The sequence below is a fragment of the Mauremys mutica genome, chromosome 8 (genome assembly GCF_020497125.1).
Source record: "Mauremys mutica isolate MM-2020 ecotype Southern chromosome 8, ASM2049712v1, whole genome shotgun sequence".
Lineage (NCBI taxonomy): Eukaryota > Metazoa > Chordata > Testudines > Geoemydidae > Mauremys > Mauremys mutica.
Window position 1 is genome coordinate 106,355,323 of NC_059079.1, and position 142,543 is coordinate 106,497,865.

General features: G+C 48.1%; 3 protein-coding genes and 2 long non-coding RNA genes across 7 annotated transcripts; 1 reads left to right on the top strand and 4 right to left on the bottom strand.

Moving 5' to 3' along the window:
- Positions 1 to 24,576: 24,576 nt before the first annotated feature.
- LOC123376306 (LON peptidase N-terminal domain and RING finger protein 1-like) lies at positions 24,577 to 51,911 on the bottom strand. The gene is made up of 12 exons (XM_045028234.1): positions 51,111 to 51,911; positions 44,363 to 44,481; positions 40,062 to 40,184; positions 38,985 to 39,128; positions 37,950 to 38,100; positions 36,609 to 36,723; positions 32,850 to 32,964; positions 31,948 to 32,069; positions 31,305 to 31,463; positions 30,405 to 30,567; positions 28,095 to 28,241; positions 24,577 to 25,872 (listed from the first exon to the last, which is right to left on the bottom strand). The coding sequence occupies exons 1-12, from the start codon at positions 51,415 to 51,417 to the stop codon at positions 25,675 to 25,677; spliced, it is 1,863 nt and encodes a 620-aa protein (XP_044884169.1). The 5' UTR covers positions 51,418 to 51,911; the 3' UTR covers positions 24,577 to 25,674.
- Positions 51,912 to 57,494: 5,583 nt separating this feature from the next.
- On the bottom strand, positions 57,495 to 65,964 carry LOC123376457. Its single transcript, XR_006581794.1, has 3 exons — positions 65,826 to 65,964; positions 59,915 to 60,430; positions 57,495 to 58,215 (listed from the first exon to the last, which is right to left on the bottom strand). It is a non-coding gene; the product is annotated as an uncharacterized LOC123376457 (long non-coding RNA).
- A 4,683-nt stretch (positions 65,965 to 70,647) lies between these two features.
- LOC123375543 lies at positions 70,648 to 73,882 on the bottom strand. Its single transcript, XR_006581507.1, has 3 exons — positions 73,612 to 73,882; positions 72,030 to 72,090; positions 70,648 to 70,700 (listed from the first exon to the last, which is right to left on the bottom strand). It is a non-coding gene; the product is annotated as an uncharacterized LOC123375543 (long non-coding RNA).
- Positions 73,883 to 78,927: 5,045 nt separating this feature from the next.
- On the bottom strand, positions 78,928 to 95,031 carry FAM114A2 (family with sequence similarity 114 member A2). 2 transcript variants are annotated; one of them, XM_045027319.1, is made up of 14 exons: positions 94,865 to 95,031; positions 92,540 to 92,766; positions 91,340 to 91,439; positions 90,587 to 90,682; positions 90,124 to 90,236; positions 89,100 to 89,234; positions 88,742 to 88,900; positions 87,052 to 87,175; positions 85,840 to 85,919; positions 84,706 to 84,834; positions 84,347 to 84,486; positions 83,430 to 83,502; positions 82,486 to 82,539; positions 78,928 to 80,778 (listed from the first exon to the last, which is right to left on the bottom strand). In XM_045027319.1, the coding sequence occupies exons 2-14, from the start codon at positions 92,747 to 92,749 to the stop codon at positions 80,677 to 80,679; spliced, it is 1,515 nt and encodes a 504-aa protein (XP_044883254.1). In that variant the 5' UTR covers positions 92,750 to 92,766; positions 94,865 to 95,031; the 3' UTR covers positions 78,928 to 80,676. The 2 variants fall into 2 exon arrangements, with proteins under 2 accessions (XP_044883254.1, XP_044883253.1); XM_045027318.1 differs by having other exon boundaries at positions 92,540 to 92,763; positions 94,826 to 95,030.
- Position 95,032: 1 nt separating this feature from the next.
- MFAP3 (microfibril associated protein 3) lies at positions 95,033 to 109,588 on the top strand. Of its 2 annotated transcripts, none has more exons than XM_045027320.1 (3): positions 95,033 to 95,133; positions 102,932 to 103,419; positions 105,522 to 109,588. In XM_045027320.1, the coding sequence occupies exons 2-3, from the start codon at positions 103,128 to 103,130 to the stop codon at positions 106,262 to 106,264; spliced, it is 1,035 nt and encodes a 344-aa protein (XP_044883255.1). In that variant the 5' UTR covers positions 95,033 to 95,133; positions 102,932 to 103,127; the 3' UTR covers positions 106,265 to 109,588. The 2 variants fall into 2 exon arrangements, with proteins under 2 accessions (XP_044883255.1, XP_044883256.1); XM_045027321.1 differs by lacking the exon at positions 95,033 to 95,133 and adding an exon at positions 95,587 to 95,616.
- The last annotated feature ends 32,955 nt before the right edge of the window (positions 109,589 to 142,543 follow it).

The window sequence follows — 142,543 nt, forward strand, 5'->3', positions numbered from 1 at the left end:
GTTCCAAGTGTTTCTATAATTACTGAGAGTTGATTTTTATCCTGCTTACATTTAACTTTGCACATTCAGTTTATTTCTATGATGTGCAGCCAAGTGCAAAGCAATACCCAAAATCCTGTTAAGAAGAGAGGCTGGAGAAGTCAGGGAGTATTTTGGAGAGAAGGGAAGGACCTTCTGATGGAATTAACACCTGCAGATTTTTCATCCTTGCTAACAATAAATCGTTTGACAAGAAAATCAGTGGGGACCAACTACTGTCAGTTAACCATGCACTTGAGAAAAATAATTGGAATGCAAAGTTCAGTCATTTGTAGCAATATCCAAAATGTCCTTGCTTCTTGAGTTCTTATCCAGCAGGATCTGCCTCTCAGCAACTTGGCATCCTTCAAAGGTTTTCTTCTGTTCTCAATCTCTCTGGTGCTAATTGCTGTGTCTTTCCAGAAACGCTCATTAAAATTTCAGGATGAAGGAGTCCCAGGAAGGCTGGCTGGACTCACTATTGTGTCTGTGACTTTTCTGCTGTCATCAATTCCAGTGGCACTTTAAATAAAGGAGTTTGATTTAGGAAGATTTGTTGTTAGAATGGAGACAAAGCTCAGCTGATTATTGGAATCACTTAGTGAAAGCTACCAGCTAATAAGATACTTGGCTCTTATGTGGCACATCTCATCCATAGCTTTACAAAAGGAAGTTAAGTATCATTATCCTGACCTTACAGATGGGAAGTCTAGGCACAGAGAGAAGGGATATGCCCAAGATCACACAACAGGTCAGTTGCAGAGTCAGCAATGGAACCCAGGTCTCCTGACTATGTATTTATTAATGATTATTCTTATTATTATTTCTTGCTGCTGTAATGCCTAGGATCCCCAGTCAGGGACCAGAACCCCATGTGCTAGGGGCCGTACAAACACAGAACAGAAAGATAGTCCCTGCCCCACGGACCTTACTGTCTAGGGCCTGGGCTACACTAGCACGGAAGGTTGAACTAAGATACGCAACTTCAGCTATGGTATTCGCATAGCTGAAGTCGAAGTATCTTAGTTCGACTTACCTGGCCATCCTCACGGCGGCAAGTTCACTGCTGCGGCTCCCCCATCGACTCCACTTACTCCTCCTGCCGAGGTGGAATACAGGCGTCAATTCGGGGATCAATTTATCACGTCCAGACGAGATGTGATAAATCAATCCCCGATCCGGCGGGTAGTATAGATGTACCCTAAGCATGAAACAAAAGACAAGAAATGGACATCGACAGACAGATGGAGGAGCACAAGTTCTGATGAGAATGACAGTCATTGGTCTCAGTATATGAGCTACCTAACTGATGACACTTGACAAAGGAGAGTTTGCAGGAGCACAATGAGTTAGCTTTGCGGATGGTTACAGGAAGCTCCTTGTAAACAAGAGGGACAGAATGGGTGAAAGCAGGAAGATGTTTATTTGAAAATTCAACAAGTGGGCAATGAAGCCTGCCTGAGATTCCATCTCCACTGGACACCACGACTATTCGGAATTTCACGGTGATAGAGGAGGCAGAGCTTGGATCATTCTGCCTCAAAAGCACAGGCTCCTATTACTTCAGCTACAAGAAAATCTCCATTAGGTGTTTGCAGTCTAGGGCCTAAGACACACAGCTAATAAATTCTTATAATCTTATACCAAGCCTATTGTTGCACCAGGTGGTGCCTGCTGTGGCCCATGACTTTTGCAGTGCAAGCCGCTGACCACTAGGCAATGGTAAGAGACCCCCTAGGACATTCCAGGTGGGACATCAGATGGTACCAATTTTAAGCCACAACCAAACTGAGCCAGAGTCAAAGCAGAGTCTTTGTCCTTTGAAAGCATCTTTGGTGCTTTCCTACCCTTTTAGATATTCAAGGACTCTGCTGTCTGCAGACGCTGGCAGCCATTTTGTGCTGAGGCCAGTGCGGATGTACAGAGGAGACACACGTAGCGTGCACTCTCAGGGAGATTTTACTTTTGTTCTTCCTTTTTGATTCTTTTAATCTTGGCTGGAAGGACATGATTGCCCCTTTGGGTATAGAGTAACAGGATGCTATCTCTGTGTGTTTGTGATGCACCCATCACCATGGCATCTAGGTACCATCTCGGTTCTTCATAATCCCAGAAATTGCTAAAGAAAGGCAAACTCTGCTTCTGATAAATTATGTAGCTGACAGTGGTGTAAATTAGGGCAAATTTCCGACAGTGAAACAGAACCAAGAAACCTAGGATCTTCCTGCTAATGGCTGCTGCCTCTGGAATGCACTCATTTCAAAGATTAAATGACCACCAAAGCATTGGGGTCAGTGGTAGGGTGGAGGGAGAAGGCCAGACTGAATGGAGGGACAGTCATTCTCATTTTCCTGCAGTTAGTGCCTTTAAGGAATGATCACTGGGTTTATATGTACCTGTATGTATGTTCCTCACCTGTAATGAGCAGAGGCCCCATTCACAGAAGTTTGCTTTCACAAAACAACAGGGTATGGAGGAAGGATGTATGTCCCTCCCATTCCAAAATGGCCACTCACCTCTTCCACATATTCCAAGCACCAAGTGCTAGACGGATGTGCTTGATTTCCTATGCTCCTTACCTCCTTGTGGTCGCTATTGTGTTCCTATTGATCACCCACTTCACAAACCAGGCATCTGTCTTCTTTCCAGCAGTGATTGTGCAAGCAGTCACATGAGCGATGGCAAAACAGTGCGGGTGGTGCGGGGGGACAGGACGCCTCATTTCCCATCTATTTTCCTTGTCTGGCTGGATTGGCGCTATGCCTGTCATGTGGAAGTGTGTTTTAATAAACAGCTGGGGTCCCATAGCCTGCTGCTAGCTCCAGAATCATGTTGCTTCTTGAGCCAAAAGAATCAAATTAGAAGTAGAATCATCCCTGGATCCCAACCCCCGTGAGCTGTGGAAAGGAGATGAGGCAGGAGATCAGAATCCAAACCCAGTTCTGGAGCTGAATTTATAATGGACCACACCAGATCCTCTTAATCAAACACTTTGAGGAGTTTGAAGCTGAGCTGTATTGAACTGATGCCTGATTCTGAAATACCAGTAAGAGAAACTCTACCCCAAGTGCTGGGATGATCCCTAACAATATCAGTGCAGCCCCAAAGAAAGTCCTATGTGGATCAAAGCAATAAAATCAGTAGAGTTCCAGCTGAGAGTATGGCCCCCCGAGTGAATCAGTTGAGTTTCACTGCAGGATCAACTGAAAAACCATGCCAGACCTGGGGAAGCTGAAGCAGCGATGCTCGCCTGCCTTTCCTCTACAGTAGGCTCTGTTCCACCCATGTAAGACCCAGGTGCAGAAAGCACAAAGACCTTGGAGGAAATAAAATGACAAAAGAGAGCTCAGCACTCCGTCGAATGAGGCACAGAGCAATGACAAAGCAGAGAGCGAAGAGATGCCCACAGAGGACTCTGACCTTTATGGGAAATGCTAAATCATTGTGGGTTTATTTGTTCTTTAATATTCTTCATTGATTTGTTTCTATCTCCCTGAAGGGCAGGAGGATTTGACTAAGAGCCTACAAAATACCTTCCTCCGGTCTCTGCTGATGCCTCTCAGTCTTGGCTTCCTGCTTTCCGGCCCTGGCTGGCCATCTCTTGAGCAAAGGTGGCCAAACATACTCCAGTATAGAGATGAGTGAGCCCTGCCAAAGAGTATGTGCGGATATTCCTTTAACTTCCAGGGAACTCCATTGTGCTGCCACATCTGGGCCTGTCTTTCTTTGCTCCTGCACAAACATTCACGAGCATCAGGTTTTGTTCTCAGGATGCTGGGGGAATAAGCTGTTCTTCATGGGAACATCCTTTTTCTATGTGCAAATGATATTGTTTGCAATATTTTGCTCATCCAGTCATGGAGCAGAAACAATACCAGGTGACTCAGGTGACCAATCACATGCAAGGAATAATAAACAATAACAGCCAGAGACTGGTTTTGTCCTCATGGACACCTATCAAGCCCCAGTACTTTCAGTGGGGTTGCACAGGCATCGGTGATCAGAACTTAGTACATAATTCTGTTGTGGATGCACAAGAAAGAACAGACTCCAGACCAGCCATTCTCATGTGCGCTGGCCCTGAAGGGCTAACAGGAGCAAAAAGCAGCAACCACATATATTTGTCAGCAGATCTGAGTGTGAATACGTACAAAAGGAGCCTACAAGAAGCTGCTGCCATCAGTTGGTGCTGATTTATTTCATATAACAGGGTGCATAAGTTATACCCTATAACCATTTTCAGCCATGACTATTGTCATGGGACCAGGAATAAAGTCCAGGTTTTCCCGCTCGCATTCTTGTACACCCGCTTGGTCTGCTGCACATACAGAGAACCCTTCAACCCAACCATGCACGGGGACGTCCTCCTCCGCCCTTCAGACTCTGTGTAATATCTGTCCTTGCACAGACACACACTTCTGTGTTCCACACCTGTACTACAAGGAGCAGAACTGGTGAGCAAAGAGGCGTCCATTTTAGAGCCGTTTAAGGGTGCAGCTCCTCAGAGACACGTTTAGCAGCAACAGAAATAATAATAATAATCAATAAAAGGCTCATATCCCCAAAAGAGCAGCCATGACTGGGCAGATTATCCTGCATGGTTAATAATTGCTTGTTCTCCCGATGCGCTTTCCACAAAACTCTCTCTCTCTCTCTCTCTTCTTTCTGCTGAGTCACATATAGGCCGATCCCCTCGACTCCCAGCGTAGTTCTCAGTCTCATCGCTGTTTTTAAGGCCTTCGTTTCCTGGGCCCTGCCGAATGCCTTTGGGGATCTCACTTATGAATTTAATTTTTTCAAGAACTATTTTAATTACTTCCTAATGTTCCGAACGTGGGACCAGCACTCAGCATCTCTTTGGCATTTTGCTTTGTCGCTCAGAGGTGCTGTAGGCAGCATTTGCTAAGTGACCGCTAGGGAATACCATCCCCCTATCGCTACCTGGTGCTGGAAGACAGCACAACAGGAGATGAGGCTTCTCTGAGAAAAAGCCCTCAGAAGTAATCAAAGGCTTCATCCCACCCCATTTCAGGACTGTGGATAAGTGGGCAGTGTCTTGCAATGATGCAGCTGAAAATGAGTGACTGTTGTGATTCTTTATTACAGTTGAACCTAAAGGCCTCGTGTGAGATCAGGGCCCATTTGTGCTAGGCTTTGGGCATCCGTGTAGCAAGAGACCGTTCCAGCCCCGAAGAGATTACAACTGAAGTAGACACATGGTGCAAAGGGATTTGCTCAAAATTGTGGCAGAATTAAGACTGGAACCCCGACCCTTAGATTGCCAGCCCAAAGCTATAGCCACTAGGTCACACTGCCTATCCCCAAGGCAGCATACCGTCCAGTGCCATGCAAGCCTCTTCTCTCTCTCTCTCTGGTGCTCGGGCCCACCTGCAGCATTTCCTCCTGCTATTCCTGTGTAAAGACCAGCTGACTGAGCGGAAGCTTTGGCAGTATCTGTAAATGGATGCACAGAAAAGTCCATCAGATTCTCTTTACCCTTTGAGCTTTGGCTGTTTATTTGAACCTCCCTCCCTAGAGACTAGTTTATTAGCCCCTTTGGCCATTTCCTCTCTCCCCGCTAACATGGAACTCCCCAAAAGGCAGAGCTGGCTTGGGAATCCATAAAGCCTGCAGCCGTCCTCCCCATCCACGTAGCAGGACAGTGATGCCGGGGCTAATCTCAGCTTTCACTGTCAAACCAGACAGTGTCTAGTCTTTCTTCTCTGGCAGACAACGTTGGTGTCAAGCAATTGCTGGATCTGAATGTCCGTTACTGATTTTTCAGCGGGTCGTAGGTTAGTCAGTCACTATCTTCACCTCGCCCACACAGGCCTGGCAGTTTGGTTCCATGCCATGGAGCAGGGCCCCATGCTGCACTAATGCAGAATAAAGAGATGGTCCCTGCCCCCAGTTGCTTACGATCTGGGTGTGTAAGTGGCATGGTTCTCTCAATGAGGCTGTCAGCTAAAACCTGAGTGTAACTTCTATTTGGGCTGGTAACCCAGCCACTTTGGAGTGGGAATGCTGGTTAAATCCCCCAAGTGTGGATAGCCCCCCAGTGCCCCCCCACTCCCATGCCCAGAAGTGCAGACAAGTCCTCCCACGATTCACTGGCAAGCATCATAGAGCGGCTCGTCTTACTGCAGTGCTAAGAACCAGGGGATATGCCCTAGAAATCCGAGCAACACACGTGGGGGAACACAGGACTAGTGAGGACGCAGTAACTTGGGTAGGGCTTTGCGGAGGAGGTGCTCACACCCGGGCTATGCTAACCCAAGTGCCCAAACATGCAGCCAATCACCCGAGTGAATAAGTCTGTACTGAAGACCTACCCATAAACAAGTCAACCTCCTGTTCACTTGGCACCCGGGAGAGATGAGAAAACTCAGCCCAGCTGAGTGGGGGAAGTCGGCACTTTTGGACAGGCCGAGCTCCTGTCTGTATGCAAATTTTAGGCTTTCTGTGAATCTGTTATTAGCAGGGAGAATGGAAAGCAACTCCCCCCGTCCCTTGCCTCCAAAACAAATCACTCCTGGACATTGCCTCCCAGGTTGCACTGCTTTCTGCTTTTCAATGATTCATTCCCCCCATCATGAGCTTCTCTAAGTAGCCAGCATTCTCAGGAGGCTGTTACACTTATCTCTTGTGTCTCTCACCCCTGCCTGTTCTATACGTGTTATAATACTGTGTTCATTAACAGGAACCATCAGTCGGCAAGGTTGTGAAGCAGCTTCGCTCTCTTATATAAGCTCTTATCAAGTCCTAAAGAGTAAAAAGCAGGAGGAGTTGGGAAACTGGAGAGTGTTTATTCTTTTTGTTTTAAGTGAAGTCGTTTTCCATTTTCAGGAGTTAATTTGAACGAGGAGGAATAATAACAACAGGAGATAACGTATAAATATTGAACTATTAAGAAGCTCCTTCAAAGCAATCTCAGAATATTTTTTTAAAAACCCATGGAAATATCCCTGCTAACTCCCTTATCTTTTTGGGTGCACCTGGCACTGTGAAAGATTTAAACTTGCAAATCCAAAGCTCAAACAGGGTAAATATTCTGGCTTCAATCAAACTGCCCTATAAAAAAAATTACTCACTATATTTGGCCTTTGGATTTGTTGCATGTCTGTGGGAGGGAGGGCTTTGTGGGAGCTTATGGATTTGTTTGGGAGCTGAAAAGCTTGCGCCTGCTTAGTAATCTTCATAGCAATGCATTTAGGGGAGAGAAGCTAGTCTGCTGCTTTAAGTAGGGTTTGCTGCTGTTTTCTTCAATGCCCTCTTTAGCGGAGGCAGCACTGGCTCTGACTGTGGATCTGTATTTAAAGGGTCCCTGCTGGCACTGGAATGGTATGAAAGGGCTCCCGCCCGAGTCATTCGTGATACTCTGGGCCTGTGAAAATTGTCTCCAGGCAGCACTTTTTCCAGTACAATTCTTGCCTGCTTCCTCCTCTGTCTCCTCTCCCCATTGTCCTCCACGGGCTGCCTCCTGCCCCCTCCTCTGTTTGAGATAATGGGCTTGAGTCATGCTCCTTACAGCCCTTTGCGCTACTGGAAAGGACAGCATGAGGGCAGGGCCGGCTCCAGACCCCAGCGCGCCAAGCGCGCGCTTGGGGCTGCATTTTGCCGGCAGGGCAGCAGCCGGCTCCGGCGGACCTTCCGCAGGCATGACTGCGGAGGGTTCACTGGTCCCGTGGCTCGGGTGGACCTCCCGCAGGCATGCCAGCGGATGCTCCACCAGAGCCGCGGGACCAGCGGAACCTCCGCAGGCATGTCTGCAAGAGGTCCCCTGGAGCCACGGGACCGGCGACCGCCAGAGTGCGCCCCGCGGTGCGCCGCCCTGCTTGGGGCGGCGGGATTCCTAGAGCCGCCCCTGCATGAGGGCCCATGTTTCCGGGTGCCCAGCGCCCAACATTTAAGGACAGGTTTCCCTCAGAGCTCAGCTCCCATTTAGACAGCTCACCAAGGGCCAGGTTTTCAAATGCTCAGCAGCCAGCCCTTAGCTCCATGTCCAGGCTAGCATTGGCCACTTGCTGCTTCGTTGGGTAGCCCTTGATGTGGGGCAACGGTGAAGCAGGCCCTGTTTCTCCCACATTGGTTATTTGAACACAACCATCCCTCCCCCACGCTCCACACGGATGCTTGCCAGGGAAATTTTGGCTGCAGTCCCTTTGGCTGGAACCTCAGGCTATTTTTGGAAGCTTTAAAAAACAAACTATCGAGGGAGGGGTCGCTTTTTACTTTTATGCACAGATTTCTCCCCCCAGCCCACTCTCCAAAAAAGCTATAACCAGCTCCTGCATTTAAAAAACGGAAAGCCGGGTGATTCCAGAATGGGCCAGGAAATCACCCTTGTCATTTGCCCAATGCAGCCCCAGGAATCTGTTCCAACGAAACCCTGTAACAAGAAGAGTTCACCCAAGCGCTGAGGCCGTGGGCCTGAGATGAGGTGCTTGGCGTGAGTGACTAACGTCAGCTGTGGAGCAGAGCCGGAGCTGGTGTAGACTGTCACGGCTCCAGTAAACTGCTGTGACAGCCGAGGATCTGGCTCTGTGCCTCCCCGAGGTGAGGGGGCAGGTCTGGGGTTGGCTCTCCTCTTGCTTGCACCACTGTGACTCCATTACCTTCAATGGAGTTGCACCAAAATTACACCAGTGGGAGGGGGCAGAGAATTAGACCTGATAAGATCGGAGTCATCCGGGGCAGGCTGCTTATCCCTCCCCTATTCTGCTGGGGGGGCAAAGTTACAGGCTTGGGGAGCACTAACTTGTAACTCCTACGGCCATAGTCCCTAATGGGGAATAGCAGGGGTGCAAGATTGCCTGGGCCAGGCCTTTTAACCCCATTGTGCCCTTCCCTCCTCTGTCCCACTCCTGCTTTGCCCCAGTCCAGCCCTAGAGCGCCCTCTGCAGCAGGGCAACTGTGGAGGTGGCACATAGCTGGGTGGGGGGTGTATTGTGTGTTGGGAGGGGATATACCAGCGAGCTGATACCCAAAGGGGACATAGCATGGAGGTGGGGGCATGTCTGCTGCAGCCCACCAGGGATGGTTCCCCTGCCCAGTTGACCAAGGTTTTCTGCTCATTCCACCCCAGGATTAAACCCAGCTCAGTGCCTGCAGGAGAAAGTCAGGGGTGTCAGACAATAGCCTCCCTGGCTAGTGACCAAAGTCCCCCAAAGCTCCTGGCCACCCTCACTTTTTGCAAAGCATTCAGGCAGCTTTTGCCACACTGCCAATTTCTGCACACATTAGCAAAGCGAAAATCCATGCAGACAATAAATCGTTCGGCTGCTCTCCCCAAGGAGCCTCTAGGGTGTCCCTAATGTCCTATCTCCAGACGGGCAAACTTCAGGGCCCTGAGACAACATTCCCATCCTCACAGACCACAGTGGCACGGGCCCAAACCATGTTGGCGGACCGTGAGCTGGCCCCTGAGCCAACATATCAGCCTCTTGCTGTTAAAATACACCACCCGAGGGCTCGGCCCGAACAATCAATGTAATGGGTGCACTTAGCGCAGCTAGATGCAAAGGGACTGTGCCAACTGTCTTTACTGAGGTTAGTGGGACTTTTGCCATTGGCTTCAGTGGGGACAGGACTGGGCCCAAGCAACCTTGTCTCCACTGGGAATATGACCTATTGCTAATGAGAGGTGTAGCCGAACCAGTGCTGAGCAGAGTTTAACTGCAGGCAAGGACAAGGGCAAACCACAATCAGCTCCATTTCAGAAACTGGGGTCAGACCTGTCCACTGCACCTGTTGTCAGCAATGGTCATTTTCCTAGGCTGAGGGGTCAGGAAGCATCACCATGGCCACTGGATCCATATACCTTGACCCCTGCCATCGCAGTGGGACACGGGCCCTTTTGTAACTCGTATGACGGGAGCCAGGAAATGAAAACCAAGGCTGGGATTTTCAAAGTAGCTTGGGAGTTGGGTGGCCAACTCTCTTGGGCCATGTTTGAAAATGCCATGCAAGCTCTCCTGACTGTCAAATGGAATTCATGAGGTCTGTGTCTACACAGAGGACCATGTGCAGAGGACCATAAAGCATTCCTGGTGCAGCCACCATGTCAGTCATTCCCAGTGGAATGACTCTCATGATTTGATCATCAGTCTCATGACATTTGGTTTGTTTCTTACAGCCCCAGCTCCTGGAGTCCTGTGAATACATAGGGATGCCAGCTTTCGTTTTGAAAATAAGTAAGTTTCTAGCCCACATTGTTTCATAGATTCAAATTTTCCAGGCCAGAAGGGACCACTGTGAGCATCTAGTCTGACCTTCTGTACAGTACAGGCCAGAGGACTGCCCCAAATAATTCCCAGAGCAGATCTTTTAAAAAAAAAAACCAACCAATCTTGATTTCAAAATTGTCAGTGAGGGAGACTCCACCACAACCCTGGGGAAATTGCTCCAGTGCCTAATCACTCTGCCTGTTAGGAATGTATGCCTGATTATTGCTGAGAAAAGCTGGCACAAAAGTCATCCAAGTTCACCCTAATGGCCCAGAAACCTGAAGGCAAATAACAAGAACCCTCCGTGTAGTGTTTTGTTTGGAGGGGTGGGGGGCTGACTCATGAGTTTTGAATGCGTGGGGTTGGCAGTACAGCAGTCCAAATCAATGGCGTGTCGGGGAGAATGGGTGTTTATATCTCAAAGGCGTGGAGTCCACAGGAGGGATAAGGCAGGTCCGGAACTGGATGGGAGAAACAGCTGCTCCTCTGTGGCTCAGAGAATGGAGAGAGAGACAGCTGAATCAGAATCACAGCGTCTACCTGCTGCCTTTCAGTAATTACACAGTTTAGTTTCTGTTACTTTCTCCTTCTTTTTAACATTGAGGTTTATGGGAGGCAACCTGCCCAGATGAATTTGAATGTAACAGTTGTCTGCCTATAGGTAGAAGCTGAACAGATCTATTCCTCCACCTTGTTAGCAGTAAGGAAGAAAGAGGAAGGTGGAAGAAATTCAAGGCGGCAAGGGCTTCTAATGCCTCACTCGTCATGGCTGAGTGCCGTGCTATTTATGATGCAGTTACTACCAGGATGGAATCCTTTATGTTCCAGCTAACAACCTGAGCAGAAACCCCAGCCTCCTCCAGGCTTCCTTACGTGTCGCCAGGACGCAGGCAACCTCCAGAGAATGGGGTTCTCTTTGGAATCAGACAGTGAAAGAAATGTGTATCTTTGGAGTACCTAGACACTGGAATCCTGACCAGCTGGTTTATGTTATCTCCTGCATTTTAGACTGCAAGCTCTTTAGGGTACTGACTGTCATTTTCTTTAGCTATGTGCAGCGCCGAGCACATTGGGGTCAAAATGGAGGCAGCCTCTAGGCACTTCTGCAATATAAATGTTTCTTGATAATAACAAGGATGCAGAACTAGATGGCAGTTCTGGGAGGCCTGGCCCTGTGAGGGAGCTGGTAGAAAGGCAGGGAAGGGGAGGTAGACTAGCTGATGGGTTGGTGTATTGATTATTGATTCATCTCTCAGATTGCAGTGGGTCGATCAGGGTCAGGTCTCCTGAGCAGCTACAGCATCAGGAAGATTATTACCAATATTATCAGAACGAACGAGAGACCCGAGGAGCACACGAGAAACAATTGCACTTTCACAAGGTCCTTTATTAACAAATCCATTAAGCAGATAAACAATCCTGCGAAGACTGAAATACAACAGCAGATACAGAGCTAATACACAAGGTTTAACCCGCTGAGTGGCACCGCTCCCATCTCCTGCGGGGGAACCCCAGGGTGTCAGTTATCGTCTTCCTTATCGTCTTCATCGTCATCATCCTCACGAGTGCTTGACAGTCCGGAGTCTCCCATGGCCTACAGGCCAGGTTAGACCTTTTTATAAGGCGTTACGCTGATGCCCACTGGGGTTCAGACATATTCATGAGGGTTTTAACCCCTTTTTCGTAGCTGTACTTCCACCCCCCACTAACTTCGGGGTACCCCGTTTTTCATAGGCAGGGTGGGGAGAAGGCGTAAAAACGCAGCTTCTTTTTCCCTTGTCAGTGTTGCAGAAGGGGAAGCAATGGGCAATGAAGGAGCTTTCACAAGCTCCTCAGCTGCCTTGCCTTAGTTTTCATTGCCCAGCGTTGGAAGGCAGCACTTCTCCATTGCCCCGCAACGGTGTGTTATTCCTGCAGAAAGGAACCCAAAATGATGATTGTTCATAGAGCTCTTTTGCCGTCTAATTGTCACTGATTCCGGCATGTTCACATTCCCAGCACTCCCGCAAAGGGAGGAGGTAAATCTAGGAAACATAATTAACTACCCCAAACATGCCGGCGTAATTGAAAGAAATTAATCAAATTTATTTAGGCTTTTGTGCGCTGGCTTCTGTGGATCTCAATTTGTACAAGTCTCCCTCTCAAATGATAATTAATGGGAGGAAACAATGAAGGTAAACAGAGAGCAGCTTAGAGAGCTGTCCTTGCTAAAAGTCACATTTGATTTTAATAATATTATATTTATATAAGTCGCCCACTTTTAACGAGTTTCCCATTTTCTCGCCATTTAATCATCTTGTAAATATTTTGCTTCAGCTGAACAGTCTAGTGAAATCAGCAGCAAGGGAGCTCTGGGGGAGAAGGAATGAACAGCTGATGGGTGCCTAATGGTATGTGAGCTGCGGGTTAAGGACTCAGGAAGAAGCAGTGTTAGACAATGGTTAGAGCAGAGTCCTAGCAATCGGCCGTCCTGGATTCTACTCCAGCTGATTTCCTGGGGCAAGTCACTAACTTCTTTGGGCTCCTCTTTCCTGCAAAATTAGCCTTAATTAACACTTAATTGCACTCACATGTAGCCTCCCCCTTGTGGCACAGCATGTGACAATTTGCAGGTGAGAGGCCTACTTGCTCGCTGAAGGAAGAAAAGGGCAGGAGATGAGGTAGGCTAATTAGATAAGTGGCTAAAGAGTTAGTGCCCTCCCTGTGCGGGCAAGCAGCTCCATGCAGACTGCTGTGTTCCTCTTGCCTAGAAGAGGCTACGAACAAATGGAAGATATTTTATTGCAGGCAATGTTCTAGCCTGCAGCTGTCATAACTGTGTCTGAAATCGGAGCTGAGCCAAAATGCAGCTTGAGAGCTACTGCTGTGAAGCAAGCTGGTTTCTCTGCTGGTCATGCAGCTGCTTGGCTATCTCGCTCTTCGAAACCCTTGTTTGCAATTAATAAGGAAACCCAACTGGGTGCTTGGAGAATCTTCAGTACAGACCAGCAGACCTCATTGCTCAGTATTAGTAAACTCCCCAGCAGTAGAAACCTGAGTCCAAGCTTTCATTGTATTGGTACACTCTTTTGACCCAAGCAGTTAGGTAGTGTTTGGTGTCTTGCAGGTTGTTTCTGTTAGGGGAAGAAATTGGTGATGGAAACAGGTATTTCTTTGATGAAATCCTCTTTCTCTACAATGAATGTTCACAAAGTTCTGATTCCCTGAACATCGTGTGAATCAAACAGGAAACCGTTTCCTTGGTCAATACTCCAAGCCTCTTTTTCCAGCCAGCACTCTGCCCCAAAAGCGCTCTCTCTCAGCTTTTTCCCAGGGTCTCACTATAAGTGCTTCTCTGGCTGTCCTCGGCTTTCTGCTTGCCTTCTCTGTCTGCCTCTCCAGTGTGTTCGGCTGCCTCTCCTCATATATGCAGCTCCTCCAAAACAATACACAGCCCTCTGCATTTGCATTCAGTCTCCAGTGAAACCCCTCTGCCTACGTAGCTCAGTTTCTGACTCCCACTCCTAAAGAAGCTTAACTATGTCTTGCATTTATTGTGAATGAAGGGTGGTTAATACACCTACTCGCTTCAACAAGGTTTCACCTGACCCCCAGAATAACAATACTGTCAGATATTGCTCTGTGCTGGCTCTGGACTGAAGCATTCGGTAGGATTTAAATGGGCTCTTTATTTAAGCAGCTGCTCCTAAATCTCAACTCTTTGGCATTCTGAGCTCTTCCTCTTGTGTTCCCTTCCCAAGGGTCCCTCTGGTGTTCTCTAGCATGTTTTGCATGTACCCAGTACTCTACTATTCAATGGCATTAGCATAATATCATGGACTTCTAATCTGTTTCCCTGCCTCCTGCAGCCAGGAGAAGCCTGGCCCTAAATTACTCACGCCATTCCCACCTCACCAGTACATGACCTGCAGTTTTGCTTGGTCCAAGGGAGCCGTGAACATTCACGTTATAGGGCCAGACCCTCAGCTGGTGTAAATGCATGGAGATATGTAGATTTACACCAATTGTGGGCCGTACGGTCATGTCATTCTGCTGTCTGTCTTGCCTCTATGCACCACTTATCTCAGTCAAAACCTGATGTAAGCAGCCTGTGCCTCAACTGTCCCTGAGCCCCTGCAGCATCCAGGAGCCATTGAGGGGTGTGTGTACGTGTGTGTCTGGTAAGTCAATAGCCGGGCCCCTGTCTCAGATGCCCAGTGACTGGTCCATTCTGAATCCCGCAGCCAGCTGACTCTTCCATGGCCACCATAGCAGTCATGGTTCCCTCTTACTGCAACGTCCGGGTGCAGAGGCACTGAAGCATCACGAGAACAATGAGACCGATTTGTAAAGCCGTCCCGCTGCATGCCCCTTCCCCTCCGTTTTGTTCACGCCCTCTGATGAGCCATGTGACTCTGCCAAGGGACGCCTACTGGTGCAGCAGCTTCGGCTCATTGGCATTTCTTTGATCCTGAGGCTGGCTTGTTATTGTGTAGGTGCTTTGGGCTGCAGCCTCTGTCATTGGAAGGCACCATGACGCAAGAGAGGAGTGTGAACTAGTTGAGAGGACTAGAAACTCCTCTCTGATACATCCTACTCCGTTAGACCAGTCACTGGCAGCCAGGGGTGCTGGCATTGAAGGTGCTGGGGGTATGGCAGCACCCCCTGGCTTGAAGTGGTTTCCATCACCTACAAGGCTTACAGGTTTTTTTCAATGGCTCTCAGCACCCCCCACTATAAAACCTGTTCCAGCACCACAGCCGGAATCCCCCTGGACTGGTAGGCTTCAAATCAGTTGTTATTGCTTTTTATTATTTCTATTGCCATAGCAGCTGAAGGACCCAGTCATCTGGGTCCCTCTGTGCTAGGTGTTGTACATACGCCCACACCGAAGAGCTTCGTCAGATCTTCCTTGTTCATGCATGTCGTTCCGGGCGTTCGTTCCTTTCCGTGCTCTCGCAGCGCCGATACTGTGCCTATCACCTTGTGTCTGAGGGTTCCCAGCATGGCATCTTATAGAACCACTTCCCTGCCCAGGACACGAGAAAACAGGAGGAAATGGGATGAGCTCTACACGCCCCCCTGAGAAAAATCACCTGATCAGGAGCCTCTTCCTGCCCTCTCCAACTCCCCGTGTTTTTGCTGTCACCTCAGAAGCCCCTAGCTGTTCCCTTTCCATCTGAAATGCCCAACCGAGGTAATTCATTGGTGTGTGAGCCCAGGGAGGAGAAGGAGAAGGAGGCTGCTCTGTAATTATAGATAAGCAGCCGAGCGTGCCATGCTATTAACGGCTGCCTGGCTCTAATATGGGGAGGGAATGAGAGGCTGGCTTTTTTTAATGCCTCTTACAGGCACTTCTCAAGCCTGTGTTTTGGGGTTTTTTAATCAGCCTTTCTCCAGTCTGTGGTGACCTCGGCGACCAGGGGAGCGCTTTGGCCAAGAAGTTGTGGGAAGCTGAAGCAGAAGAGCAAAGTGGCAGCCCTCGAGTTCAGTCTTTCATGTTCTCCCTGCCCAGGGCTTTCGCCCAGCGAGCTGCCGTCCCTTTCTCACATGAAGGAAAGCGCCACAATTGGAGAGCTGCCACAGAGACGTGGGCCTTTGATGACTGAGGCAGTGGCTCGAACCTGAAAGGAGGGTTACGTGCGGACACCTCATGCGAACCGAAGCACTTAGGCCATGCAAACAATGGCATCGCGTCACTCTGTGGCCTGTGCATAGAATTGCCCTCACACCCTCGAGTCTCACGCGTATGCTTTAAATACAAAACAGCAAGTGCCAGAGAACATTATGTGGGATGAGTCAAATTCTGCTCTCTCAGCCACCCCGGGGTAGCCCCATCTGACCTCAGTGGTGTAACCTTCAGAGAGTGTTTGCTTCCCACCATCCTCATGGCCCTGGTATAAATAGGCTCCTCCTTTCTTCAGCCCCCTTCTGCCAATACAAGACGTCCCGTTTGGTTCTGTGACATAGGCACCTGGTGGAGAGCACCCACTGCAGTGCTTTGATACCGCCACGCTGGGCAAGCCGGAAAGCCGATAGATAGAAAGAAGCTAGAGACGAAGAATGATCTTATGGTGAAGACACTGAGAATCAGGAGATGTCGGTTCACATCTTGGCACTGGCACAGGCTGACTGTGAGACCTAGGGGAAGTCAGGTGAAGCCAGATTTCAAAAGGTATTTAGACAGCTAAATAAACAGACAGGAAAGCGCCTAACTCCCACAGAAATCAACAGGGTGTGATGCACAGGGGCTGGCTTGTGGCTTAAAGGAACTTAGTCCAGCCCCTGCTGGCTTGGCCAAGGTGGCCATTTGTGAATCACCTGCCACGGCAGCTGCCTAAGGACAAGCTGGGGCCTGCTGTAATGTGTAGGATGCCCAACTCGGCCCCCGGAGGAGGGGCTCTGCGCTGCTAAGGACACTAGAAGCAGGCTCAGAAGAATATGTCATTTTCAGAAGAGGGAGGTTTCATTTGTCAGTGGCTGGTGAGGATTTTAATACCCCGGACAAAAGGGAGCTGTTTTTTCTTTCTGGCACTGGCAGACAGTAGCCCTGGGAAGGAGGGGTGGGGAGTCTTGCCCTCAAGGACAAAGCCACGGTGTTACAACATTGTGTGGCCGTATTGCCAGGACATCACAGAGCAAATGTTAGCTGCTGACCTGTGACCTCAGGATGCTGTGGGTGTCCAGGAATCCCACCTCACTGCATCAGCCCTGGACCGTCCTGGCATCACTCCCAGGAGATGGCATTGCTGGAAGTGTCCTAAGGAGCTGGCAGGTCCCTTCAGTTTGGAATCCCTCATGATGCTAAGCAAGGACCCGAGGCTCCAACCACTCACACAGCCAGACCCAGGGCCAGGAGCACTCAGGCAACGGTTCCATTGAGTGAGGCCTGCTCACGTCCGGTCAGGGTCTGAACAGCGAAGGGCCCCCAGCACATTTCAGCCGCACTCGCTAGACGGATGTGTGTGAGCTCTGGGATGTAGCCAGACACTGCTGACTTCGGAGCTCCCGCTACATACGTCTCCATGGCCCAGATTTCAAACCGCCATGCCACAGAGCTTCATGCAATCCACAAGCCGCCTCGCGGCAGCTGCTGCTCTTCTCCAGGTGCCTTCGCTGAGCTGGGTGTTCGCTTCTTGGGGGTTCCCTCCTGAAATGTTAAGGCAGCGGCAGAGCTAAAGCGAGCCTGAGTAAAACCCAATAGACGGCAGACGAGGGACGTCTCACTACAGGACTCCAGCCCCAGAGGAGAGCAAGCCCCTTCAGTTCAGTGGGGGAAACAATGGGGGCCATTTCCCACGAGGGCGCAGGCAGCTTCTGTTCAAGCAGCTCCAGCAGGAGTTTACATGGCCTTTCCGTGGCTGGTGGTTGCTTGGGTCTGAGTCTATTCCAGGGGTGGGCCTGCTTGGAGTGAAGACACATCCAGTTCATGTTATTTCCTCAATCCTCCTCCACTTGCTTACGTAAGGTATTTCAGAGCATGGAGGCCAAGCTACATCTCACCGCAGAGGGACAAGAGCAGGACGCTCAGTCTTGAGTTATACTCATTTTTTTCCCCTATAATACATAGGAAACTAGGTAGTGGTTTGGGTTTGGGTTTGGTTTTCCCTTCTGGTTGCCTCTCTTAACCTTTAAAATGCAATCTGGTTCACTTTAGGCAAAAACTTGTCTTTACAAGCAGCAGATCTTAACCTGAACAATCGTCTGTTTATTTTCGTCTATCTCAAGAACTGGCCAGTCTAATTAGTTGGGAGTCATGCCAAACACTAATGAAACACAAGACCCAGCCTGACACCTGCTGTATTAATTACTCACCTGCTTAGCTAATGTCTCACCCAGCCTCTTAGACTGGGGAAGCTGCTATTGAGGTTTCTTCGTGAAAGCAGCTGATGGAAGAAAGATAAAAGTTCCAGTTTCGGTGAGTGAAGAAATCCAGTTGGGGGGTTTTCTAATCTCTTCATTATTCTGGAGTGAACAAGAGACCTCTACCGGTCCGGCAGCTCATAGCAATAGTGTTGTACCTTCAAATTGCCACCTGGTGGGAGTGTTCCAGAGTTTTGCATGCCAGGGTGTTGCAATTCACATGCAGTTTGTCATTAAGGTGATGCAGTGGGGGGACTTGTTTCAGATGTAACACGCAGGCTGCAGAAGGAACATCTCCCACCAAGATTAGAGGAGGAGAGGAATTGGGTGCGGTGCCGGAGGCAGGCAAAAGGACTCAGGAGATCTGGGTTCTGATCTCAGAGCTGCCACTGGCCTGCTGGGCAATGTAGGGCACTTCTGTGCCTCAGTTTCCCCATCCCCGAAATGGGCAGACTGACACTGACCTCCTTTGTGAAGCTCTTTGAGATCTACTGAAGAAAAGTGCTAACTAGGGATTATTAGGACTAATTGTTTTGCTGGTTAAAGGGGAGCCTCAAATCACCACGAGGAAAAGTCATAGAAGGAAGCAAAGAGAAAGGAAAAATGCTGGAGAAGTTAGACGTAAGGCAGGAGAAGACGCCCAGAGTGCCAGTCCTCACCACACTAATTAATCTTACTTGGACCGTAAACTCTTCGGGTCAGGGACCATCTCTGTGTTCTGTGTTTATACAGAGCCTGGCACGGGGGTCCCCAACACGTTAAAAATAAGAACATGGCTGAGCTGAGTCACCGCCGTGACGGGTGCCCAGATCGGCACTGTCAGCTCTTTGGGGCAGGGAGCTTTTCTTTCCTGAAAAGAGCCTGGTACACACATAGTGGCCGGCACAGAGCTGCGGGGCAAAGTGCTTGGTGCTGCCTGTGGCCCCCGTAGACCTTCCACTAAACGCCTGCAGCTGGGCGTGGGGAGCACATCGAACTGGGATGGCTCACGGGGCTGTGCCCAGCTCCCCAGTGACCACACCTCCAACTCCTTGGTGTGGCGGTGTGTGCGCCACGCCCATCTACAGCTCCTGGTCCCGGGCGTGAGCATAGCCACTGCTGTCTTTAGTGACGCATGGGCAGCCTGGGGGGGGGTTGGCCTGCTGTGCTCCTACTCAGCTGCAGTCTCTGCCTAGGCATGTGTACCCGCCCTGACCCCATCGCAGCTGAGCTCCATGCACCAGATGAGCTGATCGATGCAGGGATTGCAAAACATCCCGAGAGCCTTACGTTCAAGTCAGAATAGAGCGCGGTGATGCTTGCGGGTTGCTACTGCCCTCTCTTGCCTTCCCAACCATGCCGGCTCCGTCTGCTGACAAAAACAATTGGCCAGGCCCACTCCCCAGGCAGGAACAGGGAGCTTCGTTTTCAGATCACATGAGGTTGAGGTATCTACAGTGATGCGTACATGCATAGACATCCAGGGGACTCCTTCAGCCTTACTGTGACTGCACCATTGATTTGGAGGTCGGGGGGCACCGATGTTTTAGTGGGACAGGATGCAGAAAATAGGGTGACCAGATGTCCCGACTTTATAGGGACAGTCCCAATATTTGGGGCTTTGTCTTATCTAGGTGGCTATTACCCCCAGCCCCAGCCCGATTTTTCACCCTTGCTGTCTGGTCACCCAAGAATGAAAGGAGCCGGCATACACTAGAGTGGCTGAGTGAACCACCCTTCCCTTTGGCCTGTCTTCAGCCCCCTCGTGCCACCTAGTGGAAACAGGGCAGCACTGTCGGGAAACAGGAACTCTGAAACTTGCATCAGGTTTGGTGACACTCACGTTTTCAGCACTGGTTTTGAGGGGAAAACCAGGCAGAACATAGTGGAATATACAGCCCCTCGTGCCAACAAGGGCCGGCTGCAGCTGGGGAAGTGGCAGATGAAACTACAGGCACCCCCTGTCTACCTCCCCCCAATGCAAGAGTGAGACTTGAACCCAGGCCCTGCTCCAAAAGATGGAGCCCCCACCCACGTGTGCTAAAGGAAAATCCCCATCATCGCACACCAGGACATAGATCCTCTTTGTAGGTTGCAGCCCTTAGAGGGTGACAGAGCCGCAGGGCGTGAGCAAGTCAGACGTGCCACCCAATAGGGGGCAGAGGGACAGACGCACTGCCGCACACAGACGTGAGCTTGCAAAAGCTTTAATGTTATTGTTAATCCTCCATCGCTGAGCCTCCCTCCTCCCTCCCTAGGCTGAGGGAGAAGAGGTGGCTGTGCACGCAGAGTGGTTGAGACACTTGGGTTACCTCAGGGCGGATTGTGCTTAGATTTCCACAGTGGGTGGCATACCCAAGGCACAGCGTCCTTGTGCAGGGAAGAGAACTTCCCCACCGCTTGCCTTTGCGTTGTACCATGTCTGCCCCTTTCCACGGCAATTCCTTGCAAACACCCTGTAACCGGCCTCCCCTCCTTCCTCTGCAGCGCAGGGAACGCTCCCAAGTGTAGCTCACCCGGCGTTCTGCTCCCAAAGCATCCACCTTGCTGTTTCTCTTCTCTCACTGGAAAGCCCTGGGCCCGCCCAGAGCATTTAGTGAGAGGCCAGCTCCTGGGAACTGCCCCACTCCTCTCCCGCGGCAGGACCGTTACCACCCGGCTGCAGGAATGTAAAGGCTCAAACTATGTCATTATTGAACTATATGCCAAAGACCCTAACTCAGCAATGCACTGAGGGTCGAGGTCAATGTGGGGGCTACTCAGGCTAGGCCTTGCTGCGTTGAGGCCTGAGTGAGCTGCCTTTGCTCCTCCTGCCCGACCCCAAAGGGATTCTGCAGCCCTCAAGCCCTTTGATGAAGATTGCAGAGATCCTCCTGCAGCGATGAGCCTGATACAGGCCACGCTTGGGGCAGGAGTTCCTGTCCCAGGGGACATTTCCTTAGAAACTTGCTGCCGCACACTGGATTCTTCCACCCTTTGTGGAGTTTCTTTTGAAGCCTTTAACTGAAAAGCCCACACAAGTTTCCCGCTCTCCCCAGTTGCTGAGCGGGAGGCGAGTCCCGGGCTGGCGCTGCTCTCTGCACCAGACAAGCCAGGAATAGGTTTTCTTTCTCCTTTTCATGGTTGGATTTTGTGGGTGGAGGATTCCAAGAACATTGCCTTGGGGAACGGGTGGGCACCAGGCCACCACATGCCATAACGGCCAGGGTGGCATTCCCTGGAGATGGCATTTCTCCTGGAGCTTTACTAAGGGGGAGGTTGGGGGTGGCTCTTTATCAAGCCACTTCTTAGCACATGATCAGTGATCACACTGGGCTAGGGGGTGACCCTTGGTCCCATAGGGGGCGCTGTGGCATCTAAGCCCCGGATAGGAGCTCACTCCCGCCACAGGAAGGTGCACAGAGGGTGCGTGCAGGCAGGACTGCCAAGTTCTGAGAGCTGGTGGATCTGGACGATGCTGTCTCCCTCCCACTCCTCTCTGCCCTCTTTGGGGCAACATATGCCCCAGCATGCATGGACTACCATTGTCTCTGGCCCTTCTGCAGGGCGCCTAAGGTGCAGGGAAGCTCCTTGCACACCCTCCCTCCTGCACTGGGGGCACAAGAGCTGGGGCCGCTGTTTGCAAGTGCAGCTCTGGCTTGGGAAGCAATGGGGATGCTGTGGGCACGGGGCTGCCCCCCATTTCCCAGCAGCCACCTCCCTCAGAGGAGCTGCAGCTGAACTGAGCCCAGGACACAATCAGCTCCAGAGTGTTTATAGCTCTCCCTGTGTGCCACTCTTAACACTTCCTCCTTCTTTGCGCCAACCTCCCTTCCTATCCTCCCACCCGGATCCTCTCTCCTGCCTGTGCTGTGTCTAGCCCAGACTGTGAATGTCAGGGCAGGGGCGTTACCGCTCCATGCGTCTGTTAAGGGCCCAGCTGCCGCCTGAGGGCTTCTGCTCAAGCTTTGGTTGAGAGGGCCTCATGGGAAGGAATCAAACCAACCCAGTGGTCAAACAGACACAACACAAAAAACCCTCCTTTATTTCTTTGACAATACAGAAAGTTTTGTTCAAAGAGAAAAAATCCTGCTCATAAAAATCCAAATGGAATCCAAGCGAACTGGAGCGATTCCAACGAGTCTCTACCAGACGCGGACGTGGAAGAAGTGGCTCCGGCGGTCTCCCTCCATGGGGCTTTCCAATTCCTAAGCTAGATCACTACTGCTAAAGGGCAAATTCTTAGCAGCAACTTACAGACACTGCCCCCGCCACGTCTTACCTGTGCTGCCAGAATAGGCATGACAGCAACCCAGGGGGCGGGATCCTGGGGGATGAACAAGGTGTAGGGTGAACACATTGGCCAGTCGAATCTGCAGCTTGAGGCCACAGGAAGGGGCCGGGGTGGCAAATGGAAACCCCAGCGCTCAAGAGACTTCTGATCAGCTTGGCGAACCGATCACGCCCGCCACAAATAAAATAAAGGCACTTCCCGAAGGTCAGTGGAGAGAAATCTGTGCGTTTGCCATTGGCTTTCAAACCTCCTTCATTATTTCCATTCCCAGCAGGATCAGGAGCAGCCAATCCCTTCAGTATACACTGCAGCCCCCCCTATGGTCACCCCTTCCCTCATCCTACCCAAAACTCTGGGGGTTCCCCCACAGGCCAGTCAGCCAGAGCCCCTCAGTCCCAGTTGTTGCGCCACTACGGTCGCCTTCGGGGATCACCATGGGCCCAGTGCTGTAGTAACAGGTGCAAAGCATGAGAGGGAAAAGCCAAGTCCAGAGGTGAAGACAAAAATCCAGCTTTGACCCATCCTTACCAGCCACCTCATTCTGTCTTTAGCTTCTCAGGAACTGCAGGCCTCCGCTAGTCTGGATTGTCATCCCCCAAGCAAGGCACTTTGTTGGGAACTAGGGAATCAAACCTCCAACGCTGCAGTGGTGGGGGAAGAAGGGTGCTGAGGGTGAGCAGAGATGCCTGAACTAACTGAGGGGCTCAGGGTGGAGCTGGCAGAGGGGCTGGAGATTCTCAGTCCTTTCCTACATGGTACAAATAATACCGAACACGGTGAGAGATGATCACCTGAACCATTCTAGATCCGAGCTCATACACCAGATACTCTGCTGGTGTAAACGGGAGTAGCTGAGGATGAGGCCCAAAAAGAGACACAAAGAAAACAGAGGAAGGGCTCCTCCAGCGCAGAACACCACAGCCCCACCTTGGTCCAGAGATCATGGGGCAACAGGCCAGGCAGCGTGGCCTACACTGGCCTCTCACGATAGCACATGGAGCCTCCTGATGGTAGTTGGGGCAGATGGGACAGGCAGGGATAAGATCCTAGCAAATCTGTAACCCAGCGACTGATTATTTTTTAAATAAAGAACTAAATAAAATTAAACCCAACCCATAGAAACAATGTTGTTGGGAGAGAAAACTACCCAGTCTAGATAATCTGCAGAAAAGCAGCCACAAAATCCTAGCACATTTCCTCCACCTATCATCTCATTCCATTGTATTAAGTGACAAGAGGAAATTAGTCACAGGCACTCAGGCTCTTGCTCGCCTGCTACCGAATAGTTTAGATCCAGATCAACCTTAGCATCACAGGCCCGTCACTAGCCAGAATCATCCCAGATCAGCTCATCCGAACCACTCTGAATTTATGGACATTTAGATTGGAAGCCCCAGACCCAAACCCATCTCTCTCGGTTTCATTTGAAGGTTGCATCCGACACTGGAAGAACCTCATTTTCTGATCTCAGTTCAAACTGCAGTCAAAATCTCAGGACAAAAGGTTTCAGCCCAAAATGGCAGAAATATCACAAGAAATGCTGATCTCACAAGATTTCCACCACTCATGATGTCGGAAATCTCATAAAATTATTTGTGGGCCAAATTGCCTGAGATTTTGGTGCCTTCAAACCCAAAGCTTAATGAGCTGGCCCAGAAGCAGAACCCTAGCTTAAACCCAATCCAGATCCAACCGTGGCCTCTTTGGCACCTCTCTCATCTGAGCAAACTCTCCCTGCCTTCCTGGTTCCATGGCATTCCTCTTGCAGCAGATAGAAACTACATGGGGAGGTCTTTGAGTCACTACAGAGAATTATTTCCCAGGTGTCTGCCTGATGGGTCTCACCCACATGCCCAGGGTCTAACTGATCACCATAGTTGGAGTCAGAAAAGAATGTTCCCCTGAGTCAGATTGGCAGAGACCCTGGGAGGGTTTTCGCCTTCCTCTTTAGCATGGGGCATGGGTCACTTGCAGGTTTAACCTAATGTAAGTGGTGGATTCTCTATAACTTGAAGCCTTTAAACCATGATTTGAAGATGTCAGTAACTGAGGGTAGGTCTACACTTACCGCGCGGGTCGACGCGGTGAGTTTGACTTCTCGGAGTTCGAACTATCGCGTCTAATCTAGACGCGATAGTTCAAACTCCCCGCGCGCTCTGGTCGACTCCGGAACTCCACCACTGCAAACGGCGGTGGCGGAGTCGACCTTGGAGCCGCGGACTTCGATCCCGCGGCGTCTGGACGGGTGAGTAGTTCGAACTAGGGTACTTCGAGTTCAGCTACGCTATTCGCGTAGCTGAACTTGCGTACCCTAGTTCGACCCCCGCCCTTAGTGTAGACCAGGCCTCAGAGGTTATGGGTCTATGACAGGAGTGGGCGATTGAGGGTCTATGGCCTGCAATGTGCAGGTCAGTCTAGATGATCACGATGGTCCCATCTGACCTTAAAGTCTCTGAGTCCATGAGAAACGGGTGGCTGACCCTTGGGAGAGCAACGCAGCAACATCTCTTAACATTGCCATGCTGAATAAGGGGCAGAAGCTTTCTGCAAATTCAGACACCCAAACAGAAGCACAGAAGGAAGCAAACCTGAAAGATGGAACGTACTGAACTGGGTATATTAAAAGAGCAACGTCTCTTTTTGGATTTTTGGCGATAAGCAACTGTTAGAAGCTGACCTGGGAAGATCAGATTATTTAATTTAATTTATTTAACTTAATTCTCTTTTTTATGGACTATCAGATCAAACTCATGATTAAAGGCACCAACTCTAACTCACGGGAAGCTACTGAACCTCCCCCCTCCTGTTACAACGCTTCCAATGATTTAAAGTCCCTTTTCCTCACCTAGCGTGCAGAGACTGGGACAAGCTAGCAAACGCGAGTGATCCCGAATGTGGAAGAGCCCAAAACAACACGACACCACATTTCTGGTTGTCCTCGAGAGAGGTTTCTCGATACCAAAATAGCTTGGCATGGGGCTTTGGCTCATAGAGGCAAGTCAGTGTCCTTAGCTTAGCCCTACCTTCGGACCTGTCGCCTTCCTCAGACCTAGTGAGATGCTCCAAAATCCCCTAAGCAGCTTATCAAGACTGCATGGACGGCGTGGTATCACTAATGGATCAAGCACTCTAGCTGCCGCTGCATGCCCTTTCCAGCTCTGTTTGCCAGAGAGGCTCGCGCGCGGACGGCTGCTGAGGTCAGTGTGATGAAGAAAAGACAATAAAAACATGGAGGCCGAACACAGAAATAAAACAGGCTACATCTCCATCCCACCCCTGGCCGGCCCTCCCAAAGTGCTTGTCGAGTTGGCCAAGGCACCGGCAACGCCCCGGATTTTAGATCCTGCCTCTCGGGCAGAGGTCTGTCAGTTGGTGGCCGTAATCGTGGCGCTGCAGGATGCCGGTCAGGATGTGCTTCAGCTGAGTCAGGCGGGCCTGCAGCGAGGTGGTGGCAAAGAGCCGGAGCTGCTCAGATGAGTCCAGGGGCAAGATGGAAATAAGCCACCAACACCAAGCTGGTCCATCTTTGGTGGCCTAGGGGAGAGAGAAGAAAACTGAGGTTCAGAAAGAGGGTGGGAGCTTGACACGAGCTCAGTCAGTAGGGCCTGGGACCTGTGGGATATCCTGTAGGAGGCATTATGCCCATGGTTGGCATGATCACCCCGTCAGACCATTGTTAGTCAGGTGTCCGCCTGGACATCTTAGTTACCGGTCAAGAGCCAGGCTCATTGCAGAACAGAATCCAGGCTCCAGAACTGAAAGACTCAGACAGATATACCACATGGTGCCCCAGAGTGCATATGGCCAGAAAAGGGGCTGCAAACACGGCAATTCCTTACTCAAAACACCACTTTCTGGGTCTTCAGATAGCTCCTTGCTTTGCTGAGCAGGGGGGCAGATCTTCTCCTCTGTAATACCCACACAGCCTCACTGGGGCTACCCCATAGCAGTGTCCAGTGGCTTTTGCAGAAAGGAGAGTGTTGCCTATAGCAGTTCTCAGTGGGGAAAGCCTTACCCAGGGTATCTTTAGGATCCTATGTTTGCCCTTTGTTTGGCCATCTGCACATGAAGCTCCTGGATTTGAATGCAGCACTGCAGCACCTATTCATGCCATTTAGGTGCACGGTTGGGCACCTAAGTAATCTGAAAAAACACTCTTTCCGATGTAACCAGGTTTAAGAGAACACACCCCCCTCAGGGGAATGAGGACAGGGCCTGCCTCTAGCTTCAGGCTGTCTAAGGCAGTGTAAGGGCCAGCCACGTTCAGAAGAGAATCTTTGCAGCCAGTAGAAATGTACTTGCTTAAGAAAAGGAAAGTTTGTGTTCTGCAGAGTCTGAATCCATCAGAAGCATGTGACAAGCGGGTCGGATCTAGCCCTTTGGGCACCTCGTCCCTAGCCAGAGATGCCATTTCCTTGAAGGAGCCACAAATATTTACTTTTTTTATTTTGATTCCAGGAACAGTTTAAAAATATCTGTCGGCCAACTGTTAGATAGCTGAGGGTCACAAACCAGCACTAAAAATGATGCCGGGCAAGGAAAATCCTCTCTAAAGAGCAATAGGAGAAAAAACTAGACGAGGCAGGACACATTGACTTATTTGTCACCTCTAGGGTCCCCACCAAACAGCAAGAGCTTTGTGGGGAATGGTTCGTCCCACAGCGTATACTCTAAAACCAGGCAAATGGGTCTTACAGTTGATATATTCACCAGGACAGTGAAAACTCATGGTCGTGCACCTGGGATTGAGATATATCCACTGAAAGGATCTCCACCGTCCCCCCCTGCCCGCACTCCAGCTCAGACCCCTTGCAGGGTTTAGCCATGAGACCATAGTAGGTTCCCCAAACAATTCATCTTGGCATGCAGAGGACCTGTTTCCCTTGTGACTATCTCACTATTCTCAAACCTGTTCTTGTTTTAACAAGGAGAGAGTAATAAATTGCTCTTTGGGGCAGAGTCAAGCTGCAGCACCTAGCGCAATGGAGCTTTGATCCCCAATTGGGACTCCAGGCACTTTTACCACAAACATTAGGGCAGAAAAGAGCAACCCAAGTATTTTTGGTCAGTAACGTGGAGTGCAAACTCCGCTCCCTCCAGCTCTGCTAATGTAGGATGGTGTGACCTGCAGAAAGCCCTGCTGCTCCTGCCCTGGGCTCCCCGAATGCACCTCACTCTCAGCCTGCAGCGCCCTCTGCTGCGCCTGCCCTGGGCCCCCGTCCCTTTTATTTTGTAATGGCAGACTTCCGCTTGGTGCCTGTTAGCTTCTGAAAAATGAGAGAGGATTCAGAGTCAATCTGTAAGAGTGATTCAAGTTTGGGAGAACACCTCACAATGAGAGACTAAAGGAGCTCAGCCAGGAGCGATTTCATGACGTCTCTAAGTGCCTAGACAGGAATATCTCTGCTATGAGAGGTCTTTAATCTAGCAGACAGAGGCATCTTGGGATCCAATGGCTGCAAGTTGAAGTCAGCTATATTCAAGCTGGAAATCTGATGCAAATTTTTAACAGTGAGGGTAATTAACCACTGCACCAGCTCCTCAAGGGACATTGCAGATCCTCTTCCGCTTGGAGAGCAAGACTGGATGTCTCTCTAAATGTAGGCTCTACTTCTTCCATGGGGCTCCCGGTGATGCAGGAGCTGAGATTAGAGATTCACGATGACCCTTTCTGGCCATTGCAGCTGTGGAATCTATATGTGTATTTCTAAGAAGGCAGCCTCCGGTAGGCACCCAGCCAGCAACTCCCTCATTACCTGGATGTCCTCTTCCTTCTCAGGCAGGGGTCCGCGGTGCATCAGAATCTGCCTCACGGCAGCATCCCCGTGTTCACAAAACTTCTGCGCCTGCTGGTATGTGCATTCGTGCAGATGCTGCAGCTCAGCCAGCTCTTCCCCTTCCACCTGGCCAGCGGGGAGAAGAAAGCAGCGTGGAAGGAAGAGTGAAGGGGAGCACACAGGGGAGGAGGTGAGAGATCAGGGGGATGGAGTTGGAAGGAGAGAGTGTAAAAGTGGTGAAGACAGGAGAAGAGAAGAAAGCAATACAGGGATTTTAGATAGAATCATAGAATATCAGGGTTGGAAGGTACCTCAGGAGGTCATCTAGTCCAGGGCCGGCTCCAGAGCCCAGCGGGGCAAGCACCCGCCTGGGGCGGCCCTTTCCCGGGGGGGCGGCAGGCTGGGCCGGCGGACCTGCCGCAGTCATGCCTGCGGGAGGTCCACCGGAGCCCCGGGAGCAGCGGACCTGCCGCAGGCATGACTGCGGAGGGGACGCTCGGCCGGCGGCTCCAGTGGACCTCCCGCAGGCATGACTGCGGACGGTTCGCTGGTCCCGCGGCTCGGCTGGACCTCCCGCAGGCATGCCTGCGGCAGCTCAACCAGAGCCGCCGGACCAGCGAACCGCCCGCAGCTGCGGGAGGTCCAGCCGAGCCGCGCGACCAGCGGACCCTCCGCAGTCATGCCCGCGGGAGGTCCACTGCTCCCGCGGCTCGGGGGCGCCTCCCGGGCATGACTGCTTGGGGCGGCCAAATTTGTAGAGCCGCCCCTGATCTAGTCCAACCCCCTGCTCAAAGCAGGACCAATTCCCAACTAAATCATCCCAGCCAGGGCTTTGTCAAGTTGGGCCATAAAAATCTCTAAGGATGGAGATTCCACCACCTCCCTAGGGAACCCATTCCACTGCTTCACCACCCTCCTAGTGAAAATGTTTTTCCTAATATCCAACCTAAACCTCCCCAACTGCAACTTGAGACCATTACCCCTTGTTCTGTCATCTGGTACCACTGAGAACAGTCTAGATCCATCCTCTTTGGAACCCCCTTTTCAGGTACTTGAAAGCAGCTATCAAATCCCCCCTCATTCTTCTCTTCTGCAGACTAAACAATCCCAGTTCCCTCAGCCTCTCCTCATAAGTCATGTGCTCCAGCCCCCTAAGCATTTTGGCTGACCTCCGCTGGACTCTTTCCAATTTTTCCACATCCTTCTTGTAGTGTGGGGCCCAAAACTGGACACAGGACTCCAGATGAGGCCTCACCAATGTCGAATAGAGGGGAATGATCACGTCCCTCGATCTGCTGGCAATGCCCCTACTCATACAGCCCAAAATGCCATTAGCCTTTTTGGCAACAAGGGCACACTGTCGGCTCATATCCAGTTTCTCGTCCACTCTAACCCCTAGGTCCTTTTCTGCAGAACTGCTGCCTAGCCATTCGGTCCTTAGTCTGTAGCAGTGCATGGGATTCTTCTGTCCTAAATGCAGGACTCTGCACTTGTCCTTGTTGAACCTCATCAGGTTTCTTTTGGCCCAATCCTCTAATTTGTCTAGGTCCCTCTGTATCCTATCCCTACCCTCCAGCGTATCTACAACTCCTGCCAGTTGGGTGTCATCTGCAAACTTGCTGAGGGTGCAGTCCACGCCATCCTCCAGATCATTAATGAAGATATTGAACAGATAAACTGGTTCAGTAACATAGTACATGCAGGAGCATCGTGAGTACTGGTGACGTTCCTCTCTGCAGCAGGCAGCACCCACCCAGCATGATATTGCTGTCATTCCAGCCACCCACCCGCACAGCACTGTGTCCATTTAATGGCTCCTCAAAAAGCAGAAGTTGGCCTGGGTCAGCTCACCCGTGGAGGGGGCAGATCCCATGCTCACCAGTGCACAGCACTAGTTCCTCGTTCACCACCACCGGTGCCACTGGTGAGCTATACAGCCAGCGGGGGGAAAGGATGCCCTCCATGACGAACCTGGCCTGCAGCACAGAGGTGGGGGCAGCCAGTTAGATGTTGGGTGCAAGGAGGCCAATGTGGGTGAATGGCTGAAGTCCATTCTTGGAAACCCCAGCATGCTCTAAGCCTGGGAAGCAGAGATTATAAAGCCGGCAGCAGATGGCTGGAGTGAACGGACATTCTGAGCCCCAGAAACGCGCCTGGAAAGAACGTTCCCATGCGCCAGAATTCACCGTTCTGGGACTGTCCCATTTCAACCGGTGGTTTGCCCTGCTGAATGACTGCTACTGCCTCTGCTGTGTATTTATACAACAGCCCTCCACAGGCTGCTCTCACCTTCTCGTCCTCCAGGTACTCGATATCAGCAGTGTTGTAGCCATCTCTGTGTCCCCGTCTCAGCACCCGGAACCGACGCCTTCCTATCGTGTCCACCAGGGATCGCCCATCGGCCAAGAACTCTATGTGCTGAATCTCCAACATGCAGCCGTAGTCCGCGAAACTGGAGCGGATGAGAGGGGAGTGGGGGCGGGGGAGCATAGGCATGAGAGCAATGCGAAGGCATCTTTCCACAAAAAGAAGAAAAAGCCCCAGTAACTGGCTGGATGAAGGCCCCACGCACAGAGAAGATCCCTGTCAATCTGTAATACCCTCCACTAAGCCAGATATATCTGCAAGGGAGTGATTCCTCCAGTGTCCAGGACACCAAATTATGTCCAAGCTATGCTACCCATGACTATGGATATATTTTACTCAGGGCTCTTCCACATCATTGCTGGAGCCCTGAGCATCTCTCACCCTTGTGACCCAGGTGGGCAGCCCACAATCTTCCCACCAGCGGGGAGGGGTTTTAACTTTTGGAGCCTGTCAGTGCTGCTCTGAAAGAAACTAGAGAGGTGCCTCTTAGAGGATCTGTGGGGCTTCCTTTCCCCACCCTCTAAACTCCTTTCACTGTGGGGTCATTCTCCTAACAGGGTTTCCAACCGATATGCTGCAACTGGCCCTAACCACTGGACCATCTTTCTTCCAGCATTGACAGTGGCCCCTCGTGGACGTCACAGGGCCTCTAGTCTGACAGCTACTATTTTGGAAGACAAAGACACGGGAATGGACACGGCTACAGCAAAAGATGGGGTAGTCGATAGGTCTGAGAGGATGAAGGGTGGGTAGCAGGAGGAGGGAGTTACAGATGGAGGGATGAGAACACAGCTGCAGTTGGTGCCTTGGTCTGTCGCTCACCTCTTCCCATTCTCATACATACACATGCCAAACATCTTCGTGCCGGTCTCCTGGCACCTCCGCATCATGAGACGGTAGCGAGGTTCAAAGACGTGCAGCGGGCACGGGATGCCCGGGAAAGACATGGTGCACACGAAGATGGGGATGTTCTTGGTCAGGCTGCAGGGAAGGGGATGACAGGAAAGAAATTCTCGGTCACTTTGAAACTTTGCCCCCTTTTCCGTGCGGATGTGGCAAGAGCAGCACATGGAAAAGCGGAGGACACCGAGTCTCACCAATCTCAAGGACTCGACTTATCTTTAGCAGGACCTGGCCGTTCTCACAGATCTTGCATTCCGCCAAGAGGAAACATGAGGAAACAATGCTCTGGCCTCGCAGAATAGCAGATCATCGCCTCCGATTATCCAGGGGGGCATAACTCTGCCAATGAAGCAGTCCAGCTGATCTGCTATGGCGGCCCAGTGGCGAGAACCCCACCAACCCACCAGCTTCTCAGTGAGATCCTCTCTGTTCTCTGAAGGCCCCTTTGAGACTGAAGGTCTCCCCTGCCCACATTACGGTACATGAACATACACTCGCTCTCCCGCCCGCTGTCCCCCCCACACACACACATGCACACATATTGAAGACGTTCTTTCTTTACTTTGAGAGCTCTGCCATCTCAGCCTCATGCACCCGCTTCCTGTCTGCCAGCTGCGAGGGAAAGGTGGCCGCCATGATCTCCACCAGCAGCACGGTGGGGTTGTACTTCCCAGCCTTTAAATACTGGAAGAAAGAGAGAGAGAAAGAAGTACAACCTTGGAGAAAACCATCCAGGGAAGTCCAGGGGCCCAGCTGAGGCTGGGAACTATCCCCACCCCTCATGGAGCCAAAGGCCATTTCAGATCAAAGAATGGCAAGGAGAGAGCCCAAAATCTTCTCCCAGTGACGCGGGCCCCTCCCATTCCAGTTACAGGAGGGTTTCCCACAGGTGTAATAGGATTACATGTTATAGGAAAGGAATTGGCAGAGTGGACCAGACCTATGGTCCATTTAGTCTAGTATCCTGTCTCTGAGAGTGGCCAATATCAGATGCTTCAGAGGAAAGTGCAAGAAACCCCTGAGATAATTTGCTTCGTGATGGTCTCCTCTTAATCCCTGTTAGTTAGAGATTCCCTTAATCCCTGAGGCATGAGGTTTTAATCCCCTTCCATTTTTGTTAGCCTTCACTATTATAACCCTAGATGCATATAAATGTGCAGTTCCTCTGTGAATCTAGCTAAATTCTTGGCCTCAACTAGTCTTGTGGCGATGAGTTCCACAGTCTAATTGCATGTTGTGTGAAAAAGTACGATATGATCACACGTACATGGGCAGACCCAGTACTCCATCTGGCAGAGAACACTGCTTGCCAACGTACAGCACAGTCCTAGTCTTATACCCTCCTAGCTTGGCCGATATTGCCATTGCGAGGGGTGCACCCCCTTCCAGTCCTGCCTCTTTCCCAGCTGGAGCGTGCTAACAGCAGTGCTCCAACCCACAGAGTCCCCAGAGGCTGCCTCTTACCTCTCTCAGGCTCTGTTTGCAGAGTGGGCAGTTGGGTCTGTGGTCCAGACAGCGCTCCAGGCACTCCTTGCAGAAGGTGTGGCCACAGGGCGTGGTCACTGGCTCATAGAACATCCTGCAGAACAACAGGCACAAGGGTGAGCAAAGCAAAGGAAGGAGGGTGGAAGAGGGGTGCGTGGAGTTAGAAGAAGCGAAAGCCCAGGAAGGAGAGCAGCGGAAAGCAGACCCCCCAGGTAGCTGGGTCCCAGTCTAGTTAAAGTTTCATATTCCAGCAAAAGGCGTCTGCTCTCTGGGCAGCCAGTGCAAAGGGCGCGTGGGAGGCTCGCAAATGCACACCTTGAGCGGCTTTTCTGGGGACCTGGCAGAGGCTGGAGCCAGCAGGAGAGGAGACTGTGTTGCCGTGCTTACACCCCAGAAAGGGGACACGCACTTTACTGGGGATCTGCTCGTTAGGTTGTTCTATGAATTACTCTCACTGCTGGGGGAGGGAGGGGGGCTCTCAGAGCTAGAGAAGAAGGATGGCCACTGATCAGAGCACTAACGGACACCTGGGTTCAAGTACTGCCCTGCCATTGGCCTCTTGGGTGAGTCACAGAGTCATATAAACCCAGAAGGGACCATTAGATCTAGTCTGACCGCCCCTGTGTCACAGGCCATTAACTTGCCCCCAAATCCCCCTATGTCGAGCCCAGTGATTTCACTGAAACGAAAGCATTTCAGTCCTCAGGAGACTAAACTGCTGAGTGCCACAAGTACCAAGTAGAAGCGAGACAGAGATCCCACCGATGCCCTGCAATGGCAGGGCACTGAGTAGGTGAGACACAGCTTCATGATCCCAGCAGGGAACCAGCCAGCGGGGGCAGACTCCTTCCTGACCCGGACTATGGCGACCCGTTAAACCCTGAGCATACGAGCAAGACCCACGAGCCAGGCATCTAAGACAGACAATTCTCTGTACCAGCTCAGAGCACCGGTCCACCCCGGCCAGTATCATGTCTCTAGCTGTGGCTCATCTCTGATGCTTCAGAGGAAGTTGTGGGGGGGGGAAGATTCAAAGTGTATGTTGGGGGTGGGGATTCCTTCCTGACCCCTGCAAGCGATTGGCTGAAGCCCTGAAGCATGAGATTAGACTACAGTCATTAGCACACTGTTAGGGGCATGCTGAAGGCAATGCAGACAATCCCGTTCTCTCCATGGTCCATGAAGGAAGGGGCTGAACCAAGGGAAGCACAGATTCACTGTCAGCCTCAGCTGCCCATCTCTAAAACAGGACTAACAGCCCTTCCCTCCCTCACGGGGTGCTGGGAGGATACACAGCTGTCAGACGGTGAAGCAGTCAGGCGCTATGGAAAACAGAGCCATAGAATTACCATAGACACAGAGAATTCACCCTCTGACACCTGCCCAGCACCTCCATCCTACAATGCAAGCCAGCTCTCCTGCACCCGGTGCTCATGCCCCTATCAGCCTCCTAGCAGGCAATTGACTGTAGAGGAAACGTGCAGCTGAGTACGACCAGTGCCTGGAAGACAACTGACCCCATCACGCTCAATGACTTTGCCCCAGAGCCTCACATTCGCATTAAATAACATCACTGAACATCTCCACTTTCATCTCAGTGGCCGTCTCCCCTTCGCCAGGAGCAGCCAGCCCAGCCTGTTATTCCCAGAACTTGCCAGCACTTGACAGTCAATCTGCCAGGAGGCCCGAGCTCCGTGCAGCATCTTGGCTCGCACAGACCATTTCCTCTCGTCGAACTGATGTCTGCCCTACTGGATTAGTCGCATTGTTGTTTTTAATCGAGGGAACTCAGGCTTAAAAAATAACCAGCCCTCGAGCTGCAGACCAGGGCTGGGTCGTCCAGAAGGATTAGCGCTTCAAGCCATCGCTCCTGGGTTCAGAGGCTGAGCTGAAGTCGGGGGCATGGCTCGGGGACAAGCTGCCCACGCTGCAAAAGCGCAGTGCGGCCGTTGGTCTCCGCTGAACAGAGGCCCGAGGAGGGAGCAGCAGGTTTAAGGTCAGGACTGAGGAGCCCTGGCAGAGCTGTTTGCTCAGGTCCTGTCTGCTGCTGGCCAACATAGTCAAACACAAGGCCTAGTTCTCCTCCCATCCCTGGTGGTGGGCGTTAAGGGTAGCTCCACCGAGCCACTGCACAGTCAGACCCAAACCAGACAAAAGGCAGCATGTGACCATGGCTGCCTCACACTTCTCCTTCTTGCAGGGACGAGCCATGTCCCAGATCTCCTTTCTCGCTGCTGGGAGAGGCCAGCCGTTTGGGAGGGAACACGCCGACCTTGGCCTGCTGCTTAGTTATCTGAATGCTCCTGTTTAAAGCCTGTCTGTGATGCCGGCTTATGGCTTAATCAGAAGTATAAATCACTCGCCCCTGATCAGCAGCCTGGGCTCTGATCGATGGAGTTAAACCACTAAAACCTCGGAGGTCAGCCCCACAGCATTCTGCTCCAGGTGTGAGCACTGTTTCCATCCCTGCTGGAGTCCTGGTGATCCCACCTGACGCTGTCTTCTCACTGCACCTGCCTAGAGGTAGGGCAGGGGTTTTCTCTGGAGGCAACTGGGGCGGTCAGCGTTAGGCAGTGTAAGAAGCTCCATCCCACCAGAACCGATGAAGGCCAAGCATGCTGCCTCCAGAGCGTTCCCAGGGATCTCCTCGCCCAGCAGAGCGCTAATGACTGGCTGATGTGACTTTCCATAGCTGGCAGCAGGGAGCCACCAAATGGCCCCAACAGCCTTCCCCCAGAAGAGGGGAGGGTCCACCCAGACATGGAGAATAACAGATTACTTGGGACAAACCCAGGAGTGCAGGGAAGGGAGGGAGGTCATGGGCCAGCAAGAGGGTAGGGACCAAAGAGGGACATAGAGCAGAGAGTCTCTGCTGCTCGAAGATGTTAATGGGCCAGGACATGCTGCCCAATAGAACCGCCAACCACTGGGCTAACACTTCTCTCCTGGCTTCTCTCTCCATTACTGTTTGGGCTTCTGGACACTTGTACATCCCTCGTTCCCCTCCTCAAAAAAACAGTCCTCTGAACTGCTCTGAACCCCCATGTAGCTACTAGAAGCAGGGAAAGGATTAAGAGCAGCCTCAGGGCCAGGCTGCAATGTGCAGATCTTTGTCCTCTTGTTGCGTGCACACGAGCTGGCAAAACCCAAGACCACCGTTCAGGAGAGGCGAGGAGGACAGCTGTGTAACGGTTCCAGGTACTCAAAGAGTTAATTTTAACACACCCTTTGGCAAGTTTCACTTGGTTTCACTATCAGCTCACTCAGTCACATGGCCCCAGCCCGTTCCCTGCTTTATATTATCCAACACGCCAATCTGGTTGCATGCTGTCTTCTGTACCAGTTTCCTCCCCTCTGCACACACAGCTCTGCCAATGCACCTCTGGTTAGACTTGCATTGCCCCCTGTTATTCCAGTCCTGGAGTTTATGCCCAATGGTCCCCAGTTAGAGAAGGTGCTCCTCACTTCCGAGCCTACAGAAGCCTACTGTTTTCATTACAGTGAATGACACAGAGTGCACTAGGAATGCTGACTCATGAGCCGGTGGTAACAGACTCTGTTATCGATATCAAAGGGACCAACCACACATTGTTATCCATGTCCTGCGTGCTTTATCGTGCGTCACTCGTTTAGCTTTGCCTGTGCTTTGGCATGCAAAATTTAGCAGCAAGATGTGAGCAAAAGATCTGCCCCCACTCGGTGTTTATCCATCACTGCAAAAGCCCTTTGGTGACTCACCGTATGCAGAGGGAGCACTCCAGGTCAGACACGCTCAGCAGGTCCCTAAGCTCTGGCTCGTGGTGATGGCTAGATTTTGCTGTTGCTGTGTCTGCTGCTGTTTCCTCCCCAATACCTAGGAGCAGAAGGAGCAGAGGAATGAGTGATGCCCTCTGAGAAGCGTTTGGGGGTTTTCATAGATTTAGGACAGAAGGAACCTCTAGGATCACCTCATCTGCCCTCTGGCAGCAGACAGCCACAGGGTTTCAGCCGAGTGGATTTCAAATGGAACATTTTAGCAGGCAGCGTGGCGTGGCTCTCAAGTCTAGTGAAGCAAGCGTAAAACCAGGAGCAATAATTTCTGCCCTGCCACTGAGTCACTGCACGGCCGGAGTGAGTCATTTCTTCCCTCTAAGTCTGTTTGCCCATTTGGAGAATGAAACTAATCCTCCTCCCCCCACAGGTGGTGTGAGGTGTAAGTCGTTACTACCCAGACAATGCTTTGAAGAGGAAAAGCCAAAGGGCTAGGTCGCGTTATCTAATTGTGTGTACGTATCGCAGCAGCCGTCCTGCCGAATGCTGAGGCTAAGTTCGTACTTTGGAAAAACATTTTCCTCCAGTGTGTCTGGGACGGGAAGCGTTTCTCACTCCGGAATGGAGGGCCTGATCCAAAGCCCCTGGAAGACATTGGGAATATTTCCACAGACTTCGCTGGGCTTCTGGTTTGAGAGCAAAGTAGCTGCACTTGTCTTTTAAGACACACTGTAACTGTAACTGGAGCCGGCATGAGCAGCCGCCATTCTAAGTGAGAGCATGCACCGGGAAATCACCCTGCTAAATGCTGGGTGTGGGGAGCTCATGCACATGCGCTAGGAGACAGGAATTCACAGTGCAAATGGGATGGGATGAAATTCACAACCACATGATGCTGTACATCCAAATACAAGTCCAACCTGAATCCAAATACCAGCCAGCGCCCCCGGCCTACAAGACCAGGTGGCAGGTAGACACTGTCCAGTTCAGGTCATGGCCTTCTCCTCTATACTTCCTACGAGGAGGGGATTGCAGCATGTGACTCTAGGGTGGAGTTTGACCACATACAGTCAGAAGTCCCTGGAGTAGACTCCTCTCCACAGCTTGGTGAGGGGACACACTCTAGAGGAGACTGACAAGGCCTCATTAGAAAATGTTGGGTTTCCACAACCACTGAGACTCTTCCGTTCTCCATGAATATTAAGACCCATCCACCCTGGGTTCCAGCGCCAATAGAAAGGCTGCAAACTTGCCCTGCAATGGAGGATGGGGTGACATACACACTCACAGCATTTAGATGGGCTTTCAGGTATCTGCGAGGCCACCTACCTAATGATCTCCCCTCTTGCCTCTCTGCCGAAGTCCCTGAGTCTTTCCTTCTCCTCGGCCACCAGGCAGGCTCCTGGGGACTTCGAGGCTCCAACTGGCTAAGTTCAGACAAAGCTTCCCCCTTCCCATCCTCCATCTCTCTCTCTGGATCCTAGATCACAAAAAAAATAGAAAGTCAAGCCTGATATCCCTGCCTCCGGTGCATTCCCCATAGACACGTCTGCGCTACCGAGTCACAAGGGGTAGGATTTTCCACACATGCTGGCGATGGGAGCTCCAAGGGAAGGATTTTCAACACACACACACACACACACACACACACACACACACACACACACACACACACACACACACAAAACAGAGGAGAACAAAAATGCTGTCCCCTTGTTATCCAACCTGGGCACCTATCCTGCATGCAGAGGATGGCCAGTGTTGTGCTCAAAACACGGGGCGACTCTCTCCAAGCTCCGCCCACTCCTTGGGTGTGTTTGAACCCACACTCCCGCATCTCCTCGTCCCTCCTCAACTGGCAGGGTCTCCCAGAGAGGGTAAAGTAACACTAGGAGCTGGCCTGAATTTTTCCTCACGTAAAGCTATTCATCAAAAAATCCCACCCCTCTTCTTTTTCCTCAAAGAATAAAACTTGGGGAGGGGAAATTGCTGACACAACCCAAATTTGCTGTCGCATCTTTTGTTGCCTGAAATCAGTTTGGGAATATTTTGCTTACCAAAAACACGGCCGGGGGGGGGGGGGGAATATATGGAAAATGGGGGAGTTCTCATCCCTGCCCAATCCCTTCACGAGATGTGGGGGTATCGCTTTCTCTGTGTCCAACCCGCCCTGTTCACCCCTTTGCGGTGCTGAGTCTCTGCTAGCTGCAACTCCCCCAGTCTTTCTTTCACCCCCTTCCCAATCCCAGTGAACGACATTGTGCACATGACAGCACTCTTGGTTACACGCCCCTCTGGGTGACTATCTTCACCTGATCTTTGCTCCTGCATGCATAACCATAGCAGGCCCAACAGCCCCCTCACCTGCCCGTACTCTCCTCCGGAAGAGAGACTTAGCAGAGGGCCTGTTCCTTCCTTTCCTGAGCTGGAGCTTTTAAAGTCCAGGCTGGCAGCACTCAGTAGCTCCACGACCGTGCCTGGCAGTGGGGAGTCATCCTGTGTGAGGATCTGGAGGCAGAGGAGTCGCATTACATTTTTTGGGCAGGGGAAGCAAACCGTAAGGTGGCTTCTAGATCAGGGGTGGAAGAGTCTAAGCCCTCAACACCCTCTATTTCCCCCGCCCCAACCCTGTTTAGTCTAGAAGGACCAAACTCCAGCCAGGCCTGATGGCTACAGGACAGGGTAGAGCTGAAGATCCAAGCCCAATTTCTCTTCTTCAAAACCTCTGGGCAGAATCCTGCTTTCCTGCTGCACGGACACACCAGTTCTACCCACTGCCACACGAATGCCCGGGCAGTGCAGTGAGCTGGGAAGAAAGGGGGGGAGAAGCGAGCGAATATGGCAGTGGTGATTAACAGCGGTGGGGATTTTGCCAACAACACTGATACCACACGGGCAGGCGCAGTGCAAACTGCCCCACCCACAACCATGTTCCTCACCCCGGACTCAGACAGAGGAAACATCTCTGTGTCCACGGAGGCTGCCGGGGGTAGCAGTCGGTGCTGAAGGTCATGGTGATTTCTGTAATGGGAGGGACGCCGGCCAAACAGGATCTGCACTGAGATCCCCCACACGCCGGGCTGGCTAGACTGCTCTTCCTTAACCAGCCTGGGTGCAGAGCCTCAGCTAAGCACTGCCAAGGCAAGAGACTTGGAGATGCAGCTCGAGAGGCAGTTTTCTGGACAGGAAAACTGAAAGGCTTTTGCCTGGGGAAGGTGAGCCCTCAGGAACAGGCTAGTCCTCACTCCCATGCTGGCAGGGTTAGCAACTCAGCGGCGCAAGCTGCCCAGTCTCCGGGAGGAAAGGAACGTCTCGTGGCTTTATTTTACTGCCTAATTCAAGGGCACTGAAATCCATGCCCAGATTTCTACCTCCGGGGGGAAATGAACAGGGTTAACGTGGAGCCTGGCTCTTGGCTGAAAGGCCCCGGGGCACGTTCACCTTTTCCACCTCGCGCTGAGCAGCAGGGAAGCTGGGATTCAACGTAAGGCAGTGGTGGAACTGCAGCAAGGCTTCGGACTTCTCTCCCAATTCCAGCAGCACCTTCCCTTTCCTGAAATAGCCCTGCAGAGGAGCAAAGCAAATAGGACAGAGCCATCCGGATTAGTCACCAGCTGGTTGTTTTCTTTTAAAGGGAACCTCATGCCCCTGAGAGGCATTAGCTTGGCAGCCCTAGAAACGCAAGTCCTCATTGTATCAGCACATCAGGCAGCACTAACACAAGTTTTCCCACCAACTCAGATCTTGCCGAACCCTGTAAAAAAAACCCAAATGGCCACCGAGGCTTCCCTCTAAGAAGCCCCATGAGTTGAACTATGAATCCCACGAATGTTCTAGAGAGCCGCATGTGGTGAAATGTGAACTCTGTACTGCTCCTGCTTCCGAGAATCACAGAAATTAGAAATGGAAAAGACAAGAGGGCGGCTAGTCCTGCTGAGCAGTATAGAATGTTTTTCACACACTGCCAAAATGGGTATTGCGTGATGTGGGTGGTTTTCTATAGGATAGCAACCTACTACTGCTGTCAGCTCATAACTTTACTCCTTAAGCTCATGTGCTAGTGTTCGTTCTGAGGTGCTAATGGATCCAGTTTCAAACCCTGCAGACGAACCGTTACACCTTCAGTCAGGTTTTCTCATAACTCACATCTTGATCTATTTACCCTGCTCCCCACGCTTACCCTTCCTGTGCTTTATCAGCAGACGCGCCAACAAAGGAAACAGATGTCCATAAAGGCTGCTTAAGGCACGGAAGGGGCTTTTATTCCAAAATGCAACATAGCAAAAGCAAATCAAATTAAACTGTATGCTGAGAAGTTGGAAAATCCTTAGCAAAGCAGCAGTAAGTCTTCCCAATTTCCCATTCCTTCCACTAAGGAACAGACTGCTCTGACGTAGCTCTAAGATCCAGCCTTTGTTACCCATCCACACACCTGAAACTGTCATGCAGGCTCTCCTCCTCCTGCCTCTCAGTACTGCACTATCCTTCTCGCCGGCCCTGACAAATGCAACCTTGCCCTGTTCAGCTCTATTCAGAATGCTGCTGCAAAGAACATTTTCCTCCTGGCCCATCCCTTTGACCACCTCACCCCTCTCTTTGCATCCTTCCACTGGCTCCCCTCCTCTGTTGCACCAAACATAAGCTGCCTGGCTTCACTTTTAAGGCCCTTCATGTCTAGCCCCACCCGACCCGTTCTCTCTCATTCAGTACTGAAAGGTCGACTCCTGCCTCCATCCGGCCCATGATGCCAGCCTGCATCGCCCGCTTGTGAAATTTTCAAACAAGCACCTCCATGCTTTCTCTCGTGCTGCCCCTCGCACTTGGGAGAAGCTCCCCAGACACAGCCACAAACCCACTTATAGTCCCTCCTTCAAACTCACCTCTTCCAAGATGCCTACAAAAAAACCTTGACAACGGTTAGGCCCCTGGCATGCTCAGACCATTGCCTGTCATGCTGACCAATGTCGCCTCGTTTCCTCGTACTCCCCGATCTGTCTCTATCCATCTGGTGTCTCTTGACTTACACTTGGATTGTAAGCTCTCTAGGGCAGGGACCATCTCTGTGTTCTGCGTTTGTTGCGCCCAACACAATGAGGTCCAAGCCCGTGACTGGAGCTCCGAGGGGAGACAGTAACCCAAATAAATAATCGTAATACTGAAAACCCCTCCACCTGCAGCCCAAAGCTGTGTCCCCACTAGCCCACGCCACGATCCATGCACCAGTCCAGCAGGAATCAACCTCTCCCTTCCACTCTGCTGGAAACTTTGCCTTCATTACCTGAGTTCTATGCAAGCAATGAGTTTGCTTGAATGGAGATTGCCTTTGACAGGATGCCAGACACTCCTGGAGTGCTTCACTTTGGGTTTGGTTTTTTTAACCCAATGGAGTTATCTAGGTGCGCTGGGCTTAATGAGATATGACAGATGGCCCGATTAGCATCATGGAGTGTTAACATTCAATTGCAACTTGCCACTTAATTTGGTTAGTGTGTTTCCAAGCAAGACACACCCAATGACGGTACAGAGTGCAAGTGCGTGAGTTCAGAATTAGCAATGGACCATGATCCTGGCTTGGTAATCAGTTGCACCAGGCGGTGGCAAGGTGGTGGCATTCGAAGGCTGGATCCTCTGTATAATGAGCACATTTTCCCATCCACTCTCTGTATCTAAAACTCTTGCCACCCTCTGAAAGCTGTCCCTTTCCCAGACATTCCCCAGGGACACGGGGAACAGCCACCATGTAAGTTTTCCAAACTATAGGCCAAGGGAGGCTAGGAGAAACCCCTTAGTAGCTGCTGCATTTCCCCTGCAGTGCCGGGACCTGGCTCCAAATTGAGCTGAGCTGAGGGTAAGATATTTGCATTTGGGAGAAATTTGGCAGTTTTGGATTCCAAAGAGAATTTGTGACACTGAAAAGAAAAACCCTCTCATCTTTCTGTATAATTTGTATTAGTGCCACCATTAAAGACACAGCGCCAGATGGTGCACTCCAGCCAAGCAGTGCTCAGTGCAGGAAAGGAGGGGACAAAGACACCTTTGTGCTCAGTCCCCAGTGTAAATTAGAGCAATCCTGAGGCTGCTGTAATTCACAGCCCGCTGCCCACAGCCCCCAACCCTCCAGTTCACTCCAGCCAGGCTCTCTTTTTTCCTTGATGTGCCCCTGGTACACAGTGGGCTGCAAGGGAGCCCAGCACAGAGCCAGCCATGCCCGGTCTTCCCCTGGGGACCCAGTTATGCTGAGCATATTCCCTCATGGGGAGATCTGGCTGCCCTTGTGTAGCTGGAAAAGTATGAAGGGGCCACAACACCACAGGGAATCCAGCGCACACTGTGCAAACATACACAGAGAAACCAGATCTCTCCGAAACCTGGGCAAGTGAGCTCAGAAAAAACAAGCAGCATTAACATTTGTGTCTGTCATATTATCCAAAGTGCAATGCTACTCCCTTGCTCCCAGACGCTGAACGAGGGCCAAAGAAAACGAGGTCAGCTCCACCCGTGGTGAACAGGAGCCTGTGTCATAAAGAAAACATGGGCCCACAGTCTGGCATAATCAGCCAGCTCAGTTTAAGCGCGCAGGCTGGAGACCGAGCTGCCTTTCCCCTTCAAGGTCTGGCCCGAAATCTCTAGCAGGGCACTGGAGGCGGGAGGGAACCATGTATCCAGCTCCTTTTATAATGGGCTTGTCTAGCAAATGCCCAGTTTGTACCTGGCCTGTGGAAGGAATGCCAAGAAGAAAGCACTTAGTGAGCCACAGGAGATCTCACCATAGAGAAAACAATTCTGTTTTGCTCGGCAACATACAAGGGAACAACAGCTGTGCCAGCATTAACAAACAATGGCCTGGTCCCCATATGCCTTTACAATGCTAACTATATAAGGGATGAACTTCCTGCCAAATGCACCTTGGAAAACGCCATCTGATTTCCCAGGAGAAGGGAGGCGGGAAGGGTTCCCATCTCTGAGCGTTTGTCCTCAAAGGCAGCATCACATGACAATGCTGCCTCACTGCATGATGACAGAGTCGTTGCATCGTGACGGAGCATTGCGATGCACAAAACAAGTCGCGTGCGCTTGATGGTCTAGCAAGTTAAAGCCTGATCCAATGCCCATTAGAGTCAATGGAAAGATTCTCAATTTTTATAACAGGCATTGTATCAGGCCCTAAGACTCCTGGGATGCTGACCTGCCCACGAATTTCAGGAAGACTGGCAAAAAGGCAAAGCACCCTGGAGCTGGAGGGGGGGAAGAGGCTTCATGGAGAAGACCCTCCAACAGCTGACATCTGAGTGGGTTCTGAGTCCCAGAGCCAAATCCTAGGGCACCAGCAGATAAGTTGCTAGGTGCATCCTGTTCACTCCTGGCATGGCTTACGTTTGATAACAGATTCAAATTTTGTTCTTAAATATTTGTAGGACCCCCCCCCATCTCCTTTGAACAGCTCTAAATCTCTCCAGGGAGGTAGGGGGGTTTGCAGGAGTGTGGCAAAACACGATCAGGGAGATGCCTGGGGCCAGATGAAGCCCTCTGGGAGAAGCGGGAAGGAAGAGCCCGCCAGCACGTAGAGTTCTAACAGTCCCAGGAACAAAATCCCCGTCCCTGTGAGCAGATGGCTGCAGTCCCACAGCTCAAGCGCAACATTTCGCAGCATGTTTCATTTCAAGGAGCCCTTGTAGCCCACAGCAGGTGCCCCGTCCACCTTCTTGTAGCAGAACCAACCCACCAGCCACGCACTGACTCACCTCACACTCCTCCGGCTCACTCCGGCACACCACCTCCAAATCCTCCAGCGCCTCTGAATACTGCTGCAGGGCCACATACGCCTCCGACCGGCACAGCCTCAGCGAAACATCATCAGGAGCTGCACACAGAAGGCCTCTGTGCCATTAATACAAGGTCTACACTCAATATCTCCTATACACGGCGAATTCAGACCTAGTGCAAACAGGCGCAAGTCCTATGGAAATCTCCTGGACGAATTCAGCTGGGGAGGAGGATAACATCAGAAAACAGGTGTTGGGCTAAAGTAGTGTAACTTGCACTGACTTGGCATTGGACGGACAAGGCAAAATACGCACAGCTTGCACATCAAGAGTGTGGAGGAGAGGGTGTAGAAGGAAAGCCAGCTAACAGGATAAAACAGTTGTGACAATTGTTTTGCACACTCATTGTATGCCAAATCAGTGAGACTTGCACTATTTTATCACATACACTCGCATTTGCATTTTGATCAACTTTCGCCATGATTTTGTCACCACTAAATTCACACTGTTGGCACTAATTATTTTTTGTTAATGACTTAATTTCAGGCCAGGATGCAGAAGGGTCCGTAAGGCAATGAATATGCAGGTTAGTGCTCTCACAATGGAATATCCACATCAGGCACATGACTAAGAGATCTTATCCAGCTAACTACGTGATCTAGTCTGACACTAGTCACAGATGTCAGTATTTTACAACAGGAACTGGTAATGCAAAAGCAGGCTTGGATTAAACTAGAGTTGGTCAACAAAGCTAAAGACTCTATAATTCCAGATCTTAACTCATGACAACTCTGAAATTTTCAAAGCTGATTTCATTCTGCTGGGTTTCAAAATGGGCCCGGTTTTCCATTTCTGATCCCCAGATATTTGCAAGGAATTATTTTATCTACATTACTGTATTCACGTGTTTTGGAAATGTCTCAAAAATGATTTTTTTTTCAATTTTGAAATAGACGCTTTTCATTTAGGGTGTGCTTCTGATTTTTGTAGAAGCCTGCTGCGTGGTGAATTGGTCTGATCCAAACTGGTACAATCATCAAGAGAAAACAAACTGAAAACTGATAAGTAAAAAATGAAAATGGTACATAAAACATGAAGAAAACTTTGTTTTTCAACTGAATATTTTTACCAGTTCTACTTAAAACCACTACGGGTATCTCAGGTTAACTATCCACCCTTATAATAATGAATCATGTTTATTATGGTAGTGCCTAAGGACCAGCAAAGATTAGGGCCCCACTGTGCCGGGTGCTGTACGAGACAATCTCCGTCCCGAAAAGCTTCTGATTGAAACAGATGAGCCAGACACAGGCTATGGGGAAAGGACAGAATGACAAGTAGAGCAACCAGTTACAAATCAGAGACAGGGAATCAGAGCTTCCATTTCATCTAGTCCCTTTCCTTGCTAATGCTGAACTGCTCTCTACTTTTTAATCTCAGGTGCTCGGTGGAATAAGGCTGAATCACAGCCAGCATCCCTTCAGAGTCCATTCAACAATCTAAAATAACCTAAGGATTCCCCTTTCCTGCCCCAAATAGCCAGCCTTAAATTTCCCTTCATTCCAATTTATCCTGGTGTACCCAATCTCTTAGCAAGACCTCAGCTGAGTGGAATCTGACAATGCATATTGGAGCTGCCTTTCAAGAACAGAACCTATTGATTCGAAGGTGGGGGTTGGGGGGCTGTTCTCCAGACATCCAGAACCACAGTCTTTTGGGACAGAGCTGTGCTTCTGTGGCTGGAGAAAGAATAAAAATAGTCCCTGTGGTGTGCTGTTGCCATAGAAGGCCCAGGGGCGTCTGCTGTGAGTCACTGAGCGATGCTGCTGTGCGACATTACAAAACAACATTTCGGCTGAGGAGCCATAGCTGCAGTGACACTAGACAGCCTCTCAGTCCGGCTGGCCAAGTGTTTGCCATCTCTGTGTCAAGGAAGATGGATGGAGGAGGAATATGGAACAAAGAGAGGGAATCTGTCTCCCTTCTTGGCTCTATGTTTTCAAGTAGAAATTTAGACTGAGATTCCCCAAAGCCGCCTACGGGAGTGAGGAATTCAATTCTCGTTGACCTATTAATAGCAGTTGTGCACCTTTGAAGTTCCCCGCTTTAGTACCAACACAAGGTGCCGTAGTGGCAGTTCTACGGAGCTCTACTAGCTCCTGGACAGACAGCACCACAGAACATTCCCTTACCCTGGGCCTCCCACTGACCTGGTGGGATCAGCTCTAAGGTTTGCCTTTCTTCCAGCACTTCCATGGTGGGCGCTAGGGGTATTGCTGGTGTCATATGGCAACTTGTTCACTGACACCCCCAATTCTAATTTCATCGAGGTCACCGAATAAGCACAAGATGATATTGCTTTCAGACCCTACTGAGCTAGGCTGGATTTCAGCTGATGACTTCTAACTAAAAGTCTTCCTGGGACAACCGGTCATACCGTACATTAATTTGCAGAGGGGGGCACCTATCTCCCAGTATGCTGATAATTTTCCTGGCCAAGCAGTCTGTCTACGAATACTTTCTCTCTTTCAGTCACTCCTCGTGAGACTGTTACAGGACTGCTGATGGGCACAAGCTTAATCAATGAGAAAGCCTGGCTGTGAACCTCAGCCCATCTCTGCAATCCACAGCTGGTGACGTTAGAGAGAGAAAATACTCCTGCACTAACTACACTGCTGGCTCTCTGGCACTCCCAGGAAGGCTCATCTCCCCGGCCACTCCCGATTCTAACTTCGGAAAGAGAGGAAAGGCCGGCTGGATAACATCGCCTCTGTATCTGTGCTGGGGAAGCCGTCACCCTGCATGGGGTTTACTCAGATGGGTTTCGTTTGGGCTGCACTGGTGTGTTAAAGTGAGAGATTGACAGCAGCAACCCAAAACCAAGCTATAACAAGGCCAGGTGCAGTGCCATCCTTCTGAATGAACATAAACACAGTGGCCAGGCACCCACCTCTGGAAATTCATTTGCGGACTAAGAATAGTCTTGAGAAAAGAAGACCGGGGAAGGGGAGAATTGATGACAGTCTTCAAACGTGTGAAGGGCTGTTCTAATGAAGACGGTGATCAATTGTTCTCCATGTCCACAGAAGGCAGGATAAGAAGTAATGTTAATCTGCAGGTTCAGGTTAGGTATTAGGAAAACTTTCCAACTATAAAGGTAGTTAAGTTCTGGAATAGACATCCAAGAGAGGTTATGAAATTCCCGTCACGGCAAGTTTTTAAGAATAGGTTAGACGAGGGATGAGTCTGGGTTTCTTTGGCCCTGCCTTAGCACAGGAGGCTGGACTTGACTTCTCGAGGTCCCTTCCAGTCCTACATTTCCATGATTCTATGATTTTATGACTTAGGGGGGCAAAAATCTGCTGCTTGATGTGAGTGTTAAACACCGACGCAACCCTAAGAAAACTCAGCCAAGGACTGCTCTGTAGCCAAGGGAAAAAGGGCCTTGGGCTACAATTGAGCAACAAACTAGAAACGCTTTCCAAGTACTTATAGTTATTTAACTACAGATGGGAGATTCTAGCAAAGCCGCTCTGAAGAAGGCATGCTGCTGAAATGTTAGCCGTGCTCTCGTCTCCATAATAAAACAATCGTAAGTGCTCTGAACATATGCTCTGGTGTGTTGCTCTGTGTAAGCCTGAGGGTGTTCAGGGTGTGCAGCGGCTTTGGGCTTGGTTTGCTATGGAAGTTTCTGACACACTCAACACTGCCAATGCACCTGAATCCTCTGCCGTTCCAGACCTAGGCTTCGATGCAGTTCTGCCAATGAGCCGCAGTCCAGGCGGGCAGACAGCTGTGACTATGATGGCCAACGAGACCATTTATTCATGCAAACATACCTGTCTTTACTGTAACCTTGCCCACATCCCCATGTGTCTCTTTATCCACCTGTTGTGTCTTGTCATAATCCTGGCGAACGAGCTCTCTGGAGCAGCAGTTGCCTTTCCTTTACTTATCTACATGGTGCCTCACACAATGGGGCTCCTATCTCTTACTGGGGCGCCTCTCCCTAGTGCTACTGCTATCTATATAATAGCAGTAGCTGCAGCCCCTTCTCCCAATGCTAGTCTTTGAGCCAGGACTGCCAACCAAACTGAGCTGTGCCGCGCGTTTTGTTAAGCGGAGAAATGGAAACCACGGTGAAATCACAACTCATTTTTCATTTGAGGGCCTGAGCCGAGCTCAGAATCCAGAGGGGAAGAGCTAGGGTGTGAGTACTTTGCACTACGTCACCTGTCCCCTTCAAGCGTGCGTAAAGACAGAATGCCATGGCCATTCGTAGTCACAGGCTTAATGATGTCTACAGATCAGGTTTATTTGCCACATGCACTAGACACACACATGAACTTGAGCTTGTGGGGGAAAGTAAGATACTACATCTCAAGTTCAAGATCTGGCTAGATGTTCTTTTTGTGACTGCTCTGTGCTTTAAGTCTGTAGCTGTTGCCTAATGATAGTTCGTTATCTTGGTTGCCACTATAAGTTAAGGAGAGGTCCATGATTCTCACTGATACACTAACTCAGGGGTCGGCAACCTTTCAGAAGTGCTGTGCCGAGTCTTCATTTATTCACTCTGATTTAAGGTTTTGCGTGCCAGTCATACATTTTAACATTTTTAGAAGGTCTCTTTCTATAACTCTATAATATATAACTAAACTATTGTTGTATTTAAAGTAAATAAGGTTTTTAAAATGTTTAAGAAGCTTCATTTAAAATTAAATTAAAATGCAGAGCCCCCCCGGACCAGTGGCCAGGACCCGGGCAGTGTGAAAATCAGCTCGCGTGCCGCCTTCGGCACCCGTACCATAGGTTGTCTACCCCTGCACTAGCTCATTGGCAGAAGTGATATAAGGCAACTGATGGACTGACAAAGCACTGTCTTTGGTTAACTGCGAAGTGCTTTTGCATTTCCCTTGAAAATAACACAATGTTTTAAAACTTTGTTTATAGACAGGCAGTATCCATAACCAAGATGGGAAGTTCTTCTGGGCAGGGATTGAGTATTTCTTATGTGTTTGTGAAGCACCCAGGGCGGGCTCTACAGTTTTCGCCGCCCCAAGCAACGCGCCGAATTGCCGCCACGGGCGGCTGGGGCAGTCCGTGTGCCCTTAGGGCGGCAGGTGCATTTCCGCGGTGGCGGCAATTCGGCGGCAGCTTCTATGTTTAGCTGAAGCCGCTGCAGACAGCTAAACATAGAAGCTGTCACCGAATTGCCGCCACCGCAGAAACGTGCCTGCCGCCCTAAGGGCACACGGACTGCCCCCACCGTCCGCGGCGGCAATTCAGCGCGCTGCTTGGGGGCAAAACAACAGGGACTGTCGCCCCTTACCAGCTTGGAATGCTGGTGCCTGGAGCCGGCCCTGGAAGCACCTAGCACCAGGAGACTGGCGCAACAGCAATCCAAATGATCATAAGAATAAAGACAAGTTGGGGAGATGATGAGCATAGAACCAAGCGCACATATAGTGTACAAGGATATGGAACATTGACCATTTTTTTCAGTATTTCTTTTACAGAAATCCCGTAATGTAAAATAAAACAGTAATGAAAATGTTAATAAACACACATGCATTTGCTTCAAGACTGTTGATCAAGCAATCATGATGCTGAAAAGTGATGCATGTCTTATGTTAATATGTTGGATAAAAGGATCTGCTTGCTTAGGACACAATGAGGATTTATTAGCCATCAGCAAATCAGTTACATTCCCAGGCTCTGATCCTGCCGGCAAATTTCCCTTGGAGGTCAATCCTGAAACAAGACCGCAGGATCCAGCCCTGGCCCCCGGAGTCCTGGGAGAGTAGAGAATTAGTCAAACCCTGGCTAAGAGTCTTTGCCAGGGCTGCATTCTCCCAAGAGACAGAGGTGGCTCAGACAGGTGTAACTGTGGGTGGATACACTGTGACAGTCTCACAACCCTGCTGATCATTTTCCATCTTCATCGCCCTTTTCCACATGGCCCAGCTTTGCTGGTCACAGGGGCAGCGCCACTGCTGCTGGAGCAAAGAACTTCCTCTGGGACTGACACATCGCTGGATGTGAGCACTCTGTGTCACTGAACTTCTAACTTCTAAACCAGCGATTCCCCTCCCATCCTCTCAGAACCTCACCGTTCCTCCTGCAAATAATGGCTCGAATTCTGCTGCCACTTACACACCTGAAACCCTTCGGATTAGTGGCTGACAGCAGAATTTGCCCCAGCAACTATACCCCTCAACCTGCTAAAGAAGTTGGTCGTGAAGGAAGAGCAGTGACTGCTCATATGCATGGAGAGAAACTATGCATGTGCAGGTGAAAAACTTAAATCGTGCCCAGGGCTTCCAAAAGAAAATATCGGCAACTGCATGAAAAGCAGAGGGGAGCTCTGGTACAGCTGATAATCAAAGTGCCCTTTTAAAGGTCCTGGGGGGTGGGGTTTGGAGGAATTCAACCCTTCATCTGTGCAAGCTGGTGCAACTGAGGCGGGGTTGAACTGCCTCCCTTAGTGACACCGGGTGAAGTCCCGGCTTCATTCACCGGCTGTGATGGGGGGGTTCCCCCCTGTCTCCGCGAATAAAGCGGCTCTTTATGAACAGGAAGCTAATAAGGAGCGAGACGGTGCAGCCTCCGAAGCACCCGTGCCTGGCGGTTTCTGGCGAGAAGTTACATAACCAGGAGCTGGTGGGGGGCCGGGTGCGTGGAGCCAGACACTGACCAGCCCCCCACCCCACCCCCCGGCCCCGCTTACCCAGCTCGAGCCCCTTCTGGGCTGCCCCCAGCGCGGCCCTGTAGTCCCGGCTCCGGAGCAGCTCCCGCGCGTGGCTTCGCAGCCGGGCCAGCCGGGGCTCCCGGGCCAGGCACGTCTCCAGCAGGCCGCCCAGCAGGACGTTGCAGCGCACGGCTCCGGAGCCCAGGCGCCTCAGCCGCCCCCGGCACACGAGGCAGCGGGAGGGCGGCGGCTCGCCCAGGCACCGCTTGCAGAACGAGTGGCCGCAGGAGACGGTCACCGGGTCCCGCAGGACAAAGCGACACGCGGGGCAGAGGAAAACGTCCATCGCTCGGGCCCCAGCCCGCGGGCGGGAGGCGCCCCTGGAGCCGGGCTGCCCGGGCGGGCTCCGGGGCCCCGCAGGGCCGGGGACACCGGGGGTGGGGGGCGCCCCTAGAAAAGGCGAGGGGCCGGGAGCCGCGCACCAGAGCGAAGCACCCCAGGGCCCTCCACGCCCCTCAGCCCATCCTCGCCCGGCTGGGCTGCAGCCCCCGGGGGCAGCGGGGCGCGCTCGGGCTCCCCGCGGGTGACACCCCCGCCGCGCTTTCCCTTTCCCCGGCCCGGGTCGGGGTCACCGGCCCGGCCCCGCTCTGCCAGCGCAGCGGCGGCCGCAGGTTTCTCCGGCTCTCCCCTTTCGCATCCCTCCTGCCGCCCTGCCTGGGGGAGGCGGCTGCTCCTCCCACCCTCCTCTCCGCCGGGAGCAAGGCGGGGGGGGGCAGGTGGGTGCAGTCACTTCCCCGGGGCCGGAGCAGCCCAGCTCCATCCCCGAGGAGCGATTTGTCGGGGGGGGGGGCTGGCCCCCCTCCCTCCGCTTTGCAATCGCTTTTGTTGCTTGCACAAAACTACATTACGTAAAATCTGGAGCAGCCCCCCCCCCCCCCCATGTGATGGGGCTCCGGCGCCTGCCCATTGGCGGCCGGCTCAGGCCCGCCCCTGTTGCGAAACAGACCTTGCAGGCTGCGTTTCATAACCGAGGGGCTGGGGTTTGCTTGGAGGGAGAGACAGGGGCCTTGGGGGGGCTGCAACGGGGGAGGGGAGGAGTCACTGACCCCCGCGCCCGCCTGCAGCACCCCCCTTGGGGCGGCGCAGGCTGCTTGGGCTGGTGCCTAACAGACCACCCGGGAGGGCACTGGCTGCATTATGCAAGTGCTCGGCTTGCAACGCCGGTGTCCCTGCCTGCGCCCAGGTCCCCCGGCTCGGCTGCAAGGGGCTGCCGGCTGGAGCAGGGCTGGGCTCCCTTCGGGGAGTTCATTGGCGCTGAGGAGACGTGTGTACATGCGGGCTGAGGAATGTACAGAATGTACCGAGAGAGCGCGAGAAAAGCATTATATTAAATAAGGATGAGGGTGCATGTATTGCTCGTGTTACGCACTCGTGTTGCATATTCTTGTTTGCATCGCAGGAGCTCCTGGAGCTGTAAGCAGTCTCATGCCAGCTCCTGCAAAGACTTACTGTGGTCGGAGGAGACCATCCCTGATCCAAAGTTTGCAGTTTAAAGAGACAAGACAGACAGAGGGTGGGAGAAAATAAGCCTTATATTATCCTCGTTATCCAGATGAGAAACTGACACCCAGGGAGATCAAGAGATTTCCTCCGGGCCACACAGGAGTCTCCACCACAGCTGGGAATTGAATCCAGATCATACCAGTCCAGTTCTGTAGTCATCAAGCCATCCTTCCCCTCCACTGGAACAGGATTAGAAATGTATAGATACATAGTCAAATGACATTTTTTCATATATATTCATGTGTCTCTGTGTGGGGCATGAAGGCCATGTGGTGTTCTGTCAAGCCTGAAGAACTATTAATCTAGTCTCCTGTCATTCGACAGTATAATTGTGTGGCAAAGGCAGTTTTATATAATGCATTCCTGAGGAAATGACAGAACCATATTAACTTTCTTGTACTCTCTGCAGCTCAGCAAATCGTACATTATATAAAGTATTTTTGCATATTCAACCTGCTTGGAGGAGGAGGTTTGTCTGTTCCTTGTGGGCTCCCTGAGTTAAAAAATTAAAAAAAATTTAAAAAAAAACAAACAAAAGAAAAACCTAATCAAATAAATAGAAATAATGACTAAATGTCTGGAAACCTCCACCTGTTCCCAGGTATTCCAAATGCAGAAAACGGGGCTCTATTCACTGGATGAATTAGAAATAGCCATTGCAGATCGGACCAGACCAACCCTATAAAGACGGCAGAGCGACTGTGTGATAGGTTGTGAGTGCATGGAATTTGCTCACCAGATCTCATCTCCGAGTGTATGTAATGCAAGTGTTTTATAACTGGGTGGAGGACTGTGCCCTTTGGCATTTAAAGTTACACTTAGCGTGGAGCACAAAGGAGCTAGTAGATGTTGTTATAATTTCAACCAGACGAACGGGGACAATATTCAGTCACCGTGGCAACAGACACCAGCACACTGATTCTTTAGGCAGATCCAGGGCTAGAACAGCAAGCAGCACTAGAAAATCAAAGCCTTTATGTAAAGGTCGGATATTAGGTATCTGCTACCCATGCTGTTCCATTTGTCGGCTAGCCCTAAGAGCAGGGGTAACTACTGAGAATATAACAAGCTTCATCCCAAGATATTTTTTCAGATGCATTTGTTCCTCCCACTAGGTATGTTTGGGGACCGCGTGTGGGGTGGGAAATTCATGCAGAGCAAAGGAACGGTCTTCCCTCATATTGACCTGCCCCTGGTCAATAGTCCACGCCACTGAATGCATATTCAATGGAAAGGAAATATATCCCTGATCATCATGCGGTTGCCAAAAGTGGCAGGTCCTGTTCTCTGCATCCAGGGCTACTTAGTCCCATCTCTCATGACACTGCTGTTGCTGGCGATGTCCTCAGTAGCCCCACACCTAAGGCTGTGCCCAGGGTTTGAATGGAAGATCTCCCCTCCTGCTCGCTCCTTCATTTAGCAAGAGGGACCGTAGTTCGGCAGTTCTCAACACATGCTCCAGGTGGGGGTTAAATTGAGAGGGATCTATGGGGTATGGGAATACTGTGCCCATTGCTGAAATAATTAGTGATGCACTGGAGAAAGAGGGAAGGGGGGTTCCTTTGGTTAACCGTTTGTCATTCAACCCTGAGCACAGCCACAGGTGTGGGGTTGGTCATGGCTTTGAAGCAGGCCTGCAGGTTGGTTTGGGCTATTTTTTGCTGTTGGTTACAACCTAATAAATAGGGTCATGTGCACCAAAGCCATAGATTAGCTGGACCCGTCACGCTTGGCTTGTACCCTGTGCAGTCAGTAATACATCCTCTCTCAGGGAGACCGTCTCCATATGGAAAGGGTCCCTTTAAGAATTTCTGAACCTCTGGCCCAGTCTCCTTCACAGCTGATTTCTTCCTGCTGGTCACGGATTGGATGGCAGGGCAATCAGCCAGAACTCAGACCGTTCATTGCTGAAAAGTTTTGTTTCCGTTTCCCCTAACCCCACACTGGATGGTTTTATCTTCATATCATAGAAAGCCAAATGCAGCCACTTTCCTGACATCAAATTCCTGTTCCTTTCACTGACTTTCTTGGCCTGACTCAGTGTAATTTTAAAAACCACCTTAAATACCCAGCAGTGACCATGCCATCATTAACCAACTGAGTGAGGACTTCTTGTTTTGCACAGTGGGTTACACAATACAAATTACATTGATTTACTAGGTGATACTTGCAAAGCACAGTAGGAATTTTAATATGGGGCACAGTCCAGAGCCAGTTTAGGGTAGAGAACTCGTGTAATCATTACCATCTTAACTGACTCCTTTCTCCCCAGATGTTGTCTACGTAATCAGTGTGCATGCATGCTATTATCCAGGATAACATGGTCCAGATTGTTCCTGGTGCTGCACTGGAGTTAGTGGAGTGACACCAGGGATGAATTTGGCCCCTATGTGTGTACATGAAATCTGATATCACAACTGGGTGTAGATAATTTAACAAGCTCATGATTAAGAGGAATGCGGGCAGAGGTGAATTTAACAGCACAAAGCTAAAGGCAATGCCTGTGAAGGTAGCAGTCCTAGGAAGTCTTCAGTGAGCACCTTGGACAGCTAAATAGGTATATACTGAACTGGAACAGATAATATAGAAATAAATTTTCAGTCACTTTTTAGGAAAGCAGATCCCTGTTTCTGTATCTCTATTCAGCAAATAAGCTATAGGCTCTATCTATCTATCTATCTAATCACCTATCTATTTATCTATCTATCTATCCACACACACGCCCCTACCTATCGACCTAAATATCTAGCTATCCCCCCACACACGCCCCATCTATCTACCCATCTTCTTGTGTGATCCTCATCACCATCATATCTGAGTACCTCATGGCTTCTAGTTTGTCTATTACATTTCCTGGGAGTAAGCTAGATTGAAGATATTGTGCAGCAATGAAAGAACTGTCTTCCCCATATTGAAGGCACTGGAAATCAGAAAACTTCAGTGTCTGTAACCATTGTTTTTTAAGGGTTAATTTAACAGTTGGCGTAACCAATTATTTTAATCCCAATACATGCAAATAATTGGCAGCAAATAATTGGCATGATTCATTTAGCCCTTTTCTCCACTGCCAGGGTGTCTGCAAGTGGCTCATGTCCCTGGAGTGTATTTGTTTCTTGTGTAACGATACATTTACTTGCAGTATAGAATTCAACCACTAGATTTCTCTGGTTGCCATATAGAGATGCAGACAAGCCCTGGTAAATAAAGACCACCTGCGTGGAAGCCTGTGTGCTTGTGTCTATAGTTGCAGTCATTTTATTTAATAAAAGCCTCCTCTTTGTGACAGGCTGGCATTCCATGTATCACGACAATTTGAAAGCACTTGAATTTTGATGTGAATGTTGTTCTCTCTTGGGCTGATCACAGACAATTTGCTGCAAGTGTTTGATATTCCAAATTTGAGCTGTTGATTAGCTGTGAATAGTCATGTATGTTCAGTGGTATTGTTTCAAGTCCCTGAATGTCTTATCGTCTGGAGAAGAACTCAAAGAAGCCCCTGTAGCTCTGACCTTCTCAGTAAGAGGGATCGGATAAATAGGATTAGGGAATTAAAGAAAATGTTAATCTTTTTCCTTGCTAAATCGCATGGACTTTGCCTGAAGTGACATCATTCCTAGAAAAAACATCAGATTTCATCTCCTCCCAGCCACATAGAGGAACTGTGCGTTCATCCAAGGTCCTGGCAACATGGCTCAGATCCACATCTGGCTCCTTTAGCTGCCTCTGTGCCAGGGATCTGGTGAAGGGCTTGAAGGAATTCCGTCCTTTGAAGCAGCTTCCCATCTATTATTAAACTCTCTGGGTGTGAATACTCCAGCTTGCAAGCTTAGCACGTGCTCTCCGTGGGCATTCATGTGAATAAAAATGTGACCTCTTGAGAGTTCCTGGAAAGTGAACACAGCAGGGCTACAGGCATGGCCACAGCTGACTCATTAGTCACTTCAGGGAGATTGTTATGAAATGTATTTGCAGTATTTACCCTGCTCTGACACTTCAGATGCTTCTAGTGGTTCTTTCTTCTTCGCAATTGGATACAGTGATTACAGCCAGGTTTCAGAGTGGTAGTCGTGTTAGTCTGTATCAGCAAAAAGAACGAGGAGTCCTTGTGGCCACAAGGACTCCTCGTTCTTTTTAGTGATTAGAGCAGCATTTCTCAAATGCGGCCACCAGGAGCTTTTCTTGCGGCCACAGCTTCCTGGGCAGTGATGGGAGGTAGAGGGCAAAGCAGCGGCCCCCTCCCCAGGGGCCACCAGAGTGGTTGGGCCCCACCCTCCTCTGGGGAGACACAAGCTGCAGGAGCAGGCAGTCAGTGAGTTCCCTACCTTCCTGGGGGTGGTGGGGTTAGACTTCAGCCCTGGGGTGACAGGTGGCAGGCTCCAGCCACGGGGCTTCAGGCTCTGTCCCCAAGCTCTTTCCCGGGGGTGTGGGCTGTGGGCTCCATTCCCTGGCTGCCTGCTGGTGGGCTCTGGCCCGAGCTCACCCCCACAATCACCTCTGGTCCCCACTGTCTCCCCCAGTGCCCCATGCCCCCACTGCCTCTGTACCCACCTCCCCATCCAAGGCTTCATTTGTCCCTGAGCTTGCCAAGTCTGCTGTGAAAAGTGATATTAACAAACATACATATATCACTTTTTGCAGCAGACTTCCTTATAGCTAGCAAGTCTTTAAAAAAAAACAACCCAAAAGAAACAACAAGAAAAAAGACAAGAACGTGCAAAGCACCTTACCTGTGTTTCTGTTCTGTTTAGGTCCAGTAAAGAATAGAGACAACTGTACATTATTTTTATTATTGAGTCTGCAAAAAAACCAACAACCCTACATAGACAAATTACAATGATTTGGGCATGTGTATGTGCATATTGATTTGTTTTTCCTAAAGTTAATGAAGTATTTTAGGAAAAATTGCCAGAGCAGCCACCAGCAAGAGTTGATGGCTGCATTCTGAGGCCACCAAAAAATTTGTAGTGAGAACCCCTGGATTAGAGCATCTTGTGTATGTCATTGGCGTTTCCCCTTCACACAGTGAAGCCCAGTTCATTCGTCATTCCATAATCCTCATGGTTTATATCATAGTGTCGAGAGGGCCTAGCTGTGATCGGGGCCCACGGTGCCAGGGGCTGTACGTACACATTTACCGGAGACAATTCCTCAGCTCCTGTTCCAGCTGCACTAACGGAGCCTGATATAAATCACTGGAGCTCCACTGAAGTCAGCAGCTGAGGCTCTGGCCCATGAATCTCAGTTGCATTTTCCTGTCTGCACAGAGATGGGCTGAGTGGGTGTTTTGCCATCACTTCGCTGTGTTTCTGGGCAGGTTTGGCTCGATACATAGTCAGTAGGCCTAGCCCAGAGCTGCCATCTCCACATGGGACTCTGGCAGGCAGGGGGTGAGAGGGGCTCTCCAGCACCCCAAATGTTGAGCTCCTACAATATTTGGAGGATGCGTTTAGCTAAGAGATCATTCGGAGCAGGTCACTGTGCCACAGCAGCACAACCCAGCAGGATCAGGGAGGCCTATGGATGGTCCAGCTCTGCTCCCCTCATCCTGGCAGGATCAGCACCAGTGAGCAAGTGCTCAATGCTGTGAACAGAAGTGCCTGTTAAGCTTGATTCGCAAGACAGCCTCCGCCCCTGCAAATCACAAATTAAGTACTAAAACAAGGGCCCTCTTCTGCTCTGCGTCCACACCAGTGGGACTCCACTGATTTTGGAGGAGCTACTCCTGATTTACACCAGTGTGACAACAGAATCAGGCAAGTCACTTAATCTCTCGCTGTGTGCCTCAGTTTCCTACCTGTAGATTGGGGGTGATAGCACTTCACTGCCTCACAGGGCTGTTGAAAGACTCTCTCCATTCAGAGCCGCTGCCGGCATGGGATCTGTGTAAGAACCCAGGGAGATTATGGAGCATCCCAGGGGATCAGGACGAGGTGAATCTAGTTGCACATATATGCCCCCAGGATTAGCAAAGGCAACGACACCCCCTACCTGCGCAGATTGCTCTAGCAGGACTAATCTGCGTGGGAAGTCCAGGGAAGGGTGTGTGCTGAACACAGATGCCCAGCGATGCCTCTTGTATGCTAGGCTTGGGTTTGGCTGGATGACAATCTTACCACAGCTGACTGAATAAACAGAGGGCTGCCTGAGGCATCGAATCCAGTGATTCTTAATGTCTTTGGTCCGTGACTCAGCTAAGGGTCAATAGACTCATCCCCCACTCTACAGAACCCATACTCCTTCTCAGCTGGAAAACACGGCGGGGCTTGGGCATGTGAATAAAGCCGGAGAGGTTCTTCGGCGCAGTCGGATCAGGAGACGGGGTGGGGGATGAGGCTGCTGGGATGGTGCTAGGGCTCCCACTCACCCGTCAAAGGCCTCATGACTCCCAGCAAGGTACACATCACCAGCCCGCACATGGGCTCCCTCCCCACCTGCCTTTGGCTTGGTCTAGCGAAACTGTGAACAGTGGGTGGGTGGAGCATGTGGCGGGGAGACTGAACAGATGGCCAAGTCTTTGGAGTGATGTCTCCATTAAAACAACCTGCTTCGATTGCCAAGGAAGAGCTCATTTACCAGGCGAGCCACTAAATACAAAGAGCCAGTGCCTTTGCTCCCACTAAGCTATGCACAGGGCAGGATGGGGTGGGGGGAGCAAAGCGTCTTTAAGCCACCTCTGTGATCCCCTCAGCCAGGAGCTGACAGGAGCAGGCTGGTCCCCCGCATAAGGTGGAGCAACCCATACGTCTCCATCACATGCCCAATGTATGCGTGTAGTCAGCGGTGTGTGTACATAATGGGCCAAACGTGGCTCTTAGTTCACTCAGGTGTAAATCTGCAGTAGCCTATTGAAGTCAGCGGAGTCACTGTGGCGAATTTGGCCCAGGAAGAGCTAGATTGCCCAAGCCTTACTCCCGTTGGTGGGCCCTCCGTGCAAAGGAAACGTTCCAACGGTAACCGCTGTCCCGCTTCTGCGTCTGTGCAGAATTCCACGCACAGGTGGCTTCTTGTGCTTTTGCACGATTCGGGGGGAGGGGGAGAACACATTAGCTGGGCTGAAATTTCATGGAAAAGCAACATTTCCAGGTAGAGATTGGAGATACGATTTGCTTGAGATGGCATGAAAAAAAAACCCCCCAAACCCTTCACTTTCTCCCAGCTCTAGTATTAACATACACACCAGAGTGACGGTGAACTACATTAGACCTCACTGGAGGCCCAAAATCCCCTGTGTGGACACGCTAGGCTTCCTCTTTGTCCCTGCTCAGACCATAAATACCCACCTGCATAGTGTGTGGCTAGGAATGTTGGAGGCGGCCAGTGCAGAGTCCTCAGGCTTTGGAAGCCCGGATGTGCCTTAGCAACACATCGCCGCTTCTGCAGCCCTGGGATCTGGTTCCTTTTCCTTTGTGACTTTGCTTTTTTGCCCGTTTTATTTGCATGTTCCTCTTCCTGTACTTTAGACTTTCAGGTGAATCATGCTTGTGTAAGTGACTCATGGCTGTCTTCAATCAGATCGCTAACCAGCACACCGGCTTTTATAACACACTGAAGAGTCGCCTTTTAAAGGGGACCCGGTTGTTTTTTTCCACTGAGGTGACTCCATCTGGATCTTGTCATAGTGAAACCTCTCCCAGCAAATCCCCTGGAACAGAACACGAACCTTCCTGGATATTTCCTCAAAGGGGACAAACCTGCCTTCATTCCCTGGTGGATTTTAAAAATGTGGTATTCAGCTTTAGAAATCATGAGACGTCTCCATTCTTCCGAGAGACCAAATTCAGGAATCCAATAAAGAACTGTAGGAAAAAGACAATTTGTTAAACAGTATTTCAGATTCTCCTAGAAAAGTTGACAAAAACAAGCCCTGGGCACAGTGCATTGGAGAAAAACTAGGGGGCATCTTATCGTTGGTATCTAACAAAAAAAAGAGTGTTATAACCACATGCAAAAACCTTAGAAAGATATATTATGGGGGGGATGGGAGAGCACCACAAGGTATGATTGACATTCCAGGAGCGAAAAAGGCAGCAGAAATTTCAGCTACAAGAAGCGAGTTCTGTTTTCTCTTATTGTTTAGCTCAGACAATAAAAAAGACTTTGGTGTTTCCTACCAAGAGGGAACAAATTACCTACCTAATTAAACAGGGTTTAGAGTGGGTAATAAAACAAAGGTTGGGATTCTCAGAACAAAAAATTCTGACGATAACATGGATCGTTTTCTGCCTCCGTTAAGAGTTACTTGAGAGCAGCAATTTTCCAACCTGTGGTCCGCGGCCCCCTGTGGGTCCACAGACTATGTCTAAGATTTCAAAAGGGGTCCGCACCTCCAGTCAAATTTTTGACAGGTCTGCAAAGGAAAAAAGGTTGAAAACCACTGCTTTAGTGAGCACAGAAAAAATGGACACTTCCTTTTGCCGAACTGCAACGTACCTTTTCGTTGGCAGACCTCACTCATTGGCTGATCTTTGTCACGTGCTGTAAGAGTTCTGATGGCACTGGAAGTAGTTAGCCACCTGGGGGGCTTGCTTTGAGGCTTTGTGATACCCTTGCAGTAGAGGAGGATCAGCTGCCATCAGTGAAGCTAGAAAGGATGAACCTTGAACTGGGAGACCCTCAAGAGTGCCAAATCTTCAAATACCCCACATTGGAATACCGTGAGGCAGGCCCTCCCTTGTCACCTGGGTGCCTAGTCCTGGGTTCTATCAAGCAGAGAGGGACACCAGAAAAGGAGCTGGAACGTTCACGCATCTGTGATGTAGGAGCAGCCTTAGACAGACCTCTCGTCTCGACATTTCCAGTGTATGGCCAAAGGATCCCTGAATGGAACCTTGCACTGGCGGTGAGTGAACGAGAGTTAAATCAGGCAGTTGAGCTTCCCAGAATATAGCAGGTTTCAGTGGTGCCATTGAGGTGTGTGAGTAATGGGAACTCTAGAGCAAAATGACCTCGCTCTCTCCCACCCAAGCAAAGATGGTCTGTGTATAGCAAGAGGGAGCCAAACTCAGCAGTTGTTCAGCTGCATAAAATCTGGAGCAGGGAGCCAGGCCAGGTGCTTTTGCTGTTGAGTTAGTTCGATGTATTGCGCACCTTCAAAGATCAAGACTCTCAGGCTGACCTCTCCTTTCCCCCTTGAAATAATCCTACCCCTGCTTCTTGAATTGCAAGGACTGTAAAATGTATCCAACCCTCAGCGCTGGCATTGCAAGGCTATGGAGCGCAGGACATAGTAAACAAGTGTCCTCTCCTCGTAAACACCAAGCAGTCAAAGCACACAACAAATTCTCCTGAAGCACACTGCACGCTGGGAAGATGGTAATGTGGGAAACCGTTGCAGGGTTGAAATGTGGCTCAGATAAACATTCAAAAGTTTAGATGCTCATCCTAAATTAGCCATGTCCTGGGAGATCCCCACACCATGCTCCTTGATCCACCATCCACAGGTCCTGCAGCAGTCAGTCCCCTCCAACTTGGTTTTGTCTTGTACCTGTGGAAGACTCCATCATCTGCATCCTATCCAGAGATGTCCAGCACTCTTTTCTCACTGAGCTGGCAGATTCAGTGGCATCTCTCCCTGCTCCCTTGTAAAACCCAGAGCTTTTTATTACAGGTGAGAGGAAATAATGGACTGTGTGTGCGGTGGCTGAGGTGAACTAGCCATGTGCTCTATGTTCAGGGATGCAAATACCTCCAGTGGCTGAGACTTTACTGTGTCTCAGTAAACAAAAGGCTTCCCTGCCTGTAATGGGTTAGTCCACATAGAAAAGAACTCTTAGAATCAGCTGCCAGAGAAGGTAGCGGGGACTCACAGTCTCTCTCCCATTCCAAGCCCAAGCTCTGCCTCTCTAGCGACCTCCAGATGCACCTATGGCCTGCACTGGATTCTGAAGCCCCAATTCCATGCAGTTGCAATCGCTTGCTTGTTGCTCCTCGGCTGGAACCAGCCTCCACCCCATGCTGAGGGCACTTGGGCCCTGGCTCCATAGCTCAGGGATTAGAGCGTTGGTCTTTACAGTGATATGAGAGAGCTCTGCCACAGGCTTCCTGTGACCTTGGGCAAGTCTCTTAGCATCACTAGGCCTCTGTTCCCCAGCTATAATATGGAGATAATAGCCCTGCCCCATGCATTGGAGTGTTGTGAGGAGAAATACACTGGAGACTGTGAAGTGCTCAGGTACTCCAGTGATGGGCCATCTAAATACCCTAGAGAGATAGATGAGAAGCAGAGCATGAGAGATCACTTGAATGTACACAATGGTTCCTCTTTACACACAGTCCTAGTACGGGGGATTTTCCTGCAGGGCTACTTCAAGACATGGCGCTATCCAGCTGCGCCCAGGAGCCCGCTAGGCCTTCCCGGCTGGAGACGTGTGACAGGGTAGCTGCTGCCTCTGGACAGACTGAGCCCAGTGCCCCTGGACCAAGCCAGGTCAGCCCAGTCCTGCTAATTAAAGAGGGCAGGGCTATCCCAGGCCTATAAATGGCTGCTGGTGGGCAGCTGGAGGAGGAAGGACCGAGACGGGCTGGGCCCTGGGGAGGGAAAGCCTTGCTGGGGTGGAGTGAGCTCCTGTGGTGAGTCCCTGGAGCCGGGCCAGAGACCCCTGGGACTGGCAGGGGCGGCTGTGAAGCCTGGGGCCGAGGACAGAGTTCAGACTGGTTTCTGTTTGTGTAAGAACCTTGGTTAAAGAGAGAAACCTCCTTGGCTGAGGCTGGGCGTGGCAGCGCATGCACTGGGGCTGGAGAGAGGCCTCGCCCAGTGACAGGCCCATATCCCACGTTTCACTCCTAAAGGGAGCCTAGTGCGGTAACACTAGTGTTATATAAATATGAGTGAACATATGTAAACAGGATGGGACTTAAGTAACTATAGCTCTGCCGGTTTCTCTTGTTGTTCTCCTTCCTACACCCCACCCAGGAGCCTTACGTAACGTGGCTTCTGGTTGCTACAATCATTCTTTTTCACAAAGTTCCTTCTTTATAAGGCCCGGAGCCAGCAGAGCACTTTGAGGCATCCCAGGGGGACCACTCAGGCACTTCGACACCTGATTAAGTGCATTGATGAATGAGGCAGTGTTGCCTAAAGGATGGAGCCCTGGATTGGGACTCAGGCATGATGGGTTCAATTCCCTGGTCTGCTGTGGGAGCCACATCCCTCTCTCTGCCTCAGTTTTCCCACCTGTAAAAAGGAGCTAATGACACTGACCTTCTTTGCAAAGCACGATATAAGAGCTGGGTGTTAAATGAAGGCCTCAATAAAAGCCTAACCTTTCTTGATCAGAGATCTACAGGGCATTAGCTGAGTTTACCAAATGGTTGTGGAGTGGATGGGTTTTACTCATGCACTGGAGTCTGATAGTACAAAACTACATGCAAGACTCGGTACCATTCACAAAATCATCAAGGCAAGTGAGGTTTTGCAAGAGCAAAATGTTTTGCATGGTTTTTGCCTATTCAGGCCCCAATTCAGTTAAGCCTCTTTATCCAGCAAAACTCTGATGTGCATCGTTAACTCTAAGCAAGTGTTTAAATCCATTGGCTTCAGCTGGATTCCAGCATGGGTTTACTCACATGGGTGAACTGGGACATCAATTCATTTTAAATATCATCTCTCTTGTTTGCAAATCACTGAAGAAATCCTTCTGATTTGAACCAAATGCATGAGTCATGCCTGGTAATCCAGGGGCCCAGAAATAATGGAACTGGCTACTTCCACAGCAATCCTTGGAATATGAGGGGAGAGGGAATCTGTCATTGCCTGGAGAAATGTTTTCTGAATGAAAGCAAAGCGACTGAATGATTTTGCTCCTTCCCTGTGCAATGCTAATCTGGGCTGCACATGCTGTGTCTGTACAGCTAGGGTGACCAAGTGTCCCAATCTTATAGGGACAGTCCCGATTTTGGGGGCTTTTTCTTATATAGGCTCCTATTTCCCCCCACCCCCGTTCCAATTTTTCACACGTGCTATCTGGTCACCCTACCACAATGAGGCCCTGGTCTGTCACAGGGGCTCCAAGGTGCAAATAATGCCTGGCAATACAGTGTGGACAGTATTGTGCCCTTGCCATGGTCTAGCCAAGGCCATCGGGCTCCTGGGGCCTTGGGACAGGTTCAGCTCCTGAGGCAGACGAACATGTACAGCAATGGCTCCCGGAGAAAGTCCTCACTCACACGCCAGGAAACCTTACACTGCTTGCCAGAGCAAAAGCCTTTAGTCGTAGAAATTATACAGCGGGCCGAGCATGAGGCGAGCGGCCTTCGAACTGTGCTGGGTTTGTCAAAGCAAAACAAATGAAGCGCCCGGTCCTGCTTTCCCCACAGCAGTGGTGTTTGTACACACGTAGCAGAGCAGTGGGTTTGGGCAGATTTTCGGCACAGCTGGAATTAAGGGGGGGGGAGAAGCTGAACAGCCCCAAGGGAAGGGGGGACTCTGCCTCCTAAGTCCTTACCCATGTTGCACCGCGGGGCAAGGGAGAATAATCTGCAGCTGAGCCCGCTGCTGGCTGGGAGATGGGTGCAGAGCTGCAGCACAACCTGCTGCCCGCTCCCCACCCAGTTGTCCCCAGAGGGACTTATCAGAGGAGCAGCCCCTGCACTCTCTGGACACAGGGTCTGTGCTGCTGGAGAATCCATCACCAAAGGGGCGGGGCCATCCTCAGGGCTGCATGAAGCAAAGGCACCCTGAAGCCAGCAAGTATCCCCGCAGAAGCCCATTGACCTTGAGTAAGGCCTCAGCTGAGCATAAAATGCTCGGATGTATCAAATATTTGGCTTTAGGCCAGACTTCTGCCACACGTCCTGCATGTTAGAAGTGAAAGCTGAAGTGGAAGCAGAGAATGCTGAGTAACGGTCTTTTCTATTGAGGGCTCCATGTTAATCTGAAAAAATAGAACTAGGCTTGGGAGAAAGCAGTTGTTTTCGTAATAATATTGACAACTAACATCAGTTTATTTTTCAGCATTTGTTTTTGTTTTTATCGATTTACATGTTCACAGTTGTGCAGAATTACGGAAGGATCAGACATTGGGGCGGGGATGGGGAGGCAGACAATAATCATTTAATGACAGTAGCTGCTGCAGGTCAGAAAGTTAAAGTTTTATAACCAGTAAACCACAAATTGTCAGCATCACGTGTCAAAATATACACAGTAAGTATCCTTCAATCGAACGCTGCGTTCTCAAGCAGCATTTCACTTACCTTGCCTCTCAGCATGGGCTGATTATTATCAGTGGAAATATTTTTTCCATCCATTTGTGTGTGCATGGTGAAATTGACATTTACCAGTTAGAAATCGACTCCATCCAAGCCTAAATATAACTAAAGCACAACCTTTAGACTTGGTGTTTGCTTAGTAAACCACAGCTACTTGCCGTGCACTGAGAAAGCAATTCAGCTCCTGCCCCGCACCCCACCCCTGTTCTAGAATATTATTATTTTTTTCACCAAAGTCTATAATTAGTGCAGTATTTTGTAACATATTTCCTGCTGTTTGTGGTGACTGTTTCAGATCCTGCTGTATACATTGTTACATGGAAACAATATTTGAAGCTGTGTTCTTTGGTTTAAATAAAACCTCAGTGATCCCGGCTTTTAAACGCTTGTTTGTCTGAAAGCCACTTTAGCACCAAATTCTTTTTTCCCCCTTTGCTGAGCAAAGTAAATGTAAAACATACTTTTTATCGTAAAACAAGCAAACGGATAATCCACATTTGGAGAGCGCTTGCTTTATTTTGTAAAAATGGTGTTTCTTCAATTCATGATGATTAGTACGATTTATTTGTATTGCAGTCGTGTCTATGGACACCGATAATGAATCAGGACCCCATGGTGCTAGCAGCTGTACAAATGCATGACAAAAATATGATCTTTTCCCCTAAGACTTTATAGTCTAAAAACTGCAACCAGTATTAAAACCTAAGGCCTAGTTCTCTTACTCTAAGGACTCCTTCCAACACTAGAAAGGCTCCTCATGGAGAATATCCCTGCCTGGCACAGCAATGGCACAGTGGTGCTACACTGAATCCCCTCAGCATAGGGCTGGACTGGGAATAGAAGGAGGGAAGGAGGGGATCTGGTACATTTGATACCCCAGCTGCTCCTGGATGCCCACCACTAGAAGGGGCTGTGGCCAGCCCTAAAGTAAGGGCTTATCGACACAAGGAAGTAAGGTAGGTTGTGAAGTCAAAGTGCAGCGGCTATTCGGGGTTAGCATGTGGAACAGTTTATTCCACAATAGCTTTCTGGTCAATTTCCCCAGGTGGACAAGCCTCTAGTCAGTGCAGTGTCAGTTAAGCAGGTGCATAAGACTTTGTAGTATCAGGGCCTTATATAGATGGGTTGGAGGGGGCAAGGAGCCTAGCTCAAACTTGCTCCTGCTGCCACTGGTGGTCTTTAAACGTGCCAGCTGCCAAATTGCAAAGCCAGTGGAGATCGGTGCCAGTGTTCCCCATTCGAAACTGGCTGTGGTGTGTTAGGTAAGATCTTTGCAGTATCTCATACCGCATATTAATTATACAGTATTTATATAATGTACTAACGACATACATACATAATGTACTAACTGCATGGAGATACACTATCAAAACGTAAACAATTAGAGCACAGGAAAAAAACCTCACCAAGTGCCAGCAGCCTGCTCGGCCTCTTTAATGTTTTTTTATTGTCTCAGACAGTGCAGCCATGTGGCTTGCCAGGGAAGCCTTACAAAACAGCCCTGGGGTAATGGTTATGGAACATTTAGATTAGCTGCAAGAAACCCACTTCACCAGTAGATGGAGGTGATGCCTCATTTTTAATGGCAGCTCCCTCTCCTTGGGTGGTGGTTATATGAATATGGCTGGATAGCCATAAATAACTCAAACGCTGTCAGGAGCAGGGCGGGTTAGCTGTCAGCTGTGTGTGTCACCTTTGGCTGAAGATTGCCCTATAATCTGGATAATCACCTAGGTGCTGAGCCCGTGTTTAAGTTTTCAAAGAGCAAAACATTCAAAATTTACCCATTTTTCACTTTAACATAAAAAAGCAAATTTCAAAGCAGATTTGGTTTTAATAGCCTGGTAGCCTTGAACATTCTGAGCCCTTTTGAAATATCTGGCTTGTGCTTGGGTGTCTCTGACTGACAACTCCATAACAGACCATGATGTCTGGATTTCCAAAGGAGTTTCCCACGCTGGCTGTTTCCTTAGGCGCTGTGTGAGTGCTGGAAGGAGGAGGAATTAGTAACTGAACAGGGGAAAAGGGAACACATGCAAAATCAAAAGCAGCCTAGTCCAGTGGGCTAAGCACAGCACTGGGCAGCAGGATCGCTTGGGTGAATCCCTGGATCCTTCCATGGTCTCAGGTGAGCACCCAGCTATATACATTGGGGATAACAATATTCACCCATCCCATAGCCTTTCAGGGACAGTGCACAGTCATTCCATCTGCACAGGAACCCAGGGAAGGTCTGCACTGCAGAAGTACATGGGCTAAATTCAGTCTTGGTGTAATTGGTGATACTCCCTTGGCTCTGATGGAGCTTACGCCATTATTATTTGTATTATGGTAGAGGCCCTGGCTGAGATCAGGGCCCCATTGTGCTAGGTGCTGTACATGCACATAGCAATAGACAATCCCAGCCCTGAAGAGCTAACAAGCAGACAAAGGGTGGGAGGGGAATCAGAGGCATAGGGATGTGAGGTGACATGACCAAGGTCACACAGTAGATCAGAGCCAGGGACAGAATACAGATCACCTGGATCCCGGTCCAGTGCCCAGTCCAGTGACCCGCATTAAATTTGCTCCACTATTAGTACGGAGCTTTGAAAATGTTACAAGCTAAAAGGAGGGAAGTGACAGCTCCGTGCAGATGGTGGTGGGGAGGGGGAAGCTTGACTGTGGTCAATAAACAGAGTCTGTCTTTTTAGTACTAAAACAACTTTATTTGGATGAAACATCCTCAGCACCAGGTGCATTTTTTCACGATTGATCCCCTTCTCCTTCACACTACCCAGCACCTGGGCAAAGGCAGGAAACACAAACGTGGCCTCCATTGGCTCCTCAGAAGTTATTCTTTGTCCTTTTCTTTTTTCTTCTTGTCGCCATGGTGACCCTAGGGGATAAATCAAAGAGAAACAAGAGGGTGTGTCAGAGCCTAGGCAGCTGATGACTATTTCCTCATCCCTCTCTCTTGCTCACACTCATGGGATCTGCATAGATAAACACTGAACTACAGTCATCCTCGGCTAGAACCAATGGGCTTGCATCACCCACTAGCCAAATTTTGCCTTGATACAGACACACGACTTCCAAGGACACACAACTTCGATGGGAGTGGCATGGATGAGTCCAATGGCAGAACTGAGCCCACTGCAGTTATGACGGGAAGAGTGATTGTGGCACATCATCTTTTGATGGCTACATTACCCAGACCACAAGGTTTCCTGGGAGGTTGGATGGGCTTCTGAGACCAGTGGGTAGCTGTTTACATGGCATGGCTAGCTGTCATTCAGGCATCCTTTATAACCGGAGGCTTTTGGGGATGTCGTTCCCCAGGGCTTCTAAGATCAAAAACATTACACAATTCAGGAGAGTGTCTGGTGCATTGTTGGGGAAGTGGATCACCAATCTGGCAGCCAGTCAGAAAACCTCAGGGGCGGAGCCTCTTTTCCAGCGGCTCACAACATTCCGAGATGGCGGACGTGTTGTTAGCATTCGCACTGGGTACCAAAGGCAGAACGGGGCTTGCAAGCTCTAGGCTTGCGCTCGGAGCTGATTCTCAGCAGCTCCTGTAGCAGATCTGACTTACCCATGGGAGTATTTTCAAAGTCACCTCACTCTGAACTCTTCTCATGCCCTGTAGTGGCCGCCCCACGCACACCACACCTCCAGGAAAAGGAAGAAGAAAAGCCCCCAGAACCACCTGCAAACTCCGGCTGCAGCACTAACATCGGAGCAGCAGGGCTTCCCTACGGTGCGCCCATGCGATTTTGTGACTCCTTCCCTTGACTGGCAGGGGCCAGCAGAGGCTGATCTCTCAGACGGCGTGAGGAGGAAAGGAAAGAATTTACACTGCCACAGCAGTGACCAGACCCAGGCTGGACAAGGATGTTCTGCTCCAAAGCAAGGGAAAAACAACCCCGCCCAGTAGATCTGCTAGGCACTAATCAGTTCCTGGTTACCTCTTCAGAATCACTGTCAGAGCTGCTGCTGCTGTCGCTGCTGTCATCTTCATCGCCCTCTCCCTAAGGGGCAAAGAAGAAAGGGTTCACGACTACAGTGGTGATAGCACCACTGCACTGGGAACGAAGCTTCCCAGCCGGGGTCAATGTCTGTCCGGAGGCATCCTGGCTCATCTGCTGCTGGCAGCTTGGGTGGAGGAAGAGAGATCACTTGCATTTTGTTTTGCTGCTTTTACAACATAGGACAATGTTAACTCTCACTTCCTCTGTTCCTGGGGAGCCCCTCGGCAGGGAGGAGATGGGGCAATGATCAGACAGCCTGTCTGACTCTCCCCTCTCCTCCATGCTCAGTACTAGCTGTAACACACACACACGGCCACCATGCTAGGAGGTGCACAGAGATTCAGAGCACATAAGGCCCAAAGGGACTCTCATGGCCACACAGTCTGCTCATAGAATTGCACCCGGGACTATCACGGCATCCGATTGCCCAATGAGCACCAGGGACGTGCAACAGCCTGAGCACTAGGCTGACGGAACCTTTGTCACGCACGAACCCAACCCGCAATGGCACTCAGCTGTGTTTGGAGGGGACGCTGGGGGAGGAAAACTTTCCGAAATTGTTATTCCTTAATGGTTCTGAGGGACTGAAATGGCAGCTTTAGTCATGCCGCCGCGTTGGGGAATCCAAAATGCCCAGACAACACACGGAACGTGGGAATTCTCCATTAGTTCCTCACCTTTTTTTCCTTCTTCTTCTTTTTCTTGTCTTTCTTGTCTCCGTCTTTCTTGTCTTTCTTGTCTCCGTCTTTCTTGTCTTTCTCCTTCTCTTCCTTCTTGTCTTTCTCCTTCTCTTCCTTCTTGTCTTTCTCCTTCTCTTTTCCCTGATCCTTCTTGTCTTCTCTTCCGAACACTGAGGAGGAGAATGAGTGGACAGATCAGTTGGCACTCCCCACCAGCTCTAGAGGGAGCTCATCCCACGCCGCCTGCGTGCCAAGTGTAACACATCGAAGCACGAGGTAGAAAGGGATGAAAGGACAAGGAGCGCAAGGGACCCCCAATCCTGTACCACTGACAGGACGGTGCCTGGCTTCTACATGACTCCAGCCCAGTAAAGGCCAAGAGGGGACATGGGCCTCATTACCATGAGGAGGGATTGTGTTTAAGAAGGTCATCGAATTGATCAGTGTAGCACAGGCCACCAACATGACCCAACTCCCTCCCACTAAACCCAGCAACCAGAATGAGGCCATAGAATTACAGCCAGCAGGAGACGAGGCTATGGCAGGCCACAGGCAGAGAACAGGAGGGACTGAGGCCCACCAGTGCTGGAGGCCCCTGCAATGGCAGGGAGATGATTAAGTGAGATAAACCCACATGATCCTGGCATGTGACCTGCACCCACATGCTGCAGATGAAGGTGAAAACCCTCCAAGGTCACTGACAATCTGACCTGGGGGAAAATTCCTTCCCGAACCCACACATGGCGATCAGTTAGACCCTGGGCATGTGAGCACGAACCAGCCAGCCAAGCTCCTTGGGAGACAGAATGCCTGGTACCACCTTAGAGCCTTGGCACACCCCACCCATGTCCCATTTCCAGCCATGCCCAGCCCTGCTGCTTCAGAAGAAGATTTAAAAAACCCCACCACCCTTCCAGAATATACTAAGAGGTTAAAAAAAAATAGCCATTCACCACAGAGGCCAGTGCCTACCACTTGAGCTTCCTTCTGCAACACCTCCATTTGCACCAGAACACGATCCCCTCTGCAGTGCGCAAGCCCTCAGAGGAGCAAGATGTTCCGCTCGCCCTCCCCACATAATCGCTATGGCAAGAGGGTTGGGAAGACCATAGGGAGTGGGCGGCCAACATGAGAGTAGAGATGTAGGTGAAATGTTCCAAGCCTGGGCAATGGGGAGGAGAGTGGAATATTTCCGGGAGAAGGACAAAGGGAGAGCTTGGGGGGATGGAAAGAGGAACTGGCAGTGGGTCTTCCCAAATGAGATTTCGGATAGCCACCCAACTGCTCCCTTCGGAGACTACAGCACAGGGTTCCGTGCAGTTAGCAATGTGACGTGAGGAGTGTCTAGCACCGTGCGAGTGTGAGGACTGATGGGACTCTGGGCCTGAAGCAGGTAGGATGGAGAAAGAGTGTTCACTTCCACAACACCCCTTTATCCCACATCATGCTCACGACTCAATTCTGCTGTGGTTTCCCTGCCTGGATGCAAAGCCACTCACTCTTTAAGATGGAAGACATCCTGCAGCAGCTACCTGGCTCTCTCACGTCGATTCAGAACACCTAGGAGAGACATCCCCAGACAAGGATAGGGTTAGAGAGAGAAGTTACAATACTATGCGATTTTCAGTATTGATCTGAGCTTTGCAGCATTAAAATGACTGTTTCTGGGTCCCAAACACTCACCTTTCTGCTTTCCTTTAACCTGCAGGTTAAGGATGAGCCCTGAATGTTTTAACACCTTCCAGAATGGTTATTTTCCTGGGTTAATGGAACCCCTCTGCATACAGCGTTAATGAAACCATTCCTGTTTCAACAATGAGGGTAAATTAACTAGTGGAACAACTCACCTAGGGCTGTGGCAGATTCTCCATCACTGAAAGTCTTTAAATCACCTTTGGATGGCCTCCTAAAAGATGTGCTCCAGCCCAGCCAGAAGGCCTGGCCTTAATGCAGGAATTAGCACTCGGGGGAGGTTCTCTAGCCTGTGTTATGCAGGATGTCAGACTAGGTGATCACAACAGTCCCTTCTGGCCTTAAAATCAGGAAGTCTCTGAGTGTTAAGGGTGAGACTAGTTGTTTGGAGGTCCCCCAGGGGTACAGCATTACAGCATCACTCTGAGTGATTTACTGTCATATCAGTCCCCTGGGAAGTGGGTGCAGCCAGCAGACTGAGCCAGTCACAGTGTCCTCCCTTTCTCACACCTCCCGGACAGCCGCATATTGTATCAGCAGAGAATGGAAACCGCTCTTGGTGATCAAACAGGAAAGGCCCAAAGTTGCCGCGCTGAGCATGTCCACCTGGGAGTCACCCATATCGCATCTGACACGTCTCCACTCGCTTGGGAAAGGTCAGAGCTGCGAGATCTCCAGGAGCGGGGTATGCCCCCCCCCCACCCTGGTGAACGTGATCCGATCTCAGCGTCACGCATTCAGCCGGGCTTGTTTGCTTTCATGCTCGATTGCCGTGCACTTGACTGTGTGCGTGGAGGCGGAGATGAAAGCAACAGACATTCTAACCCATTTCCAAAGCCAGGTCCGGCTTGGCCGGTTCTCGCCCGAGCTCATTCTCGTGCTCACCCCACTTGCTGCAAAATCATTTTTAAAAAGGCTGCAGTCGCGTCGCCAGACTACTGGGTTATACAGCGGGTGAGCAGACAGCAACAATAAGCATGTAATTGGCAAATTGCAGTTTTCCCTTGAGGCTGAATGAACCAAAGTAAAAGGCCAAACCAGAATGCCCTACAGACCAAATCAAACAAAGCTGCATATTCATAACGCCTATGCAAATATGCTAATCTGCATTTAGCTATTTCCTGTGGGCACAAAGAATTTGCAAATGATAACAGCCACCCCTGCTATAGGCTTGTCCGGGTGGACTGCTTTCCGAACTGCCATTTCCCCACTCTGGGAGTACTGCAGAACAGGATTCAAAGCAAAAATGTCTGTGTCTCAGTCCCTGAAATCAAACAGAGTGGGACCTAGATCACTCCCTGCATTTCCCCACTGCTCAGAGTTCCCACGTAACAAAGCCAGGCTGTAAATCCCCAGAAAGACCCCAGGAGGAGAAGAAAGTGGCCTTACCTGGCAGGGAAAAAGGCAAGCGGCCTCCCAAGTTTCTAGTTGGTAGCAGTAGCTCTGCAGTTCCTGTCTTGTCATTTTGTACTGTCTCCTCCCCAGTTCCACTGCCAGAGCAGAAAAACTGGTTCCACCATCCTCCTCTGGCATCACATGATCCCAGGAAACACAAGTGACCCAGCCCAGGTGCGCAGTAACCTGTCTGCCTGGCTAACATGGACTCATTCAAGAACTTCTGACCCACGCTAGGCAGGACACGGCTGCTACATTGGTTGGAAAACACCCACCACACGGACATTGAGTGTTCGATCCTGCCATGCTGCGCACAATGGGAGCTGAGCCATTGACTTCAGAGGAAGCAGGAACAGGGTCCCAAGACTCAGTCGAACCCCCACTGCTTGGAACGCTATGGCAGCAGCTGGTCGTCCAGGACGCTTGTAGAGCCATTAAGACAGGAATCTCTCTCTCTCCTACTTATGTCGATTGCATATGTGAGAGCAAATATATCAGGCCAACAGCTACTCCAGGAAGGCTGTGTACTTGACACACGGGACACTACAACAGACAGATGAATATCTTAGAGCGAACAGTTAGTTCCCTTTCATGTATGGCACCCTCTAACGTCTGCCCCTGCAGCGAACTTTCACTCCAAGTTCTAACTAGCTAAATACCTAACAACAGTAGTTAGCCAATAATGTTAAAGTATTAGTTCTAAAGATTGCCTGCATATGCTCCTCCCTGCTTTTCCTCTTCCAAGCATCGCCCTCTTTTCCAACAATATTGAGACAATGAAAGAACAGTGACAATACTTTGAGATCCTGAGGGGCTGTGGAACTGCAAAGCACTTTACAAGAATTAATGAATTCAGCCTTGCAGCACCCCTGGGAAGTGGGAATTACCTTTGCCATTTTGAATGAGCAAAATTGGTTGGGGAAAATCCATAGACTCATAGACTTTAAGGCCAGAAGGGACCATCATGATCATCTAGTCTGACCTGTACATTGCAGGCCACAGCACCTCACCCACCCACTCCTGTCATAGGCCCATAACCTCTGGCTGCGTTACTGAAGTCCTCAAATCTTGATTTAAAGACTTCAAGTTACAGAGAATCCACCATTTAATCTAGTTCAAACCAGCGAATGACCCATGCCCCACACTGCAGAGGAAGGCAAAAAACACCAGGGACTCTGCCAATCTGACCTAGGAGAAAATTCCTTCCTGACTCCAGATATGGTGATCAGAGAGACCCTGAGCATGTGGACAAGACTCAAGAGCCAGACACCTGGGAAAGAATTCTCTGTAGTGACTAGGAGCCCTCCCCTCGAAGGTCACAACGCCAGCTGTTGGAGATATTTGCTAGTAGCAGTCGTGGATGGGCCATAAGCCATTGTAGTCAATCTCATCAGACCATCCCCTCCATAAATTCATCAAGCTCCGTCTTAAAAGATGTTAGCTTTCTTTGCCCCCACTGCTGCCCCTGAATTCACACACACAGGATTCAGTTCAAGTAAATAATTCATTGCAAGTGGTGGCCCCAATTCAGAGTGCAGGCAGCTAAAATGGGCATGTCCTTGTGCCTCCTGGATTCTGCAGGCAGCAGGGCACCCTATAAACCAGACCACATTGCACTCCAGCCCGATCCATCTCCAGCATGTCCCTATATGGGGTGGGCAGAGGAGAGGCATTCAGCTGGCCTTTAACTTCAGGAACACGGCCTTTATGCTGAGGAGATTCCCCCAGCTGGCTGGCTGGGCTGCCCCTGCAGAGCTTGGTCCTACTTTGCAAAGTTTATTCTCTTACAGATCAAGCCCAGCTACACCAGATATGCCTCTGGAATTGAACTGTTCTCCCTTCAGGCAAACTCCCTCAAACACTTACTGCTCAGCAGGAATCACTCTCGGAGGCATCATAAAGAACCATCGCTCTAATGTAATTAACTCTGCTTTTGCATGTTGTTATTCCTGGCCATTGACCTGGAGCATCTCTTACAACTACCAGTACAGTTTAGAGATGAAATATAAAAAAAGCCCATCCTGCTATGGCACAAGACCAGGGCCAGCTTGGGGTGTTGTAAGCACAACAAACTTGAGTCTCTGGAAAAGGCAAAGAAGGCTATAGGGAAATCAAATGATCTGCTGTGAGCATTGATGGCATGGAGTTGGTGGGTTCCAGAGGTGCACCTGAAATTTCTCAGCTGAAAGAAGAGAGCCTGGGGATTCAGTCTGCAATCTCAGCAGCTCATGGAATCCAACCCCGTTCGTTGCAATTCTCAGGTAACAGCAGTGGCTTAACATGCATTCTGACATAGAGATCACGACTTTTCCTTTCTGCCGATGACCTCATCATGGTGGCCCATGCCTTTGCCAGCTCCAGGCTGGACTCTAAAACTGTTCAACTTGGGGTTACACTTGAGGTCCACTCAGAAGCTTCAGCTAGTGCAGAATATCAGTCACTGCTGTTTAAACCATCAACATGAGCCCATAAAGGCCTGTGAGCTGACTGTGTCAGAGACTGCCTCTCTATCTAGGCCAGACTGTAGCAGTACCGTTGGCTGAAACACCTTCTTGTTGGTTTGCTCCCAGGGTTGAACTATGCTTGACTCTGGTCAGCGTGACACTCATCACTTTCATGTGTGCTGAACTTAACAGAGCACTGAAGACCAAGCAAAGCAGGAGGGGAAGATAGTCACGCAGTCAACGTACTTATCCCTAGCGAGAGTGAAATATCACCTATAAAGTTAGTTTTGAGACATTTCAGCCAGGTGGAATGTCTAGTTTGGCTATTAACATGCACGCAACTACCCACCTTTCCTTCTGGGAGACTGTGATTGTTGACTTGAAGCAGTGCCATGGGAGATGTGTACAAACAGCTGGCCAGCTCCCAAATGACAGGTGCCCCTTGTTACAGTCTGTTGCATTCAGCCTCTGCCAGGATAAGATGGAACATGGATGTGTTGATTAAAGGAGTCTATTAACATTTCCAAAGGGGATTAATTGACGCAGAGTAAGATGCCAGATAGTTCAAAAAAGGAACTTTCAGTGTGTGGATTCAAGGTAATTTTCTCTCTCTCCCCCTCTTGCCCCCGCAAAAAACCCTAAATTTATTCCAAACAAAAACTTTTCCCATGTAGATAAGATCTGAGAGACTGTTTTGAGTCACGTCCATAAACAGGGTGCAGTTGTTCACTCTTGAGCGCATCCTTCCATGGACAACACTACCACCAAACTCAAGACACTGCCATGTTGTGTAGACAAGCTGGTTTATTTAGCACTTGGGCACCTTTGAGAAAGATTTCAGCTTCACTATGCCCCGCATCTGCCGGTTGATCTCTCTTTAGTTCTGAGTCATGCCAGTTCATTGGTTATCTGAGCCACTCGGGACAGCCCAGCTCCTCACTCACTTGAGGTTTTGGTCGCCTGGTTGGCAATCCTGCTGCCACCGCTTGCTGATAGCAGAGCTTTGTTTCTTCCTTTGCAAGCCAGCTGAAAACTGACTGCGCTCCCCAGGCGTGTAAAACATTTTTCTGATTATCCACATTTGTATCTTAATAATAAAACAAATTAACAAGCGGGGACATAGCTGGGCAAGCGCTGGGAGGAAATATCCATAATTCCATCCAGTACAGACTATAGATTTGATTTTTTTTTTACATTAGCACAGCAGCTGGTGGAAGGCTGTTTTCTAAGTCCACGTGTAACAGAATCTCATTGAATGAAAGAAAATTACATTTTTCCCACTTCACTCTTCATTGCCTCCATCTTATCTGGCCCTTATCTAGTCTAGAAAGCTTCTCACCTCCCAAAGAACAAGCACCAGGAGCTCTCACCTTCCTTCCAGCTCTCATCAAGTTCAGGCATCAGCCAGGGCTGAGTAATAGGATCTCTATTCATGTGAAAACAGTGCAGTCAGACAAAGCCTTTGAGTAAGCACTTGCATTGACTCTATAGCTGTTTTCTTTGGTAAATTGGATTGACTACTTGTATGAGCAAGCATGAGGCTATACTAGCGTTGGCTATTTGTTACTGTCGTGAATTCCTGTTGAATATCTAGCCTGACAGTCCTGCCATCTTATTCCTTAGAGAAATGTAGCTGTTTGGGGTTTTTCTGACTAGAACGCTGGATGCGTTTGAAAAGCTGCTGCTCCTGCCTCATCAAAACCCAATCTCCTTAATTCACTCTGCTCGTCTATCATTTTCTCTATTTCTCAACCTGTGGGCTTTATCAGTGAGGTTGGCAGCTTGCAAAGACTCAAGGATTGTTTCTAAATAGCTTGTTTGCTATCGCTGCTTATTTCCCACTTGATGTCCTGGATTTAAACGATTCCACACAATTACGCTGGTACTAGCAGCCTGAGTTCAGCTAATCCTGCTTCTGTACAGAGATTGATTCTGCCACCTATTTGATTTCAGTGGGATTGCCTGTGGAGAAAGGCACGAAACATGCAGACTACTTGCTAAAATCCCATACCCTGTGAACAGGGGTAGCGAAACCTGACCAGTGGCAGCAGTCGAAGAGGGAAGTGAAGACAGACCCATCTCATTCTGACTGTCTTCTTGCATTTCTCTTATTGCTGTAGGAACTACTCAGTCGGCTTCATGGTACTAAGCCAGATTCTCGGTCAGTGTTTGGTGGGTTTGGAACAGTGGCATCAGAACAAAAAGTGTTCAGCCAGTTAGTGCAGAAACTTCCTTTTAATCATGAGCTTATAAAGTCTACATCATTGAACCAGTAGCACATCTCAGAGAATTTACAACATCTGCCAAGGAGCCTGTCTCTCTCTGGCTGACTTGGGGGGATAAAACACCCCAGGACCAATGTAAGACCTGGTAAATATGGGGCTCAAAACCACAGCCAGAGGCTGGGAAAGGGAGCTCAATAGAAAATAATGCTACTTTAAGCATCAATGTACTTTCCTTGATAGCATCAGTGGCAACTGTCGCCCCAGGCTGAGAATGGAGCTCTGGCCTCTCTCCTCTATATACATATATAAAAACGCTGCTCAGCCACAGGGCAGGGGAGAAGGAAGATAGAGTGAGGCCAGAACTGCAATACTGCCAGATAAGTTATTGCCAGCTCATGATACGTGAAACAGCATTGGCATTTAACTCAGCTCCTGGCCACAGAACAAGTGACCCACGGCTATTCAGACACTACGGTGATGAGCGCAGTATAAGAACATATACAGAATAGAATGGCCTTGTGAAAGAAGAGAGCATAGAGTGTGTGTGGGTGGTGGTGGTGGTGGTGGTGTGTTGTTCTTTCCTCCCCCTCCCTTTGATTCCCCCCCCCCCCCCCATATGATGTAGGATTCTCATGGCAATGACGGAACACTTATTACATGTATGGTTTTATTATTAGAAAAGTCAATCCATCCACAGATTTGATCATTCAAACAAAACTGAAGCAAGGATTTTCCCAGATATACAAAATAGGAGAAGCTATTTGCAAAAAGGTGTTTCTATAATAAAAAATAACTCTCTCTGCTTGGCAACAAGCTGCATCAATGGAGCAGAGCGCAGGGAAGCATGAAACCCAAGTGTAGAGATTTGCAAGACCCGCTAAAACCTGGAGAGGTCGAAGGCTGGGACCAGAGATTCATCATTACTGATGAGCCAATACTGAGGAACGCAGGTATGACAGTCTACTCTCATTAGTTGCCTAGACATCTTTTTTATTCTGTTTAAGCCACCTTTTTCTTTCCCTGTTGGTGCAGCAGAGGCTGTTCCCTTCCAGTGAAGAAGCTCAAAAGCCACAAAGTGCCAAAAGTCACAAAATAAGGAAGTTTTTAAAGCACAAAGAAAAAGACGCCCTGTGTGGAACAGCAGCTTGTGGAGCAGATGAGCAGTCCCAGTGCCATTGTCAAGCTGTTTCCTCGCTGACGTATTCTAATCGCCTCTTACTGAGACATGAAGTAGTGCAGTGCGTCACTTTTATACAGTAGCCTAAGAAAGTCCTTCAGTGGTACTACACAGACAGTGACTCATGGGTCAACTTGTACTGAAAGGAAATGAGAAATTCTCGGCTTTGTTGTCTTAATCACTTGAACAGGAACCATCCCTTCTGGTTGCCCTTCATTTATTGCTACAGGGCCACGCACCCTGTTATGCTGGACAAATCAGCCCTGTTACAGCTTTCTGCTCACTAATGGGCCTACGTGTAACCCTGTGTGCAACACTTGTCTTCTTGAAGCAAACATCTTGCAGGAAAGAGAAACATGTCAAAATCCCCAAGCCCCATCCAAGACCACAGTACGTATGTAAGAGATCAGCACCCTTCAGCAAGCTGCTGCTTTTGTATATACAGAGCATCAGGGACCTTAGATTCTGTTCTTTCAAAGCTGAAATCATTCCTGAGACTCTGAACATTGCCGTATCTTGTATCCAGCACGCACTTAGCAGGAACATAAATACGTGCCTTGAAATTCAAACTCAGCTGGAAAGTTTGGTTAAATACTCATTAACCGGTTCCCCTAGTCTTTTCTCTAGAGTGATTTAGCTTCAGTCGTCCTCAAAATAGCCTTTCCCAAAAGAGCTCATTAACGTACTCAGCTATGGGAGCGCAGAGCGAAGAGTGATAAACAGTCAGCCAAACTAAGGACTGGTCTACACTGGGAATTTACATCGCGACTGCTACGTCTCTCGGGGGTGTGAAAAATCCACACCACTGAGAGACACAGCTAGGTCGACGGAAGAATTCTTCATTGACCTAGCTACTGCGTCTTGGGGAGGTGGATTACCTACACTGATGGGAGAACCCCTTCGGTCAGCGTAGGGGAGTGTCTACACTCAAGTACTACAGAGGCACAGCTGTAGCGGTTTCAGCGTAGCCATACCCTAAGAAACAACCTGCATTTTTAACCTGCCAGATTGCCCAGATGCCTAGACTCTGCTAATTGCATCCTTCATGTCTCCTGACAAATTGTACAGCGAAGACCTGGCCAGTCAGCATTTTATCATCACCACTGTAGTACCAGTGATTAAAGCTTCGTTTATTTTCTGTCCCTACCCCATTCCCAGGCAAGGGAATGATCAAGTGGGCAGATGTGCTTTCTGCTCAACTAGCAGGATTAATTCACTGCTGTGATAATTCAGTTCGAGTCTGGACCAGAGAGATCTGTAGCACGGGCAGGAGTAGCTGGAAGGCATCTTGGATATACGAAGCACTGTTTGAAGCCTACAAGACAAAACAAATTACATTAGAGCCATTCATGCTACCAGTCTTCATTTCTGTTTGACGTGTGTATACTATATGGTCACTGATGAGTAATATACATAAGCAATATCAGGCTACTACTCTCAGATGCAGCAACTTCTATTCAGTTAAGTCTACTTTTTAAACTCCAGTTTATCCCACTGGGCAAAAGGTGGCCAACTGACTCAGGAGAATGGCCATACCATTTCCGAGCTGATCCATCTAGTTCAGTATCCTGCCTCTGAGGATACTCAGTACCAGCTGTTCCAGGGGAAGGCATAAGAAACCCTGCAGTAGAAAGGAAGCACACACCAACAAGGAATGTTTCTTCCTAACCCCCTCAATTAGCAGTCACCCATTTTGGGAATCAGTTGGGAAGTGTATGGATTGTCACACACTGAATGATGTGACTTGTCCAAGGTATGAACACAGCAGTTTCTAGGTTTCTAGCCCTTTGCTGTAACCGCTAGAGCTGTGGCAAGTCTACCATTTTGAGCCACAGGGGTTCCCAAAACATTTCAGGTTGGAAGCTCACACTCAAAGCAATCGATTATCAATCGAAACAAAGTTTCATGCCAAATCACACCAGTCATCCATGGTCCAGTTAGAAGCTTTACAGGCTTTCAACAGACTTGGGCTGAGTTTCTAACAGAAAACAGGATGACTTTCCTATTGGCAGGTCTGCACAGCTCTAGCAATTCCTAGAGCCTCACAGCCTCCTGGACTGTGAAATCTGCTGTGCAGTCAGGCGATACCCCTGAACCGCGTGAACAGCTTCAGATCCTGAGGGAAAAGCGAACTGCAAAAACAGAAACCAGCAATTTCTGCTAATAATAAATCCTTGGCTTTCAAGCATAAGAACCCCTACTCGGGCACGCCAAGCAAATGGGGATAGCTATTCAGAACTAAACTTTCAGTGGGGAAGTTTGAAATGTCTAATGCAACATTTCACACCAGGTATGACTATCTGAAAGCTGCAGCCCTTTGCCCATCCACACAATGGACATGGATTTTTCATCACATCAATTTAGAATGAGTTCTCTCTCGAAAGGTTAAACAAAATAGTATGAGCCTGATGAAAAGTTTCAGCTCAGTCTCATTAGTAGGCCAGGATTAACATGTAAGGACTGGCTTTAATATTTTAGCACCTTTGTTTATTTATTGGTAGTGTGCAAATATTCCAATTCTACCTTGCTTCTATCTGAGAAACGGTTATTGTTTATTTCACTGGAGGAAAGAGGCATGTTGAAAAAAATCCATCAGAATCAAGTTTTCCTGGCAAGACTATCACTGAAAATCTTATTAAATTACAATGTTTAGAAAGACAAGCTAATTGGTTTTGTCTGAATCTGTAGAATTTCTTATGTTTACCAGCTGAAATTTGGGAGTTGTTTGAAGAAGAATTGCCAGTTGCCTTTCCTGTCAGCTGACATTTCACAAAATGACATTCCCTTCTGCTGCATCTTCTCTAGACTGTTCTGAAGTGATCATGTTTATACTTTACCAAATACATTGCACATCTGGCACAGATGATAGTAGCAATGCTCCCTTGGATATCTATTAAGACTTGTAAATTACCAGTTGGGGAAGCAATCTTAAGCCATGGTTTAGAAAACTGGATAATGAAGTGAGGATTGACTAGTCTGTCCACATTTCAACATTAGTAGCTGTAAGTGTATCATAACTGACCTCTAAAAACACTCCCGTGATTAATGGGTTCAGCACATCTGCCTTCTCTTTGACCTGAAAAGATTAGAGATATATCATCCTGCTTGACAATCTGATTGCATTTCCTTTAAGCAAAACACAGGGCCAGATCCTCAGCTACTTTAAAAATCAGCATAGCCCTCTCACTGTCAGTGAAGTTGCACTGATTTACACCAGCTGAGAATGTGGACCACAGTATGAAAATACAGACTTGCACAAGTCCCAGCATGTACCAAAAGCGTGCTATATACAACGATGTGCACTGAACTTCCAGATGAACTGGGGAAAGCTTCCTGAATTAAAGCAAGCTAATGGGACATATTTCTAACAAAAAACAGCTGTAGGCTGGTATGAACCAGGTCTAGGACAATGGAAGGGTCTTGTGTATGAGTTGAGCACTGTGCATATATGCAAACAGCGGGTTCCTTTCAGAGACAGCTCTCTGTCTCTGCAGAGAACACCATGAAGGAGAACACCACAAACCACAGAAACATAAAACAGAATTTCCCCACCATTTTGGCTACCAACATGTGAGAGGGGTACATAGTACCCTACAATAATTACACCTTCATCATTGCAGACATTAGCTACTTAGTCTCCTCAAAGCATGGAAAGAAATTGTCTGAGCTGGATGACTTTACTTCAGAAAAGTTCACTTTGAACTCCAGTCCAGGCTGAAAAGCTACTAGCTTTACAGGGTGATAATGTGAAAAATCTGAAGGTCGTAATGAATTAGGATGCAGCAAAGCTCATCGATAACACACCTGTGTATTTTAAAAATACAGAAGCTGAGACAGCGTGAGAAGCTGTGCAGTTGAACAAAGGTACGAGAGCATTTCAGGGACACTACAGTCTGTTTTGAATGCAGCATGAGACTGAGCGGGACCAACCAATCCCATTCCTGTTAAACAAGAAGTAGGTCTTACCCCTGCAGTTGTTAAGCATGTAGTGAACTTTTTAGATAGCGAAGACAATTCTTTACACAGCACAATAGTCATTCTGGGAAAGGAAAAAGGGAAATTATGTAGTAAAGCACTTTAAAAAAAATCCTCTTTACTTTGCCATTGTCATCTGTAAAACAAAATCACCCACTTCCACATGTAAATTTTTCTTTAAAAACAAAAAGATAGATATAAATGTTTAAGGGTCCAATAACATAGCATATGAAGAATGAGAAGTTCCAAATAATATCTGAAAAGAGAACAAGGCTGACAATTGGAAGCAGATTTCAGAGAACAGGAATGCCTGATCCGAAGGGAACACGACTAACTTGCTTTTTTAGTTACAAGCAGGAAGTGTCATCTTGTTTGTAAGAGAGAAATAGTTATTTTACATGGACACCAACTGCCTCTTAATAAAACAAGTCCCTGCTTGTCTTAAGCAGTATCGGTGATAAGTCTGCTTAGGATGATTTTAATATTAGGCATCTAATGTGCCAACAGGCTAGCAAAACGTTACTGAATAATCATTTTACATAAAGAGAATGGATCTCTTTACACTACTTTAAACAGAGTATTTTGTGGGCTCCATTTTTTCCTTTTTAAATGCCTGTCTACTAAACTAGCACAAGTTTAGGGCAAAATTCCTGTCTCCGAGCTGCATGAAAGCTGTCACATATTATTTTCCTTTCTCCATGTGTTCTTGTCGAGAAATTTCTGTATGTACAAAAGACAGTCGAGTTCTGTTTAGTGAAGACAATACTGCCCTTAGCAATTTCTAACATAAATGCAATCAGACGTAAACTGCCTGCTGAGAACTGTGGAGAGAAGCTGCACAGTAATGCCTACACCAACAGATGGATGCCAACCTAACCAGGTACTATAGCATAATTCAAAGGACTTACTGTGAAAGGGCTTTGGCTCGGCCTGTGGCTGACACCTCTTGCTTCTGACCATGTAGGACCAATGCTGCAGTTTTGTGGAACATTTCAATGGAGTAGGCGGTCAGTTCAGCCAGACTTCTAATGGCAAATGCGTGAATATCCTGCAGGAGTTACAAAGAGCTCATTCCAATAGGTTTGCTAGTATTTTAAAATAAGACTTCTCTCCACTCTGCTCCTCCCCCTATTCCCCCATCTCTAGGAGTTAATGTAAAATTCTAACTGTGGGTTGAAAGCTATAAGCAACCAGTTGTCAAGATAGGATAATGTGCCAGCCCCTCCACAGTTAGATTTCATTTTCTCTCTCTCCTTTGCCCAGTTACCTCTACCGATGTTTGAACATCTTGGTCAGCATCCCCTGAATCCAGCTGTTGGTTTTCTTCGCTCATTTCCCCCTCTTTTGGAGCTTCCACGTTGAGTCTTTCAATCCATTCATGAGCAGATTTCCTTGCCTGTGTAATAGGAGGCACAGACACATCAGCATGGCACTTAATGATTGGGATGAGATCCTCCTGCACTCTGCAGAAGGTGGAAGACTGGATCTCTTTGTAAGAAACAGTTACTACCCCGTATTGGTGGAAAGAAATGGGACAAGCAAGTCAGTTACCTGCTGAACTTTGCAGCGGGGCGAGTGAAATATAAAGGAACTGGCTACTGTGAACTCATACTTTCGGCACTTGTTTTTCTTTCTTAAAAGATGTGCCCATGACATGTGCTGCTTTAAAAGCACGAGTGAGATCAAGAGGTTTTTTTAGGGTTTCCAATAGATGTTAGTGCCACTCAGTGGACCACAATGGTATTGTATGAGGGTAAGAAAAGGAGACATTCCTCTAAATTTATTAACTGGTCTGACGGAGAGGAAGTTGCTTAAAGAGGAGTTCAGACACTGGGTTATGGGATCATGAAACTGATCAGCAATAACCCAGTGTGTGAACTATACGTAAGATACTTGATCTCCAGTACTGAGAACCATGGAGATGTTTATGAACTATTTGAGAACATATAAGGAACATTTGTCATTTTTATGTATTATATATATAGACAGCCCTTGCTCCTTTTCCGTAGCTTCAACAGAATGGGCCATTGTTACAGATATAATCTTCCGAGGAAGGCACACTTTTAAAGCTAGGAGATGATTTTAAAGCCAGATGTTGCGAATGGGCAACAAGGGATGGATCACTTGATGATTACAAGTCCTGTTTATTGGCCACTGTCGGAAGACAAGATACTGGACTAGATGGACCATTGGCCTGACCCAGTATGGCTGTTTTTATGAGATCAAGAAAGTTCATCTTATCAAGGGCTCCAACATTTAAATACTCTTTATCGTTTTGTAATCCCCGGGGGGAGAAGGGGGAAGAACAGTGCTTTATACTTTTAACACCTTCACCAGGAGTTCAGAACCTGGGCTCCTGAGATATACTCACCAGCCATCAGAGGACACAAAGCTAACTCACCGCGGCTAGTTTGTCTGGCTTGGCAGAGACGTGCAGTTCGAAGAAAAGCGCAGTTATTTCCTTTGTGAAATCTTCATCTCCTGAAGGAAACAAAGCAGGTTTGCAAGACCCGGTAGAGTAAGATAGTCTGTACTACACAAATAAGTGATAATCAGGAAATATACATTGTATAACCATGCAGCTTGTTTCTGCACACATGCCTCCAGGGTTCAGCTACTGCTGACAACCAATGGCTGCATATAATTCATTTTTAAATCACATATTCAACAAAGGATTCAAACCCCTCAAACTTGCTCTTTTTTAATGCAATTTATTGGGCATTATTTGGTTTTGAGGGCCTATAGATATGTCACTAGGACTCACTAGCCTTTGGTCAAGGTAGTTCTATTTTTACAGCTAGCATCCAACCACAAACAACATAAATTCTGCATTTCAGAAGACAGCTGCTTGCACAGCACCTTAGAGAATTTTTAAGGCCATTTAAAGCCAATGGTTTTCCTATTATATATGCAGGGCCAGATGTTGACAAAACAGGAAGAAAGCTGTTGGATCCATCATGTACAAAGATAAAAATTATAAATAAGTCTCTAGAGTACCTAACACTGAATGCGCCAGCCCTCTTTGCTCGGCCCCTTTGGTAAAATTGAAACAAGAAAGTCGTTTATGTTCAAATTAGTGAAAGCTTCAACAACTGGATGCTCCCTGCTGTGCAGGTTGTTTCAGAGCTTTACGATGTCCCTTCAAACTGTGTGGCCAACACTAGTAGAAACTTTTACCTTTAAAAAAAAAGTGCCTTTTTTGAAGTCAGATACTGCTACTAATAGGTTTCCCTTAGCTCCAGGAAAGGAGGCAGTTGGGAAGAAGCTATTTTCTTGGGATTTCCTACACGGCCTCTCCCTTCATGCCCTTCCGCCCCAGTCCTCCCCTCATTTTCTTCTCTCATAAGACCCTGCATCAGAGGGACCTCCTTTCTTCTGCCCAAGGTGCGCTGGAATGGCTCCCTGCAGAGGAGGAGTTCTCCCCATCCTCCCAGAGATTAAGGGCACTGCCTTTCAACAGTGTTCCCAACTGCTGATAGGTTGAGGATCAAGGGACCAGCTGAATAATAACCAACCCTGGGCCTTTCACACATTGCTGTGGAAGGCTAGTTGGTTTTAAATTGGAGTTTAAAAACCAGCCTCCCCGCCTGTAAACACGGATCCCCTTTATTACCTTTCTTCTCTTCCTCTTCATCATCATAAAATTCAGTTAACGAAAATGCTTCTTTGAGCTGTTCCAACTCCACTTTTAACATGTCTAACTCTTCTCCAGAGAGGGCGTTTATAACCGACTTCACCTAGTTAAGAGTGAGACAGCCATAAAAAGAGTCATAAATGCAACAGGAAAGAGAAACAAGATGGAAATGATACAGAGCAGCAGTATTAATGACATGCTGACACCAAATGCAGCCGTCCCTTTAGGACAGAGTTCTCTGCCAGGCCCCATTCAGGAGTAATTGATTCTTTATCAGGCTTCCTGATGTTTCATGTTTCAACTGATATTTGCCAAAAATTGAATAGCTGGGATACAATCTGTGTTAACCTAGTAGGATCACCAAGGTTGAAAAATCTCTCAGAACTACACATCAGGAAAGCTAGAAAGAATAGAATTGTGCGTCCCAGGAAGAGAATGTGTGACCCAGTAGCCAATCAAGCATCAGGTCTATGGAATTAGGGGTCAAAGAGAAGCTAGAGAGCTGTACCTGCCGCTAACTACTTGAGCACAGGCGTTTGCTGCCAATGAAGAAGCACCGGCTTGTTGGCCAGAGGACAAATGACAGCCAGGCAAAATTCATATTTAAAGAAAACAAAAACCAGAGAGCGGCTCCTTTGTTACAGGCTAAACTACAACATACTCTACTTGGCTTAGTGCTCACCATTTTCCATTTCCTGTCCGTGTGTTCTGCTCAGCCTGAAGGCACCAGTCACCAGACTTATTTTTTATGTAACATATATAATGTAGATGAGGTTCATGGCACTATTATTAAGATTGCCTAACGCTTCCCATAAGAAGACCCTGTTTTCAGTTGCTTAGCCACTTGGGCTGAAGTTTTCCACGCCAAGCTGTCTGCCCCGGGATGAATTTTTCTGGGAAGATTTCAGCTAGAATGGTTCAGCCATTCTAGGGAAAAATACATTCTGCTCATGTTCACTAATTCCTGGTGATTTAAAAAAAAAATGCTCTAGTACCCCAATTCTTTGGAGCAGAGACTTGAAATTTGGCAGAGGGTAGGGGTATCCCTTGTATCCCGAGTGTGCCTCCCGCCACCCCTGTGAAAATCCACCCCCATTTGGACAATTATAAGCCTTTATTTTTTTATTACACTTTGCTAATGCTCACTGGAGACTTCTTAGATATTAGCAGCTCAGTTCTAGCTGAAGATAACGTCTACAAAAGCATGCTCTAGCCCCAAGGCCGGGCAGGACTTTCCCTACTATTGCAGCTCTGGACTGGGCTGGATCTGGGCATGTGCACTGAGAGGAGGAAGACTGTCTGTTCTGTGCTCTCAGGGCAGGTGGGGAGACAGTAACTTGAGACAAGGACTCTGAAGGATGCAAAAACTGGTACTGGCTGGGCAAGCACATCGACGCTGGGAGTTGGGGGGAATGAAAGGAGGTGAGGAGAGAGAGAGGATGGAGTGAGTTACGTGTGATTGTGCAATCAGACAATGTCATAATGCAGACACACAAGGGGGCCAAATTAGGTTGCACAGCTAACCTTAATTCTGGCATTGCCAAAATTTTGAGTGCTTGACATTGCAACCATAATAATGTTCTTTAAACAGGTTTTTGTGCATAAATAAAATCTTTTCCCTCCTCAGCTGCACATATAAAATAGAAAGGAAACTGCTCAAAGCCGTTACCTTTGAATCACTCTCTCTGGAAAGCATCTCCAAGGCTTCCAGATGTGAAAGACCCTGAAACTCATCAAAGAGTAACCCATAATGGGCTTTCTTCTCGGTAGCCATGGTAACCTCGGTAGCTGTCCGCTGCTCTTCTTTCTCCTTTGCCTCTCGCAGGACCTGAAAAGGAAAAGCAGAGGCGTCAAACCAGCGGTAGAGAAATTGGATAAGGGAGGCGAAGGCCCCAGTGAACAATTTTAGGAAGCGTTCACTTGATGCTAATACTGAAGGTTCTTTAAAAGGAAAACAGAGGGAAGAAAAAAATAAGAGAGAGAAACTGCTGAGAATCTCACTGTCGGGGTTGGAGAGAAACCAATACCTGTGACAGTGTAGAATTCCTGTTCATTAAGCCCTTTGTTTTCTTGAATCCAGGGTCTCCTTCAGCTATCACGTCCATTGTCTTCTTTCCAATGAATTCCAAGGCATCCAAGCCTCCACTAATAACACTCTTCCCCTAGAAAGCAGATTTGCAAATGGAGAGAATGCATGTGAATGATACTTCTGTTTGTCTAGCTACAGTTAGTTTAAATTTATTATCAAAATATGATTTAAACCAGAAGTGATGTGGGCCAAATGCTCGTGTCTCGAGACCGCCCCCCATCCCCATGTACAGTAAAGAGCATGAAAACCAAGAAAGAAACACTAGCATCCAAGGTTTTAATGGGAGTGCTCAGCGGGAGCATATGGCCCTCCATCACAGTTGTAACAGCCACCCTGAATTTATAAAATGCACAAATTAAAATCCTTCTTTCTCTTCCCTTCAGTCAGAAGAAACTTGACTATGTTCATTTATCCATTTTTAAAGTATGTTGTTAGACGGTTGCTGAAAACTTAAAAGAAAGACGCAGCCTTTGCATTTTGCTCTGCTGGTAGAGAGGTTTCTCTTCCAGAGTCATGGGCCAGTCCCCAGGAAAGCTCTGCCTCCTGCATTCCAGAGTTTTACCCCTCAGGGTAAAGTGTCCCATTGGAACTGGCTACGGTCAGTAGGACGAGTTGCCCCCCACCCCTAGTAATTTGGGTCAATCCCACAGAGGACTATGAAGAGGAAGGCTGGAGTCATTCCTAGAAACTCCACTGAAGTTAGTAGAGTTACTCCAGGAATGAATCTGCTCTTGAATTTGGCCTGTTATTCTACAGGGAACCAGAAGAGACAGCTGAGCATTGGGGTGACACACACTATACTGCAGATCTGAAGGCCAGGATAACCTGTTCAGACTTTCATAAAGAAAAGCCAGATAAAATAAAGAGTAGAATCAAGGTTTGTTGATATGAGGCTTCAGAGACAAGGAAAAATAAGTGATTTTAGCCTATTTCCCAGCCTCCCCACCCACCCACTCACTCACTGTGCTTTGAACAGCTGTAGAAAGAGTGGATAAAACTCCGAAAGCTCCACTGATGGGCGAGGAACTGCTGTCATCAACTCCGCCTGTACTGCTTGCTTCAGAACTCTGGCTTCCTGCATCCAGGGGAGGGGAAGATGTTTTATTTTTCAAAACTCACAAACAATGACAACAACAAAGTTCAGATTGTAAACAGATATTGTCCGTTTCAGGCAGGCAAATGCACAAATCTCAGACAGACGAGAGGGCTGCAGCATGTGAGACAGAAAGAGTTAAGATCACTCTGCTATAATGCTAAGTCTCTGCAGAGCTAACAGAAATAAGCACTGAAACATTATTGTAGTAAACAGATGTCAATCTCAATACACACAGAGCAGATCTGTTGAGTGTAAGATGGTGCTATTTTTAGACCACACTTGGAGAAATTGAAAAATTACATTTCTTATTTTTAATCATAAAAACTGACCTCCTGCAACAACTTTGGCCTCTGACGAGATTTCACTAGGGCTGGGGATCCCAAGGGACGTCTCTGCTTTTTCGATGACATTCGAAATACCTTGTCCTAGAGAAGGCAATGCTATTACTTCAACTCTAAGACAGAACTGCATTCATTTTAGCCACCAAGAAAGCAGTGATTGAATCAGAAATAAGATTAACCACCAGGGGCTGTACACTGGAGATACAGATATAGATACATAAGCACTAACCACACACACGCAAAATGTGTTACCCAGTCAATACTAAAAGCAATTGCAGTCTGGCTTGCTCACTGACCAGCATAAAGAATTCATCTTACATTGAAGCCTTTATGCTGTATCCACTGATGGGAAAGTCTCAGCTGGCCATTGTTTGTGCCAGCTCCTTAAAAGCCTGAAAGTTATTCTGCTGTACGTCTCCCTACCTCTCATTTTGCTTTTGACTTTTTCCCCTGTATTTTGAACAGAGTGCTTGACTTTTGCCAACTCTTGCTTCTGAATTTGAAATCTTGTACTTTATAGACAAGCAACATAAGCTGGAGACATTCGTGAAAACTGAAGCCTGATTTTAGACTGCAAAAAGAGTTACTATAAGAACAGCCACACTGGGTCAGACCAAAGGTCCATCTAGCCCAGCATCCTGTCCTCCGACAGTGGCCAAGTGCCCCAGAGGGAATGAACAGAACAGGGAATCATCAACTGATCCAATTATATCAAATTAGCAAAATACCAGCAGCCCTTACCTACTGTAGCTACTGTGGCCGAGGCAGTGGAGAGAAGTGACTTTCCCCAGCTCCCCCAGTATCCCCATCCTGTCTGAGATGCATCAGTGGAATCAGATACCTTTATTTAGAGAAACAGAGATGGAATACAGCAAAGTGACTGACTGATCTCTGAACTGTATCTTTGTGAACTGCTTTTTTAACAGTTGTAACGACACTGAATTTCAGCCAACATGAACACACATCGCGTATCGATCTGTGACCTCCTTGATCTTCAAGAAGTATCATACAATTATTCAGTTAGGGTTAAGTTCACCCTCCTGCAACAAGGCCAGAATAAGTGAACAGAGCAATTGCTACATTGTATCAGACTTGATGTCCATCTTGTCCAGCATCCTGTCTCAGACAGTGGCCAGCACCAGATGCTTTGGAGGAAGGTGCAAATGTGGGGTAGTCTTCCCCAGTTTCCAATGAAGGTCTCTTCCTAAACCCTAAATAGAGTTTAGGTGGGGCATTATTTCAGAGTTGGGAGGGAAGGAATTTGGACATTACTGTACTAGAGATAAAAATGGAGGAAGAAAAAGGGAGAGCAGGAATGAACAGCAGAAGCGTCAATGTTGGTATCCTGTAACCTTCCTCTTCTGCATGCAACCCTCTCTCAGGAATGATGTGCAATACCAAAGTTTAATGCTGAGCTATCCGATGTGTATTTGACCATAAAGTAACTTCACTCTACTTTAAGGAAAAAGAAATAGGGTTGCAAAATGCGGGAAGGTTGGGGTATGGAAGCAGTAAGGAAGGTAGGAAAGAGGAAGTTGGGGGTTTTTAAAAAAAAAAGATTCATAGTTCATTCCCCCCATCCCGTACCTTTCTAGTGCAGTCAGCGTTCTAACGTCATTTGTTCCACCCTTATCTAACCCCCCATGGGAAGAAGCCAGTTCTTAGCTATCCTATCTGTGCAGTTCTAATATAGCGCCATGACTTTCTGCCACTCATGGGGTACATTCAGAGACCCACTTGCCAGGTTTGATGCAAAACCCATTCAAACCAATGACATTTAAAATAATGCATTTCAGCATTGCTCAGAGCAAAACTCTATTCTGCCACAACTTTACGGGAAAGGGCTTCATCATTGTTTCCAACACAACCAGGATTCTGCCGTGTTTAAAGTTTGTGCAATTTACCAATCAGCATGTTCAAAGAGTCAGTACAGAAACATACTTTCAGGGCTTGGTCCACTGGGTCTTCTGCAACAACAGGCTCACTGGAGGGTTTGGCTTCGGGTCTTTTCCGAGTCAGAGCCACAGGTTCAGGTTCATCCTCTTCCCTACCACTGCTCTCAACGGACCCAGCTTCCTCCGCTCTCTGTCCATTCTCATCCTTCTGGGAGGCACCTGCTTTCAGACTTTCGCTGCCAGCTTTTTCAGACATGACTAGAACATCTCCTAGAAAATAAAGCGATTCCAAGAATAACAGCAACCCACTAGGATATTTTTGACATTCCTTTAAAATGCTACAGTGCTCTCCTGAATAGCTAAATGAGAAGACAGTTATTCTCTTCCTCTCCCCATATATATGCTCCCATTCACCTTCTATACGTCAATGAATTTTTTGAGAAACAAGGTGGGTGAGGTAATATCTTTTATTGGACCAGCTTGTTGGTGGAAGGGACAAGCTTCCAAGCTACACCGAGCTCTTCTTCAGGTCTGGGAAGAAAGCAGAATTCTTTCTCAGTCAGTCTGAACTATGCGTGACTGACAGAAAACAGTATGACAGGACTTTAAACTTCCAAATACAACAAGTCACTTTATCTAAGAGCTATACCCTCCCAGCAGGAAAGGAACTGAGCAATATCTGTAAGTGTTGCACTTACAAAGGGTACAAAGGGTGTGCAGATAATTTAATCTATGGCTTGTCTCACTAACCCAGACAGCTTTGGTGGACTGTTTTTGAAAAGCATTTGCCAAATATGAAAGAACAGCATTATTAGAACTTGGGCAGTTGAATAAGTTGCAGCGTGTTTATTTGAGTGTTGTGCATTTATGGCAGAGCTTTTTTAAAGTGTACAAACAATCTGGAAATCCATCGTAACTGACAACTTGCATTTGAAGTCACAAGCTGCCATACAAATCCAACTGCTGGATAAGGACCTATAAACCACCACTTGTAAATGAGATTTTTTTTCCCTGTCATTGATGGGCCAAACAGTCATAATTTCATTAACTCCAACTCCAAGTCAGTTAATAATTAAAAGTTAGTTGCTAATGCAACACCAGACATTGTAATGAACTCGTTATATGAGCAAAAGGATGCCAACTTATGGCTGCTATGGGAATCTGACTTTAAATAGCCTGACTTAGGTGTACTAAAATATCTCTGGTGAATCAATACAGTAACATTCCATTTTACATTTATTTATAAATCCCAGAAAGTCTGCTGGTGATGCAATCAGATCAGCTTGTTACATTGTAATGCACTGGTCACCTTTCTCTTAGTAAAAAAGAAGAGACAAATCACCACTCTGTCAATTTAAGATGACATTTCCAAAATCCTAGATGCATGTACCCCATTTCCTCCTTTGTCTCTTCATCCCCCACCTACACATCCCAGAGACATTTCTACACTCCTGGTATTTTACAAACACATGTGCAGGCTCAAGCCCTTGCCCGCAGGATTTAGACACACGTTTTCCATCACACACAGGATGTAAAAAGCTTGACAAGTGCAATAGGGCTCCAACTCCCTCCCAAGGTTCAACGTTCATGCTCCCAGTTAGTCACCCACCTGCCCAGATGAAGGTGCATGACCCCAAAGTGACTATTAGACGGACTAGTTTGAGAAATCATGTTCGCTGTTAGCTACCTTCTCAAAACACGGCCTCCTGCCCTCGTCCCTCCCTCACACACCCCTCCCGGGCCCCTAGCCCTCCTCCTCCTCCAGATCCCCCCTAGCGTCTCTGCCCTGCCCCCCTCTTCCAGGGTCTCCCCCAGCACGCCCCACCCCTGCCCCCCAGGACCACCCCGGTACCCCCTCCCTCTGTCCCCCCTCCAAGATCTCCCCCAGCACGCCCCACCCCTGCCCCCCAGGACCACCCCTGGTACCCCCTCCCTCTGTCCCCCCTCCAAGATCTCCCCCACCCCGCCCCCAGCACCCCGCCCCCTGGCCCCCACCAAGATCTCCCCCAGCACGCCCCACCCCTGCCCCCCAGGATCACCCCAGCACCCCTCCCCCTGCCCCCCCCTCCAAGATCTCCCCCAGCACGCCCCACCCCTGCCCCCCAGGACCACCCCTGGTACCCCCTCCCTCTGTCCCCCCTCCAAGATCTCCCCCACCCCGCCCCCAGCACCCCGCCCCCTGGCCCCCACCAAGATCTCCCCCAGCACGCCCCACCCCTGCTCCCCAGAATCACCCCAGCACCCCTCTCCCTGCCCCCCCTCCAAGATCTCCCCCACCACGCCCCACCCCACCCCTGCTCCCCAGGATCACCCCGCACCCCCCGGCGCTCACCTGCAGGGCAGGCTCCGGCCCGGCCTCCTGCGCCTCTGTCAGTGACAGCCCCCGCCACGTCTCAGCCGTGCCCCTCCACGGACACACACCGCTGGAGGACCGGCACCATAGAGACTGCAGGGCAAACGGGAGCCCCCCCCCGCTGACCCCGGAAGGGCACGCTGACCCGGAAGCCGCCTCTCCCTGCCGCAGAGGCACTTCCGGGTTGGCCGTGGAGAGGAAAGGTCCGTTGGCTTCTCTACAGCGTAGGGGTGTGAGCGGTCCCGGGGCTCCGGCCAAACCCACCTCCCACCAGCTTCAGCCTATCGGTAAGTTGCCGTGCCGTGACGACAGAGCGTGTCACCGCGGTGACGTCGCAGTGATGTCAGGGGGCACCTCGGCGAAGCCTTGTTCAGTCCCAGGAGGAGGCTGCAGCGCCCCGGCCTGACGTCATGCTGCCCCCGGGCAGCCAGGCCATGACGTCACTGCGCCGACGTGCGCTGTGTAGTGGCGCTGCAGTGCGGGGGGATTGCGCTGGGTTCCCCTAGGGAGGCGCTGGGGGCCGAGGGGGTTAATTCAGGGAAGCCCCGTGGCCGGTGTCACGCAGGGGGTCGGTCCCGATGGTCCAGCCCAGCCCCTCTCACCTGGGCTCTGTGTCACAGGGACTCAGTGCAGGGCTCTGCCGTGACATCACGGCCCTTCAGCCTGGCAGGGCCCCATCGTCGCGTCACACCGAGCCCGCCACACCCCGTGTCCTGGGACGGGTCTCTTGACGCTTCGGGACGCCCTGGCCACCACGTTTTGGTTTGAGGGTTTGTTTGGGATTTGTTTTCATTTTTATTACATTTTAAAATGTCGTTTGAGCCATTGGTGCGCTTGTAAAACAGAGAGAGAGAAATTTGCAGCTGCTATCAGATTTGTTTTAAATTGCAATATTTAAAAAAAAATCACGAAATGTATCTTTATTTCACACTCTACCGCTGTGGTTGTTATCAGTGACATGGGCACCAGGGCAGCATACAGTCTCTAGAGCTGGCTGCCCCTCTTATAAAATGTGCAAGGGGAGAAATATAATGGTTAAGTCTTAGGCCTCAATCCTGTAAACTGGTCTGGGCAAACAGGCCCTTGTCATCCAGCAGAGCCCCATTGCCATCAGTACAGCTCTACCCTGGATGCAAGGGTCTGCCCACAGGAATCAGCATGCTCAATTGAAGCCTTAATCTTTGATGTAGAGCTATATAACTTACTATCTCTCAGGTCTCCATCGTACAAAGACTTATGCATGCGTGTAACTTTAAGTAGTATGAGTAATCTCATTGACAGTTAAAGTTAAACTGTCAGTTTCACAGGTGATAGCCAAAGATTTGACTCATATAACTACATGCATCTTGAATATTTATCCCTCCACAACTCTTTGTTGTTAAGTATGGCCAGAAGCTGGGAATGAGCAACAGGGGATGGATCGCTCCATGATTCCCTGTTCTGTTCATTCCCTCTGGGGGACCTGGAATTGGCCACTGTTGGAAGACAGGATACTGGGCTAGATGGATCTTTGGTTTGACCCAGTATGGCCATTCTTATGGCTCAGTAAAGGTTAAATATGTTGAGCTTAAGTTCAGGTTAAGACATAAACAATTCCAATTGCTACTGTGAATGCTTTCTCTTGCCTTGGTTTTAATACTTTCTTGAAGAATGTAATGTTTGCACTTTTCATGTTTTATCCTCTTTTTGACTCTATCATCAGCTTCAGCAGCTGTCTTGCATAAATGTGATGATGGTTGAGTAATATGGATTTAGCAAAACATTCTCTTCTAGCAGTTGACAATGAAAGATCATTGTCTGCTTAATAATAATAGGTTTGCAAAAAGGGAAATGTGACAATTTATAATAAATCAGACCTTGAAGAATTTAATGGTAAAATTCAATGACCCATCACTCCTGATGTTTTATACATTATGCAAATTCATTGCACATATAGGGATTAGCATATGCAATTACTGAAGATAATTAGCTCACTCTTCTGAGGGAAAATGTTGCTAGATATTTCTGGTGTTGAAATAATTGACTTAGGTTTCTAATGTCAGTTTAGAAATAGAGTTAAAAAAACTTGAAAATCTAATAACTTAATTTCTTAATTTTAATAATTCAAAATGATCACAAGAAAACCACTGGAGATATTGGAATTATCTCCACTGACTCTAAAACATCATTAGTCAGGAGATTACAGTGATTCAGTATAATAAACTACTCTGTGTCTGATTCAGTAAGGAAAATAAGAACTTGTTTTCACTGCAGAGTTAACTTGCATGTTGCCCTTAACTCATATCCCAACCACATAAAATGGTTAATCCAAGTGTGCTGGTGCTTTTATCTTCAGTGAGTTTAGACCAGTGGTTCTCAAGCTAGGGCTGCGTTTGTGCAGGGAAAGCCCCTGGCAGGCCAGGCCAGTTTGTTTACCTGCTGCGTCCACAGGTTCGGCCAATCGCAGCTCCCACCGGCTGCAGTTTGCCGCTCCAGGCCAATGGGGGCTGCGGGAAGCGGCGCAGGCCGAGGGACATGCTGGCCGCCCTTCCTGCAGCCCCCATTGGCCTGGAGCAGCAAACCGTGGCCAGTGGGAGCCACGATCAGCTGAAACTGCGGTCACAGCAGGTAAACAAACCTGCCTGGCCCGCCAGGTGCTTTCCCTGAACAAGCAGCGGCCCTAGTTTGAGAACCACTGGTTTAGACTACAGCTCAAGTTAGCACAACTCTTCAGCTGCTGACACAACCCCTCTGTGCAGCTGCAATGTTATTTTGCAGTGTGACTGCTCTCACTGGAACTGGGCTAATTTAAGAGGAGTTAACTGAATCACTCAACTCTGGAGTGATGATATACCCTAAATCTGCTATCTAAATATATTGTACAGACTGCAGAAATGTATGTTAATGTTGCATTAAGATTAGCATTTTAGACTTTGATTCTTTAGGCATAGGGATGTCCACCTGCATGCAGCTGTAGGATTGAGACTTGAAACACTCTGAACTAAGGAAATGTAGAACTTGATTGTCATGTAGTAATTGAAACATGCTCCCTTTGCACCTATCATAACCAAAATTGCCCTTAGATACACCTTTGTAACTCCCATTCAAGTCAAGTGGAGCTATGTGTATATATCTGGTGGCAGGTTTGGATCCATTGTATATTCAAGTTACATTTAACAGCATAAGTAACAATCACTGAACAGTAAAACATTAATCACTCAACAGCTTGTGCTGTGTATTTCCAGTTTCATAGCCAAGTGCTTAGTCAGTTTTGTAACTACACACAGCAAAAGCAGCTGAAAAACCACACATATGGAGTTAAAATTGATATTTATATTTATTATGTGATTCCATAGTCACCTAAATAATACCCACTGAAAACTTAATGGGAATATTTGTGCTATTCATGTTCCAACACACACACCCTTTTGTTTGCTTGTTTGTTTTTTCATTTCTTATCCTTTATTTTTCTTTCTGGGCTTCGGTCATACAAAAGTTTATGCAGCACGTGTTTAACTTCATGCACTGTGAGTAATTCTGTTAAAGTCAATGAGATTGCTCACAGGACCCCATCCTGCCCCTATTGAAGTCAGTGTCAAAACTCTCACAGATGTTAGTGATACAGAATCTGCCCTACAGTGTGTAAAGATAAACATGTGTAAGTCTGTGCAGGACCAGAGCCCTAGTTACTATTTTTCAGGAAGGAGGATACACCACCTGTAGTGTTCGGGTATTTTTGAATTGTACTTGCATAAAAAACAGATCTTAAAATCTTTTAAAATAGAAATGTTTTGTTCCTAACTGAAAAATAAGTGTCCGGATTTTGCTCATACTTTCCAAAAACATTCACCCCTGGAGCATTTTTATCTGAAACTGCTCTAGCTATAATTTTTATAAGCCACTCCTAAGATTACTGTAATTGAAAAAGAGGAAAGAAAAACAGAATTTCTTTTTTTTTTCAGTGTGTTTACTTTGAGCATTTGACAGCACTTGTTTATAGTCAATTTCTCTGTTTCCCCTATATTGGCAGTTTTCTTAGCCTGTCAGAATGGTCTTTCACACAACAATAATAAAACGAGGGAAATCTTTTTTAAAAAATTAGAAAAAATAAGATAAGACCACAAAAATTGGCAGCAGGGACATGTGGAAACGTGTAGTATCTGAAATTATATTTAACACCTTTTTTAAATGAACTAGATTTCCACAACTTTTATTGAATCAGATCTCATCTGACAAAACTAGGACTGATGCTATAAAACTTTAATCACGTGAATAATGCTTACTCATGATTGCATCCTACTCATGTCAGTAAGGGTTTGTAGGCTGCAACCCCTAAGTTGAAATAACATTTGAATTGTGACATGAAAGACAAAGGGTAGGTTAACACCTTGGCCTTAATTCATATTATTGTTCTGTCTTCACCCCCATCAAAAAAAAATGAGTGAAAGATTGTGTGTCAATATAAACTTTGAATCTTCTTGCTCTTTGTTGTTTCTTTTATACAGAACTGTTTATTTCACTTTGTTTCCTGTGGGTTAGGGGGAAGTTTAAAGAAAAAGCAGAACCTCTGTGTTATAAAATAGTGTCTCATATATATACAAGAAATGAGAACAGACGTCATGTCACTTGATTAAGTCTGTGTGGAAAATATCCTTCTGAAACTTTGCATTTGTCTTGTACATATTAAACTTTTTTATTTTTTTTAAATTGTACCAATAGTGATTAGTTCATATTATGGAATAGTTACTTGCTAAAATATTTTTTTAAATCAAAGTAGTTATATAAGCACAAAAAAAATCTTCAGCTCATCAACTTCTAACATTTTTGGTTTATATATTTTTACAGTTATGTAACTTCTGAAATTTAAAAGCATTAATTTACTACTAAACTAAGATGTTTACATGCCGAGTTTCAGCCCTGAATGTGTTTTCTCAGCTGACATATAGACCAGAGAGAAACAAGATTTTTAACTAGTGCTGACAATACTATTTATTGATTTCATTATAAAAGTGAGAGGGTGGTAAAGTTACTTGGTGCTTCAGAGACATAAATAAATAGGACGTGTGTCTTATCCCACACAGCTTACCAGCAAAATAACACCAGATAAACTGAGGAGCATGGTAAGGGAAATGAAGTTTGTGGAGTTATTGATTAGGAGTCAAGAGGAAAAGGAATAGCTGAACAAGGAGGATTCGAAGGAACAGAGAGGGCACCTAGCACATCTGTCTGCCCCCATTTGCCATGGGTAAGGGGGGGTGAGAGAAAGCACAAAGGCGAGAGGAGAAAAAGGAGAGCAAGGCAAGATGATTGGGGAGAGCATCGGGAGCAAGAAAGAGAATAGGGGGAAATGAAAAGGGAGATGAAAGAGGGATCCAAGGTATTAAATAGCTTCGTGGATGTGATATGTGCGACAGTGTGCCTTCGGGGCTGAATAATGTCCCCAGAATATCTCCCTGGACAGCCTGCTCTAGCTCCAGCAGAACTGGATCAGCACCAGTTTCTTTGCATTTCTTTGTGCTTTCCCAGAGATGCCCCTGGTGGAATGCAGCTAACTAGGAAGCTCCATTCCTTGTCAGCTTGCCTGTGGGAAGTGGGTTCTGCTCAGTAGCGTGGCACTAATCGAGTTCCTTCCACAGCTGCTGGCCTTCTCCTAAAGGAAGAAACAAGAAATGAGACATGCAGAAAAAAGAATGGGGGGAGAGACAGGCGCGGTGCCATTCAGTGGGTTTACACAGAAACAACAGTTGGGGCCTACTCTAACTCCACCTCAGGTTTAGACATGCCAGTCAGCTGAACCTTGAAGGAGAGCCAACCAACAATGCTGTTTTTTCTAATTAACTGATTTTTGACAACAGCAACCAATAATGGGACAAAGTTATCTTGTCAGATTAGAAATTCAGATCGTCCTTGGGCAAATAACCTTTAATAAAAAATTCTGAGCCCGCATAGTATATGGTAAATGAATTTCCTAATTCCTGGATGTGATTAATTAATCTAGCCTATAAAGGAGCTAAAGAGCAAAAAATAGGTGCCTTCATTTGTAGAGTAATCCTTTGTGCAATGATCCTGTTCCTCTGTGGTATGTTAAAGTACTATATGCAGTGTTAACTAGTAATGTCAAAATGATGAGAAAAACTTATCAAGTGCCTGCTGCCTCATTTATATAAAGCATATAGATGAATCACTTAATCCTTTGTACTGTCATAGTTATGAAATACAACCCTACTGGCATTTGTTATTGGGAGAAGAACAGATGATAAAGATTGAAGTCAGATATTCATTAAGATACCAGGGTTTTTTAGTTTGTGTTTTTCCCATCACAAATTGGTTTTCATTGCCATGGGACAGTCTGGAAGGAATGATGAACAGCATGTCCTTGTTGCCAAGAAGGCTAACGGCATTTTGGGCTGTATGAGATGGGGCATTACCAGCAGATCGAGGGACGTGATCATTTCCCCTCTATTCGACATTGGTGAGGCCTCATCTGGAGTACTGTGTCCAGTTATGGGCCCCACACTACAAGAAGGATGTGGAAAAATTGGAAAGAGTCCAGCGGAGGGCAACAAAAATGCTTAGGGGGCTGGAGCACATGACTTATGAGGAGAGGCTGAGGGAACTGGGATTGTTTAGTCTGCAGAAGAGAAGAATGAGGGGGGATTTGATAGCTGCTTTCAAGTACCTGAAAGGGGGTTCCAAAGAGGATGGATCTAGACTGTTCTCAGTGATACCAGATGACAGAACAAGGAGTAATGGTCTCAAGTTGAAATGGGGGAGGTTTAGGTTGGATATTAGGAAACACTTTTTCACTAGGAGGGTGGTGAAGCAATGGAATGGGTTCCCTAGGGAGGTGGTGGAATCTCCTTCCTTAGAGGTTTTTAAGGTCAGGCTTGACAAAGTTCAGGCTGGGAGGATTTAGTTAGGGATTGGTCCTGCTTTGAGCGGGGGGTTGGACTAGATGACCTCCTGAGGTCCCTTCCAACCCTCATATTCTATGATTCTGTGAGTCTAAGGAACATTTACTAGATCAGAAATATCTGGTCAGGTTTCATGAAAATTATATACAAATGTAAACCTTCCTCATGCCAATTCATTCTTGGAGTTCAGTGTATTTACTGAAATGTTTTGCTTCTTGGTTGTCAGTGGAAAAAAACTGATCTATACCAGAAGCATTGATATTGGTCTTTGGTTCTAACGCCATCCGTTATTTTGTGCACACCTTCATTTTAAAAATTGTGGGTCCTGTCCTTAGTCAAAATTCCCCCTGACATCACTTGGAGATGCAGAGCATAATTTGGCACTCGTAGCTTTTAGAGCACTTTGAAGATGAAAAACATACTGTAAGTGCTAAATAGTAGTAGCCATTAGTGCAATATTTTCAGCATCAGATTACGGTAAAAATGTGGAGTCTGATCACGTGGAAGCAAGAAAAGTTGTCATGAGGAAGAACATTTAGACATTAAGGGCCAGATTTCAGAAGTGACTTTCCATTTTGTGCCCACAAATAATTGCAGATACAGTTTTCCAGGCACAAAAAATTGTGGGTGCATTTTATAGTACCTAGGCATCTAACTACTGATTGTACCTGCAAATCAGGTAATTACTTGTCTCAGGGCTATGAAATGCATCCACAGTTATCTGTAGGTACAGAACAAGAGGCTGAGTGGATACCCTTTGGAAAATCAGGACTTGAAATCACTTTAAAAAAAATTACATTTTCATCCTTCGTCTTCCCCCTGTTGTGAAAACTGTTTTTCTTTGTCTGCCATACACACAATCCACATTTTGATCCCAATGGGAGCTAACCATTTCCAATCTATTAACACTTTGGCCCTTTTCTTACATTCTTTTTGCCCCTAATGCCTAGTCTCCCTGAGATGTCTTATTTTGGATGGGAGGACAAGTGTACATCTGAAGTGACTGGAGTACTGATCATGCTAATACCATCTTACCCTCATCCCTTTGCCATGCCCTGAGCTCATCTCTGATGCCAAACCTCTCGGCTGACAGTTTATTTTAGTCTGCAGTCTGTTTACTGGAAATGAGATTTGAAAACCACGTAAGCTTGGTATTATTAACAAACCTAATTCTCTCTCTTTTTTTTTCCAGTTGGATTGCCCATTTCCACTATTAATATTGATTGGTCTTGAAAGTGCACTAGGATTCAGATATTTCCAGGAAGCTCTCTGTCAATGAACAACTCAAGATCCTCCTCACTGATCTCGGTTTAATGCAGACAGCTTGATATTACACATCCTGCTCCTTACTCCAAGTTAAATGAAAAAACAATTTTCTCTAATCTTCCATGAAGCTCAGTTGTTGCCTGTTAGCTTTGATTGTTAGTGCTGGTCTGCCTGCTGCTTTTGCACTGGAAAATGTAGCTTCTAACAGGACAATTACACCTGGGTCAAGATCCATTTCTCTGACTGCTTCACTTCATCCAGTCTTCCGAGTCTTGGCAAATTCTCCAGCACATCATGATATCATAGCAAAGGAAGGGGCCAGTGCTTTAATTGAATGTAAACTGAACATCAGCCAGTATGAATTTATCCTTTGGTACAATTCAAAAGCACAGCTGCTCAATGAAAGAGATGAAGGTAAGCTCTGCTCCTCTCTTAGATGGATAGTATCTGAACACCTCACCATCTTTAACATATTTGTCTTCACAACCCTTGTGAGAGGTTTATCCTCATTTTATACATGGGGAACTGAGGCACGGAGAGACTAAGTGTTTTGCCTAAGGTCACACAGGAAACCTGTGGCGTAGCAGGGAATTGAACCAAGTCCCAGGCTAGTGACTGACCACTAGCCCACCCTTTCTGCAGTGATGCTTAATCTTGTACAGCTGAACTGTCTTGCTTCAAAGGTACAGAATTAAAAAGCCATCGTATCAGCTCCATAACTGATTTTTTATTTTGCCCTGCTCTTTATAAGAACATAAGAATGGCCATACCGGGTCAGACCAAAGGTCCATCTAGCCCAGTATCCTGTCTACCGACAGTGGCCAATGCCAGGTGTCCCAGAGGGAGTGAACCTAACAGCTTATGATCAAGTGTTCTCCATCCATCTCCACCCTCTGACCAGCAGAGGCTAGGGATACCATAACATCTTAGGTGCATACATTAAAAATAATTTCCCTCAAATTGTGACCTGACCAGCAGAGGCTAGGGATACCATAACATCTTAGGTGCATACATTAAAAATAATTTCCCTCAAATTGTGACCTTTTCTAGCTGGCAAACTATTCTCATGTTTTCTTGTCCTTTCTAAAGGAGAGAGACTATTTGATTACATTTACTTCCTGATTTATGTGCCAGCAACTCTCTGGAAATCAACAGGATGTTTAACTGCTCAGGGAATGGTTTTGCTGGTTAACCATTGCTACAGAGGGAGATGCACTCTCTTAGCCATTCAGTGTTTAATTTAAAAAAAGAAAAAAAGTAATACTGTTTATAGAATCTGGAAAACATTCTTCATTAGCTAAGGAGTTTTAAGCTAGGTCAAATTGTGAACCTGAGCTACTTGACAGTATCCTCTTAATGCTGTGCATATTAATTTGGAGTATTATCCAGCTTATGTGCAGCTAAAATAATCTTTAGGTGCCATCTGGAAATGTAATTGAAAGCAGAGTAAATGAAGAGAATGAGTTATGAAAGCAAATGTGTCCTCCCTAATTTAGTAAATATGTAGGAAATAGCTTGGGAAGCCAGCATTATTATTATTTTATTTTACATTATTTTTTACCAAGAGTTTTGTCAGTCAGTAGAAGAAGCACAGTTGTGTAGTGGTTAAAGCAAAAGACTGGGTCTCCAGGGATGGGTTTTAACACTAGCTGAGCTACTTAGGGTATGTCTACACTACACACTAAACACAGGCTTGACTTGGGTTTGAGCCCTAGCCCCTCTCCTGTCCACACGCAATTCAGTCTGACTCTGGTCAGCAGGACCCAGGTGCTAGGACCTTGCTGTGGGTGGAGGGAGTCAGAGCCCAAGTACAAGCCCCACTGGGACTTGGATCCAAGGCCTGTCATTTTGCAGTGAGGATGCAGGTCAAGTCACAGACCCAAGTCAGAAGATCTGTGCAGTGCAGTATGGCGGCGTTAGTACGGCTGTGAGAGACAGGCCAGCAGTTGTTAACCCAGGTGTACAGTGCAGTCTGGATGCTCCGGCATGGGCTTGGAAACACCAAGTCCACAAGCCCGGCTCCCACAGGCCTGGGCTTAGTGTGCAGTGTATAACCATACCCTTACTGACTGTGTGACTTTTCCCATGTCTCACTTCACTTTTGTCATAGTCAAGCCACATGGAAAATTGGACGTTATAATTATATAGAGCAGTAAATAAACACAGCTCTGTACAGTGGGCAAAATGTGCTACACAAATACTGGAATCCATGCCGCAAGAGCTGCCAGTCTAAAGGCACACACGGAACAATACGAAATGGAATAAAGGGTGGGATTTGAGCAAAATCTTATGGTAGAAAAGTACTTGTAGCACCTGAGTTGTAAATTCTCACTAAACAAGCTACAGAACGAAATCTCTACCACATTCGGTATGATCATTGAGGAATCTTTGTATTATGTAAAAGATGCAATACTTAATGCCCAGGCCTGTATCTCGATAAAGGAGTAAGCATAATTTGTTACATTTTTGTAATTCTCTTTGTCTCATTACTGTACTTGTTTCTTTTGGGTCTTTAGGTGGAAGATGGTTGATCACTGATGGAATCCTTAACATTACCAGTGTAACTTTTGGTGACCGCGGGCGGTACACCTGTGCAGCCACTAATCGTAATGGCACCTCCTACTACACAGTCACCCTGAGGGTTATCTTCACATCAGGGGACATGAGCATCTACTACATGATTGTGTGTCTGGTTGCCTTCACAATCATCCTCATTTTAAACATCACCCGTCTGTGTATGATGAGCAGCCACCTCCGCAAGACAGAGAAGGCCATCAATGAGTTCTTCAGGACAGAAGGGGCTGAGAAGCTTCAGAAAGCCTTTGAGATCGCCAAGCGCATTCCTATCATCACATCTGCCAAAACCTTAGAGCTGGCCAAAGTTACCCAGTTTAAGACCATGGAATTTGCTCGATACATTGAAGAGCTTGCTAGAAGCATCCCTCTCCCACCTTTGATCCTCAACTGTAGGGCATTCATGGAGGAGATCTTCGAAGCAGTGCGAGTTGATGATCCTGATGAAGTTGGCGACACCAAACAGACCCAGGCCCTTACTACCCAAGATGCAATCTACCCCATCAACCCAGAGCTCAAGCGCAGTAATTCACCAGCAGGGGACTCGGATGATGGCTCCATGAATGAGCAGGGTCAAGAAATAGCAGTCCAGGTATCAGTCCACCTTCAGTCAGAAATACAAAGCATTGACACTGTTTCCCATGACAGCTGCCATTCTTTACCTTCCGAAGAAGAGGCCTGCTGAATCCAGCAAGGTGGGATTATTAAAGGTGCATCTGATTTCTGTAGGGCATCCTGAGAAAAGGAACCATAGTCAAATGTGCACAAAAAATAATGAATTTTTTTCCAGAATATGAGGTGCCAAAACTATTGCCTAAATTGGGCATTTCCTCATCTATGTTTCTCAGTGCTGATCTATAGATATAAAGCCTGCTTAGATGAGGCCATTTGGAATACTCCTTCGCAACAATTTTGTAAAGCAAACATACTCCACTGGAAGCATTTCACAAAGGGGATGATTCACACTCAATTTCTTGGTCTCCTCAGTTACTGTATCAGAGGTGGCTAAATTGAGCTAAACACCTGCCATAGGGTCCTTTCCTTTGTGAACTGTTTCTTCATCTACACAAAGAAATCTGAATTCTTTCAGATTCAAGTCTGCCTGCATTATTGTCATGACGATTTGAGAGGTGTGCTCTTCTTGAATTGCCTCTTGATGTGTGCAGCCCATCAAAACTATGGGCTTCGGCAAATCTGCTTTGTGTATTTTGCTTCTGTGTTGCCAGCAAAATGTACTGTACTTAGAATAAGGAATAGTGCCAGACTGTGCATCTGGATTAAATGGTCATTGTTTCAAAGCAGTTTATGGAATAACCAGGGCTCTCAGGTTTTGATGATTCTGCAGAAACTTACCAAAATGCCGTTGTAGTATATGGAAAATTAAATCTTGATTTTGACATAATCAGCACCATGGTTAAATGACCGGTATTGCCAGATGCCTTCCCTGTTTCTGTTTTATATGGCAAGACAGGAAGGCAGCACTGCCGGTATTATCTGCCCCCGAACCTTATTGACTTTACTCACTGCAGAAAATCCAAAGGATTGTGGTGGATTTGACATTGCCGTGAGCAAGGGATGACGAGCTGGTAGTTGGTTGTCCTAAAAAAAAATAAAATCTACAGCTCAAGTGTCTCAGGCAGTTGTTTCTAAACAACATTAACAAGAAAAGTGGGGGGAACTTAGGGCCAGATTCTTAGCTGTGGCTAGTTATGTCTCCCTGATTCTGCAATCTGCAGTAACCGTCTGGTCACGCCCTCTTTCATTTCTAACAAGCCCCGTGGTAAGAGCTGCAAGGAGATCTAGCACCGGAGCTGACCGTACATTGCCCTGTGCTAGTTAGAGACTCTCCTGTGCCAGGAGATTCCTCAGATGAGGAGATCCAAGCCCGAGGAACTGGAATGTAGAAGAGAATCTGACCCCTGGTTTCGCTTGTTGGTGCTGATCTTTTCCTTTTTTTTTATTTAACATTTACAAGTGTATCACTTCAATCGCATTGAGATTTAAATATATGTAAGGCTTGTAAGCACTCCACAAATTAATTTCTTACAACTGCTGGAAGCATATTGCCATATAATTTTAACAACTTGGCAACAGGAGCACCGCTTAGCTTCCCACATCTCTTTCTTTGCTTCCTGTGTTTGAAAGGTGACTTGAACGAGTGGTTTCCAGAGGGAACAGTCAAGATTCTTCAGAGGTTTTAAGGTTACGTTTACAGGCATGGAGGTGGATGACAAACAGATACAGGAGTGCCAGTCTGCAAAGCAGGGTCATCTGCGGTAATACATCCTTGTAATAAATGGCATGACTAAATCCTATTTATGTGTCAGTATTAGAGAACTAGAGGTTGAAGCGTTTTTAAGTTCTTTCCCTAGCAGCTTCTGAAGCCAAACCCAAGCAATTTAGGTCTAGCAGAGCTTGTCTTGACTGAGAGGCCTGTGTTTATCAGGAACAAAGGAATTGCTGACTGGATCAGCCCAGTAATCCATCTATTCCAGTCTCCTGTTTCTGACAGGTGGCTGTGCTTCAGAGGAATAGATCTGGAATAACCTTCCCTTAGTGAGAGATTCTTCCTCACCCTCATATAGCTAGAGGTTGTTTATGCTCCTCTTCATCTTAAGGGTTTATATTCCTTTCTCAGCTCTTTATTTATTCTTTAATAGTCATGGTTATAACTCTGGATATTCTTGTTGTTCAGATAAATGGCCAATCCTTTTTTTGCATCCTGCTAAACTGCTGGCCTCAGTGATTCCTGGTGGCAGTGATTCTGCAGGCTAACTGTGCATTCTGGTGAAAAGAATTTCCTTTGATTGAGTTTGAATGTCATAGCTCAAAGATGTTAAGGCCAGAAGGGATGACTGTGTAGTCTGACCTTGTAGGGTCCCCAGGCCATAGGGTTTCCACTTCACCATGCCTGTCTTTCAGAGAAGCTGCTGTGCCCCTCTTTCAAACTGTCACACCACATATGGTGGCAGCATCCTTAATGTTTTTGTCCCCATGTTATAAATGCAATTTGGAGATGGAACCGTAAAATCAAGGCTCCTTTTAAATACTTCCAAACCAGCAGATGTGCAATAATGATTGACAGATGTCTCATCAAAAATGGCAGCTTGCGTGCAACAAAATGACACTGGAGCTATGTGAGATCAGTGTAAGAGAACAGCTCCCGATTTAACTGAATCTGTTCTTTAATTTGTATAGTTTATGTAGATAACACTGCGTTCTTACTAAACCGAGTCTGTGTTTGCCTATCGATCTGTTTCATCTGGTGTCTGAGTAGCAGAGAGAAAGGACTTGTTCCGTTAGGCCAGAAAATACAGAAATGATGTGCTGGATAGTTACTGGTTTTTTTTAAAAAATTCCAAAATCAAATGGCCAGTTTACCATAGTAATAAGTCATTTCACTTCTGGGAGAGAGGCTGTTTTGTAGGATTTTCAGTACATAAGTAGCATTTATGAAGTGTAGGGCCCAATCTTGTTTCCACTGAACTTAATCAGAGCAGGGTTGGAACCTAATATGACATCAGTGAGTGTATTGAACAGATTCCTATGACACTGCGAGCCGGGATGATGATGATGATGTGTAGAACCCATAATTTCCAAATAATGGACCCTAACATAGTGGTTTCCAAACAGGTTGACCTATTACTCCCACGTTAGTGATATCTGTTACTGCTTGAATTTTTTTGATACATCTAACTACAATTTATTTTGGAAAGATTACTCAAACCTCGTACGTGGGAGTTTTTTTAAACTCCTTGTAAAAGATGCACGCTTTTTCTTAGCTTCAATTAATGTCTCTGACAATCCCACGGCTGTTTTATCTTTTCTTCCTAACCTCAATTTTACTTTTTGTACTGTAAACTCTACTTTTTAGCCAACATTGTATCTAAAAGTAACTTTGTCTTGGTTATTTGTATTCTGTAGAGTGCAATGTGACTGTGTTATGTAACAACATATGATTCATACTTTCATAAAATTAATTGGTAGATTGGCAGAATAAATTTAGCAAAAAAACCCATGAGTTTTATGATCTATTTAAATTCTCTTGCATCAGAAAGGGGGAAAGAGGGGCTCTCCATAAAGAGTTAATAAACAGCTGTCTTTAGCTAATGCCAGCAAAGCTGTTAGGCAAACTGGTAAAGGTTGCCTGTGTATCTGATTATCTGCAAGACAATTTGTGCCATAACATCTTTGATTTGTCATTTTATAATGTCCTAAAGTCCCCATGGCCATCTGTAACGATTCTTACCAGCTGCGTAAACAGATGGCTACAGAACAGCAGCCCTGACATGATTTCAATAGGGTCTTTGGTTTCTTTATTGCTTCTTATAGCAAGCTAAAAGAGTGGTTACAAATTGCAGTCTTGCCTCCTCAAACCTACATTTGCTGACCCACACCTATAGAGACAATTGTTCTGTTCTTCTGTCTTTATTCTAATCTTAGATTTTGGGAGGCTTTTTCCTATGGTTTGACGCAGCTTCCCTTCCACAGAAGGAGACACGTAACTAATACAACACAAATCTGCAGCTGGACTAATTAAAACTTCAAGGGACAGATTCTGCCTCGCCATGCTGGCGAGCAGTGGGGGTGTATGAAAAGTCTTCCACTCACTTGCTCAGCTCACATAGGGCCTGGCAGACTCCCAGTTCCTGCACTGAGAGAAACGCAGAGGCTGCTTCCTCCCTACATTTCTTCAGACTGAGAGGAAGCGGGACTATGACTCCGCCCTCCCTATTTGCGGGCCACTGTGCGGGGTGGGAAGTTATCTGCATCCATAAAGTGGTGTAGCAGCGTGCACACAGTTTCTGCATGCCCTGAAGTTTTGGGTGCTCCCTGCGGGGTAATGTAGCCTGAACTGTACAATCCAGCACTGAGTAGCAGTGCAGTCAGATCTATCATCGAAGTTTTAAATGCAATCTGCAGAGCAAATCCCACTTGAGGACACTGGGGCAACTTTATTAAAGTCAGTGGAGTTGCACAAGTGTAAATGAGAGCAGAATTTGACCACAATGTTCTAAAAGTTAGGTTCCAATTGTCAATTTCTGCATGTGTAGAACAGTGGAATTCAATCCAAATCCTTCTCCACCTGCAATGTGGATTGTACTGTCTGGATGTGGCAGCTGAAGGGGTGACAATTCCACACTAATTAGTGCTGGGGTCAGGGTTCAGACAGTAACTGGCTTCTAGCCCGGTATTTGGGGTTACACTTAAATGTATGTTGCTGGTTCAAGACACAATGTACTAGCAGTCAAACACAAAAGATTTTGTTTTTTTTTTAATCTGGGTCTATGTAGAGTATAAGATTTAGAGATCCTAAGTGGGGCTAACATATTCATGGTTTGGTAGCTATTTGAAACAAATTTCTGTTTTTGCTGAATGAACAAGGTAACAATAGGGAATTGAAAACAAAAGATCGTTCCATGGTGGATTATCCCAATGTTTTCTTTTTTTAAAAGTTATGCATCATACAAAGCCACCTATCACCTGAACTAGATCATCATCCAAGTTCCAGATGAAGGTAGGACTAAAAGAAGTCCATTTATTTCAATTAAGCTGACAATTGACACCAGCTGAGAATCTGCCCTTGATTTTCTGCTGTTACGTGGCATCTCACTCCCACACATCACAACATGAACAATGTCTTCATTTGTGCTCAAAAACAGTATAACTCACCATTTGGTTTATGCCAGATATATGCAATATCAAAAAAACCCAACCCTCTCCTATTTCTAAGCTAGGAGATGCCTGTGCTTTGCTGATTCTGTTCTGACAATGATGATCATAAAACCGAGCAATGATGCAGCCCTTTCCCTTTTCAAAACCCTGTGGAAACAACTAATTAGCCTAATGAAAAGGTGTAGGATTATGCTTATCTCAAGATACTAACATTTATTTTATGGAACTAAAAATTCTTCAGTGTCCCAAATTCAAAGCATGTACTTGAGGGCTCATGCTTGCATTGGGACACTTACTTCAGCAGATAGAGATGTAGATTATACATTTGTGCATCCATCTGCCCAGAGGTTCCAGATGGGATCCAAGGAGGCGGCTACATTTCAAGGGGTTGGAATTATTTTTTCATTCACACACTAGTATGCATGACATCTGCTGTCAGGAGGTACGCTGCAAACAGTATACAGTATTGTAGTAGCACTTAGAGGCCAAGACACTGTTGTGCTAGGCAGCTTACAAACATGTAACAAAGAAATGTTCCAGCCCCGAAGAGCTTGCAGTCTAAGTCAATCAAAATCAAGTACAGCATTAATCAGTATTCCAAGGATAGAAGTGTCCATCAAAGCCAATGTTTCTGCTCTTCATGGCAGGACTGTGTCTACCAACATGTTTTTATAGGCTATAGCCTGATTAGCACCTCTGCTTGTTACCATAATATTAAATAATATATACACGTAAGTCATGCCTGTGAAATCCAGCCTGTCGGACAGTCATTTAAGTGGGATCCGATGGGAGAGATTTAGCCCCCGTTTGAAAATGGTTTTCATGCTTTGGACCTGATTTTTAAACAAGTTTGCCTCACATATATCGGGCTGGACTCTCTGGTACTCTAAGGACGCTTTGCAACCCGTGGGCAGAAGAGAATCTTAGGACAGAAATAGCCAGTGGGGGAACTCTCCTTGTTCTGCTATGCCTGATCCTCTGGTGTAAGCTCTGTTATGGACTCTACACCAGTGAGCAAAGTCAAAATAGGCCTCCTGCTACTTTACCTGTCAATAGAGTAAGGCAGCTGAAACTGACTGCCTGTATCTGCCACTGGCTGCTATGTCCAAGCACAAAATTGCAGCAGCCGTGATCATCAGAGGTGCAGCTAGCCCATTGCAGGCCCTAGGGAGGAATATTTTCTCCCCCATACATACATACATACATACATACACACACACACACACACACACACACACACACACACACACACACACACAAACACGAACTAATAATAGGGGGCTCCCTTGAGCTGCTTGGGCCCTAAGCAATTGCTTAGTCTGCTTATGCCAAGCACCGGCTCTGGTGATCATACTGGTAAATAGGGTGACTGCACGAGCCAATGGCCGTATTTGGCCACTTGTGTCTATATTTATCTGATCGCAGTCATTCGGTGTGCAAACGAAGCATGCATTTGTCCTCCTAACTGGTCTGAAACTCAGCCTCGTTTTGTTGAGAATCTGCAGTGTGCCTCGGCTAACTAGCCTAGCTTAACAGGGAACTCTGCTCAGTGAAAACATCTTCTAGGGAACCTATTTAAGCCCACTGGTACGTAATGATAATGTCTGATGCTTAATGGGCACAGTAATTCCACTTCATGGGGACGCCTTTGGTCATTTAATAGTGCTTAGGTCTCTCTCATCCTGCTTCTGTGTGATTGCACCTCTGACCTTTCAGCCCCGCCCCCCGTACATGTTGTACGCTGGGTAAGTGTTACGAATTGCTTCACTGCTGCTTGTTCGGAGATGTTCTCTCCTCCCCCAGCTGAGCTGCCATGTTGGGGCTTGCAGCTGCTGCTGGCACCAGTGCTAGGTAGGCAGCAGGTTCAGTCCCTGCCCCTCTGCGGATAACGTCTCCTCCAGCTCCAATAACAACGGGTTCTGCAGCTCCTCGGGCCGCAGCATTCCTCGTGCAAAGATGTCTTCTCTGTCTGAAATTCCTCTCAGTGGGGTGAAAGATATCCACTTCTACTGCATTCTCTAGAACCATTCAATATTTCACCGCATATTTGCCATCAATGGTGCCCACATCTGCATAAATTATCTGCATTTTAAAGGGGTTTGGTTCATCTGCACCTTTATGGCACAATCTAAAATTTCCTATTTTCATTTTTTGACAACTTAACTTTCAAGGGTAATAAATGGGGGGAAGGGGGGTTGATAAGAAGAGATGGAACTATTTCCTTCAGCCATCTTAGATTAGAACATGGCTTTCTTCCGGGAACTGTGCCCGCATCACCTCCCCTTTACTGATAGTTGGTTTTGACAGCCAGTCTTTCACAGCGTGGGGCCAGTGCAGTTCCCTGACTAGATCTGAATTGCTTTATTATTTGATGACCTTTCAGACATGCTGCAAAAGCCATTTATTTAACCGGGGCTTGCGGGAAGATGGAAGTATGGTCCGTAGGTTAAAGGAGCCGTTTTGCTGCTTGGATTTCTTGGCTAGCCGAGTTAATTCATTATTTGCACATGATTCTCTTTTGCTTCTGGACAGTGGCTCTTTGGTCATAAACCTAATTAACGGTCAGATCCCTTCGAGCTTTTCTTTATGGGTGGGATTTTATTGTTATTCAAAGCTAAAGAAATAGCATCGGTGGGCTATTGGTTGTAATAAAGATTTTGGTTGTGGACAAAGAGACAGGGTGGGGTTGAAGTGAGCTTGCATCACCAAGAAAACAAGGCTGAGGGCAGACACAGCAGGTTAGCCGGGCCGTGCACCTCACATGTGGGGAGCAGACAGCAGGAGAAACGAAGCTGTCAAAAGGGAGAAAGAGAGAGAGCGACCCAGGTGTCACGATGAAGCAATGGGCTGGAGAGGAGCTGGTGTACAGCGTGTGGAAGTTCTTCGGGGCAGGGACTATCTTTGTTCTGTGTTTGTACAGCACCTGACACACTGGGGAAAACAATCCCTGAATGATGGATCATAAGCACAGAGTTACCATAAGCCATCTCATGATCCTATACCACAGTGTCACAGAAGTGTAGGGCTAGAGAGGTTAGCAAGTCCAGGCCCCTGCACTGAGGCAGGACCACATATACTTGTCCAACCTGTTCTTAAAAGCTTCCGGCGTGCCCCTCCGTAGCACATTATCTGAGCATCTCACAACCTTAACCATGGATAGGCAGGGCAGGGCTGTTATCCCCTCTGAACAGATGAAGGCTAAGGCACCAGGGATAGGCTACGGCAGTGTGTCAGGTGCTTCCCAGTGTGGGAAGACAGACGTGCGCTCTCTGTGCTCGAGCGAGCATGCTAAGAACAGCAGCGTGGCTGCAGCGGCTCAGGCCAGCCACCCGGGTACGTACCCAACGTGTCGCCAGCCCAAGCCGTCCCCCAGGCTGTCGCGGGCACACTGCTGTTTTTAGCGTGCGCGCGCTCGAGGTGAGCTAGCACGTGTCTGTCCACCCATGCGGGGGAAGCAGCGGCAGAGATGTACCCAGAAGGCCCAGCTCCTCAAAGGTATTTTGGTGCCTAACTCCCATGCTCCTGCCCGTCAATTATTTTTGTCCTTCCTTTAAAAGAAAGACCAGCGTGACTCCTAGACTGGAAAGCATTCTCCTTGCATTGCCTCTGCCCTTCAGAAAAGGAAGGAGGGCAACTGGGCCTAGCCACCCAGCTGTCCAGCATTTGTAGCCTGTCTTTAGTCCCTCTAAATGCTTGTCTAACTCAGTTAAGAGCAGGTTCGCAGTGGCTGCATTTCACAGTCTGCTCTGTACAGTCAGTCCCACCGGGTGCCGCTCACCTTGCCGGGGGGAGTATCAGCCCAGCCGTTTGCACCAGTGGCAAGGAGCACCGCAAGCAAAGCAGCCTGCAGGCTGTGTCCAGCCAGGAGAGCAGCTCTGCGCTGCCTCCAGCAGGTCAGCGTCCAGAGGGAGGCCGGAGGCCCGAACTCCATAGCTCGGGGACCCAGTGAACCGGATCCCTCACCGGTAGGGTTCAGACCAGTAGCACCCACCATTCCAGCTCTGAGGTGGGCAGCCAGAGAGAGGCTGATCTGCAGCCCCGTGACCTGCCCTCGAGCTCTGAGATGGATTGTATAGGCTCAGTGCTCTGATGCTCTGCTTTTGGGAGGAGGGGCAGGGATGGGTTTTACACCCCGCTCACCCCATTAAAAACTCTCCCTTTAAGGCCCCCAGTGCCAGCTACATCCCTCCCCTTTGGTTGATTGGCTTGTTTTTTAATCTCCATTCATAGTTTGTAGTCTCTGCATGACTCAAAAAGCGCCAGGCCTTCGTGGGATACAGCACAGGGCTTGCCACGCTGGCTCCGCCTTGCTCAGGATCCTGTCTCCGGCACCAGCCAAAAGCTGACACTCGAGAGGAAGGCAGGCAAATAAAACCAGTCAATGGGATGCACCCAGCCAGTTGCACAACCCTGCGTGTCAGCTTCCTGGGGCACAGATTGTCTCCTTTGTTCCTTCTCTGTACAGCACCGAGCATAGGGTGACCAGACAGCAAGTGTGAAAAATCGGGCTGGGGGGGGGGGGAAATAGGAGCCTATATAAGAAAAAGACCCAAAAATCAGGACTCTCCCTATGAAACTGGGACATCTGGTCACCTTAATCAAGCACAATGAGGCCCTGCTTCTTGACTGGGGGGCTTAGGTGCTGCTGTGATGGAGAGAATAAATATTAATAACATACAGCACAAGGCAAAGAGGAATCCCTGCCTGACTCCTGCAGGCTCCTCATCTATATTAAAGCGTGACAGCTTGATTACCCTTATCACTGTCTTAAAGTGCAGAGCTGCAAATGTCATTAGTGGGCATAAAAAGATCAATTCCTTACGAGAAAAAAGGCTCCCACAATCTGGCTGTAATCTCAGATGGCAGGTAAGCTATAAATCGAGTTCTTTCACTGCCTTTTCAGTTCATTGTGTGCTTGTACTCGGAGACGCGGTAAATGTTTCCACTCCGGTTCAATCAAATCTCATTTCCAAGCTGGGTCGTCACGGTGTCTTGTCATAGACGTCCACGTCTTTTGCCCTTTTCTGAAGCTTTTCAGTCTGTGCTATGCCTCTTTAAAAGTGAGATGACCTAGGCCCTATCCTTCAGACAGGTGTGGATCTGCTTCACTTCAAGCGCATAATTAGTCCCATCGCAGTCAATGGATCTACTCCCTAGCTTAAAGTTAAGCACGTGCATAGCTGTTTGCAGCAGTAGGCCCCAGACCGTGCCCTGTACTCAAGAGGAGGGAATACGATGCCACCACATTTTCAGTGATGCTTGGGTCCTAACTGCATGCAAGTTTCTATGGCTGCATCAGAGATTATTTTGTGCTCCAGATCAGAGGTGGACAATTGCTTTCCCTGCTTTCTGTGCCCTTTAGAAACTCTGGTCCCTACGATCATTATAGTCTTGCCTTTAATCTCCTACACTGATATAAGCGGACAGGCATTTACAGTGCAGCCCCAGAGAGAGGCAAAGTGCAACTGGAGGAGACAACTCATTGCCTGTGAGCCCCAGCTGATTTCACCTGATTTACCGCATTGGCGTGCGATCCTTTTGCTTCAAATCCAAATGCCCTTGAACTGGTAAAACACGGAGCCGGCCAGGTGTCTTTTTTTTAGTCTAATCATACAAGGCTGCTGATCACATGCAGTGTGTTGTCACTGATGCCCAAGCCACAGTTTAAATGCTAAAACCTGGTTCCAAACTTCACAGAGGTTCAGGGGTGTTTGGAGTTTGAGTTTGAGCCAGTCTTAAGCTGTGATTAACACTGGCGTGACAGCGAGTAAAACTACAAAAGATACTGAGCTTCCCTCAAGTAGGGTGACCAGATGTCCCGATTTTATAGGGACAGTCCCGATTTTGGGGTCTTTTTCTTATATAGGCTCCTATTTCCCTCCCCCCCATCCCCTGTCCCAATTTTTCACACTTGCTGTCTGGTCCCTACCCTCAAGGACCACAGTCAGCCAAGACCTGTTAGGAGAAGAGAGAGGGAGCTCCCTGCCTGCGTATACAGCATAGCAGCCTACGTAACAAACTGTATGGACCGATGGGGGCCAAGTTGCTTCTGTAACTGTCATAAGTGGATGCTGCTGCAGGTAGGTGTAGTAAAGATGTGATCAGCTGCAGCCTAACGTTTCTGTATTGGTGTTACACGGCCCAACAAAGGCACATTGGAAGCAGCTTCCTCCACCCCAGTGCAAGCACTGAGATTTGAACCTGTCGTTAGGTCCAGCCGACGCTAGAGGCAGCTCTTGGGTTGAACATGGAATGGACACAAAGGGAATTGCAATTCCACATGAGGAGTTCGTGCAGACTGATGGTTTCCAGGCAGGGAGTAGGAGCTGCTGGCAATCATAATCGCTATGGGCAAGGGTTACCAGCCGAGAAGTAGGAAGTGCTCCTCCGGGAGATCATAGCACGTGCTCTTTCTAAAAACTTGCCTGGTGCAAGGAGTCAGCTGCACCCAATCTGACATGAGGTTTTACATCAAATGCAGAAAAGAATACGCCACCGAGATGAGCCAGAGCCCCAGAGGTCCCATTAGGCTGTGAGCGGTCTCTAAAATGGGCCCCACTGCTCCTCTGAGCCCTGCAAAGCAGCTAAGCAGTTGGGCTGGGTTGCCTGAATGTTCCCTGTTGGGCTTGGAGCTGAGCAGGGAGGGGTTAAGCGGCTGTGCTGCGGATACAGGTGGGGCTCATCGAGCTGCCAGGCCCAGCTGACTTGTATAAAAGGCAGAAGGAAGGCGGGAGGGAGCAGCTAGTTTTTTGGGAGGGGAGACACAGGATTCAGCTCTCTGCTGGGCCAATTTGGTCCATGTATGCGCCTTGGGGAGGGATTAGGTCTCCTGCGCTGTTCTGGGAGTGTGCTGAGAGGAAGAGCAAACCCCACAACATCCCTGGGGCCTGAAGGGCGTTTGACTGTAGTTACTGGCAGGGGCCCATTCCTAAGGGGGGGATTGTTTTCATTCAAAGGAGCCTTTTCAGAGCACAGCCAGGGCAGCAGCGAAGCTTGTTGCTCAGCAATTAGATGAGGAAGGTCCCAATCTGGAGCAGTGAAAATGCAGGGGAGGGATTGTTCCTGCTCCAGACCCCAAACTGAGAGGGAGGATTCAAACCTCTCTTCCCAGCGTCCCTGGCTGGAAGAAAAGCTGGGATCAGTGGAGACTCATCTCCCCGATAGCAGTTGGTGTTGCAAGCCCCCGCCGCTCTTGTAACACACCATGTCCTCGTGCAAATCTTACACTAGTGCACAGGAAGTCATGCCCCTCTTGCTGTGGTGCCTAGAGCCCGCAGCTGCTAGCAGGGCCCCAGTGTGCTAACGTGTGGGAAGACACAGTCCCTGCCCGGAAGGTTTTACAATCTAAATAAGTGAGGCAGACGAGGGCTCGTTATCCCCATCTGACAGCGGGGGAGCTAAGGCACAGAGCAATGAAATGAGTTGCCAAGATCACATAGGGAGTTGGTGGTAGAGCTGAGACTTGAGCCCAGATCTCCCGAGTCCCAGCCCGGTGCCTTAACCAGCCTTTGTCTCTGCAATAAGAACGTTCTTACCTTGCTGGAGCCTCACTTGGGCAGCTGGTGGAGAAGCATCTCCCGGACGCCCGAGCTGGCTGAGGTTCTTTGGGTGCATTGCCAGGAGCTACCTCAGCTGCTGCTGGTGGTGAAATGGGAGAGGGAGCACAGGCCGTTCCCCCCACCCCTGACTGCCTGCGAGCCTGGCAGGGCATCACAGTTCCTGGGATTAAATAGGATCCCAACCCATGTATATTATCACAGCACTTCGCAGTGGCTGAAGGGATTCACTACCGCACTGCCAGCAGTACATCTGCTTCCGCAGAATGCGGGATACTAAGTACTCACAGCGCGGTGTTGCTGAAAGGTTTGCAGGCAGTGCTGGGAGTGGACGTGTGGACTCAAGGCAGGAGGGCTAGTGTGAACGCACTGCATCCTTGCACCTTCCACCGGCTCAATCGCACGAGTGTACGTTTCAGCAGTGCAATGTGCTTGTGTAGACAGGGCTAAGCAGAGAGATCAGTGCTGTGACCTAGACCGAGCATGTGAATGCTCCCAGGCATACCGGCTTCCCTGCAGGAAGACATACCGGGGCGGGGGGATGCACAGATCTAGCCACCCGCGAATCCATAGCGCGAAGCCATTGAGTGATCCAGTTGGGGTTTTGCCTTTTCCATAAATTACAGGTGGGCCTGAACGGAAACCCTGTCTCCAAACGTGGCCACGCAGCCTGTGTCTGCAATAGCGACCGGGTCCTGAGGTTGTGACTCAGTCACTTCTCTCAGGCAAAACGTTCCTTGAGCTCAGTGGGAGTTTGACTGAGTGAAAGCTGAGTAAATTGCTGCAATCCTTGCTCATGCACTGAGAAAGGTTGGGGTCAGGAGGGGATAGCTCAGTGGTTTGAGCATTGGTCTGCTATACCCAGGGTTATGAGTTCAATCCTTGAGGGGGGCCATTTAGGGATCTGGGGCTTGGTCCTGCTTTGAGCAGGGGGTTGGACTAGATGACCTCCTGAGGTCCCTTCCCACCCTGATATTCTATGATTAATTCAATGCCTTCATCTAGTGAAGCATGTTTTCTCCCTGTCCCAGTACACCTCCAATTTCACTTGGGTTTACCCTTCTCCCACTTATACCCCAGCTCTGCCTCTGCATCATGCCTGGGAGCACTGTACTGGGACTCATGCAGGTGAAGCCAATGATGGCACTACCCAGACAGCTGCTCAGCAGTCAATCAGTTATTTTCTTCCTCCGCATTGCAAACATCCCTCCCCATCTCCAAAAGGATCTTTCCAAACAGCTCCGGCTCCTCCTGACTCCCACTATAAGGCAATGAACTGTACCGCTCAGACTGAACCAGCTTCATTGCTGAGTGGACAGGGACTGGTGGCCCCAGAGCATGAAATCAACTCTGCGGCTGCTTTCTACTGGGGGTGTTTCAGCCATTTTACTGAAATTGGAGCCAGAGTTAATGTAATGGCCGTCATCCGCACCCCATCCGGTTCCTACCACGTCCCCAGCCTGCTTGAAACCTGTCCTTTCCAAAGTGCCAGCCTCATTACAAAGAGCCTATTAATCACACTAGAGGTTCCTGCAAGGGAAGGGTAGCGGATAAGAGACGATTCTATTTGCTCTTCTTTTTCTGTAGATTAACAGATGTGGCTTTGACTGAGGAGTTTAGTGATTAGAGTGACTTAACTACAAGGGAAAACACTTCCTTGTGATTATTTAGCTAACTCGGATACCAGAGACTATAGTTCTCCTCCTTTTATTTTTTCCTTCGTGGCTACAAACAGAGAGAGCACAGCTGCCAGCTAACCCCGCATACGTGGCTTAGGGAAGAGGAGGCATGACCTTCTGCTCCCAAAGCTCAACCTGGCTAAGAAAGCAATGCACACACACACCTACCAGAGAATCATAGAAGATTAGGGTTGGAAGAGAACTCAGGAGGTCATCTAGTCCATCTACCGCTTGCACACACATGCTCTCCAGGCACATACCTGCAACATATGTGTCCCCCACTGGTACCTCCAAAATATACTAGCTGGACATCTGCCTTACAGTGACACGGGAGCGTTAAGGAACTGCACTGCTTGCCCTTCCAGTTAATGTTGGGATGCAACTACCCAGGTCTTCCTTCACTTGGTCTTTACTTCCCTGCCTAAGAGGCTCTGGAGCTACTTCTTGACCTGCCAAGGTTGTTTCATTTAGCCTGAGTTACCAGGACTCACCGCAGCTGCATTCCAGCACTGCTCTTTTCTTTTTGCAACTGACAGAGACTAAGTCCTGGCCCTGGTCCACACTAAAAATTAGATCAACCTACGTAGCTACATTACTCAGGGCTATGAAAAATTTTGCACTCTGTAGTAGGCCAACCTAGCCCCTGGTGTAGACTCGACTAGCTCGATGGAGGGAAGGATCCTTCCGTTGGCCTAGCTTCCACCTCTCAGAGAGGAGGACAAACCATATTAATGGAAAAACCCTTTGCATTGAGGTGCCACAATAGCAGAGGCAGTGTGGCTATGGCCTAAGCTTACCGTCGCCTTTAAGGAATAAACAATGCATCATAATATTTGAACAATTAAACCAAACAGCCTCCCACTGTACAAATCCTCCTAACACCCGGCTCATTACAATGTGCTACGCCAAGTCACCGGAGGGGGAGGAGGGGAGGTTGATTCTCTCCCCCCTCCCCACACACAGACACCTCCAAAAGAACAACTCATGTGGAGAGGACGCAGGCAGGGACTCACTGAGGAGCTTCACTCACTTATCGCTTTCTCCCCCTTGCTGCTTTTGTCGGGTCCAAGAGCTCTTTGTGCAGCAACGAGGGCTTTGTCCGCATGCTTCTCCTCGTTAAGTTGATCACAGACCATGGCTCAGAGATGGGATCCAAGGGACTGAAAGGATCTGAGGTGCTATTCTGCTAGCGTCTTCCTTTTGTAATCTTCCGCTCGTGGTTTTGAAGCCATTAGCCGTGACTACACCCAGACCTGCACAGGTCTGTAAGGACAGGGGCCTCCCTTGCTCAGACCAGCGTTCCGCTGGTGTGGTCTTGTTCCAGGAGTCAGGATTGCGTTTTTAGTCCATTTCCTAATCCCCGGGCTTGGCCACGCTGAAGCCTGTCCCGCTGCGCTCACTGGACCCGTTAGGGGAAACTCCTGCTCCTCCTAGGGCGAGAGAAGCTGCTGACTTCAGGGCTGGGTTCTCAGTCTGGAGGTTGCAAGTTAGTGTCAGGGACTCAGCATTGCTGGGCAGGAGGGAGGGCCTGACCGTGACGGGGGTGGGGTCCAGTGTGGAAAAGGCTGCGAACCGCTTGTGTCAGTGATTGGAAAGAGGATCCAAAGACACGTCAGTCTCAATCTGTCCCCGAGCCTGCAGAGATGACAAGTCACAAGGCTCCTGGCCCCTCTGCTGTGTGGTCAGCTGCTAAACAGGAGGAAACCACGGAGGGGAGGCTTCTCCCAGCCCTGCACTGCTCCCCCTCTGCAGATTAACCACCGCCACGCGGCTGAGCATGCGGGGGACATGGGGGCTGCGGCTAGGGACAAGGACGGGAACATGACACGATGCGAAACCTGGAGCACCCCCTCATGTCAATGCCCGGCGGCCCTTCTGGTCCTCCTCTTCCCCTCCCCAGCAGCCCAGCCTAGCTCTGTATGGCTCTGCTCCCCTCTGTCAGTTCAACCTGTTCCTGATCAGCCTCCCCCCTCGCCCTGCTGCCGTTTGTATTCTCTCTGCCTCCCCACACACACACCTCTTCTGCTCCTCGCTCTGACCACAATTCCCATCTGCATTTCCCCCACCCCAGGGCCTGGTCAGATAGAGACTCTGCCCCCTCCCTTGCCCTCCAGCCAGTTCCTCTGTCCCGCTGCCACTCACACACACACACACCCTCCCCTAGCAGCGGTCTTTGGAGGAGCCAGGGCAGGCACCACGGCCAGCATCAGTGTGGGCACAGGTACCGCGTGGGGAGCAAGCACATTCAGAAGACTCCAAACACTCCTCTCCCGTAGCGGGTACACACCTGGCTGGGCCAAATCCGTGCACCAAGCCTGGCCCAGAGGCGCATTTGGCCCTGAAAGTTGTGGCCACGTGATGGCCCAGCAGGGTCTGAGTCAATGGCCCCAGTGTAGTTGGTTGTGGCCAGAATCCACATACTAAAATGCACCAGGGCGATAGGCTCCTATGTAGGAAGGTCAGAGAACCCACATGCATGGGGATCAGCACACCGCCTCCCTGTTAGAAACCGTCACTCCATCCTGGCACATGGCAGCTCACGGGGCCGCCGGGTGTGAGCTGGGTGTACAGAGCAGGTTTCCATTACTGGCTGGGTCAGCCTGGTACCTGTCACCACCACACGCCAAAGGCATATTCAACTGGCTTTCGGAAGGAATCTTCAGAGACTCGTCTGACTCAAAAGCACTGTCTCCCGGCCCATTTTCATCACTCAGGCCAGCGTGTGAGCAATACAGACCAGCCACCAAGTCTGTCCTTATTTGCAACTCAGCAAGGGAAAGACGACAACATCCATTTCGCTGGAGAGCCTCCGCTTTCCCTAGAGGAGGGCTCTGGTGGAATATTCTCATTAATGATCTGGAGGATGGCGTGGACTGCACTCTCAGCAAGTTTGCAGATGACACTAAACTGGGAGGAGTGGTAGATACGCTGGAGGGTAGGGATAGGATACAGAGGGACCTAGACAAATTAGAGGATTGGGCCAAAAGAAACCTGATGAGGTTCAACAAGGACAAGTGCAGAGTCTTGCACTTAGGATGGAAGAATCCCATGCACTGCTACAGACTAGGGACCGAATGGCTAGGCAGCAGTTCTGCAGAAAAGGACCTAGGGGTTAGAGTGGACGAGAAGCTGGATATGAGTCAACAGTGTGCCCTTGTTGCCAAAAAGGCTAACGGCATTTTGGGCTGTATAAGTAGGGGCATTGCCAGCAGATTGAGGGATGTGATCATTCCCCTCTATTCGACATTGGTGAGGCCTTATCTGGAATACTGTGTCCAGTTTTGGGCCCCACACTACAAGAAGGATGTGGAAAAATTGGAAAGAGTCCAGCGGAGGGCAACAAAAATGATTAGGGGGCTGCAGCACATGACTTATGAGGAGAGGCTGAGGGAACTAGGATTGTTTAGTCTGCAGAAGAGAAGAATGAAGGGGGATTTGATAGCTGCTTTCAAGTACCTGAAAGGAGGTTCCAAAGAGGATGGATCTAGGCTATTCTCAGTGGTAGCAGATGACAGAACAAGGAGTAATGGTCTCAAGTTGCAGTGTGGGAGGTTTAGGTTGGATATTAGGAAAAACGTTTTCACTAGCAGAGTGATGAAGCACTGGAATGGGTTCCCTAGGGAGGTGGTGGAATCTCCTTCCTTAGAGGTTTTTAAGGCCCGGCTTGACAAAGTCCTGGCTGGGATGATATTTAGTTGGGGTTGGTCCTGCTTTGAGCAGAGGGTTGGACTAGCTGACCTCCTGAGGTCCCTTCCAACCCTGATATTCTGTGATTCTATGATTCCAGGGCTCTAATGGTCCATTTGTTGGTGTCCTGTGCGAAATTATCAAATGGAAACTGCTGAAAACGTGGGATCCTTTCTCCTGGGCTGGAGGGCGGGCGATGGGAGCAGCTTTTGTTCCGCTGTCTCCTAAGGTTCTCTCCCAGTTTGACCCCACTTAACACCACCCCACACCTTGGCCCTCCCACTCAGGGCAGCCAGACAGGCCTGTCTTTAGGACTGGTTGTTCATTGGCTGCAGTTGTTGCTGAGCAACAGTATGGTCCTCCTTCAACTTGCCAGCATGGGAAGCAAAAAGCTGGACCTGGAAGCGAATTGGGTCGTTAAGTGAAACTTGGGGCCGGAGTCACCAATCCGCTGCCCTCTGGGAAAGCAAAGCAGCTTATACCCAATTTAACTTGCTGTTTAATGGCTGCTCTGCGCAGGCAGAGTATGCCAGCAATGATGGTCCTTGGTGTCGAACAGAGATGGGCCAAAACCAGAACCTCAGCTCAGAATCCCTTTGAATTTCAGGGGGTTTCAGATTCAAACCCCTGAATTTTAACCTGCCCCTCCCCAATGGGTTTGGTTCTGTCTTCCGGTTCTAGTCTAGGTCCAGCCCAAATCCTCCAAGCACATTCCACCAACGGAGGCCAAAAGCAGATGAGAACAGCATGCAGGATGTCAGCACCAGCGTCCCTGAACTTGACCTCAGCCTTAAACTCAGCCCCTGGTCCCTAATTCCACAAACAAGGCAAACTCATTCTTTAGTTTCTATGTTTCACCAGGCCTGTCCTCTCCCGGGAGACAGAGATTGGCCCAAAGGTTAAAAAAATGACAGAACGCTGCTCACAAAGTTGCCAGACCAGGTTCTAGTAGGAACAAGGGGCCTTTACAAAAAGGAATTGACCTCGGGCTGATAAAGACAACCACAGCTGCTCATGGGGAAATGATGCCTATTTGAAGGGATGCTGGATTTTTGCATTTGCCCAGCTCTTATTCAAACTCTGTTCTGCATTCCATTGATCTGTCACAATGCAAAGGAGCCCACATCAGGTGGATGATGTGTGTGTCTGAGTGACAGCTTGCAGTGTGCAATTCAGACTGTTTCGTTTCAACGCCTTTTTATCACTGTCAAAATACGAGGAGCTCCTGCTGTGTTTCTAGCATTGCTAATTGGCTGCAACGAGCGGCGTTATGCTCAACTTCCAGCTACTTTTGGAATTCAGGCTTGTCTTTAAAATGTAGATGTTTGGGGGGGTTTTTTTGCTTCTTTTCTAGGTCTGACTCTATTCCATCTCTGAGTCCTGAGAAATTGCAAACAACCTGAGCTGCTGCTCTCAGGGTTTAGACAATCAGAATCCCTTGGTCAAGCTGCATCCCATATTATACACATTTCCAACCAACCCATAGTGAACTTTTATCTCTGGCGCTTCAGGCTCCTCATAGCTTAATGATAAACCTCTGGCCCCCATCCAGCTCTGTGCATTCTTAGAGTGGCCTTAGAATGTTGGGTGCTTTTTTCCTGACCTCGGCGTTTCATGAAACACAAAGTGTAGCAGCTAAGCTAAGCCAACCAAAAGGAGCTCATGCTTACCGCAGCCTTTCCCAGCAATGGTGAGTGAGCCTCTGCCAATCTGTTTAATTGTTTGACTGCCCTGGGCATTAACAATGCCGTGTTTAAAAAGTTTGCCTTGTGATTCATCTGGTTTTAACCACTTGCCCAGCGATGAAATAAGGGAGCTAATCTACTTTTCAGAACCATTCATGGGCTATGCTTGGGGGAAGGATACAGTGTAAACAAACACATATTTGTCAAGCTTAGTCAGACATTTTGACACAGGCAAATAATGGCTGAACATTTGATTTCTTATGCCTTTCCACTTGCAAAACATGAGTCAGGGATCAAAGATACTTTCTATATGAGCCATCTACAGCTGATGGCATTTGGAGACATTTCAAATCAATTTGTTTGCTTTTGTTCTTTGTGGTTATAGCTTTAGACATTCACTTTCCAACACAGCATATCAACATGAATCTTTATCTCCCTGCTGAAATTGCCTCATCAGAGCTTTCTCCGTGGTCCGATATCAATCTGCAGCCTTCCTCGTTCCAAGCATGTGCAGTGCATATTCCAGTTAATTGAAAATTGCTCCTCCAAAACTCCCACCACCTATGCCATCTGTAAAAACACACAGGACACCAGAATCGATAGCCAGCATGTAGAGTCCTTGCGCTTGAAAGTGGAGATAATGTGCACTTCCAAGGGTTGACTTGCCCAATAGCTCGCTGGGCTAAGTCCAGGCCTCAGAAAAGCAAAACTCTCTGCAAAGCACAGTTTTCATCTGCAGCCAGGAATGGCTGACACCTCCAGGCTTCACCACGCTCAGATATGCTTTTATAGATCGCCCATATCGAGAGTGCGAAAGATCAATCTGCAAAAGTGGCCGAAGACCAGACATTCGCAGGAGCAGTAACGTATGCCTCCCAAAATCACGGCCAGTAAACTCTGGCGCCGCACAGATGAAAGAGCAGGCAATTTTTATTTTTGTAATGAAAGGGCTGACTTGTGAAATGAAGCCCAGCGGGTAGAAAGATCCTGCAAGGATAACGTCTTCTACTAAACCCCCCTCCTCCCCACTCGCCCACCCACCCACACGCACAGAACAGATGAACTCTGCTAGCACTCAGGTGATGTCTCCTGGGAAACAGAACCGGAGACTGAAATAAGTTACCTGCCAGATCAGAGAAGTTTCCTCTCCTATAACCGAATCTTGTGCAGATATGTATTTCTGGCTCCACGAAGCTTATAAACAGAGTGCAGCAGTAAGGCAGGGGAAGTACCATCTTGGGGATGTGATCCTCGTGTATAACAGTGCAGCTCTGCTCACTTTCAGTGGCAGTCCCCCAGTTTACATCAGCTGAAAATCTGGGTCTTAAAGAAAAAGTTTTTGAAGCGTGACAGACACGTGAAAGCGTTTCTTGATTATCACCTACAACGACAGAGATAAGGTACCTACTCTGGAAAGAGTGTACCCTGAAACTACCACATTCAATACAGAGCTGCTCAATGGATTGAATTGGAATCAAGATCTGAAGGACAGGTTTAGGCACGGTGAATTGATACCATCATTATTCTCTAGCTGAAAGCTGCTGTCCATTTTCCCCTGCTGTGGATCATTTATAAGATGCTTCCCCTGTGTAAGAAACTGATATCTAGACATCTTAAGTGATACCTGTCTCCTTCCTCCAGAAGTTTCTTACAGCAGGAAAGTAGCAAGACTTCATTAACAGTGATCAGCGCATTCCATGGATATGCAGGAGAGAAGAAAGCAGAGAGAACACGAAGAACAATGAAGAAAACAAATATGTTAGGAGCAATTATTCTGGGTTTCTTTGTGGTGTAGTAATTTCAGATGGCTCAATGGAAGGTTTCTAACAGAAGCTGCTTGTAAATAATCAGCCCTGTGGGTTTCTCCTTTTCCTGCTGAGTTACAATGGAAAATTGCAGGCTGTGTTTCCAAAAACTAAATAAAATCCACGCTGGATCTGGCAAGTTTGAGTCTAGCTGAAGCAAACGTCACTCTTTGGTTTGCTGTTCAGCTTTCTGAAAAGAGAATTGAACCCAACGGCTGCATTTTTGTTTAGTATAATTTGCGCTTTGTGACTACGCAATTTGTGTGTGTGTGTGTGTGCATTAGTTCCTTTCATGTCATGAGCCTGATTCCCCACTCTTTCCCCCATTTTACAATGGGGCAACGCATATGAAATGAGTGGTGTTTAACTGGTATAAAGCTGGGGCAGTGGTGGGGTGAATCGGGCCCTCTGTTTGGTGAAGCAGCACAAAGGCCTTTTCTGGAAGTACAACAGTTGTAATTAGAAGGTCACGGCTTGCCAAAAGTTACCACAGTGTTTCACTAGATTTAGAGTGGGAGAGAAGTCTGGCATCCCAGACGCCACTGGATAGAAAGTCTTGGCAGATCCTTACTTCATAATGGTGGCCACTGGATGCCATTTTATGACTTCACCCAATTGTTGTTTCAAGGGGAGAGTGCACACGGCATAGCCAAAGCATGGTAGAAAGCGTGCTGGTGTGTAACGCAGTGCAAATCACGCTAACTCTTATTCCTGCAGTGGGTTTTTATATGGTATTGCATTTTCAAGTAGTGCAACGCTCTGGCGCTGATCCTGGCCTGCAGCCACACTGGGCTTGGTGCAGAAAGGCAGGGGAAAGGCTTTGCACCACTTTTACTTCCATGATCTTTGGGGCTGGTTGAGGACCTGGCATAAATTAGAGCAGCCTCAGGTCTGCTCTAACTCACTCGCAGCAGCCCACGATGCTGAAGGGCCTTTCTAGCTACTAGAGAGCACTTGAGCATAGGCGTACGCCAGGCACACTCCCTTTCCCTGGCCACCCACACTTCCGGCGGTGGCTGGGAGGGGAGAACAGTGTACTGGCTCTCCTTGCCCAGGGATTCACCAGTAGAGACCGAATCCTCCACCAACCAGTTAAACTGGCACAACGGCTGCTTTGCATTGTGAGCGCAGTACAAATCCGGGCCAAGGATTTAAAAGGTGAAGCTTCTTGAGATATGCTAATTAGTTTTCATTTTAATTACATGAAAGTCTAAATGTGCTGAGGCATCGGAGTAATTCTGCGCGGCCCAAAGCAAACCATTAACTGTAGTGTGGAGGTAGCTTTTATTTTTAGCATAAGAAAGGTGAGCTGGCACCTGGGACATGGGCCTTTTATGGTAAGATGTCAACAGCCTGCAGTTCCAGAGAACTATTACGCACACATACACAGAGGGAGAAGGCAGGGAAAATAAACAGATAACAAATCCCTAGAACATATGGCTTCTATTCTATCTTTCCGCATGAGGCACCCCACTTAATAAAAGTTTAGGATGGAAAAGCCAAATAAAATTGATAAGCTGTCCAGGGAGGGTGATTCAGACAAAGTAAGCCCATTACGAGGGATGACTGATTTACAGTTTTCTTCTATTTGCAGTTTTATGCTATTACAGTTATTCTTGGGAATATAATTCATTACGATGCTATTATTCCCAGAAGCAAAAATCAAGAGTTTATCAGCCAATACCAGCAACAATGAAATACTGCCCCAACCCGACACTCCGCACCGGAAATAAAGTCTCCAAATCAGCGGAGGAGCTCAGAGAAAGGGGCATTATCTGCTGAGGCCTCAAACGGATGGTGTGATCAGCAACCGTTTTGAGATGTATAGATGGGAACAGCCTCTTCCTCCTGAGGAAGATGTGATGGTGGCTGACTAAACCGTAGAGTCACAGAGCAGAGAAGCCGGCATTTTGGGGCCCGGGGGCTATACATAGGGCCCTACCAAATTCATGGTCCATTTGGGTCAATTTCATGGTCATAGGGTTTTTAAAATCCTAAATTTCATGATTTCAGCTATTTAAATCTGAAATTTCACAGGGTCGTAATTTGTAGGGATCTTAACCCAATAAGGAGTTGTGGGTGGGGGTGGGAGGTCATAAGGTTATTGTAGGGCAGCGGTGCTGCCTTCAGAGCTGGGTGGTCGGAGAGTGGCAGCTACTGGTTGGGAGCCCAGCTCTGAAGGCAGAGCCGCCGCCAGCAGCAGCACAGAAGTAAGGACGGCCTGGTATGGTGTTGCCACCCTTACTTCTGCGCTGCTGCCTGCAGAGCTGGGCCCTCAGTCAGCAGCCGCCACTCTCCGGCCGCCCAGCTATGCAGGCAGCAGCGCAGGAGTAACGTGGCCTGGCATGGCATGGCCACCCTTACTTCTGCGCTGCTGCTGGTGCGGTGCTGCCTTCAGAGCTGGGTGCCCGGCCAACAGCTGCTGTTCTCTGGCTGCCCCGCTCTGAAGGCAGCAGCGCGGAAGTAAGGGTAGCAATACTGTGACCCCCCCCCACTAAAGTAACCTTGCGACCCCCTTGCATCTCCCTGTTGGGTCAGGACCCTCAGTTGGAGAAATGCTGGTCTCCCCCATGAAATCTGTATAGAAGCCACAGAAAAGACCAGATTTCACAGGGGGAGTTCAGATTTCACTGTCTATGACGCTTTTTTCATGGCTGTGCATTTGGTAGGGCACTAATTATAAATATCACAATTCTTGGTTCTCAGGGAAAAAAGTACGAACCAGAGAGGCCTGTATTTTGATGTCACCAACACGCCACTGATCTGATCTTCTGAAACACCTTAGGGACCGCCAGAGCTAAAAGCTTGAGCTAAAACTGCCGAGATGGGATTGTAACAGACTCATGTCCTCTGTGGATCAGACACAGAGGGGAGCCTGTAAAATGCACTCGCCGGTGGGTTAAACTTGCATATGCTGCTAAAAATGATCTCTCTTTACAAAAAGCTACCCAATTAGCTAACCGTCCCAGAAAAAAACAGAGCAAGAAAACATTCAGGGGTGGGTTTTACTTTAATAAACTGCTACAGCTGGAAAAAATGGACTAAAACAGGTGTTCATTCAGCATAAAGAGCAGCTAAAGTAAGTTGACAGAAGAGTGACACCTCATGTAGATTGTTACAGCTCGGATATCTGCTTCTATTGCCTGCATTCCATACAAATTTCATCACTAACGTGACTAATTTTTTTCAACTGCAGCTGACTCGCCAAACACCCGCAAACACCTGGCGTATGGTTCTGCAATCCGATGGCTAGCCCCTTCCTAGGTTTTCATCCTGACTAAATCAGGCAATGTGCTTTTGCCAGGTGATCATGCTTTTTTCGTATTCCCTTTGGCTAAACCAGTACAAGTTGGTGAAAGCAGGGTAGATCAGCTCCTGCATTTCTTGCTTCTGAGCTCAACAAGCCCTCCATGAATAAAACAAACTTTTCCTTCTTCTAGCTAGAATCTTATTTATGCAGATTTTCTAATATAAAGTTACTGGCGGTGAACTCCCAGCTGCACTGAGGACCCTTGTTCTTGGCACCTCTTCACGATGCTCAAAATCTTTGCCTTCCCAGGATGGAGGGATACACCTGCTAAAGGAATATATTCTCTGTGAGCAAATGAAGCAAAAATTGAATTGGGCCCCCTGAAATAGATCCCCGCTAAGGCCATAGCCGTGAATTTCTGTTTTTATGCCAGTCGATGCCACTTGACTTTTTTTAAAAAAAATCTTTATTCCAGAAGCAAATGGAAGAAGAGGGGTGAGCGCCAGCGCTGAGACCCCAGCGTGACCAGCAGTGCCCTCCAACATCAGACGCAGAGTCACAAATAACTTCCATGATTCAATATCTTACACTGTAATCACGCCAGATCAATGCCAGCTTTTGGGTCACACAGACATAGTAGACATTTCTACGCCATTTTTGAAAACGGGACGTGCATAAATCACTTAGGCCTGTTGGAAAATTTGACCCCACATCTTTACAAGCTGATATTTGGGGGGCAGAAAGTCTTAAATCAAAATTGCGTAGAAAGGAATAAGATGTCTTCTTAGCTGTGTTGAAGGAAACCAGTCCCCACCCTCCACTCCTCCCACGAACACGGAAAATGACACCACTCCCAGAACAATTGAAAACTAACAGCTACAATGACCTGATCTGCTGGCCAGCATGGAAAATGTTTTCACTGCAGCCTCCCCTCCTGCAGCAGCTCTGCAGAAAAAATTAAAAAGCAGCCAGCCAATCACGGGTGGGGGGGAAGCCAGCAAATCGGTGGAGCAAAAACAGTTGGCTAGTACGGCATTCCCTGGAAGCTGGTGCCCACCACAACCGCCCTGCTTGCCCGCCCCTAGAACCAGCCTTGGGTTTACACACGTGCTCAAACTTAAGCAAGTGCTCAAGTGCTCGGCTGAATAGGGATGGCCTGTTGGGTCAGGGCCTATGTGAGCTGCAACAGAGAGAAACGACTGAGCTAACCGAACGGCTCCCCTTCAGATTGCAAAATGCAGGGACGGCTCCAGGGCCCAGCACGCCAAGCGCGTGCTTGGGGCGGCATGCCGCGGGGGGCGCTCTGCCGGTCGCCGGGAGGGCGGCAGGTAGGCAGCCTTCGGCGGAGCCGTGGGACCGGCGAGCGGCAGAGCGCCCCCCGCGGCATGACGCCGTGCTTGGGGCAGCGAAATGTCTAGAGCCACCCCTGCAAAATGCCAGTCGGTAGCAGCAGGCCGAGGGGTGGCTCAGGCAGCTTGAATCTCAGCTGGCGTAGCAGGGCGCCAGTATGATGATTTCAGCATCTCCACTCCCCGTCTGCTCCATATGCCCTCCGCGGCTCCTTTAGCGTACGTGGGTCTGAGGAAGGGCGTTTTGTGTGTTAAGAACCCCCAGATGAACTTGCTGGAAACAAATCCTGCTAGCCGCAAACTGTGCATCAGCTCTGGCAATGACCGTGCATTTTAATGTCAGCAGACTGGGGACTGGGTGTATTAAGGACCTGGAGCAAACATTATGGAACTCCAAACTAAGCTAATGGAATCGGTGCATCCGAGAGACTTTAGCATCATGGTTAATGGTGACGAGCAATAAAATTCCAGCTGAGGTAGAAGGTCCCAGTGCCTGCCAATTAGTCCTGCCATCCTGAAGACAGACTGTAATGGGGTTATTGAACCAGGCCTATTGTGCATTAAAAGTGTTCTGGGGAACCTCGCCGTGAACAAACATTGTGCACAAACATCCCACGCCAGGAAAATCTCAGGAGGGATCTGGGCAGGCAAGGAAACCCCTGGCCAGCCTTTCCCAAAACACAAGCACCTCTTTTCATGCCTGGTGTAGCGCATTAGTTGTGCCAAAGATGGTGCTGACATGACATTTCAGGGACAAATCTATCTAGTGATAGAAAGTGACCGGGATCAACATTTTAAAAATAAAATAAAATAAATAAATTCCTCTCCATTTCTTTTAAAAAGGACTTTGGAACCAGAGAGCAACAGAGAATATTTAAAAGGGAGCATTGATGCAAGAAGCTGTTTCCTTGGCCACGTTGATATAAGTAGAGGCATTTGTCAGAGTTTTCTCCTTTCCAGCCCAGCTCTTCCCTCTACTTGACCCCACCATGATCTTCTGTTTATAATATCACAATTAGGGCCATGAGGACAAGCTTACCCTGCTGGTGAAACTATGTTTCTGTCAGAATCGTGAGTGACATCTGTACGTAGCTTCTTTCTGGCAGTGAATGGCTTCGGGGGAGGGGCGGGGGGGGGAGGCGGGGTGCAGACCAAAGCTCTTGTTTTGGCTGCACTTAGGAAATGGAGAAGAACAGAGCATTGTGAGTCACCTAGGGACCTTGCTATGAAGACCCACCCTTGCTAGGAGGGTGGTGAAGCAGTGGAATGGGTTCCCTAGGGAGGTGGTGGAATCTCCTTCCTTAGAGGTTTTTAAGGTCAGGCTTGACAAAGCCCTGGCTGGGATGATTTAGTTGGGGATTGGTCCTGCTTCGAGCAGGGGGTTGGACTAGATGACCTCCTGAGGTCCCTTCCAACCCTGATATTCTATGATTCTATGATAAGAATGCTCAGACTGGGTCAGACGAATGGTCCATCTAGCCCAGTATTCTGTCTGCCAGTAGCCAGTGCCAGATGTTTCAGAGGGAATGAACAGAACAGGGTAATTTCAAGTGATCCATCCCATTGTCTAGTTGCGGTTTCTACACAGACATGCACTTGAGAAGTGTTTACATGGAAAACCTTAGGGTAGGTAGGGAGATAGACATCACATCAAACACCTCATGCTTCAGATAAAGGTGGAGAAGGGAAAACCCCATAATGCACCTGGCCAATTGCACAGTGCGGTACACAGAGATAAAAGAGGATTGGCCTTATGGTTAAGATTCTGGACTGGAACTCAGGTGATCTAGATTCAGCTCCTGGCTCTGCCATAGATTCACTGGACAAGTCACTTTTTCTCTCTCTCTGTTACAGTTCCCCATCTGTGAAATGGGGTGACAGTGCTTCCTTCCTTCCCTGAGTGTCATGAGGATTAGTTGTCTAATATATATAAGTTGCTCAGATACTGCAAGGGTGGGGACCGTAGAAATACTTATATAGGAAGAAATTCCAGGTCCTACCATGCTGGATTTATAGTTCTTTGACTCTCTGCAGAGTTCCTGTGGTGTGTTACGAGGCCATCCAAAGAACTCCTAGCACTTACCCCTGCTCAGCAGAGCATGAGGACAATTTGTTGGAACACATTCTTCTCTACTTGTTCAAACAGTTCATTGAGGTTCTGGTTTTCTCAGTTTTGAGAAGCAGAAACAGAGCCCAGGATGGGCACTTTTACAAAGGTAAAGAAATAAAGAAATGGATAAAAGTTTCCCCCCAAAAGATTTTTTCAGTAAATGCAATCTCCTCTCACTATGATGCAATGGGACACGGTGTTGTAAGGTGATGGCATCACGTGGAAATGGCTAGGCAGGGCAATGGGGCACCAGGCCAACGTGGCAGGACTCTCTTCATTCACATAACTGAGGGAGCTAACGCCAGAGCCACTGGTTGCATGGTAGCCATTGCTCGAGCTACAGTTCGAGGTGAGGGCAGCTGGGTGTATGTAGGAACACTCAGCTCTTTCCCTCTGTGGAGGACGTGGGAACCTCAGGAGACAACCAAGGGGGTGAAGAAGGGTGTGGCCATTTGGTGCTCACTGCTAGCCAAGGCACAATTCCCAACATCAGCACTATGTCCTATGTGACCTTGGGTGAGTCACTTGGCCTCTCTCTGCCTTGGTTCCCCATCTGTCCAAGGGGGCTAATATCTCCCTCCCAGGGGCATTGTGAGGGTAACGCCATTAAAGAGTTGCCATGGAGATAGGGGTCAGGTAAGGCCATAGACAGGTATAAATCAGGAGCAGCTCCAGCGACATCACTGGGCCTGACATTCCTCTCACCTGTGCTGGAGTAACTCCCCCAAGCCAGTGGAGTCACAGGAGCAGGAAACAGAACTGGGCCCACAGTGGCCTCCTGCCCCCCCAGACCAGCCCCTTCTGAAGCAAGGGGCTGTGGCGCTGAACATACGCTGCGTTCGCAGAGCCTCTCACTCCTCACACACACAGGCCAGCACGACATTCATTTCCCCAGCTCAAGAAGAATTTTAATGATGTTGTTCATGATGTCAGCCCTGGCTCCCACAGGGCGAGAAGGAGGGGAAGGGGAATTCATCTCTGAAATGTTTACAGCTTGGCTGATAAAAGAAGTCACTCCTTGGAATCCCTCAGCTCAGTCAGGCCAGAGGAGGATTCCTCTGAGCAAATCCTCTATTTGCCACTGCAAAGACAGGTGTCTTCTTGTGGCTCTACCTGCAAGATTGCTGCATAGAAGTCAGGGAGACGACCGCCTGCCCTGGAGTGCAGCTTAAATCAAGGAAAACAGGGTCACCCGGGATGGAGACGGCAGCAGGCAATGCCATGGTCTTGCAGGTTGATTAGAAAATTGCACCAGAGGCTGTTTATTAAGCAATAAAAGGAATAGCTAAAGCAGAAAACAACAGAGGTGGGAGTGGATGTGCTTTGGTTTGTGTCCACAAGAAGCATTTAATGGGGCATGGTTTTAATGTGAACGAGATGCCGTTTGATTATTAAAAACATAATTAGAGCCAGTTGTAGGGGAAGTAGGATGGGAAACTTCTCCTCCCACCCACATGCAGGGCAATAGCAGGATGGGATTGCACTTATTGTCCTAGCCAGGGGACCGTGGAGGCCGTCTTTCTCCCTCTCCCTTACCGAGGGGCTTGGGAGCAGCACAGGGAGACACCTGGGGGGAGGGTTTGTGCATTTGCCTGTTAAACCCAGGTTGTGAGTTCCCTCCTTGAGGGGGCCATTTGGGGATTTAGTTGGGGATTGGTCCTACTGTGAGCAGGGGGTTGGACTAGATACCTCCTGAGGTCCCTTCCAACCCTGATATTCTATGAAAAACCTACAGGCTGAGATGGCTGTTGCTCCAGCACACAATGCAGCCCCATCAGTAACAGACAAACTAACCTGGGCTGTATATACAGAGCACACTCTGAACCCATCAGTTCCACTGCATTAATTTCCACTCATTATTGATTACCTCATAACATGCTGAGGACTCTACTGTGCTCCACAAGTTATGAGGTCATCAATATCTTGCTGAAGTAAATGATGTACCCATAGGAACCATCTCTCCCTAGCTACATAAAGAGAGAGGGAGAGTTATTTGCATGCACCTACTTTGTGTACTGTCGTTTGGTCAGCTGTGATCGCATCATGATTCTGAATGTGGCTACTGATGAGAACAATATGATTGAGACAAAGTAGGCTAGTTTCTGCTAAAAGTCACTCCTGGTTCTCCAACCTGTGAGATTTCTCTGCAGGTATTTGCAAACTAGAGGATAAAAGAGAACAGGAGGGTATAATTTATTTATATTTCCAAAAAGGATTTTGATAATGTCCCTCAGCAGAGACCATTAAGGAAATTTGGTAAGTATGAGATGAGAGGTAAAGTCCTGTCATGCATTAAAAGCTTTGTTCAGAGCTAACTGGAGAAACCCAGGAGCAGGAATAAAGAGCCAGTTCTCAATATGGAAAAAAGCCAGTATAGGTTGCCTTATAGACAAGTATTAAGACCACTGTTGTGAAACAGCTTTATTAATGACTTCAAGGAGATGTTAGGCTGTCTTGAGAAGAGGATGGAAAATAACATGGAAAATATTATAGTTCCCTTTTGCAAACTAGTGGTACATCCTCGCCATGAAAACTACTTTCACTTGTGGTCACTTCATTTCAAAAGTGTCTTATGGTCACTGAGAGGAAAATCATAGAATCATAGAATATCAGGGTTGGAAGGGACCTCAGGAGGCCATCTAGTCCAACCCCCTGCTCAAAGCAGGACCAATCCCCAACTAAATCATCCCAGCCAGGACTTTGTCAAGCCTGACCTTAAAAACCTCTAAGGAAGGAGATTCCACCACCTCCCTAGGGAACCCATTCCACTGCTTCACCACCCTCTAGTGAAAAAGTTTTTCCTAATATCCAACCTAAACCTCCCCCACTGCAACTTGAGACCATTACTCCTTGTTCTGTCATCTGGTACCACTGAGAATAGCCTAGATCCATCTCTTTGGAACCCACTTTCAGGTAGTTGAAAGCAGCTATCAAATCCCCCCTCATTCTTCTCTTCTGCAGACTAAACAATCCTAGTTCCCTCAGCCTCTCCTCATAAGTCATGTGCTGCAGCCCCCTAATCATTTTTGTTGCCCTCCGCTGGACTCTTTCCAATTTTTCCACATCCTTCTTGTAGTGTGGGGCCCAAAACTGGACACAGTACTCCAGATAAGGCCTCACCAATGCTGAATAGAGGGGAATGATCACATCCCTCGATCTGTTGGCAATGCTACTACTTATACTGCCCAAAATGCTGTTAGCCTTCTTGGCAACAAGGGCACACTGTTGACTCATATCCAGCTTCTCGTCTACCGTAACCCCTAGGTCCTTTTCTGCAGAATTGCTGCCCAGCCACTCGGTCCCCAGTCTGTAGCAGTGCTTGGGATTCTTCCTTCCTAAGTGCTGGACTTTGCACTTGTCCTTGTTGAACCTCATCGGATTCCTTTTGGCCCAATCCTCTAATTTGTCTTGGTCCCTCTGTATCCTATCCCTACCCTCCAGCGTATCTACCATTCCTCCCAGCTTAGTGTCATCTGCAAATAGGATGACCAGACATCAAGTGTGAAAAATCGGGATGGGGTGGGAAGTAATAGGCACCTATATAAGACAAAGCCCCAATAAATTGGGACTGTCCCTATAAAATCAGGACATCTGGTCACCCTATCTGCAAATTTGCTGAGGGTGGAATCCACGCCATCCTCCAGATCATTAATGATCACTAATGTTAAAAAGGCTTAACAAAGAAAAAAAAAGATGCTCAGCAGCCTTGAGAGGGGCAGAGGAAAAGGAGGAGCTTCCATCCAAAGAGAACTTCAACATTATTACTTTGGCAAGAAGATGAGTAGAAGATACAGCAGAAGTATATAGAAAAGTGAAAGGTGTAGAGAAGCCAGTCCAGTGCTTCTAGTTATCATTTCCCATACTATGAACACAGGAAGGCGCTCGAGAAAAGTGATGAGATTTCCTGGGGCTGGTCTGAGACTGTGGAACAAACTGCTACAGGAATTCAGGACAGTCAAAACCCCTCACCACCTTCCACTCCCAGCGCAAGGACTTTGCCTTCTCTACTAGAAACCCAGAACAGCCCGGACATACTTAAAAGGAAAAATCCATCACCAACAAAAAATCCTCTACCAAACCAAAAGCCTCCACTGCACACATTATTCTCCCTGTGGGGAGAGGATGGGAATGAATGAACTACACTTGACAAATGTTAGTCACATGGCACAACTGGGAGGAGCTCAGATACTTCAGTGATGAGGACAATAGAATAGAATAGAATAGAATAGAATAGAATAGAACAGAATAGAATAAACAACTTGTTTATTCAGATAGTGCCTGACCCAAAGCTCAGTGGGAGGCTTTCCAGTCTCTTCAGTGGGCTTTGCATCGGATTCATAATGGATAATAATTTTTTAATGCAACAAAGAGTTAACCAGTGGAACTCAGTGCTGGAAGACATTACAAAGGCAAATAGTCTAGTAAGTTTTTTCTTTTTTCTTTTAAATTAGACATTTAGACACCTAGATCTATGAAAAAAATCACCCGTGCAAAAGTATACCCTCCACAGCTGCAGGGACAATTACTACAATAGCACAAGATAGTCAGAGAATTGCACATACTAAAAGTTACCTACGGATCATTGGCTCCTGACGTTCCTTAATTAGCAGGCTCAATCACAATAGCTGTATGTGTGATTTGTGAGCAAAATGTGGGGCTCCATTTTTAAACCCTGCATAAGAAAAGATTTTGCAGATACGCTATGTAGGACAATTATTAGAAGGTCTTTCACTCCTCATGTTCCAGGGCATAAGGTGATCATCAGCTGGCGTCAGGAAGAAATGTCCCCCTTGGCATAGCATTGCACAATTAAGTGCATTAAAGGATTTTATTGCTTCAGTATTGGCTGCTGTTGGAGACAGAGTACTGGAATAGAGGGACCATTGATCTCTTTCTGTGTGACAATTGCTATGTTCTGTTCCAGCAATTTACTGCAGCAATTAGAATATCCCCACAGGAGGAAGTGAAGCCTAAGGAGGCAACAGCCCACTAAAATCCAAAAGCTTCTGTAGTAATAGCAGCCTCTGAGTGATATGAGACTGCAAGGGAATGATTGAGTCTGTATCATGACATCAATACTAAACGCTTCTCTGCACTGAGGGTTTCAAGTGAACTGAGTGCTAGTGAAAGGCATTGAAGTAAGAGCTCTGGAAACTGAAGTCCTCTCTTTATTCACAGAGAAGGTACACAGCCCAGGTGGCAGCTGTCTCAGCTCCCCCATTCTGTCTCAGCCCTGACCTAGAGAGAGAACCTCTTCGATTCATGGCCTCGCTCTTCGTGAGATGGGAGCTCCTTGTTATGTTCACAGCATACAAACAGAAAAAATAGAGAAAGGGTAAACTGTTCTTGCTGGAAGGTTGCAACATAACACTACTTTGTTTCTTAGAATCCAGACTACATAAGAATCCCAAAACAGAGAGAGACGAAGCAGGCTGCTCCCTAAAACAGAAAGGTAGAACTCCCCCACCTTGTTTTAAGCTGACTTTTTGCATCCTAACTCTACTAACTAGGTCCAGATTGCACACGTGCAACAGAGCCCCGGCTCTAGCCTGCAAGTAGGACCCAGAAACCCTCCCTGCTGTTAAAGCGATAGCTTACAATTCCAACATTGTTCTCCATACACCACACTCCTGTCCACGAGAAATTGGATTTCAAGACATCATCGGCTCATTTTGTGTAGTCAGGTAGCAAGGCGTCGTTTAGATCCAGCGAAGTGAAAGGCAGCTGCCCCTAATTTCCATGCAGCGGAGCAGTTTGCATTTGCAGGTGCCGCCAGCAGCTACTACTTGCTGCAGCCTGGCACAAAATGTCAAGACTATCAGCTGCTCCATGCCTTGTTCACTGAACCACACAGCATTTACAGATACAGAGAGCCTGCTTCCCCCCCCGATGGGTACATTAGCTCCCACTGAAGTCATGGCACTTATTGGTTTCCTATTGGGCTCCAGGAAGACAAACTGGGCACTGGAACACTAGATGGTGAATCATGAGACTTCCCAAAACAGCTGCTTCTTTGTCTCTTGGGTGGTTATTCTGGCTCTGGGGATATTTGACTGAAACGAGGCCAGTGTCCACACCCCACCCACCCCTTAGGATCTTTCAGACCCCTCCCATTTTGCTTCTGCTTGGCTGTTTCTTTGTTTCTCCTTGAAAATAAGAGAAACATTCCCATTTCAAATTCCAAAGACGCCACTCGCTGAGAAACAGCGCGTTTCCTCCCGAAACAGGCTCAGTGTCATGCCAGGGGATCCCATCGTCCTACAGAGAGAATCCGTGACACCTGGTGAACTTTTGGTAAAATGGGCCTTTTTCCATGTTTGTAACTACAGGCTGAAAGAATCCCATTCCCCATCGCGTCACTTTTCAGGACAGGTATCTTGAACATCTCTACTGGCCATTAATTGTGAGTCGGGCACCGGACTGTTAGCACAGCAGCCTGTCTGAATGTCTCCAGTGCCGGGCTCAGCACGGGCGGCTCATCGCGGCTGGAGAAACCGGCTCCATTTCCCTGGTGGCTGCATCTTGTGCTTCAGACTCTAACCCTTCATTTAAAAAAAAAAAGAAGAAGATGATGATGATGACGATGTTTCAAGCCATGACAGTGGTGAAGAATCTCTTAAAGTGACACAGATGTAAAGCAACGCAGTCCTGTCTGCGTGGGTCTCCAGAGAAGCAGAAATAATAGTTCTCTGCAAGAGCTTCCGGAAGCAGTGATGGGCATTTCATGATCAGTCTTCTTAACTATTTCACTGCCGATCAAACCTACAGGAAAGACAAAGGATGATGTGGGATGACAAGGTGCAGCTCCAGACCCTGGTAGAGTGTCACCACTTCATTCTCCCCTATCTGGCCCCTTTTCTCAGATGAGTTACTTTCCAGCAGGCACTACAGAGACCTTTGTGACTTTCCACTGCAATGCTGATCAGGTCACTTTTCTTTGGAGGCAGTAAGGTATAGTGGATACATAAGCCCCTTCTTTTTCAGTTTAAACCAATTTTTACCAAAAAGGTCCTGGGTTTTACAAGAAGTATTATTCAGGGGGGGTTCGATTTTCACCCTACTTTTGTATCATTCAAATATATTAAAAAATAGCTTGTTTTATTAGGAAAATACAATACATTGCATGAGACAGAGGTATTATGACAACACATAGTCTGTGTATATATGCAAAGCTGCCTATTGAAGTAAGGCTCTGTATTAATCTAGGAGGTACACACAATAAACAAACAGGCACGCACGCAAGCTCTGAAGTGTGCGCGCATCTGAACGTACTGATGAATCTCACACCTGCCACGTACACGTTTCAAGCTGTTAGCAGAGAACAGTTTAAAGATCTGACATACTGAAATGGGAAGAAAATGAAAATCTGTATCAGAATATGTTTCAGAATACAAGGAAGTATTCCACAGTTTTAAAAAAAGAAAAACAGGAGAAAAGGATGACGGTGAATGTATGCGCTACAAATGCTGTGGCCCAATTATTAAATGTAAATATTTATAGGCTAATCATTCTAAGTCTACAACAGTAAGCTATTTGTTCAAATGAAAAGCTTTTTTTAAGGATTAGAGATACATTGTTTAAACTCAGAGGTGGCACTGTGTTCTGAGTTCTGTTTTAGTTCTGCAGCAAACCACATTGCTGAATGGAATTCAAAGCATGAATCTACTGAATACTTTTTTCCCCATCCTTCCAGCCACTAAAATAAACTCCTAATATTTACCCAGAAAAATTATTAATAATTTTTTCCACCGATTTTCACCTGTTTTTGTTGTTGTAGTAATAAACACAGATAAATTTCCAGAAAAAAATTAAATAAAATAAAAAATGAAGGGCCCTATGGACACAGCACTGGCCTGGGACTCATGATACCTGGTTTCTGTTCCTGGCTCTGCCACTGGCCTGCTGGGTGACCTTGGGCAAGTCACTTCATCTGTGCCTCAGTTTCCCCATCTGTAAAATGGGGATGATGAAAAGCACTTTGAACTCTATGGATGAAAAGAGCTATGTATTATTATTATTTACAACATAGCCACCTTTGTGGCCAGCCTCCATGGTCTCATTACAACAAAGAGTCCATGTGATCATCTTATGTATTGGGCCAGCTTCTGTATTCTTGCCTCTGAGTCCTGGGGCTGAGGCTAAGCCCCATAATAACTAGTGGGTGGGA

Coding starts and splice junctions, on each gene's coding strand:
- LOC123376306 (XM_045028234.1), bottom strand. CDS start 51,417: ATGGACGTTTTCCTCTGCCCCGCGTGTCGCTTTGTCCTGCGGGACCCG. Junction 40,185..44,362: donor GTGAGCCGGAGGAGTGTGAG/GTGAGTCAGTGC, acceptor GCTCCTCTGCAG/GGCTATTTCAGGAAAGGGAA. Junction 28,242..30,404: donor AGTACCTGGAGGACGAGAAG/GTGAGAGCAGCC, acceptor CCCGCTGGCCAG/GTGGAAGGGGAAGAGCTGGC.
- FAM114A2 (XM_045027319.1), bottom strand. CDS start 92,749: ATGTCTGAAAAAGCTGGCAGCGAAAGTCTGAAAGCAGGTGCCTCCCAG. Junction 91,440..92,539: donor CAGTGGACCAAGCCCTGAAA/GTATGTTTCTGT, acceptor CTCTAAATAAAG/GTATCTGATTCCACTGATGC. Junction 90,237..90,586: donor GGCCAAAGTTGTTGCAGGAG/GTCAGTTTTTAT, acceptor CCCTGGATGCAG/GAAGCCAGAGTTCTGAAGCA.
- MFAP3 (XM_045027320.1), top strand. CDS start 103,128: ATGAAGCTCAGTTGTTGCCTGTTAGCTTTGATTGTTAGTGCTGGTCTG. Junction 103,420..105,521: donor GCTCAATGAAAGAGATGAAG/GTAAGCTCTGCT, acceptor TTGGGTCTTTAG/GTGGAAGATGGTTGATCACT.